Here is a 144,179-nt window from a genome sequence, read left to right as displayed (position 1 = left end):
GCACAACAGTGCTTTTATATTCCAACCCTCTTGAGATAAATGACTAGATTGCATTAGCTTTCTTAATCATGGACTCAACCTACATGTTTACCTTTAGAGAATCCTCGACTAGCACTCCCAGATCCCTTTGTACGTTGGCTTTATGAATTTTCTCACCATTTAGAAAGTAGTCCATGCTTGTATTCTTTTTTCCAAAGTGCAAGACCTCGCATTTGCTCACGTTGAATTCCATCAGCCATTTCCTGGACCACTCTCCCAAACTGTCTAGATCCTTCTGCAGCCTCCCCACTTCCTCAGTACTAACTGCCTGTCCACCTAACTTCGTATCATCGGCAAGTTTTGCTAGAATGCCCCCAGTCCCTTCATCCAGATCATTAATATATAACGTGAACAGCTGCGGCCCCAACACTGAATCCTGTGGGACACCGCTCGTCACCAGCTGCCATTCTGAAAAAGAACCTCTTATCCCAGCACTCTGCCTTCTGTCAGACAGCCAATCCTCAATCCATACCAGTAGTTCACCTCGAACACCATGGGCCCTCACCTCGCTCAGCAGCCTCCTGTGTGGCACCTTATCAAAGGCCTTTTGGAAGTCTAGATAGACCACATCCACTGGATTTCCCTGGTCTAACCTACTTGTCACCTCTTCAAAGAATTCCAACAGGTTTTCAGGCACGACCTCCCCTTACTAAATCCATGTTGACTTGTTCCAATCCGATTCTACTCTTCCAAGAATTTAGAAACCTCATCCTTAATGATGGATTCTAGAATTTTACCAACAACCGAGGTTAGGCTAATTGGCCTATAATTTTCCATCTTTTGTCTTGATCCTTTCTTGAACAAGGGGGTTACAACACCGATCTTCCAATCATTCAGGACTTTCTCTGACTCCAGTGACTTTTGAAAGATCTCAACCAATGCCTCCGCTATTTCCTCAGCCACCTCCCTCAGAACTCTAGGATGTAGCCCATCGGGGCCAGGAGATTTGACAATTTTAAGACCTTTTAGCTTTTCTAGCACTTTCTCTTTTGTAATGGCAACCATACTCAACCCAGCCCCCTGACTCCCTTTAATTGTTGAGATATTACTCATGTCTTCCACTGTGAAGACTGTCACAAAGTACTTGTTAACTTCTCCTGCTATTTCCTTATCTCCCATCACTAGGCTTCCAGCATCAGTTTGAAGTGGCCCAATGTCTACTTTTGCCTGTCGTTCGTTTCTAATGTATTGAAAGAAACTTCTATTATCATTTCTAATATTACTGGCTATTTGATCCTCTCCTTCCTTATTTCTCTCTTTGTTATTCTCTGTTTGTTTTTGTAGCCTTCCCAATCTTCTGATTTCCAAGTGCTCTCGGCCACTTTATAGGATCTCTCTTTTTCTTTATTCCATTTCCTGACTTCCTTTGTCAGCCATGGCTGTCTAATCCCTCCCCGGATAATCTTTCTTTTCTTGGGGATGAACCTCTGTACAGTGTCCTCAATTATACCCACAAACTCCTGCCATTTTTGCTCTACTGTCTTACCCACTAGGCTCTGCTTCCAGTCTATTTTCGTCAGTTCCTCTCTCATGCCCTCATAATTACCTTTATTTAACTGTAACACCATTACATATGATTTTGCCTTCTCTCTTTCAAACTGCAGACTGAACTCTACATATTATGATCGCTGCTTCCTAAGTGTTCCCTTACTTTAAGATTTTTTATAAAGTGTGGTTCATAACATAGCACTAGGTCCAGAATAGCCTGCTCCCTTGTGGGCTCCATGACAAGCTGTTCCAAAAAGCTATCCTGTAAGCATTCCATGAATTCCCTTTCTTTGGATCCACTGGCAACATTATTTACCCAGTCCACCTGCATATTGAAGTCTCCCATGATCACCGTGACCTTGCCTTTCTGACATGCCTTCTCAATTCCCTGGTACATGTTGCGCTCCTGGTCCTGACCACTGTTAGGAGGTCTGTACATAACTCCCATTACGGTTTTTTTTGCCTTTGTGGTTCCTCAATTCCACCCACACAGACTCCACATCATCCGACGCTATGTCATTCGGTGCCATAGATTTAATTTTGTTCTTAACTAACAAGGCAACCCCACCCCCTCTGCCCACCTCCCAGTCTTTTCGATAAGTTGAAAATCCTTGGAGGTTTAACTGCCAGTCCTGACACCCCTGTAACCACGTCTCTGTGATGCCTAGCACATCATAATCATTCACGAAGATCTGTGCCATTAGTTCATCTGCTTTGTTACGAATGCTACGAGCATTCAGGTAAAGTGCCTTAATGCTAACTTTCTTATCATTAGAGATATTGGAAGTCATGAAATGTCCTAAGTTATCCTTCCTTTTTGCTGCATTCCCGGTCTGCCTCAAGTTTAAATCCGCCTGCACATATGCTACCCTGTTGCTTATCTTTCCATTTAACTCCATACTCCCTATCGCTTTCACCTTCCCTTCCCCCCAACTCAGAAGTTTAAAGTCCTACTTCTGGCAGATTTGGAAGAGAAGTTTAACGTGTCTTATCTCTATGTCAGAAACACCTTGCTCCATCTTTCCTGCCGTCGCTGAGCAGCATGGTGAGTTTTTTTCCCCCCAGGCAGTGATGAGTTGCCAGTTAAGAGGATCATAGCTTGTTAACTGCCTTTTTGACAGCCCAGTTCGCCTCACTAATATTCAGCTTTTTATTTTACCCAAAGCGACTAGTGTGCTTGACATTGAGAAAACTCGGCACAGAGATCAGACTGAGTACCTGACTAATTGAACTCACCACTTCCTCCAAAGAATTTCCATGCTGGACACTGGGCACCTGCATCCCAGGGCACCCTCCCATGGGCACTGACCACACACTCCCCCCAGCCACCAACACTGGAATCCAACGTGTGCCCGGCCAAAGAACCTGCATGGTACATCTCCGATCCACTTCTGCCTTTCAACACTTCCCCTCGGGCTGCCCCGGTAACTCTCATTGTAACACTGTTGCAAGGACACTTGTTTGCTCAGGGACACACAGCCTGGTGCAGTCTCTGAGCTGGCTGTATCTCCAGCCCGTTCACTTGCTCTGATAGAGCTCCCTCGCCCTGAGCACTTACTCACTGCCATAGCACCCACTCAGCCTGATCCCAGACAGAGGCTCATAGTATGCTTGCCTTGCCTTTTGCTACTTTGCTCTCTCTGTCAGAGATACTAGGCTCACAATTCTTCCATCTTGCCCTGCTGTTTAATGCAGACACAAAGAGGAAGCCTGTCATTGTTGCTAGCAGGCCTCAGTCAAGCCAAGGGGGAGCTCCGAACACAGAAAGGCAAGGGCAGGCTCTGGTACCAGTCCAGAAGCTTGGACATGGTCAGTCAGCTACTCCAGGGTGGTCAGAGTCAGGGTCCTCTCCTCGTGAGGGGTACAGAGCTGAATGTCAGCAGGTCAGCACCCATCGTGAGTCTTTCAGCCCATTGTAGGCTCTTTATCTCATAAAGAGCCAGAGGAAGGTATTAAGGGAGATGGAAGTGGGTGACACAGCTGTTATTGTTGGTGCAGGGAGGGGAGATGCCCTGAGTGAGTGAGTGAGCAGCATCGAGGGCAGGCAGGGTCAGTGGTGTTGGGGGTTCGGAGGGGTGACAGGGAGTGAGGAAAGATGTTCCTGGTAATAGTGAGAGTGGTGGACCATGAGCCTTTGGTGGGAGGTGGGTAAAGGAGCAGAGAGAGAGAGAGAGAGAGTGATAGGTGTCAGATAGAAGTTGGTGCACTTCTCCTGACAGAGTGGTGAAGAGCATTGGTCTTCTTCCTACAGCACACTGATACTGCACTGATTCAGGTGGTAGCCTTGGGCCAGGCTGGGCAGGGGCTTGGGTCATGACCTCCACTGCTGATCCTGGGGCATGAGGAAGACTGGCCTCGGCATCAGCTGGGCCTCCATGTCCCTCCCAAAAAGTGGGTATTGATTTTCCCCATCTGTCCAGGATAAATGTTAGGAACCGTGCAGGGTAGCTCCAGACTTGTCCTGGTATACAATGGACTGTTAAGTCTGATGGAGATGCAAGGGATGCTGGTGAATTCTGTGATATCCATGGAGCAGCAAGCTGTTCTGGGATTGGGGTGCAGAGAAGAGGGGCACGATGGGGGCAGGGTAAGTAGTTAATGAGGTGTGTTTGATAAGATAGGGTGAGAAACCTCACTGGGCCTCACTGTTGAAATTCCTCTCATTCACACCAACTCGGGCTGAGAGAAAAGTACATCATGTTCAGTCCACAGTGTTGTAGGATCAGGAGTTAATGTGAGAGAATGGGCCACAGTGGGTGATATTGAACAGAACATAATGTGAGCCATTGGATAGCCAGTCACGTGGTCTGGACAGCCTCAGACGGCCTCATTTGCTTTTCTTACACCTATTTATTCTGGCAGGGTATGTGACCTCTTTTATTCAATCTTAGCTGGGTCTTTTTCTGAAGTGATTGGGATTTGTTTCCCATTCCCAGACAATGTTTGGTGTATAAGATTACAAGAGAAATTTGGCACAGAAACAAACAATTCGGCCCAATCTCAGCACATTATTTATTCACCAGCTCAAACAGTCTCTCATGATCTCTGATTTAAATCTACCAGAGACATCTATTCCCTTCTCCCTCCTGTGTTTATGCAGTTTCCAAAATTGTATCAAAGCTATCCACTCCAGCTACTCATTCTCACAAGGAGGAGGTTTCTTCTGAAGTCACAATTGAATACAACTGAGCAGCACTTTGGGAAAATGAGCTAATTGGTTCCATTCTTTCCTCATGGCCCTAGAAGCACCTCCATTTCAAAAAAATAAGCAATTCCTTTTTGCCCTTTAAATTTAGATCTGCAGAACACTCTAAGTTGTAACAATACACAGGGTGAGAAAGCATTCTCATTTCCTCATTGAGTTCTTTATCATCGATTAGGTTAAGTTTTCGTTCCCTCCTTATCATCCTTCTCAAGAAAGGTTTACAGATAAAAGTGACCATTTCTACCTTCCATTTTTGCACTATATTCACTGGAGTTTAGAAGAATGAGAGGATGTCATAGAATCTATAGCATTCCATTAGGGACGAGACTGGGTAAACACAGGAAGGATGTTCCTGACAATTGGGGAGCCCAGAAACATGGGCTCATAGTCTAAGGAAGTGGGGTAGACCATGGGGTAGACTTTGGGTGTTCCATGATCTTCAATTTTTCAGCAGTAGTTGCAATGGGAGGAGCGACAGCGAGGACCAGAGACCCGACAGGAAGGTAAATTTAAAGTTTAAAAACTTACCTCGTGCAAAGGCAGAGTGCAGGCTGAGCAGAAGCAGACACAGGACTGCTGGGTAAGTGAGGCTTAGATTTGGGTGGTTGCTTTACTCGAAACACTACTCAGGTAGTGTCTCCTACCCATCCTCCTCCCCTAACCAAACAAAAAAGGTTCTGCGTGCCAGATTGGTAAGATAACCAGCTTATTTTTAGTTTTCATTGTCTTGCTGGGAATTTAGAACTGTGGGAATGGAGGTTAGATCAGCTGAATGTTCCTCCTGCAGAATGTGGGAGCTAAGGGTCAAGGGTCACCACTAGTGCCCCTGCTGACTTCCTCTACAGGAAGTGCACCCAACTCCTCGAAAACCATGTTAGGGATGAACTTCGGGATCATTTGGGAGGTGGAAAGGGTTACTGAGGGAAGTTACAGGGATGTAGTCACACCTCAGGTACACGAAGAAGGTACACCATCAGGGCTAGAAAGCAAACTGGCAGGCAGTGCAGGGATCCCATGTGGCCGTTCCCCTCGACAACAAATATACTGTTTTGGATACTGTTGGGAGGGTAAACCATGGGGTACAGATCTCTGACACAGAGTCTGCCCTATTGCTCTGGGAATAGGGAAGGGAAGGGGGGAGAGAAGCAGAGCATTAGTCATTGGAGACTCCATAGTTAGGGGGACAGATAGGAGGTACTGTGGGAACAAGAGAGACTCACGGTTGGTGTGTTGCCTCCCAGGTACCAGGGCTCGTGATGTCTCTGATCATGTTTTTGGGATCCTTGAGGGGGAGGGGGAGCAACCCCAAGTCGTGGTCCACACAGATGCCAACATCACAGGTAGGAAAAGGGATGGGGACTAAAGGCAGATATTCAGGGAGCTAGGGAGGAAACTTAGAGCTGGAACAAACAGAGTTGTTATCTTGGGTTTGTTATCCGTGCCATGAGCTCGCGAGGCGAGGAATAGGGAGAGAGAGGAGTTGAACATGTGGCTACAGGGATGGTGCAGAAGGGAGGGATCCAGATACCTGGATAATTGGGGCTCTTTCTGGGGAAGGTATGACTAACAGGATGGCCTTCACCTGAACCAGAGGCTACCAATATCCTGGGGGAGAAATTTGCTAATGCTCTTCAGGTGGGTTTAAACTAATTCAGCAGGGGGCTGGGAACCTGAATTGTAGTTCAAGTATAGAGGATGCTGAGGGTAGTGAGGTCAGAAATAAGGTTTCAAGATCTCAAAAGAGCATCAGCAAGCAGGAAGGTGGTTTGAAGTGTGTCTACTTCAATGCCAGGAGTATCCGGAATTAGGAGGGTGAACTTGCAGCATGGGTTGGTACCTGGGATTTCGATGTTGTGGCCATTTCAGGGATATGGTAGACCAGGGACAGGAATGGTTATTGCGGGTTCCAGGATTTAGATATTTCAGTAAGAACAGAGAAAATGGTAAAAGAAGTGGGAGTGTGTCATTGTTAGGCAAGGACAGTATTACGGCTGCAGAAAGGATGTTTGAGGACTTGCCAACTGAGGTGGTAAGGGCTGAGGTTAGGAAAGGAGAGGTCACCCTGTTGGGAGTTTTCGATATGCCTCCAGAGATGTAGAGGAAAGGATAGCAAAGATGATTCTTGATAGGAGCGAAAGTGACAGGGTAATTGTTATGGGGACCTTCAACTTTCCAAATATTGACCAGGAATGCTGTAGTTCAAGTACTTTAAATGGGTCAGTTTTTGTTCAATGTGTTCAGGAGGGTTTTTAGATTAGATTACCTACGATGTGGAAACAGGCCTTTCGGCCCAACAAATCCACACTGACCCGCCGAAGCGCAACTCACCCATACCCCTACATTTACCCCTTACGTAACACTATGGGCAATTTAGCTTGGCCAATCCACCTGACCCGCACATCTTTGGACAGTGGGAGGAAACCGGAGCACCCGGAGGAAACCCACGCAGACACGGGGAGAATCTGCAAACTCCACACAGTCAGTCGCCTGAGGCGGGAACTGAACCCGGGTCTCTGGCGCTGTGAGGCAGCAGTGCTAACCACTGTGCCACCGTGCCACCCACAGGTGGGTGGGTATGTAGGTGGGCAACAGGTGTTGCGTATGTAGACAAGCCAACAAGGGGCGAGGCCACATTGGATTTGGTACAGGGTAATGAACCTGGCCAGGTGTTAGATTTGAAGGTAGGTGAGCACTTTGGTGATAGTGACCACAATTTTTCGGTCATGTTTACTTTAGTGGTGAAAAGGGATAGGTATACACCGCAGGGCAAAAACTACAGCTGGGGCAAGGGCAATTACGATACAATTAGTCAAGATCTAGGATGCATAGGATGGGGAAGGAAACTTCAGGGGATGGGCACAGTTGAAATGTGGAGCTTATTCAAGTAACAGCTACTGCGGATCCTTGATAGGTACATAGCTGTCAGGCAGGGAGATAGGTATCGAGAGAGGGAGCCGTGGTTTACTAAGGAATTTGAATCTCTTGTCAAGAGGAAGAAGAAGGCTTATGTTTGGATGAGATGTGAAGGCTCAGTTAGAGTGCTTGAGAGTTACAAATTAGCCAGGAAAGACCTAAAGAGAGAGCTAAGAAGAGCCAGGAGGGGATATGAGAAGTCAGTGGTGGGTAGGATCAAGGAAAACCCTAAAGCTTTCTATAGCTATATCAGGAATAAAAGAATGACTTGAGTAAGATTAGGGCCAATCAAGGATAGTAGTGGGAAGTTTGTGTGGAGTCTGAGGGGATAGAGGTTCACAAGGGGGAGGTGTTAGCAATTCTAGAAAGTGTGAAAATAGATAAATCCCTTGGGCCCAATGGGATTTATCCTAGGATTCTGTGGGAAGCCAGGGAGGAAATTGCTGAGTCTTTAGCTATGATCTTTATGTTGTCATTGTCTACACAAATAGTGCCAGAAGACTGGAGGGTAGCAAATGTGGTCCCCTTGTTTAATAAGGGGAGTAGAGACAACCCTGGAAATTATAGACCAGTGAGCCTTACTTCAGTTGTGGGTAAACTATTGGAAAAGGTTATAAGACATAGGATTTATAATCACTAGAGAGGAATAAGTTGATTAGGGATAGTCAGCATGGTTTTGTGAAGGGTAGATCATGCCTCACAACTTCATTGAGTTCTTTGAGAAGGTGAACAAACAGGTGGATGAGAGTAAAGCAGTTGATGTGGTGTATATGGATTCAGTAAGGTGTTTGATACGGTTCCACATGGTGGGCTATTGCACAAAATACAGAGGCATGGGATTGAGGGTGATTTAGCGGTTTGGATCAGAAATTGCTAGCTGAAAGAAGACAGAGGGTGGTGGTTGATGAGAAATGTTCATCCTGGAGTTTAGTTACTAATGGTGTACTGCACGGTTCTGTGTTGGGTCCACTGCTATTTGTCATTTTTATAAATGGCCTGGACCAGGGTGTCAAAGGATGGGTTAGTAAATTTGTGGATGACACTAAGGTCAGTGGAGTTGTGGATAGTGCTGAAGGTTGTTGCAGGTTACAGAGGGACATAGATAAGCTGCAGAGCTGCGCCGAGAGGTGGCAAATGGAGTTTAATGTGGAAAGGTGTGAGGTGATTCACTTTGGAAGGAACAACAGGAATGCAGAGTACTGGGATAATGGTAAGATGGTTGGTAGTGTAGATGAGCAGAGAGATCTCGGTGTCCATGTACATAGATCCCTGAAAGTTGCCACCCAGAATGATAGGATTGTTAAAAAGTGTGTTGGCTTTTATTGGTGGAGGGATTGATTTTTGGAACCATGAGGTCATGCTGCAGCTGTACAAAACTCTGGTGCGGCCGCACTTGGAGTATTGTGTACAGTTCTGGTCACCACATTATAGGAAGGATGTGGAAGTTTCGAAAAGGTTGATTTACTCAGATGTTGCCTGGTATGGAGGGAAAGTCTTACAAGGAAAGGTTGATGGACTTGAGTCTTTTTTCATTAGAGAGAAGAAAGTTGAGAGGTGATTTAATTGAGATATGTAAGCTAATCAGAGGGTTAGATAGGGTAGACAGTGAGAGCCTTTTTCCTCAGATGGTGATGCCTAGCACAAGGGGATATAGCTTTAAATTGAGGGGTGCTAGATGTAAGGACAGATGTCAGACGTAGTTTCTTTACTCAGAGTAGTAGGGGTGTGGAAAGCACTGTCTGCAACAGTAGTAGACTCACAACTTTAAGGGCATTTAAATAGTCATTGGATAGACATATGGATGAAAATGGAATAGTGTAGGTTAGATGGGCTTCAGATTGGTTCCACAGATCAGCACACAACATTGAGGACTGAAGGGCCCTGCACTTCGCTGTAATGTTCTATGGTCTGTGTAGGACTGAGATGAGAGGATATGTCTTCACCCAGAGAGTGGGGAGTCTACGTAAAGTTTTTATGGTCAAAATATTGAATGTTTTCAAGAATGAGTTAGATAGTTATATGTCATAGAGATGTATAGCATGGAAACAGACCTTCAGTCCAACTCATCCATATCAACCCAACATCCTAAACTTCTAAACCCTTTCTATTCATGTATGCAACCAGATTCCTTTTAAGTGTTGTCATTGTACTAGTCTCCACCACTTTCTCTGGCAGCTCATTCAACACACACACCACCCTCTGCATGAAAACGTTGTCCCTCAGGTCTCTTTTAAATCTTTCCCCTTTCGCCCTAAACCCATGCTGTCTAGTTCTGGACTTACCCTATCCATACCCCTCATAATTTTATAAATCTCTATAAAGTCACCCCGAGCTCTGATGCTCCAGGGAAAACAGCCCCAGTCTGTTCAGCCTCTCCCTATAGTTCAAATCCTCCAACCCTGGCAACATCCTTGTAAATCTTCTGAAATCTTTCAAGTTTCACAACATCCTTCTGATAAGGAGGGAGACCAGAATTGCACACAATATTACAAAGGTTCTTAGGGCTAAAGGGATCAAAGGGTATGGGGGAGAAAGCAAGAACTGGAGACTGAATTGAATGATCAGCCATGAGCATATTGATTAGTGTAGCAGGGTTGAAGGGCCAAATGGCCTACTCCTGCTTGTAGCTGGGATATTTCTATGTGAACTATATCCACATTTTTAAACTACCACAGTAAGTTTGAACTCAGGTTCTGTAAATGCCAGCCCTAAACTCTGGATCTGAAATGTAAGATAGTCACAAATTAACCCAGTAGGGAATTTAAATGAAGGTGATTAGATTAGATTCCCTACAGTGTGGAATCCTTCAGCCCAACAAGTCCACATTCACCCTCCGAAGAGTAACCCACCAAGACTCATTTCCCTACATTTACCCCTAACATTATGGGCAATTTAGCATGGCCAATTCACCAGTCATGCACATCTTTTTGGACAGTGGGAGGAAACCCACACAGACACTGGGAGAATGTGCAAACTCCACACAGACAGTCCTCCGAGGTGGGAATCGAACCCGGGTCCCTGGCCGCAGTGCTAGCCACTGAACCACTGTGCCACCCTAAGATGTGGAACTCATGACTTCAGGGAGTGATAGAGGTGAAGAGTGGAGATGTGTCTAAGATGAAGAGATGAGGGAGAAGCCAGTGGAAGGAGTCAGATGGGGAATGGTGTGAGGAAGCTGATGAGAGACTGCCCCTGTGCTGCCATTACAATGCAATATGGTGTTTGCATAAATGTGCCTATTTAAAGCAGCAGCTGGTACAATCCTCAAGAACAGAGTTGAGCAATTTTGGGGCTAAAGGATGGTCATCCTTGATGTAACCGCCAACTGGGATTGTACTGAGTTCTCTCAAGTGCTGCAAGTTGCTATTCTCTGATACTTTGTGAGACGTGTCACATGATGCTGAGTGTTAAGTGATAATTAAGTGCAGCTGGTTAGCGTTTTGATTTGCGCTGCATTTAATTATCATGTTCCCAAGCTCGGAAATTATCACTGCCACTTGTGGAATGAAACAATATCAAACTATTGTTGGATTGTGCTTGCACTTTCAAGTAATTAAGTGGCTCTGACAAAGGTACTCGGTTTAAAAATAAAGCAATGTTAATAGACAAGGCTGAAAGACTCAGCATGTGAGTGGTGTGTTTTGTCATGGAAAGGAACAACTCTTCAGGGATCCTTTATGTAAGCTGCAACAGCTACACAAAGCAGAACGGGATCAGCTCAACCATGGCAGAGAATAGACATTCTGTCGATCTCCATTGACTGATCGATCAGGGATTGCCATCTGTTCATACGAACACCTCCCTCCAATCATTGCTAGTGCTTTCTCTCAGCCACTCTGTTAGGCTTTGGGGAAAGATGACATGCACAAAAATATATGCTGGAGATCACATATTTGATGAAGACTCCTCTGGGTTTGAAATGTTACCTTGCTCTCTCTCTCCATTGATGCTGCCTGACCTGCTGTGATGGAGTCATTGAAGCAGAGAGATGTACAGCACAGAAACAGACCCTTTGATCCAACTTGTCCATGCTGACCAGATATCCCAGAGCATTGCTGTTGTTTTGGTGGGGTGGAGGGTGAGCACCAGGGACGTTCTGTCCTTGTTACGCTCCATGCTTCCAGCTCACTGCCTTTATTCCTGATGAAGGGCTTTTGCTCGAAACGTCGATTTCGCTGCTCGTTGGATGCTGCCTGAACTGCTGTGCTCTTCCAGCATCACTGATCCAGAATCCAGGACCAGATATCCCAACCTAGTCTAGTTCCACTTGCCAGTACCCGACCCAAACCCTTCTTATTCATATATCCGTCCAGATGCCTTTTAAATGTTGCAGTTGTACCAGCCTCCACCACTTCCTCTGGCAGCTCATTCCATACACGTTCCACCCTCTGCATGAAAAAGTCTTAGGTCTCTTTTATATCTTTCCCCTCTCACCCTAAACCTATGCCCTCTAGTTCTGGACTCCCCCACCCCAGGGAAAAAACTTTGTCTATTCACCCCATCCATGCCCCTCATGTTTCTATAATCTCCAGCAACTTCTTTGTTTTCAGTATGGATTCCAGTATCTGCAGTAATTTGCTCCTGATTGCACTGTATGATTGGGCTTGTCTTAATTTACAGAGTCGAGAGTGTAGTGCTGGAAAAGTACAGCAGGTCAGGCATGACCAGAGGAGCAGGGGAATAGACGTTTTGGGCATAAGCCCTTCATCAGGAATCAATTTACAGGAATTAATTTACAGAATTAAGATTAAAGATGGTGTTGTTGAGGTTTTCTGGATGATTAAATGAGTTTATAGAGCGGACAGTGTGCCATTTTCTCTGGTTCGGGCAATCAGATCCAGGCAAATGGGAGTGAAGTCAGTTTGCACTTAGATTAGATTTCCTACAGTGTGGAAACAGGCCCTTCAGCCCAACCAGTCCACACCAACCCTCCGAAGAGTAACCCACCCAGACCCATTTCCCTCTGACTAATGCACCTAATACGATGGACAATTTAGCATGGCCAATTCACCTGACCTGCACATCTTTGGATTGTGGGAGGAAACAGAGGGAGAATGTGCAAGCTCCGTACAGACAGTCACTTGAGGCTGGAATCGAACCTAGGACCCTGGTACTGTGAGGCAGCGGTGCTAACCACTGTGCCACCGTGCCGCACTTTTATGTTTCAAATACCCTTGACCCCACAAAAAGCTGCTGCGGTTGAGAGTCAATAGATAATATCAGAAATACTAGACCAGGCTCGCCAGCAGACCAACTGGGAACTGCCAATATGAATGCTGGCCTAACTAGTGATGCCCCTCGATGGATTAAAGTAAAAGACTGGGTCTTTTATATTCTCAAGCCAGCTCTACCACCCAACATCATCATGGCCCACAGCTCCACTTTCTCACCTAGTCCTAGATACACCTGTGACATCAAACAGCTGTGTGTCTCAGCCTCAAGTATATTCTACAATGCAGCATCCATGCCCTTCTGGGACAGAGTGCTCTGAATATTAACAACCATCTCACCGTCTCAGTCTGAACTGACCAGCGCGGCAACTATGCCCCCAATGTTCCTGACTCCCAGATCCAAGGAATGTTACGACGGTGCGCCTTTGTTCAGGACATCCCCGGAGAGGAAGCCACTTTTCCCCATATATTTTATGCACCACAATTAGATCACTCCTCCATCTTCTAAACTCCTGGGAATGCAAACAAAATTTACGGAATGAATTCATTTCATAAAATATGAGAGAAAAAGCAAAGCGTGTTCAAATATCTACGCTCAAAACAAAAATCAAGAAGCAATATCTCCAGTGGAAGGGAAAAATAAATTAAAGATGTGGAAAGCAAAATCAAATTTAAAAACAAGACTGAAGACAGATATTTAATAATTCAATAAGCTGAGCTTCAGGATATCCAAATATAAATCTAAAATTTAGAGATGCATTGGAGAGAGCAACAGGGACTATATTCATCATGCAGAACATGTTAAGAAAGCAGGAGGGAGATTTCCTCTGTGTGCTATCTATAGCTCCATGATAAACACCATTATCCAATTGTCTATAATTACCATTGTGTCTCATTTCTGATTTATTCTTTCACCCGTTGTCAAAAGAACTAAACCCCTGTAACCAAGCAATTGGTCACATCACAGGGTACAGCTGCACATTGAATCGAAGAATGGTCAAGGAACAAAATGGGGGGATGACGGATGGGGAATGGGTGGCATTTGGCCTGTTGAACACACTTTGGCTCTCTGCACAGCCAATTTTCAGCCAGTCCCGTTTCCCCTCAAATCTTTCCTTTCTAATGCCAATGCAAACTGCTACTGAATGCCATGATACAATCTGCCTCTACCACACACTGAGGTATTCCCGATCTGGAAAATGGAAAAGGGAACGTAGGCTGTGGGGAGGTGGCAACGAAATTGCAATGATTTTTGAGGTGGTTGAAGTGGGTAGAAGACAGGTAGCAGTTGGAGTACCTAGTGGGGGAAGTGTGAGGCCTGTGGGGTGTAAGAATAGAAAGGCAGAACATTTCTTAAGAGGTATGAAACTTGAAAACATTGGTGCTCAGAGGGTGGGTGTGCTTGCACAGAAACATAGAAAGCTAGCATGCAGGTAGAGAAAGCAATATATTGGTCTTTATCGCAAAGGGAATTAAAGTACAAGAAATAGGAAGTCTTATTGCAGTTGGTCAGGGCATTTTTTTTGTTTGTTTGCATTGATTTGAGGTGAGCATGAGTGAATAGTTGTGTGTGTGAAAGTGTAGGAATTTAAGATGGACTATTTTCATTACTGTACTTACATAGGATTAACTCAGATGCTGCCTGACCTGCTGTGCTTTTCCAGCACCACACTCTCGACTCTGATCTCCAGCATCTGCCGTCCCCACTTTCTTCTAGTTAAGTACAATCAAAACTATCCTCTTCCGATTAATACAGAAGTGGAAAATAAACCTGTGCGTTTTACAGCCAGCTCACTGAATACAGCTAAATGCTCACTGAATTGCAAGCATCTCCATTTCAGAAAGGGATTTAGTGTTCCTTTCCTATTGTCACAAAGCTTTATTCTGGCATTGGAGATAATACAGCAAAGATTAACTGGATTGGCTCCTGGATGACAGTGAGAGAAAGCTGAGTGAATTGTGTTCACAAAAAAAAACCCAAAAGAACTGCAGTTTCTGGAAATCAAGAACAAACCCAGAAATTGTTGGAAAATCTCTGCAGGTCTGGCAGCATCTGTGAAGAGAAATCACAGTTAACGCTTCAGGTCCACTTCTGAAGAAGGGTCTGCTTTCTCTCTTCACAGTTGCTGGACCTGCTGAGATTTTTCAGCAATTTCTATGAATTGTGTCCACGTTCAATTGAGTTGAAATTAATGAGAAATTATGTCATTGACAATACAAGAGGCTGAAGGGGTTGGACAGAATCGACACTGAGAGGTTATTTCTCCCTAGCTCAGGGAGCCCCGCCCACCAGCCACCATGTCAGGAAAAGGGGCTGATCATTTAGGATTGCAATGAGGAGAAATGTCTTCACTCAAAGGGTTATGAATCTTGATTGGGAATCCTTTGTCATGATTATGTTTAAGCCTCGAATAGAAAGAATTTTGTCCACTCAGGGAATCCAGGGAAATGCAGAACAGGCAGGAAATTGGAATCGAGAATGAAGACCACTCAGGAGAATAATGAATGGCAGAGTGGAGGTGAGGGGCGAAAGATGGTGATCATTCATTGAATGATGCAAGAGGCTCAATGGTCTCTATTCCAATATCCTATGCTTTTAGAAGATAGTCTCTCACTCCTTAGGAAAAACCCTCAACTTTCATGTCAACTCCGATTTTGAATTAATCATTTTAATTGGTATCCTGTAATTCTTGAACTTTCCACTGATAGGGACTAATTGTTTTCGGCTAATCTGTTTCATCCCTTCAGATAAAAAGGTGGAGGTGGCAGGAAGAGGAAACAATGAGGCAAGTTGGCTCTGGTAAGGATCACTGCCTAGTCTCAGTGGCTCACCATTTACATTTGAGATGAGAATGGCCATGGATACCTTCTCAAACCACCACTAATTCATGCCCTGAATGGTCTAAGGGAAGCAAACAAGGGGCAGAGTATTATCAGCCACTTGGAGGTGTCTTTGACAATGAAAGGGAGGTATGGTAGGTTTTGGGAAGATGAGTGTTTGATTGTCTTCCTAATGTGTTCCCATCTCCAATCCATGTTGTTGGGTGTTGCATGTGACCTGTTCCAACCACTTGCTTGACAACAACGGATAATCAATTGGATTATTCAAGTAACTGAACTGAACCAGCCATATAAACACAATGGCTACAAGAGCAGGTCAGAAGCTAGGAATTCTGCAATGAGTAATGCACTTCCTGACTCCCCAAAGTTTATCCACCATCTTATAGGCACAAGTCAGGAGACTGATGGAATACTCCCCACTTGCCTGGATGGGTGCAGCTCCAACAACACTCGAGAAACTTGACACTATCCAGGACAAAGCAGCCTGTTTGATTGGCACCACATCCATGAGCACCCTCTCCCTCCACATTGACGTTCAGTAGCAGCAGTGTGTAATATCTACACGATACACTGCAGAAATTTACCAAAGATCCTTAGAAAATATCTGCCAAACTCATGACCATTTCTATCTATAAGGACAAGGGCAGCAGATACATGGGAACACCCCTGCAAGTTCCCCTGCAAGCATCACCATCCTGACTTGGAAATATATTGCTGTTCCTTCAATGTCGTTGGTGAGTCTTCCCTGAACTATCTCGATTACAATCAGATCCCTCCTTAAATTAGCCACAATAGCCTGTAACATTATGGCAGATTTCCTACTTTTATACATGCAATAAAGACTAGAATTCCATTTGCCTTCCTAATAACTTGTGTACCTGCATATTATCATATGTGTATCTTGTGGAAAGATACCCAGAACCCTCTGCACAACAATGCAATCTCTTTCCATTTATGAATGTTTTGATCTTCTATCCCCTTCAACAAAGGGGGGAAGGGGGGGGGGTCACATATTTTCCCACATTATACTCCATCTCCTAAAGTTTTACCACTCACTTAACCGCTCTGCATCCCTTTCAGGACTTTTTAATCTCCTCCTCACAACCTACTATCCTACCTGATATAAAACAAAGAATAGTGGATGCTGTAGATCTGAAACAAAAGTTCTTGAGAAACCTGGCAGATCTGGCAGCATTTATGGAGAGGAAGCTGGGGCAACGTTTCAAATCCAGTGACCCTTCTTCAGGTTTGAAGTTTCTCCAGCATTTTCTGTTTTTGTTGATTCCTACCTATCTTTACATCATCAAAAACTTTGGTTACAATATACTTGGTCCAAGACATTAATACAGATCATAAACAGTTGAGGGCCCAGCACTGAATCCTGTGATACATCACTAGTTGCAGTTTGATACTCTTTGATAATCACCCATTTGAAAAATTAATTCACGCGATATGCATCTCACTGGCTGGGCCAGCATTTATTGCCCATCCCTAATTAACCAGAGGGCAGTTAAGAGTCACGACATTGGTGTGGGTCTGGTGTCACCTGTAGGCCAGACCTGGTAAAGACAAGAGTTTTCTTCCCTAAAGGACATTACTGAACCTGGTGTATTTGTCCTCAACAATTGGCAACAGTTCATGGTTATTATTAGTTCCAGATTTTATTGAATCCAAATTTCACCATTTCCATTGCAGGATTCAAATCTGGGTCCACAAAATATTACCTCAGTTACTGGTTTAATAGTCCAGTGATTACACCATTAGACCATCATCTCCCTGACTCTGTTGCCTGTTGGTTAGCCAATCCTCCATCCATGCTAATAATACCACCAGAGCGCAGTTACGAGTCAACCACATTGCTGTCAGTTTGGACACGCATATAGTCCAGACCAGGGAAGGATGGTGGTTTCCTTCCTTAAAGAGCATGAGCAAACCAGATGGGTTTTACTGACAGTCAACAATGGATTCATAATCATCGTTAGACTCTTAATTCCAGATTTTTTTTATTGAATTCAAATTCCACCATTTGCCATAGCTAGGATTCGAACATAGGTCCCCAGAACATTATCTGGGTCTCAGGATTCACCATCCAGCGATAATACCATTCGGCCTCACCTCCCTGCGCAACACAGAAACAGACCCTTTGTCCAATCAGTACATGCCAAACATAATCCCAACTAAATTAGTCCCACCTGCCTCCTCCTGGCACATATCCCTCCAAACTTTTCCCATTCCCGTACTTATCCAAATATCTTTCAAACATTGTCATTGTGCCGATATCCACCACTTCCTCAGGAAATCCATTCCACACGCGAATCACCCTCTGGGTCCTATATGACAAAGAGTTTGTCATCTGGAGCTACTAACTTGTCCCTTTGAAAGACAGGTTGGATGCACCAGTGACAGTTCTGCCACTGAAATGATTTTTGTTATTATTAATTATTAAATTGTAGAGTTTATTTTGACCCTGCAGAGGTGAAAATGCATTGTTGTGGAAAATCTTTAATAGGCCAGTGAGTAACACTATTGGTTGTTACTCAATCCCTAGGCAATGCATTCTTTATCTCTTCAATTCCAAATATAGCACTAGTCAAAAACAAATATGTGCATTTACATAGTGCCATTAACATAGCTAAACACCAAAAGGTGCATGATGCAGGAATGTAAATGGCACTGAACCACAAGAGATATTAAGAGAGGTGTTTAAAAGAATAGTCAAAGAGTATTAAAGCAAGAATATAGAGCTTGATTAGCTCAGCTGGTTGAGTGATTGGCTTGCAATATAGAGTAATGCAAGTTCCTCTCCACGCCACTCACCATCCTGACTGGAAATACACCATTGTTCCTTCAGTGTCCTTATTTTAATATTTGCATCTTTTGCATTGTTAGCTGCTACTTAAAATGGTGAGTTTATTTGAGAAACCCTATTACAAGAGAAATGAAGATGACTACAATAGATGTTACCTTTCCTCTAATGTCATCTTATGGAGTCATCTGAGAGCACAGTCACATCACTGAATGCTTTGGTCATCCATCTGGGGTCAGCCCTTAGCCTACTGGGTGGGATTCTCACCTCTGTGTCAGAAGGTTATGGCCTGTTTGAAAGACAAATACTGAATTTTAGTTTAGCGGTGACCAGGAATCTGATCTAGAAATGACTCCCACCACCATCTTTGAAAGATGTTGCTAAACATAAGTCTGTCAGCCAATGAACAGCTGCCCAGTAGCAAGCTGGACATTAGATCAGCAGCAATGGGATGACGGTGGGGTGGGGTGGGGGTGCAGAACGCAAAGGCCATAACCCCGAAGCCAGACAAAGCATTGGGGGAATGAGGATGTATGTGATGATGCAACGCTACATCAGCGGTCACATGCAATAGAAAATTATGAGAAGAAAGGATGAAATAACTGCAACAGAGAGGTCAGTATTCTGTATAGTAGTGCAGAATACAAAACAAGTTTAGTGAGACGCTAGAGGGTCAAAGCAGAGACAGACATAGTGCGGACACAGAAATTCACCAAAGATCCTTAGACAGCCCCATCCAAGCCCATGATCACTTCCACCTGGAAGGGCAAAGACAGTAGATTCATGGGAAAACCAGCCCCTGCAAGTTCTCCACCAAGCCAATCACCATCTTGACTTGGAAATATATCGCTGTTCCTTCATTGTGATAGGGTCAAAATCCTTGAATTTTCTACCTAACAGCACTGTGGACCTACCTACAGCATGCTGACTGCTGTGGTTCGAGAAGACAGCTCACCACCACCTTCTCAAGAACAACTAGGGATGGACAATAAATGCTGACCCAGCCAGCGGTGCCCACAATTCTGTGAATGAAACTGTTTTTTTAGAAATCACAAGGTTGCCCCTCACATCCCATTCCCCATCCAGCAGCAGCTCCTCAGTTTATAACCAGACGTCAATATGTCCTGCACCACCTTTCCAATGTAAACTTCACCTCATGGAGATAGTGCATAGGAAGTACAACAGAAACAGACCACACTGTCCAACTGGTCCACACTAGTGTCTATGCACCACCTCATCTCCTCCCATCTTTCTCAGTTTAATCTATCATCACAACCTCCATTTCCTTCTCTTTCACCTGCCTACCCAACTTCTCCTTGAATGTTTCTATAGTGTTTTACTGCAGCCACTCCCTGAGGTGCTGAGTCTACATTCTCTCACCACTCTCGGGGTAAAGAGACTCCTCCCGACTTCACAATTGGATTTCTTGGTGACTGTCTTTGATCAATAATATCTGGTTTGCTTTACTCCACAAGGGGAAACGTTGCCTCTACGGCCAATGCATCAAACCATTCATAATGTTAAAGCCTCATAACCGGTTACCACTCAACCTTCTCTCCCTTACATTCACATTCCTACCCGATTGTTGTGAGAATACTGAATGGACTCACAAACTCTTAACATTCACCTGTACCTGTGTTTTTGTTTTTGCCACTGTTTACCTATTATTTACCATCTATACTATTTAATTCTGTGATCTGCCTGCATTGCTCACAGGACAAAGCATTTCACTGTGCCTCAGTAAACGTGACAATAAATAAATTCAATACTAATTCAATTCAAGTTCAATTCATCAACTGAGATCAGTGTGTGTTTTAAAGAAGTTGATGAGGCTGACTTTACATTGCTGTGATAAAGGTGTGACCTTGATATAATGCACTGAATGGCTTCCTATAGCTCAGGCTAAAATAAAAAGCCTCAAATTAATTACATGTTATGAATCACCAGGGAAGTTAACTTTATCAATACATTCCATTTTCTCTTCCTCCTGCACAAACATAAACTTTGCAATAACATTGTAGAAAACTGACATTGCACAGAAAGAGGCCATTTGGCCCTTTAATTCCATGTTGGTTCTCTGAGCGCAATCCACTCAGCCCCATTCCCCTGCTCTGACACTCATTGGCTTATTCAGGGTGTGCTGCACTGTTGGAGGTGGCATCTTTCAGTTAAAACAATGCTCTGCTTTCTAAAGTAGATACAAAAATGTTGCAGCTGTGTCTGAAGAAATGGAAAAACACAGCAGGTCATAAAGCATACAAGACGTTTGCTCTTATCAGTCGTGGTATAGATTATAAGAGCAGGGAGGTTATGTGGGAGTGTGTAGGACTTTGGTTAGGCCACAGCCGGAGTACTGTGTGTAGTTCTGGTCACTGCTCTATAGGATGGATGTGATCGCACTAGAGGGAATGCAGAGGAGATTCATGAGGTTGTTACCTGGGATGGAGCAGTTTAGCTGTGAACAGAGGCTGGATAAGCTAGTGGTGTTTTCTTAAGAACAGAGAAGGTTGAGAGGGAACTTGATAGAGGCATACAAGATTACAAGAGGCTTGGATATGGTTGATAGAAAACAGGTGTTCCCTTTAGTCGAAGGCTCAATAACAAGGGGGCATAATTTTAAAGTGAAGGGTGTGAGCTTTAAAGAGGATTTGGGGAAGTTTTTTTTCACCCAGAGGATGATAAAGTCTGAAAGGAACTGCCTGGGACAGTAGCTGAGGCAGGAAACCTCACAAATTTTAAAATGTACTGGATGAGCCATTCAAATGTCACAGCATTCAAGACGATGTGTCTCGTGCAGAAAAATGGGAGAACCAGTGAAGGTAGTTGTATATTTTTTGATGCGACAGACTCGATTTGCTGAAAAGCTTCTCTGTACTGTATGATTCTAAGAGCATCTGCAGAAAAAAATAGAATGTTTCTTGAGGTCATTAACTCTCTTTCTGTCCACGGGTGCCACCTGACCTGCTGAGTATTTCTGCTTTTTTTGTTCTTATTTCAGATTTCCAGTATCCACAGTAGGTTGTTTTCGTATTAAAGTTCTTTCAGGCATTTGATGCGGAAACAGGTTATCTCATCATTATCTCACTGCTGCTTATGGGGCTTGCTGTGTGCAAATTGAATATCACATTTCCAACTTGACAACAGGACTACACTATATTTACTGATTTTTAACTGTTCTGGGATGCCCTGTAAGGTGCTATATAAATGCTGGTGCTTCCTATTTCATTATGAGTATACATTAATTAGTTAAGCTAGTCTGACTGAGTTCATCATTCAGACAATTTACTGAAATTGCTAATCGTCTGGCCAGTCCTCCCCGCAAGAGCAGAATGCATTAAAGTCTGCTTTCTACAATCCATGAAACAAAGAAAAGGTGTGATTCAATTGCAAAAACTCAACAGGAAACAATTATTCCTCAAATAACATTTTTTTTGTAAATATCCCAACGTGTAAATGCAAACTCACTGCCACAGACTGGTTCACCCCGAAAAGAAACTGAAACTTGCCACAGCATTCAGACAGTGACAGGGAAAGTGAAGACAGCACTTAAAAATGGACCACAGAGAGCAAGATGTCAGAAGAGGCTGAATGACGAGCTGTTAACATCTAACAACTCCGCATTACCCTAGTAACCTCTCGAAGAGGGGACATATGCTGCAGCCTTCATGAGAGAAGGTGTGAGCAGACTAGCTGAGCAAAATTAGCTGGATTGGATCACACACTGGTGTTTCGCTCCAAGGCAAGTTGTGAAGTTTTGTGAAGTTTTAAGTTATCTTTTCAGATACTTTAGCACAAAAGGAAAGTTTAACTGGTTTTGTCCTCAGTTGAATTTGATTCCTGATTGCATTTTACAAGATTTTCTAACTATTCTTTAGTCTGTGTGAACACAGCCCAGTCCATCACACAAACTAGCCTTCCATCCATTAACTCCATCTACACTTCCCACTACCTTTGGAAACAAACCAATATAATCAAAATTCCCTCGCACCCTGGTCATACTCTCTTCCACCCTCTTCCACTGGGCAGAAGATATAAAAGGTTGAATACATATATGAACAGACTCAAGAACAGCTATTCCCCGCTGTTATCTGACTTTTGAACAGACCTCAAATGTTAATTCTGATCTCTCTCTATCTCTCTGCACCTTCTCTATATTTTTGACACTGTATTCTGCACTCTGGTCTGCTATCCTGATGCACTTTGTACAGTACGATCTGCCTGTATAGCACACAAAAACACCACTTTTCACTGTATCTCGGTACATCTGACAAAAATCAATCAATCAATCAATGTTCCACAAGTTGATATTCTTGTTGAAGTAATGATTAGTCACGGAGTACTACCTGTTATGTAATATTTCAATTAGTCTTGGTTGAAGATGTTTAGATAAAGTGAATTCAGGCAGACTAGAGCCCAAGATTGGGTTGAGTGTATATATGTAACAATATGAAGTCTTTCTTTTACGTATTCACAACAGCATCATTACAAAAGGCACTTATGCCCACCACCTGTCATGATCAAGTCACCATTGTCTGAGCAAACCACAGTGCTACTCTCATTAGAGAGAGGTGTTGTGGAGGCGCTGGTGTGGGACTTGGGTGGACAAAATTAAAAAATCACACAACACCAGGTTATAGACCAACAAGTTTAGCACTAGCTTTCAGAGACTTGTGGTGGTTTCATCTTAGGATCATCACACCTCAGATGAGGGAAGAGGTTGAAATCAAGAGTCCTTTATGGTAACCTCAGCCAGTGCAGGATTGTCATCACTCTGCATTGCGAACTAGCAGTTCAGCTAACTGAGCTAGCTGAATCACAATTGCCCTGTAGAAGGTAAAGATGAGCCATGTTCTTGAATAGAACTTATTAGACTCTTGGTACAACTAAGACTCATATTGCTGTCTGGAGTCACATGCAGACTGGTCCAATTGGCAGATTTCCTTCTGGAAAGATTGTTAGTGAATCAGATGGGATTATAAAAACAATCACTATTATAGAGACAGCCATTTTATTCCAGATTTATTTAACTGTATAGTGGACAGCGAAGAAGGTTACCTCTGATGACAACAGGATCTTGATCAGATGGGCCAATGGGCTGAGAAGTCACAGATGGAGTTTAATTCAGATAAGTGCGAGGTGTTACATTTTGGGAAAGCAAATCTTAACAGGACTTATACACTTAATGGTAAGGTCCTAGGCAGTGTTGCTGAACAAAGAGACCTTGGAGTGGAGGTTCATAGCTCCTTGAAAATGGAGTCGCAGGTAGATAGGATAGAGAAGAAGGCGTTTGATATGCTTTCCTTTAATAGTCAGAGTATTGAGTACAGGAGTTGGGAGGTCATGTTGCGGCTGTGCAGGACATTAGTTAGGCCACTGTTGGAATATTGCATGCAATTCTGGTCTCCTTCCTATCGGAAAGATGTTGTGAAACTTGAAAGGGTTCAGAAAAGATTTCCAAGGATGTTGCCAGGGTTGGAGGATCTGAGCTACAGGGAGAGGCTGAACAGGCTGGGGCTGTTTTCCCTGGAGCATCGGAGGCTGAGGGGTGACCTTAGAGAGGTTTACAAAATTATGAGGGGCATGGATAGGATAAATAGGCAAAGTCTTTTCCCTGGAGTGGGGGAGTCCAGAAGTAGAGGGCATAGGTTTAGGGTGAGAGGGTAAAGATATAAAAGAGACCTAAGGGGCAATTTTTTCACACAGAGGGTGGTACGTGTATGGAATGAGCTGCCAGAGGATGTGGTGGAGGCTGGTACAATTGCAACATTTAAGAGGCATTTGGATGGGTATATGAATAGGAAGGGTTTGGAGGGATATGGGCCGGGTGCTGGCAGGTGGGACTAGATTGGGTTGGGATATCTGGTCGGCATGGACGGGTTGGACCATAGGGTCTGTTTCCATGCTGTACGTCTCTATGACTTCATGACTCTATAACTGAGAGACCTTAAGTACGTCAGCTGACACAATGGGATTTGAACTTCTCTTTTGGGGCTACTAGTTTAGAAACATAAACACAAAGCTCCCAGAATCCCTCAGCTCATGTTATGTGCTTGAGATGAAGTTCATTAGCAAAGCACAAATTAAAATTTTTCATGAATCCGTGCAATTGGGCAATGTGATAGAGTGTAATTATTTCTTTCTTTGTACTAAAAAACACTTCTTCATAAATTGAATAGTGGTAACCTGGAACAGTTCAATTAATCCCATAGAAAATGGGTTTATCAGCAGGAACAAGCATTTTAATAAGGGTCCCTGAACCCATATCTGTGACTCAGTTTATGTTAAGTAATTGCAAATCACTTTAAAATAAAACTGAAGCATTTGCAGCGTCAATAGTGTACACAATCCACTTCCTTTAAAGAATAAATACATTTTGATGTGAAAAACCATTTAAAATTTATTATGAAAATGACCATAATCTGACAATATTAAATTAAGCTTGTGGCTCATTTACCCTCTCTCAAAGTGACATTAATTCATACAGAGCCAACCCAAAGGAATATGTTCCAGCCTTGCAGCTTTTCTGGGACTTTTTACAACCTCTAGTTCATTGTTGCTTTCCTCACAGCAACACCTTAACCAATCAGATTTGACTTGCCCAACAATCAGCATCCTTTTCTCCTCAAGTGTAAGTTGTTGTTGTGATGGTATAGAATTCGGAATTCTTGCGGTTGTCCTGATGAGTGCAAGATGCAAAGATTCAGAAACACATCTCTGTTCAGGTTTGAAGAACCTTCCCAGACTAGGCAATAGTGGAATTTTGAATACCTTTGCATTGCTTAGGAGTATGGCAGGGATCGATCCCAGAAGATCAAGTCCTGAATCATGGCAAAAGATCACAGAAAATCTGGACATGTGTGGTTTTTCCCATGAAAATCCCCCAATCTTTAGTATCAGGTTGTGCTGTTCCACCAGTTTTGTCCAAACACAGTGATTGGAAACGCAATCAACAAGACTTCAATTTCCTCATCACTTTCCTCTTGATCTTCCGTTTGAAGCATTGAAAGGCAAGGGACTTTAGTTGCAGTAAAGAATTAAATGTAGAATGTGAAGGATTGACAGAGATTGACAGCTGTATCAGAACATCGTAGTGTCAGGAATAGGTAGATGCTGGAGCCAGATGAAGAAATGTTTGGTAAAAAAAAGGGAAAGGCAGAGAAATGAAAATGAAGAGATCTTCCAAATGTAAAGGACTGATGATTGAGTGTGAAAAAATGCATCAGAAAAGAGAACTCAGTAAAGGAAAAAGGACGTATATATATTTCATAATATCCTCTTGTATAGAACAAACTGATACAAGGCAAGAGGTTCTCAACCTTTATTGCAACTGCATTGAATGAACTCATTTAAGAAGTGTTCAGCTGAAATAATTCAATAGACTCTAGTATCCCCTCATCAGTTCACTCTTCCTTTAGGAGAAAGTGAGGTCTGCAGATGCTGGAGATCAGAGCTGAAAATGTGTTGCTGGAAAAGCGCAGCAGGTCAGGCAGCATCCAAGGAACTGGAGATTCGACGTTTTGGGCATAAGCCCTTCTTCAGGATTCCTGCTGCCTGACCTGCTGCGCTTTTCCAGCAACACATTTTTAGCTCACTCTTCCTTTACAGTCTATGGACTCTGATCAGCGAGCTCAGAGCCAGTCCTGAGGGTGAGGAGAATCCCTGAGTGTGAGAACCAGCGAAAGACACAAGGTGCACCAATCTTTCACCACCATCAAATTTCCACCACCAGGAAGAAAGGAAACACCCGAGTGGCCAGTGACAAGCAGTGCCCTTCACATCAAAGGGCAATGCTGTGTGATCAAACAGTGAAGGGGAGGGCAGGGACTAAATCAAAATAGAGTTGGAGGGGGAAATAATGCACTCAACTCCCTGAAGCACCCACCTCTCCCTGAACAACTCCAGGGTGTTGGTGTACACCACGTGCTCCTTCTCCAAGGACACCCAGGCTCAAACGTAACCGCGGAAGAGGGGCAGGCAGTAGGCCCTAATGACCTCCTCCACGGCCCGCTGCCTGGACCTGTTTGTGGCCAGTTTGGCCAGGCCCAGGAGCAGACCCACGAGGAGGTCTTCAGACCTGCCCTCCCTCCTCTGTACCCAGGTGCCCGAAGATCAGGAGCGTGGGACTGAAGTGCAACCAAAAGCAGAGAAGGAGGTTTTTCAGAAAATCAAAAAGGGAGTGCAAACGCCCACACCCAATATATACATGGTCCACGGACTCCACAGCGCCACAGAACAAGCAGTTGGGCTGGCGGGTCCATGAACCATCGCAATCTGCGGTTGCAAGGGACCGCTGCATGCAGCACCCTCCACCCCAGATCCCCGAGAGTATTGGGGGAGACTCCTGTTTGTATCTAGATTAGCGAGGTGCTGGAAAAGCACAATAGTTCAGGCAGCATCCCAGGAGCAGGAAAATCGACTTTTCAGGCAAAAGCCCTTCATCAGGAATACAGGCCTGAAGGGTGGAGAGATAAATGAGAGGAAGGTGGGTAGAAAGTAGCATAGAGTACAAAAGGTGAGTGGGGGTGGGATGAAGGTGATAGGTCAGAGAGGAGGATGAAGTGGATAGGTGAAAAGGAAGATAGGGAGGTAGGACAAGTCATGGGGACAGTGCTGAGCTGGAAGTTTGGAACTGGGGTGAGGTGGGGAAAGGGGAAATGAGGAAACCGTTGAAGTCCACATTGATGCCCTGGGGTTGAAGTGTTCCGAGGTGGAAGATGAGGCATTCTTCCTCCAGGGGTCAGGTGGTGAGGGAGTGGCGGTGACGGAGGCCCAGGACCTCCATCTCCTCGGCTGAGTGGGAGGGGGAGTTGAAATGTTTGGCCACAAGGCGGTGTGGCTGATTGGTGTGGGTGTCCCGGAGTGTCCTGTTTGTATCTGTCAGCCAGGACTCCCCGATTGGCCCAGGTTAACAGCCCCAGTCAAAGATCTCATACTCAATGAGCTTTAACTTGCTTGTTCAATTGCTACACTAGCATTTTCAGATTTTATTTTAGAGTTTTAGCATCTACAGTAGTTTTCTTTCATTGGAGTGCTCACCAGGATTGGAGAGATTAAAAAACATGATGAGAGGAAAGATACTGAGAGATAGAATTTATTTACATTTGGAGGAAAATAGGCTTACTATTGATAAGCAGCACGGTTTTTGTGTAGGTCATGTCTTACCAACTTAATAGAATTCTTTGATGAAGTGACAAAGTTGATTGATGAGGGATGAGCTGGAGATGTCATATATGTAGACTTCATTGATAAGGTTCCCCATGAAAGGCTGATGGAGAAAGCTACATGGGGTCCAGGGTATACTACTAGGTAGATAAAGAACTGGCTGGCCAACAGGTGACAGATAGTAGTCGTGGAAGGAAGTTTCTCAAATGGAAACCTGTGGCCAGTGATGTTCCACAGGGATTCGTGCTGGGACCACTGTTGTTTGTGATATACGTAAATGATCTGGAGGAAGGTATAGGTGGTCTGATTAGCAAATTTGTAGATGACACTAAAATTGGTGGATTAGCAGTTAGTGAAGGGGACTGTCAGAGAATGCAGCAGTATATAGATCGATGGGAGAGTTGGGAGAGAAATGGCAAATGGAGTTCAATCAGGGCAAATGCAAGTGATGGATTTTGGAGCAGAGGAATACAGATCCTTGGAAAATAGGCGACAGGTTTTGATAGAGGATTTGGATCGACACAGGCTTGGAGAGCCGGAGGGCCTGTTTCTGTGCTGGAATTTTCCTTGTTCTTTGTTTTTGAAAGAAAGAAAGAGGTAATGAGAGAGACAAGGAGAAGGAAGAAAGAAAAAAGGCCAAGAAAGAAGGAAGGCAGAGGGAAAGAAAGAAAAAACTGCAAGAAGAAGAGGTAAGAATGAGAAGGAGAAGTAGAGAGAAAGATTGAGAGAAAGATTGAGGGAAAGAGAGATGACGTGTTAGAGGAAGAAAAAATGACAAAGGGGGAGAAAGGGTAAGGTAAAGAAGGGTGAGAGAGTAAAGGAGGGACATAGGCAGAGTCAATAGCACAGAAACAGACCTTTTGGTCCAACTTATTCATGTCGACCAGACATCATGAATTAATCTTGTCCTATTTGCCAAAGCATTTGGCCTATATCCCTCTAAACCCTTCCTTTTAATGTAGTCATCCAGATGCCTGTTAAATGTTGTAATTGTACCCATCTCCAACACTTCCTGTGGCAGCTCATTCCATACACACACCACGGTCTGCATGACAAGGTCAATTCTCATTTCCTTTATCAATCTTTCTGCTCTCACCTTAAACCTTTGTCCTTGAGTTTTGGACCCTCCTACGCTATAGACAGGAATTTAATCAGGGAACATGCTCCTGTAGGCATTGAACTGGAATAGTTGTGTTTCATGATTAGGAATTCGAAGAAAGTGGGAATTATTCTTGGAAGTCTCCATTGTTGAATATCCCACCAGCACCCAGAATCTAAGCTGACAGAACAAGCTCAGCAGCTTGCTGGAGGGATGCAGGTTATAGGGATAGGGCTTGAATCCCCTTTCAACAATAAGAGAAGCAGATCAAAGTGGGAGGAATCTAAGAGCTCAGGAGACTCAAGTGAGAATTTGGAGGAAAAAGAGAGAGGATATTTTTAGAAAAGGATATCAATAGGAAAAGAGAGAACTGCTTTAAGGATTCCAAAAATTTAGTTTAAATGGTAATAAATTATTGATGCTGGAGAGGAATTATTGAATACAGAGCCAAAGGAACCGACTTGGCAAGGAGTACAAGTCAGAAAAAGCACTGAAAGCATCAAGGTGTAAAGTATCAAAAAAAACCAACAAAATTAGAAATGAGTGGAATTTAAGGAAACAAATCAAGTTCAGTGATGGGGACAACAGAACAGAAAACCATCAGGTGGATGTTGGGCTATCAGTGAAAGACAAGAAAACGCAGATTTAGAAAAAAATGAAGGCAACAATAAAATAAAAATTAAAGACAGCTGTAAAATACAAGAAGCAAGGAATGAGGATCTTAGTCATTAATGGAATAGTTTCTGAATGAACACTGACAAATTCATTTTTGAGTTGTGAACATGGCTGATCGCATCAGCAAATGCTCAGCAACATCAAAGGGCAGTGAATGGTCAACCAGGTTGGTATGTGAGTGGTGTCACATATACAGCTTCACCCGGTAAAGACACCAGGACCTGTGCCCTGATGGGTGTTAATGATCCATCCGGGTTTTTACAATAACCTTACGGGTTCCTGATGACATTGGGCTGGGACAGGGTTTCGTGGTCAAATACAAATCCTCAAACTTTCCAGCAACAGCAGGCAACACTGAAAGCCTGAAGTAAAGACAGAAACTGCTGGGAAGTCTCAGCGGGACTTGGCAGCATTTATGCAGAGAGAAATAGATTTGGAGGGTGGCTGGATTTTTCTGGCATGAGGTAAATACTGATACAGGACTCAATGCACTAACCAACCTAGCAAGCAGGCTGTTTCACCAATCTACCCAACAGTGACCGAATGAGAGACCACCACCCCCGAACAATTTTTAAAATTCATTCGTGGGATGGGAGCATCACTGACCAGGCCAGCATTTATTGCCCTTCCCTAATTGCCCAGAGGGAATCAGCCACATTGCTTTGGGTCTAGAGTCACATGTAGGCCAGACCAGGTAAAGATGGCAGATTTCCTTCCCCAAAAGACATTAGATTGTTGTCTAATTCAGGGTGGCAGACCCAATCAGTGTGCCACTATCCACTGCTGAGACAGCAAGGGGAAGGCAAAGGGACTCTAAACTGGGGCACCCATAATTCCTGTTGTAGACATGATGGTGATCAGAGGAGTGACAGCTCCATCATCACTGTTGGGGGGGTCTGAAGACTGCCCATCACCATCGAGGGGTCTAGGCATGAATCATGGAGCCTTTGGAATGCACATCCCTCTCATTCCCCTTTCTTCCTTCTATCCCCCTTCCTACCTTGCATCCTGCATGTAGTCGATCAGAGGCTGCCTGACCCCAAGTGACAGGCAGTTGTTCAGTCACCAATAAAACACCATTGACCCAATGATGTTAGGCACCAAGTGCCCAATCAGTCAGTGTAATTGGTCACTCACTTCCACCCAAGAACCTGAGGCACTGCCATTTCCATTGTTCTGAATAGCCCTGGCAGAGTAAACACATTGGACTTCTTCTCTGTACTTCCATCACCCATTTCCCACCATTTTCTCCTCCCTCCCACACCCACCCCACCCCCAGTCAGCTGGCAAAATACTGACCAACATTTCAGGCTGATCACCTGTTTTCAGAATTGGGATTATTTCACAATCTCGCATCTTTTAACCACAGGCAATGAAAGGACAAAATGAGGCACTTTGGATAGTGCAGGGAGACAGAAGAGAAAGTTTTCTTTCAAAAAACAAATGAAGATGGAGGTTTTGATTTGAAAGTCCTGCTCTCAATATTGAATCCAGAAGGCTATAAAATGGGGAATGCAAAGACGAAGTGCTGGTCCCTGAGCTTATATTGAGCTTGACTAAGGTGGACGACTGAACAGAGGTGCTGTGCAAAGTGATCATTCTTTTTATTTCAAAAATATACTTTATTCATAAAATATTTTGATGATCTGTACAATTGGTCATGTGATACATACATAAACATTCCATTTCTTTGCATACAGCGATCGAGTAATCGGTCGTATATACAGGTCTGTACGTTTACAATCCATACATTTAGCTGAGGCGTCAGCGGACCCCACTTACTAGATGGGCCCCCTGTTCTTCTTTGGTAGGCAGACATTACACGGTGGTCTTTCCCCACCGCGCCTTGGCGGCAACTACCCCAAACATCAGCGCGTCCCTCAACACGTAGTCCAGGACCTTGGAATGTGCCAGTCCACAACACGCTGTTGAGGTCAGCTCCTTCAGATGAAAGATCAACAGGTTTCGGACAGACCAAAAACCATGATCCTCCAGGCACAGTTGATGTTCGTCTCAGTGTGCGTCCTGGGGGACAGACCGTAGAGCACGGAGTCCCACGTCACAGAGCTGCTCAGGACGAACCTTGACAAACACCACTGCATTCCTCTCCAGACTTCCTTTGCATAGGCACATTCCAGAAGGTGGTGTGTGACAGTCTCGGTCCCCCCCGCCCCCAGCAGCCGCTTCGAGGCTAGCGTACGGTGCGGCAGAGAGTCCGGGCGTGCATAACGGATCTCACAGGCAGAGCCCTTCTCACCACCAGCCAAGCCATGTGCAAAGTGATCATTCTCTCTATCTTTGGTGTCCCCACTATCAAGGCAATTACACTGTGAGCAACAGATACAGGCAACTAAATGACTACTGAATGATTTCACATTTCCATTTCTAATCTTTAGCTTTCAGAGTAGGATTACGATGGAATATTCAGTGGATGATCAGTCTGAAGCCTTGGATTGCCTGTCCAGGTAACAGAATCACCACACTACAGTACTTACTGGCAACCCAGTTCACTGCAGTTCTCATGGAAACGTGGCTTTCTGACACCCAGTAACAAGAAAGCATTTTATCCAATTATAGCTTATCTGCATAACACTTGGTTTAGAATCTCAACAATCAGGAAATGTGCATCTGACTCATGTAAAGTATCAGGTGGGGGACAATGCAGATGTGTTGAAAACATGGAAGGTGCACTTAGTTAAGTGAGGTCTGCATTTGACCATGTGCTTCACAAAGCAGTATCAAGCTTCAGTCTTCATTCTCACAGATCCTCAATGCATGCAACAACTTGGATTTATTTAGCACCCTTAATCAAAGAATAACTTCCCAAGACACCTCAAAGGAGCAACTTGCAAATAGGTTTGTACAGAGAAGCTTTGGTCCAACATTTTATCCTGCAAGACAACAATGCCAACAGTGCCACACTCCCTCATTACCACACAAGCATGCTTACCCAGCTTATGTATTTTAAACATGATCACGTGGAATGGTGGAGCAGATTTGATGGGCCAAATGGCCTTCTTCTGCTCCATGTCTTGAGAGCGAGACTTGAACCCATGATCTTCTGACTCAATTGGTGAGTGTGATGCCCACAGTGACAGTACATTGGGTGGTGTAAGAATACTCAGTCAGACATGTTGGACATCACCTGGCCACAACCCAACACTGGGAGATTAAATCCCAGATACTTCCTTAGTGAGGACTTTGAGAAGAGAATTAAGGATTCATATGCTTCTGTTGCACAAAATTGTTAGGGATCCCATTTGGGCATTTTCTACATGTGGAATGATTTTTGAAATAAAAACAGAATGTGCTGGAGAAACTCAGTAGGGCTGGCAGCATCTATGGAGAGAGAAACAACATTTCAAATCCAGTATGATTCTGCTGTTCAAAAAGGGAACTACAGGAGCAGAGAGACCTAGGTGTATAGGTCAATAAAAGTGACAGGACAAGTGGAGAGAATAGCTAATAATTTGTGCGATATTCTAGGTTTTATTAAAAGGGATATCGAGTACAAGAGTAGGCGGGTTCTACTGAATTTATATAAGGCACTAATCAGACCTCAGCTGAAGCATGTCTAGTGGTTTGGGGATTGCACTTTAAGAAGAATGTGAACATGTTGGAGAGGGTGCAGAAAAGGTTTAAAAGATTAGTTTCAAGGATGAGAAACATCAGTTAGGAGCATAAACTGGAGAGCGTGGGACACCTTGGAGAACAGCAGATAGTATAAATATGGAGAAACTACTCCCAATTGTAAACTGATTAAGAACCAGAGGGCACAGATTAGCAAAAGATGCATATACATGATGAGAAAATCTATCACACACGTGCTTGGGGTCTGGAACGCACTGTCTGGGAGAGGGGACAGATTTAATAGTATTCAAGAGGGCATTCGTTGATTATTTTAGCAGAAATAATGTGTAAAAGTATGGAGAAAAGGCAGGAGAATGGCATTAATTCATCTTGGGCATTCAGAGAGGAGCTCAAAAAGTGTGATGAAAGGCTTATATCCAAAAACATCGATTCTCCTGCTCCTCTGACGCTTCCTGACCTGCTGTACTTTTCCAGTGTCACACTTTTCAACTCTGACTCTCCAGCCTCTGCAGTCCTCACTTGCTCCTATTCAGAGAGCAGTTGTCAGACTCAATGGGCTGAATGGCCTCGTTCTGAGCTGTAACAGTTCTGTGATTCTGATTCTGCACAGGTTTGACTCATCTCAAGAGCAACAGCAAATCTTGTTATGCATCTTAATAAATGCATAAGAGAAAGAGAGAGGAATAAGAGGTTATACTGGAAGCGTGAGATGAAACAGGATGGGAGAACGTTAGCATGGAGCATGAAGACTGTTTGAGACCAGTGGTGTTCAATAATCTGCAACTGGATTACAAATTCAGTCTAATTCACTTTAATTGCCACATGAATTAATCAAACAAGAGATGAGCAGCAAATACAAACAATACTTACATCATCACAGTTGATAATAAATTTTGCTGATTCTTCAAACTCTTTAAAATTATATATATATTCATCTCTATCCTAAACTATAATTTTATAATTAACTTTTATATTTTTGTTACACATTTTTTATAATTTTTACAAACTATGAGTTAGAACTATTATAATAGTCTCTTCAAGAATTCCAAATTGGTTCTCTAAATAGAACATTGCAAAGAAATTAAATATTCCTGAAGCAGTTATCAAGGGCTTTTTCAATTTGATTAACAGCCAACCAAATTGAAAAGGAGCCATAACAAAACAAAATAATTCTGTTGTTTCTGTTTTAGTTCCATGGGTTGGATCCTCCCTCAAGTTCCCATCTCTTCTACAAAACATCACGTGAGAATTAAAAAGGGAAAAAGGAATGGAGGTGGGAGTGGGAGAGAGGGGAAGGCATAATCTCGATCATGTTTACCACCTGATATTTACCAGCCATAGGGGCACTTCAAAGTCACTGGTATTATATGGGAAACATGTCTGCTTGTTCAAACTCAGCAAGCTCCCACAATCAGCAATACTTAATGAACAGATAAACTGTGATATTAATGGAGGGGTAAACAGTGGGACACCAGGGATAATAGTGCAGAGCAATCATTCGTCTCCACGCAAATGGGCAGATGGCCGATGGTTTAACATCTCATCAAAAGCCCAGAGACCTGGTGTGGGTCTGGAACATGAAATCTAATGACTCAAAGGCAAGAGGTGCTACTGACTGAGTCACAGCTGACACACTGGCATGAATTTAAACATAGTTTTTTTTAATATGTTGAGCAACATGACTGAGTTGGTAAAATCCAGTGTTGTCAAGAAAAGGGGCTGAATGTCCTCCTTTAGCGGTTGGAACTTTCAATGAACTGCTGTCAAATTCATAGTCAACAAAAATAGTGACTTATTTGGGCCCCAACTGGGTCACTGGGAAGATTTGGAAGATTGATTGCAACCTTGGTTGGCAAATCACATTTATAGCTGAAAATGTGTCGCTGGAAAAGCACAGCAGGAAATTTCCTGATGAAGGGCTTATGCCCGAAATGTCGAATTTCCTATTCCTTAGATGCTGCCTGACCTGCTGTGTTTTCAAGCAACACATTTTCAGCTCTGATACTCCAGCATCTGCAAACCACATTTATACCCAGATCCATCCCGCTCCTGACTTGTATCTCATAAATAGTGGACATTATACAGCTGGGTGCAAAAGCATCAAGGTCACAGGGTACAGGAACTTTTATTTGAATTGAAGTTGTATGTAATGGCTTTCAGCGTCCACATCTTATGAAAGCTTGGCTGTCATTTTCAGAGTGTGGGGCTGAGCTGCTTTCTTAAATCACGTGGAGCACAAACAGTGCTGGCAGGAGCGGAGGTCGAGAAATTTGACCAAGAGGTCATGAAGAAACAGTGAAAATGCTCCAAATCAGGGTGATGTGAAAGGAAACGCCAAGGTGATTGCTTTCCCATGCTCTCAACTTTCGACGCAGTGGATGTTGCGGGTTTCAGATTTAAACTTGTACCATTCTGTTGCATGATGGAATTTGTAAAGGATTCATGTTTCAGTTATCAGGTCAGCTGTAAGACATTTCCTTTTACTATTTAAGGGCCTTTAAATGGTCATTGGATAAACGTATGGATGAGAATGGGATGGTGTAGTTTAGAAGGGCTGCAGTTTGGTTTCACAGTTCGATGCAACATTGAGGGCTGAAGGGCCTGTACTGCGCTATGATGTTCTATGTTCCATCTGTCTAATATGCTTTAAAAACTAGCTCATCCCACTTTCTCACAGCAACTAATGCTCTTAGTAGAGCTTGGCTCTCAGAATTGGTCAGTAGAATCCAAACAAATTGAATTCCTGCCTTTTTAGACCCAGATAATGAAACAGTAGAAAAATGACATTGTATTATAAATCTCAGCATTCTCTCCACTGATGCGAAGATACATCTCTTTTCATTCCACTCTATTAAGTATCTTCTCCACATATAGAAAGCTTCAGTTATTCTGTCTCAAAATGTGTTTCTAATTTCATCCAGTTTAACCCAGATCACTCGTTTTTTTCACCAAGGTGAGAGATAATCATGTCTTTTCATCTCTGACAGAACAGCAGCTAATAATTACTGAGGAACCACCTCACACCACCCACCTCATAAATAATGTGGTGAACTCCTCAGCACGCAGTTCCTGCACAGCAGAAAACTAATCAACAACTTTCTTTTTAGATTAGTTTTTTACCCAGCATTTGTGTTCCAAATGCACCCCACTTTTTTCCTTTTCACGCCATGTAGTTTCACATTTACTCCCCAAAGCCTGTCCACCATCTACAAGACACAGTCAGGAGTGTGATGGAATACTTCCCACTTGCCTGGATGGGGGCAGCTCCAAAAACGCTCAAGAGGCTTGACACCATCCAGGACAAAGCAGCCACTTGATTGGCATCACATTCAGTCTCCCACCACCGACGCTCAGTAACAACAGTGTATACCATCTACAACATGCAGAGCAGCAATTTACTAAGATTCCTTTGACAGCACTGTCCAAACATGCAAATGTCTATCATCTAGAGACACAAGGGCTACAGATACAAAGGAACACCACCATCTGCAAGTGTCCCTCCAAGGCAGATATTACCCTGACTTGAAAATATATCACTATTCCTTCAGTGTTGTTGGGTCAAATTCCTGGAACAATCTCCTGAGCAGCATTTTGGTGTACCTACACCATATGGACTGCAGAGTTCTGATCAAAGTGACTCGAAACATTGGATGAAAGTTTGTGCCAGGATAGCGGCCTGTCTGCTACTTGAAAGCCAGTGGGAGCATGGTGCCACCTAATTCTTGGAGGGTCCACTCAGGCACTTGACAGGCCAGCCATGGGCCATCCTATCAGGGACTTCAGAAGGCAAAGCCTGACATAAGTGATGGCCAATCAGACACTAGCATTGATCTGTGAATCCACGAGAAAGATGGTGGCGGCTGGTGGTATGTTATACAAGGTAGGGTTTAAATTGGAGTAGGTTTAATAAAGGCAAGGAAAAGCTGTTCTTGAGCTTGTTGGTGTCTGTATCTTCTGACTGATGGAGTATACTAATTATATTAAGATTTAGAATTGCTTCAAGATTAAACACAATGTCTGAAACTGAACAAATGAAATACATTATAATAACTATTGGTCCAAAAGTGGACAATGTTATAAAATGTTAAAGTACTAAAGAAAGCATAGATAGTTCTGATGAAGTTCAAAAAACATTTGAAAATTATTTTAATCAGTGAGCAAATAGAATCTGTGGAATACAAAGCACAGGTTCATTAATTTCAAATTTTCAGATTTTATAGATTTCATTAATGACCTCTCCAAATTAATGGAAAACTGTGACTAAGGAGCTTCAAAACCACAATTCATTCATGATAGAATTATTGTTGGAATTATTGATGAATCTTTAGTTATTTTTTTCTTACAGCCAAAGGGAGATTTGATTTTGGAAAAAGTTATGCAAGTTGTGCTAGAAATGGAAACCAGACATATTCTGAAAGGAGACCAATATCCCAACATCAGGAAAGCAACAATAACTATTCACTTCACAAGGCACACACAATCTAAAGAGGCAGATTTTTAAAAGCCCATCACAGAGTGTAAACCAATAGGCAGATGTTATGATTCAGAGTCAGCAGTGAGGAACAACAAAACCTCACAAGCACAATCAATGCCCATACATGACAAAATAAGGTTCCATCTGGAAGACTGTAGGCTACCTTCATAAACACAACAGTAACAGCACGGCTTTCAAGCAGCATATTCCACAACACAACAGCTCGCTGCACAGAGGAGCATGTAATCCCTCTGGGTCTATGACAAATTCTCTTCCTGCACCTCATCTACCAAGATCTTTCGTGACTTTGAACAACTCATTAAATCTCCCCAAATACCTCATTGAAGTGATCATTTCCTGAATAATTTAGGTGGGTGAGCCAAGAGGTGGTCTCTCAGGATTGCCCATTCTGACTTTGCTCAATACCCCATAGAAGTCCAATTGAAATCACGTAACTGTGCTTTTCCTCCAGTGTCTCTCTATACATGATGCTCACAAGTTACAAAAGGTGACTGGAGAACTCATGGTTGAAATTTAACAACTAGACATCATGGGCTGATAGGAACAGCAGGAGGCTATTCAGTCGCTTCAGCCTGCTACAACATTTCTCCACAATATCTATGCCTCAATTTCCAAGCTTTCTTCTACCTCCCTCACGGTGGATTAACATGAAACAGGACTGTTTTCCACCATTACATCATTGAAATCAATTTAAGTCAAACATTTTATCTTTTGTTTGTCCTCGTACAACATCAAAGGAAAGAAATTACTGTAATTGGTTGCCAATAAAGCCTCTTCAGTGTTTTTCTATCTTATTACTCTGTTATCTGTGTTAGGTAATTGTTCCTACTTAAATCTTTTCACATTTATGTATGATTCAAAATGTTTCAAGAGACTAGCAAGACACTTAGAGACATTTTGTTATTTTCAAACATACTGTAAATAACTTAGCAAAACCTGCAACATAGTGGATTAACAAAGGAAGACACATTTGAATTTTTACATCTTCTTTTATGACCTCAGGACATCATAAGGCACTTTATAAGTGATGAGGCACTTTGAAGTATAATCCCTGTTATTACGTTAGATGCACGACAGCTAATCTGCACACGGCAAGCTCCCAAAAACAACGACGTGATGGATGACCAAAGTGGGGCCAATTTATCTCTATCTACACTATCAAAATCATTAATCATTTTTAATCATCTCAATCAGGAAGGTTAAGTTACCTTTAATCTTCTCTAATTGGTCTCTCTCATGAGGAATGAATGCTCTTAGACAATACCCTCTTAGTAAAATCAGAATCGGTACTCTCAGGTCTCGTGGCAAAGATTGAGCCTGTCACATGCTTTGCTGGAACTTAGAATCAGAACCAAACCGTTCAGTTCGATTGTGATTGAGCTGAACAGCCATTTACTGTTGGCCACCTCCATGAGTATCAACCTATCTGGCTGTGATTCATACAACACAATAAATGCTAGTGATGGTGAGTTAGGTCTAACAGGCTGAGAACAAATCAACAGAAAGGTGACACAATCGGTTGGGGGAAGAGGCATCACAGTACTGAGTAGTTTGTTTACCTCTAATGCTTTTTTAACCATGTGAAGTACAACTATGTCTCTGGATGCCCAATCAGTATACTTTCACATTGAGTGCAAAGCACAGAAACAGTCCATTTGTCCCATCTGGTCTTGCCAGCAGTTGTAGTCACCAGAGTCCAGAATGTGGTGCTGGAAAAACACAGCCAGTCAGGCAGCATCTGAGGAGCAGGCATATCGATGTTTCGGGCATAAGCCCCTCATCAGGAATTGGGCCTACCCCTTGGATGCTGCCTGATCTGCTGTGCTTTTCCAGCGCCACACGCTCGACTATGATCTCCAGTATCTGCAGTCCTCACTTTCTCCTAGTTGTATCCACCAGAGCCTATTCCCACCCTGTTTCACCTCACACCATCAGCATTTCTTTTTAACCCTTTGACATCTTCCAATGAAGACATTCCTCCTGAACTCCCCATCCAATTCTTCCCCAAAGACACTTGGGGGTTCAGGTGCAGAGATCTTCAAATGTCACAACCAGATGCAGAAAGTAATCAAGAAAGCTAATGGAATGCTGGTCTTTATATTGAGAAGGATGGAGAAGTTATGCTGCAGTTACCAGTATACAAAATGCTGATGCAAGCCCACTTGGAGGACAGAGAGCAGATCTGGGCTTCATACATTGGGAAGAATATATTGGTCTTGGATGGAGTACAACATAGGTTTGCAAGAATGATACCTAGACTTCAGGGGATAGGTTATGATGAGAGGTTTAACAAATTAGGCCTGCTTTATGCAGAATTTAGAAAGTTAAGGGTCGTCTCATTAACAGGAAAAGACAGGGTAGATAAAGATAAACTATTTCCACTGGTTGGGGATTCTAGCACTAAGGACATCGTCTGCGACTTAGGGTCAGACCATTCAGGAGAGATGTTAGGAGGCAACGCTACACACTAAAGGTTGATAGAGATTTGGAACTCTCTTCCACAAATTATGGTGGATGCTGGGTCAGTTGTTAGTTTAAAATCTGAGATAGACACATTTTACTTAAAGCAAAGGTATTAAGGGATATGGGCCAAAGGCAGGTGTATGGAGTTAAGCCACAGATCAGCCATGATCTCATTGACTAGCAGAACAGACGTGAAGCACTGAAGACCATAAGACCACAAAATATAGGAGCAGAATGAGGCCATTCAGCCCACTGAGTCTGCTCCATGATCCAACCATGGGTGATATATTTTTCAGCCCCATTTTCCTGATTCTCCCCATAACCCTTGATCATCTTACTAATCAGAGCCTGTCTTTCTCTGTCTTAAATACACTCAATAAACTTGACCTCCACAGTCCTCTGCAGCAATAAACGCCACAGATAAATCACCCTATCCCTGTTCCTGTCTTCCTTTTTACGACTCTCTTATGTTAATAACCTCTAGTTTGGGATTCTGACAAAAATTGATATATTTCTTTATTAACCTGCCAACACTGTGGGAATGGCACAGTGTCTCAGTGGTTAGCACTGCTGCCTCACAGTGCCAGGGACCCAGGTTCAATCCTTGCCTTGGGCAACCGTCTGTGTGGAGTTTGCACATTCTCCCCGTGTCTGTGTGGGTTTCTTCTGGGTGCTCTGGTTTCCTCCCAAAGATGTGCAGGTTAGGTGAATTGGCCATGCTAAATTACCCCATATTGTAGGTGCATTAGTCAGGAGTAAACATAGGGACCTGGGTGAGTTGCTCTTTGGAGGGTCAGTATGGACTTGTGGGGCCAAAGGGCCTGTTTCCACGCTGGAGGGAATCTTGTCTAATCTAATCTACAATTTTAAAGATTTCTATTACCTCATTCCGCAGCCTATCCTTTTCCAGACTTATAGAGTCATGGCCATGGAGATGTACAGCATGGAAACAGACCCTTCAGTCCAACTCATTCAGAACAACCAGATATCTTAAATAAATCTAGTTCCATTTGCCAGCATTTTGCCCATATCTCTGTAAACTCTTCCTAATTATATCCCCATCCAGATGCCTTTTAAATGTTGTAATTGTACTAGCCTCCACCACTTCCCCTGGCAACACATTCCATACACGCACCACCCTCTGTGTGTAAAACTTGTCACTTTTAAATTTTTCCCCTTTCACCTTAAATCAATATCCTCTAGTTTTGGAATCCCTCACCCCAGGGAAAAGACCTTGGCTATTTATTCTATCCATGCCCCTCTGATTTTATAAACCTCTATAACATCACCCCTCAGCCTCTGATGCTCCAGGGAAAACAACCCCAGCCTATTGTCTTTCTTGACAGATATGAACCCTCAGTTCTATTATCTCTCCAAGTGTTTTATTTTCACCTTGCTTCTTTCCATTCTCTTTTTGGAACATTCAGTCCAAAACCTGCACAGTGCTGTGGATAAGTTGTGCAGTTGAACAAAAGTCTTAGAAGAGTTTAATAGAACTTTTCAATTCTATCTCTTGAGAAATGAGTCTCAGTGCCTTGCTCTGCATTTTTGTATGGCCTTGTTAATTCACGTTTCTTGTTTCTGTGATTTCTCCATCTCCTTGGCTGGGGATTTATCACTTGAAATTCAAGTCACAACTTCAGGCCATAACTTATTCCAGCCGTCAAGGTAAAAATGACTTAATATAATCAGAAGCTGAACAGGGAGAGATCCAGAAGTTAGTGTCTTACTTGGCAGAAGACTGGCAGCCAGTCCCAACCCTCTAAGCCTCAACCCAAGAGCAGAATTGGCCAAGATAGGAGAGGTAATTGAGCCAGGAAGTTTTGTCCACCTCCGTGCTGAGATAGCCCTGGCCTTCCATAACTGACTTTACAACAATATAAAATGCAGCCAAGTACAGAGACAAAATTGGGTTCATAATGGCACATCACATTATGCTGAGTCAATGTTGGCTTTCGCTCTCACTGTTGAAGAGTGATTTTCATAATTGATTGGACCGTGTCCCATACAATTCAGGACACGGGCTCTTTCTTTCTTAACATTCATAACATTTTGTTACCCAGGTAACAATGTCCAGCGATATTGTAAATGGGTTTATGCCAATTTCCACTCATACGATTGCAAACACATTTGACAATGTGCTCCTGGGATGAGGGGATAGTTCATTAAGGAGTGAGTGAGTACACCCCTATCTTTACTCTCTGGGGCTTTGAAGAATGAGAGTTGATCTTATTGAAACATATAAAATTCTTTGGAGGCTTGACAAAGGTAGATGCTGAATATAATGTTTCCCCAGGGCTAAAAATAAAGGTCATGGCCTCAGATTTGGGTTTTTAGGTTGGGATTAGGAGAATTTACTTCAGTATAGAGGTTAGGAATTATTGCCCTGGAAAAGTGTGTCTTCCCTATCATTGGAAGGACATACTGGCCATGGAGTGTGTTCAGAGGAGGTTCATGAGAATGGTCCCAGGAATGAAAAGCTTAACATATGAGCAACGGTTGAGGACTCTGGGTTTATACGTGATGGAATTTAGAAGGATGAGGGGAGATCTAAATGAAATTTACAGAATACTGAAAGGCCTGGACAGAGTGGATGTTGGGAAGTTGTTTCATTGGTGGGAGGGACTAGGATCCGAGGGCACAGCCTTTGAGTAAAGGGAAGACCCTTTTAGAATGGAGATCGGGAGAAACTTCATCAGCCAGAGAGTGGGAAATCGATGGAATTCATTGCCACTGAAGGCTGTGGAAGCCGGGTCATTGAGTGTCTTTAAGACTGAGATAGATAAGTTCTTGAGTATCAATAGATACGGGGAGAAAGTGGGAAAATAGAGTTGAGAAACTTATCAGTTATAATTGAATGGTGGAACAGACTTGCTGGGCTGAATGGCCTAATTTCTGCTCCAATGTTTTAAGGTCTTGACAATATTTTTTAAAGAAACATGGGGATAGTACATAAAGATGAATTTAAGATAAAAGATCAATTCTGATCTTGTATATTGGCAACAAAGTCTCAAAGGACCAAATTGGTCCCCCCAGTCCCTACTTATTTTTTTTCATATTGTGTTGCTACCTTGGTGACAAAAAGGAATTCTCCCAGTCTTGGGGATCAATTGTCACCCTGTGTCTGTTTATCAGATTAAGCACAATGTTACCAAATTCTTGACGAGTTGGGAAAACGTTGACAAGAGGCCAACTGCTTCAAAAAGATCAAAACAACCAATTAACCATTTACAGTCAATGATACAACCTGTAAAAGCCCAGTCAAATTGTACAGGGGCACCTTTTGTAGTTCTCCACCTGAAGGCAGGTCCAACCCCAGAAGGCAAATCCCAAATATATCCCAGTCAGAATGGGAATTGAACTCCATGCTGTTGGCAGCAACAGATCCACAGAGCCAATCGCAACAAACAGCCTGACAAGGATTGGGAGTTACTGAGGAAGTATATACTTGGAGCTTTGGCTAGTTGTGGTAGACACCCACCCCACTTCCTATCCATCACAGGCTGACCAAGAATCCCTCAGACTCTTGCCACCTGCTTTGCCATCTGTGTGTCCGAGGGATTTGCCCTCGGGATAATCAACCTGTTTAGTTGCGTTATCAATACACCTTCCTAGGCCATCAGGTCCTGGAGTTGGATTTGAACTTGGAGCTTCAAACACAATTGGATCTGGTCTACTCCAGAGTTCAACAACAACTGAACTTGGGTGACTCCAGGATTCTGAAGCTGAGAGGCAGGGAGACTACCCACTGCCCCATGTGACCTCCTTGAGGACAGTAAGCCTGAATATAAATGTGATATTTTTCTTAACGGGTAAACGATACTTCATAAGAACTTGCTTCTTTTTTTGTTATGATTTCCCCACAGTGTGGAAACAGGCCCTTCGGCCCAACCAGTCCCCTGAAGAGTAACCCACTCAGACCCATTTCCCTCTAACCAACGCACCTCACACTACGGGCAATTTAGTATGGCCAATTCACCTAACCTGCACATCTTTGGACTGTGGGAGGAAACCGGAGCACCCGGAGGAAACCCACGCAGACACGGGGAGAATGTGCAATCTCCGCACAGTCAGTCACCTGAGGCGGGAATCGAACCTGGGACCCTGGTGCTGTGAGGCAGCAGTGCTAACCATTGGGCCAACATGCCGCCCCTTGGTATGCTTATTTTAAAGTTTTGAACCTTAAAGAGTTGACACAGAAAATCTCATTTAATTTATTTTCTGACAAATGTAGTAATGTCACATTCAGAAGTGTAGTTGATTCTGGAGAAACATTTGACCTATAAACATGAAGAATCGCTGAAGAGGTAACATTTTTCCACATCGAGAGAGCTTGGACACATTAAACTATTTGATTCATATGAGAGATTCTAAGGGTGTTTTCATAATGGGTGCAGTACATCGTTTGATCCAAAAACAATAATCCAGAGAGTTATAGAACAGAATCCCTACAACATGGAAACAGGCCCTTCGGCCCAACAAGTCCACATCGACCCTCCAAAGAGTATCCCACCCAAAGCCATTCCCCATTACTCTACATTTATCCCTAACCTACACATTCCTGAACACTATGGGCAATTTAGCTTGGGAAATTCACCCAACCTGCACCCCTTTGGATTGTGGGAGGAAACCCACACAGACAAAGGGAGAATGCGCAAACTCCACACAGACAGTCACCCAAGGCTGGGATCAAACCTGGGTCCCTGGCGCTGTGAGGCAGCAGTGCTAACCACTGAGTTACTGTGCTGCCCCATGGTGGGTACACAATGTCAACATTGCTCTGGTATGGTAACAGCTTTAAGGAAAATGAATCCAACCACTGTACCTCATTACAAAGAAAGAAAGGAATAAAGAGAAAACAGCTTCAAGTTAGGAAAAGTGGGAAGGGGACAGAGTTGGAATAGATGAGAAAAGAGGGGGTAAGAAGAGCAACAGGGAGAAGAGAAGTGAGAATGGGGAGAAATGGAGAATGGAGATAATCAGAGAAAGCTGAGGAGGAAAAGACACAGGACCATAGAGCAGGGGAAGCTTAGTCTGAATGAGGTTGATAAAGCTATGAGGGGTATAGATAGGACAGATGGGTGGAACTTTTGCCCTGAGTAGAGGGGATAATAACGAGGGAGCACAGAATCAAGAGAAGGAATAGCATATTTAGAGGAGACTTGAATATTTGTTTTTCATTCAGATGGTTGTGGGTAATCAAGAACTCATTGCCTAGAAGGATGGTTGAGCTGGAAACCCTCAGGACATTGAAGAAGTATTTAGATGAGCACATAAGACACCATAGAATACAAAGCTACAGACCAAGTACTGGGAAATGGATTATAATAGATGTTTGATGAATGGCCTGAACACGATGGGCCAAAGGGCCTCTTTCCCTGGTGTACCATTCTATGAGGAGAAATAAGAAGAAGAGATAAACACAAAAAGATAAGGAGGAAAATGCACAATTCCTAAACAGAGGACAGAAAAGAGGTGAGGAAGGGGTGAAGGAAGGAAAGGAGAGGAGGGAAGAAGAGGAACAGAGGGAAGTGAAAAAGAGAATCAAAGAGGAGGAGAGGAGTGAGGAGAGAAAGAAAGGAGGAGAGGAAAGATTAGCAAGCGAAGAAAAGGAAGGGAAGCAATTTTGATTGACAATTACTGAGTATTTGCAGGTTTGAATGTATTTAATGCTTTGAAGAGAACCAGCATGGCCAGAAATTGAAATTGAGACCCAGGTTTTTTTTCTCATCGATCTATTTGTCAATTTTATCAATTCAGGCTCTGACTGATGTGCACTCCAGTTGATGAAAAACCTGTGATATGAATAAAGAGATTATTTTTAGAAGGTAAAGTGATTGCAACAAAGTTCGATTCGGGGTGTTTCACTTTATAAGATATTAATTTTGCTAATGCTGAGAAACTGAAACATAGTGGCACATAAAGCCCCAAGCTGCAAGTTTGTGCAATTTTATATCCATTTCAATTAATGTTTGAAGCTTTCACCAAGACTATTTCCTAGAAACTCATTGGCACTATTTCACAGTCTAAACCCAAAAGGTTTCACCCATGAGTATGGACCCTATCTAATTTCTGTTTGAAGACCTTTCAGTGTGAGTTTGGTTTGTTCCAAAGCAGCAGTTAGGTCACATTTGGGAAAAAAAAAGGTCTTCAAGAGGTTTAAATAGTAACCTTAAAGGAACTGCCAACAATAAGGTTATGTTTACTTTGTGAAATACTTACTTTAATGCAGAGCAAAAGGTGTGGAGGAGTGTTCATCACAACCCCACATCAAAACCACAGGCAGATGGTGACCTTCCCTTACTGCTGGCCCTCACTCACTCTCCTCCAAACACTGCCATCTTATTGCTACCCTAGCTACCAAATCCCCAATTAATCCCCCCCGCCAAACTCTCCTTCGGAGATCTATCTGAGGACAGTCTGACAGTAACTATTGAGTGGTCCAATATCAGGTGAACCTCAGCTCTTTCCACTTTAAGCAGTCCAGCTCCAGTTGGCGTTGGATTCTGGAGTAGTCTAGGTCCAGTTCTCTAAATACAGCATTCAATTCTGCTTTGACAGAATCCAATTAATTCCTGATTAATCAGAGACCTGAGAGATTGGATACTTACCGATGGGCCAGGTGGGTTATAGAGACAGAGTGGGATCTGTTTGATGGCTTTTACGCCTCACTAAGTTTAAATGCTCTAATAAGATTTTCTGAACTCTTGGCTCCTTTATAAAACAAACAGCTAATGGAGGAGCACTTTGCTCTTCTTAATTTAAAGTAATTTTCTTCCACTAAAAATATTAAGTTATCCAATATTTTGAATTAATAAGTTGGAATAAAAGAAGACTGCAGGCATTTTTTAAAATTATATTTCAACCACAAATTGCTCCATAATTCAAATTAAGCTAACTCAAATTAACAGGGGTGTACTGTGAGAACACAAGGGTTAGAGCAGCTTTTTTAATTGCCTCCAACAGGGAGAATATATTAACATGCTGAAAAGCTGGGTTGTTTGATTTGAAAGCCACGTATATGTTAAATCCACAAACTTCTTCATCTTTGGTGGAACTTTAAATCCTTGCATTCTTTGTTAGTTTTGTCCTGGAAGCATAGACTCTTACGCCACATTAGAAGGCCATTCAGCCCATCATACCTGTCTCAGCTCTTTGAAAGGGCTGTGCAATCAGAAGTGCTCCCCTCTGGTTTCCCCCACAGCCTGGCAAATTCCTCCTTCAAGTGTTTATACAATTTCATTTTGAAGGTTAGCATTAAATATGTTTCCATCATCCTCTCAGATGGCACATTCCAGATCACAACGGCTCTGTGGGACGGTAAAATGGTTCCTCCTGAAGTTCCATCTGGCTGTTTGGCTGGTTAGCTTAAATTTCCATTATCTGTTTACCAATACTCCTGGTGTGGGGCTGCCGGTGTTGGACTGGGCTGGACAAGGATGAAGGGCTTATTGAAACGTCGAATTTCCTGTTCCTTGGATGCTGCCTGACCTGCTGTGCTTTAACCAGCAACACATTTTCAGCTGTGATCTCCAGCATCTGCAGACCTCATTTTTTACCCTGGACAAGGTCAGGAGTCACATGACACCAGGTTATAGTACAACAGGTTTGTTTGAAATCATAAGCTTTCAGAGCGTAGCCCCTTCATCTTGCCCAATGTAGCCACTTCACCTGACAAAGGGGCAGTACTCTGAAAGCTTGTGATTTCAGTATAAACCTGTTGGACTATAACCTGGTGTCGTGTGGCATCTGACTCCTACCAATATTCCCCCCTGCTGGGCACAGTTTCTTTTTAAACAAAAATTGAAGAACTGTGAATGTTGTAAATCAGAAACAAACATAGAAATTTCTGGAAAAGCTCAGCAGGTCTGGCAGCAGAGAAAGCAGAGTTAACATTTCTGGTGTTCTGAGGAAGGGTTACTGGATGCAACATTTACTCTGATTTCTCTCCACAGATGCTGCCAGACCTCCTGTTTCTCTTTAGTTATTTTATCACAATCCCTTTCTGCAGAAAATGGGAAACGCTTTTGACAGGATAATGCAGGAAGGATGTTCCAGATGGACAGGGTATGCCAGGTCCAGAGGCCATAGTCTATAGATACAGTGTAGGCCATCTCAGACTGCGATGTAGATGTACCTTCACTCGAAAAATACTGAACATGTGCAATTGTCTACCACTGAAAACAGCTGCAAATGTGTTGCTGGTCAAAGCAACACATTTGCAGCTGTGATCTCCAGCATCTGCAGACCTCATTTTTTACCACTGAAAACAGTTCAGACTAAAACATTGACTAGCTCTGAGGGCTATCGGTGTCAAAGGTTATGGGGAGAGAGTGGGAACGGGGGACTGAGTTGGATGATTAGGCTCGAAGGGTTGAATGACCTACTCCCGCTCCTGTTTTTTATGTTTCTCCTTTCTCATTCACAATCTGGCTAACAGTTGAACACAACAACAGAGGAATTTTTTGTAAGGAAAGGTTTTGAAAATGTGAGCTCCTCGGCTTTGAAATAGTCAAGGGGAAGTAAATCTGGATCAGTCTCTCAGGCAGAACCATGACAGTCAGACAAGGCATTGTGAAAGAAAGGAACAAACCAATAATATGTATTTATGTAGCACCTCTGATTGAAAAGGTGTACCAAGGTTCTTCACAGGATTATTGCCACATTAATAATGATTCCTTAAGATGTAGGATCAAACGTAGGCCATTCAACCCATCGAGTCTGCTCTGCCATCCAATGAGGTCATGGCTGATCTAATGATCCTCAGCTGTACTTTCCTGCCTTTTCCCCTTTATTCTTTATTTTCCTAATGTCTACCTCAGTATCTATTTGAATCCATTTAATGACCCAGCATAGGGGGAGTGCTGAGGGAATGTGTGCTGCACCATCAGAGGTGCTACCTTTTGGATGAGACATTAATCCAATCCCTGCCCTCTCAGGTGAGCTAGAAAATCTCAGGGTACAATTTACACGACGCTCCTCATTGCCACAGAAAGGCTGCCAACGTCATCAAAGACCTCAGTAATAGTCACTTCCAACCTCTTCCGTCAGTCAGAAGATACAGAAGCTTGAACAGACGCACCAACAGCTTCAAGAACATCTTCTTCTCTGTCATTATTAGACTGATGAGTGGACTTCTCTAAATTCAAATCTAAGATTGATCTTATACCTGTATACCACCTTGGCAGTGTAACCTTGTATACCTCCTTCTCTCCAAGCATCCTATGATCTGTACGTCCTTATTTGCACTGATCTGCCTATACTGCTCACAAAACAAAACCTTTCACTGTACTTAGGTACATTTGATTACAATAAAATAAAATCAAATCAGAGAGCATCAGGAGAGTTCTGTCTACTGGTCTGTAGAGTACTTATCTTCAGATGACATCACTAAGAAATATCTAATTGTCAAAGTACAGGATTTTGCTGTTTGTAAATTTGCTGCAAAGTCTCACCTACATTGCATCAGGAACCAAATTTCAGAATAATTCGATTGGTTAGAAAACATTTTAGAGTGGCCCAAAGTTATGGAAAATGCTTCAGCATCGAAGTCTTTTTTGTGAATGTATCAGTTTTAGTGCTTCAAACTATTTCACCCAATTATCTAAGGTCCAATCTCTACCATTTCCATTTGACATTATCCAGCTCTTTTGCTAAGATATCCAATATCACCAACCAATCCATCTCCTCCAATGTGACCCGTGTCGAGAAACAATTCTTCATATCTCTCATTAATTTCATGCATAGCCTCATATCAGAAACCTCCCGGTCTTATGTCATACATCTCCAGTGCATCGTCATGTGTATCATCCTTAATGAGGGAGAAAGTAGACCCTCATTCGAGGTGGTGTGGAGGGTTATGGAAGGGTCAAATAATTACATTGACCATCGAGAGATACCTTCCTATTTCAAACATCACAACAATTAGATTTGGAGCAGAGAAGTCCACGGAGGACTGTCACAACTTGCCACCAATTAAGACCCTTACGTAGTAAATTATTGCCACATAAGGACCTCAAGGCCTGTTACAGATGATTTGGTGTTGGGGAAGAAAAGGTAATCTGTTGTGTGTAAGAGCGATTCTGGATATATAGAAAAAGAAAAGGAAAAAGTCATTGGCTTTGATCCCTTACATTCTGAGGCAGATGAAAAAAGTGGTTGCATTCCTGATGATTGTGGGGTTGGTTGGTCTCCATTTGCCCCAAATCTAGGGAAAGGATGGGGACCAAGGGTATTGGCTGTTGAAAGCCACAACTCGTCCTTGAATGTGACCAATTGGTTGGGACTTTATTACTTATGGCATGAGAACATCGCCAGAAAACACTCATTAGTATTGGATGCCATGAGCTTTCTCACTGGTGAAGACATGGAGTGAACTATTCCTTGAATTCGCCTGCCCCGATACTTTGTGCACAGAACATTAAATCCTAGCCTGAGTTTCTCATACACTTCAGATGAAATAGGAAGAGAAAAAGCCCAGCAACTTCTTCAATTGCTTAACAGGTCTGTCAAACACAAACAGAAATGAAAGCCTGAGATTTTGACTGAAAACCAATCATTAATCTGTCCTCATTGACATCTGCTCTTTCAACATCTTCTATTTAACATTCACAACCTTGATTTTAAAACCCTTCAGGGATTGCCTCCTTTTTTTTATTCTCCTCCAGCTCTACCACTTTGCCCCACACCAATCTCTCTGCTCATCTGATCACTAAAGCACCCACCTTGTGTTTGTAACAAGCCAGCACGGGAGGATGACATATATATATATGTATATATATATATATACATACATACACACACACACACACACACACACACACACACACACACACACACACACACACATATATATGCAAATGTTAATTTTAACTGATGAAATTTGCCAGATTTAAAAAGAAATCAATTGATAAGGGATGCAATCAGCGCTTAATTGTGTTTTTTTTTATTGATACCTCTAAAAAAAGGTCTGCTATGAAAGACCGAGTGAAGGTATCAGCATTCCCTACAAAGGCACTTTCCATTTCTTTCTCTGTGCCTGTAGCTGACAGCAGAGACACCTACATAGATGTGCTGTCATTACAAGAAGTAAAGTATGTGTTAATACAAAGAGGAAATTGTGGACATTGGTCAAATCATCCTGGAATTGTGCATCTTATGATGTGCATCATTTATTAGACATTAGACAAGTTTTTATCCTGAATTAGCTGGAGTTGTGAGATGATAATGGTTCAGCAAAGGCAACAGGGTGTCAGACACCTTAGTGTAAAGTGGAACTGAAGTTATCTCTTCAACGGATGAGGTTTAGAAACGAAGAAAGGGAAGAGAGGGTGTAATGGAAGAGGAAATTGGGTGAAGTAATCAAATCAGGAACAGGAAAAGAAAGAAACAGAGAGAGAAAATGCGACAAAGGGAAAAGAAAGGCAATAATAAAGTTTATATCCAAGAACAAGGTATCTGTAGGAATAACAACTTCACTTTAATTTTCCTGATTGGTTGGACAGTTTGGAGGAAACTGGGCTTCCTGGCTCACATATAGAGTGACACTACCACTGCACCACACGAACACTAAGTTTGTGTTGTATTGAAAGAATCAAAACTCTTCATTAATAAAGTCTATATTTTGCTAAACACCTGGCCCAACTTCAATGAGTGAATCATGTCTCAATGTAACAACGTTTAAAACACCTGGTGAGGTAAATAGTGAGATACTGAGTTTTCAAAGTTAACTGTTAACCAAAGCTGATTGCCCTTATAGTTATGATAATTTGCAATTCACAATGTACCCTTTCCTAGTGGGTTCTTGTGTTGCAGTGATAGTGACTGTACCCCTGGACTGAGACCCAGGATCACACATGCTCCAGAGATGTGAAATAACGTCTCTCAACAGGTTGATTAGAAAAATAGGTTAAATAAAAAACACCTATCCCATCCTAGTCACAGGTAACTGGATAGCTTACCCATTAACAACTGTGACTGCCGTTGTACTTTCCATCATCCTGGCATCAAATTCTGTGCTTAATGTGCTTAGGAGCTCCTTTCTCAGGTCAATGTGTACAGTTTGCAATAAACTGCATCAAATGAGCCTTGAGAAAAGTTGATGGGTCCATTCATTTAAATATTATGTGAAAGATTTTGAGGCAAACTTTGATGAGCATAATTTTCTTTTCCAAGAGGAATGGCATGTCTCTTTGTATTTGGGGTGGCATGTGAAATCTAATCTATAATCATCTTGACAACATAAAACACACTGCAGTAATTGTCTACTGTAAATCCCCTTTAAAACACCATCTTTCAGAACTAATGCAATAACTGTGTCATCAAAGCAATTTGTTTTTAAAACCTGCCTGTTCCAGGTCCATGCTGAGTAAGTTGGTCGCACCATGTTTGCCAACTGGCTTTAGCTTCATGAGGAAATCAAACCAGTCAAACTTAGTGCTGCTAATCGCTTCACATTGAGCCCAGCTTCAAACTGATTGTTTGAATTAGGCTTCATGCTTGAATGGTTTATCAACACTGATGAGGTACCAATGAGCAACAGGTACCTTTGCAGCACTGACTGAGCTCAGAACCTGGAAAGGAGGAAGGAAAATCAGCAGAGAGTTTGGCATAAATTGGGTTTTTATTAGTTACATGTTCTGATAAAATTTATTTTAGAATATCATATTATTTTATGAAGGAGAAAAGTAACTTGCTTAATTTTGATCATAATTAATCAATGCTTCCCTGGTCAGCTTCTGACCCTACAACTGGATAAAAGTTTTGTTTTTCTTCTAATTCTGGACTCTTGCACATCCCTGATTTTAACTTCCCTACTTGCCTGGGCCCTCAGCTTTACAAATTCACTCTCTAACTGTGTCTGCTTCTCTCTTCCTTAACAAGCTCTTTACAACCTCTCTCTTTGACCAGGTATATAATCACCTGCCTTAATATTGCTTCCTTTAGCTCAAGGTCCATTTTTTTTTACACCTCGATGAAGCACTTTGGGGACCCGATGAAATGAATGTAAGCTGTTGCTGAATATTTATGTGTAAATAAGTTGAACATAATATTACAGTGCGAATTTCTATTCACACGCTCCTATGATTCATACGCACCTTATTCACTAGTAAGTAAGTCCCATGTTGTGTGACAGCTGCTCACAGGTGAACACAGTTTTCATGCATTCTCATCAACCTTGGCTACATTTTGAGATTCCACTTGGCCTGAGTTTTACATCATAATCACATTGTTTAATCACGGAAAGGGATTAATGTGAAACTCTATTGCTCTGTTGATGGCTCAGTTGGTCAATGTGCTGCACCAGCTGAATATTAAGAACGGAAAGAGGTCATTCAATCCCTCAAGCTTGTTCCACCGTTTAATTAGATTTTTTAGCTGATCAGTCGCTCTGCATCATTTAGCTGTCTTCCCTCGATACTCCTTAATGGCCTCGCCCAACAAAAATCTATCAACTTCACCCTTCAATGCTCCACTTACCTTCTGAGGTGAAGTTTCCATATTACCAGCACATTATTTGAAAGTACCTCTTGTGATCAGGTTTGGATTACTGTTTCACTCCTAAATAATAGATTTGCTCCATCTTTGAGATTGTGTCATCTTGTCCCATGCAAATGAATAGGCAGCTCAGAGGGCAGGTTAGAGGTATCAGGGGTTGGCACAGGTGACAGCGAGTGAGGGAAGGTGTTGCGGGTAAGAGTGAGAACGGTACAGCTTAAACCTTGATGGGAAGTGGAGCAGAGATAGAGTGAGTGTGAAGTACTAGAGAGAAGGTGGTGCCTTTTATGTTGGTGGAGTGGAGCAGGGCGTTGACCTTCTTGCTACAGCACTGAGCATTCTTTGAGGTGCTGAGACTGCACTGACCCATGTGGTAACCTCAGACCATGCTGAGCATGGTCTGGTGTCATGGCGTCGTTTACTGGTCCTGGGAGAAGAAGATGTCTCACCTCTGCAGCACCCCATACAGCAGGATGTCCAGGTTGCTGTCCAATCGCCCCCTGTCTGCCATGTCTGGGACAAACGTCAGTGACCATGCAGGGTGACTCCAGACTGATGGTGCTATCCAGTCTTCTAAAGAAGACATGGTCTTCTAAAAATGGCAACAGTGCCAGAGGTGTCGGTCAACTTTGGGACACCCAGTAGAGCCGAGTTGTTCAGTGCATGATCAATGGTAGAATGGGGCTAAAATTTAAAGTGAGGGAAGCCAGAGGGTTTGTGGAGGTAGTTAATGAGGCACGTTTGTTATGATGCAGCAAGAGAATATGTTAGGCCTCAGAGAGGGAGAATCCTCCATGAAACTCAGTATAACTGATATTTGTGACAAAAATAGAAAATTCAAACAACAGTTTATCATAAAATACTTATGTATAGTAAAAGTATTAAGCATATCATTGATTACCCATTTGCAATAGAACATTACATCTATAGTAGAATGTTTACTTGTAATAGACTATTGAGTGTGTTGTAAAATATTTAAATAAAACAGAATACTGTAGAGTATTTATATAGAGTCATAGTGTTATACCATGCAGAACTGAAAATGTGTTGCTGGAAAATCCTTTCCTGATGAAGGGCTTATGCCCAAAACGTCGAATTTCCTGTTCCTTGGATGCTGCCTGACCTGCTGCGCTTTTCCAGCAACACATTTTCAGCTCTGATCTCCAGCAACTGCAGACCTCACTTTTTCCTCCTATACCATGCAGAAACAAACCTTTTGGTCCAACTCATCCATGCTGACCAGATATCCTAAACTGGTCTAGTCCCACTTTCCAGCATTTGTCCCATATGCCTCTAAATCCTTCCTATTCATCTACCCATCCAAGTGCCTTTAAACTTTGTAATTGTACCCACCTCCACCACCTCCTCTGGCAACTCATTCCATACATGCAACCACCCTCTGTATGGAAAATGTTGCCCCTTAGGTCCCTTTTAAATCTTTCCTTTCTTATCTTAAAACTATATGTTCTAGTTACGGATTTTTCTACCTGGGACAAAGACCGTGGCTCTTCACCCTATCCAGGCCCCTAATGATAGCTCCTTGAAAGTGGAGTTGCAGATAGACAGGGTGACGAGGAAATCATTTGGCACGCTTACCTTCATTGGTCAGTGTATTGAATATAGGAGTTGGGAGGTCATGTCACGGCTGTACAGGACAATTGTTAGGCCACTTTTGGAATACTGCACTCAGTTCTGGTCTCCCTGACATAGGAAAGATGTTGTTAAACTTGAAAGGGTTCAGAAAAGATTGTCAAGGATGTTGCCAGGATTGGAGGGTTTGAATTATAGGGAGAGGCTGAATAGGCTGGGACTGTTTTCCTTCAAGCATCAGAGACTGAGGTTTACAAAATCATGAGGAGTATATTAGAATATTGTGTGTATGGGGGAATATTTGGATGTATAGTAGAATCTTGTATATTTTGTCAAATAATTGACAGCCCTTGATCATGCAGATCCTCAATGATGATCCGCGAACATTTACCTAAGAATCACTGCAGCCCAGTAATCTTCCCTACTGTTACCTTCAGCAAAATTTTAGTGTCTTCGGCCTCACTCAGGACTTGCTGAATAGCATGAAATGCCAGATCTCTTTGATTTTCAAAGTTTCTCACTGGTCATTTAAGAAATGAACAGTGACTGAATTCCAGGAGTCGGAGATGAACAGGAAAACAGTCAATTTTCTTTTATTTTCTTACTGAAAATGCCATGTCAATAATTCTGCACCCAGTGCTTGAAGCAGGTGTACAACTCTCCTATATAAAAGATTGAATAATTCAGATTCTAAATTGCATCCAAATTGCAATGCTACAAATAGAATCCTTTTAAATTGGAACGGCCAGTTCAAAAGTCAAACTCAGTTATGAGTACGCAGTCAGGGATACTTCCCAGAGTCAGCAACATTAGGATCCTAGTGATATCTACATCTAATGAGAGATGATATATTGGAAACTTAACAGAGATTCATCACTCGTAGCATCCAAATTTATTCAGTGAACCAGATGAGGTTCACCTAATCAATGGCAGGGTTCAACTTTGACAAGATTACAGAGATGGATATCTGACTGTCGATTCTGTTGAGAATTCTGACTACTGCAGAACTGCATATTAGCCACATCTCAGTAACTGTCTGAGCAATGAAGAAACATTTTCTGTTACACACTAACATTTTGAATTGATTCAAAATGCCCATGGACAATTGTAATTTTGATCAAAGACAGACTTTATGTTTAAACATTGATTCTGTGGACACAATCTGTTCTCAACAATCTTGTTGTCCAAGCAGGTCACAAGTATGAGTGTTAATCTCACTATTTAAACTATAATGCATTGAGTCCATGGATGATATGCCATGTGCAAGACATCACCAAGACTGAAACAAGTAAGAGCATGAGATGAATCAGTAATTAAAGAATATATTCTCTCAGGTAGGTGATGTGCTGAAGGACATGTTCAGTGCTGTAGATCTAGAACAATAGAATAAAGTCGAGTACAGTTGAGGTCATAACTCTATGACTCGAAATCCTATTTCTAGGGAAAAGTGAATTTAAACATGCAGCAATGTTACTATTCAATGTTACAAATGGCCTGGAAACATCACAATCAAGAATTCTCTGTAGCTATTAAATTCTGCAAAGCATTTGAGCTGAACCAATTAACTATTTATGGAATTTACACTCATGATAACATCCTTGAAATTAATCATTCAAAAATTAAAAATATAAATTAGATATAAAGTGACATTCAGATAGACTTTTTCATTGGACTGGATCTCCCTGACTGTCAGCACCCTGGGATTTACCAGAAAAACCAGAAACTGAACTGGACCAGCCATGTGAATGCTGTGACTACAACACCAGTCAGAAACCAGCAATTCTATAGTGAATAATTTGCCTCTTGTCTCCCCAATGCCAGTCCATTACATACAAAGCACAGCTCAGGAGTGTGATGGAATATTGCCGTCTTGCCTGGATGGATGTTGCTTTCACAACATCACCAAGTTCAACATCATCCAGAGCAAAGCAACCTGCTTCATTGGAATCTCATTCACTGCCTTAAACATTCGTTCCCTTTACATTGATGCACTGTAGCAGCAGTGTATATTATCTACAAGATGTAACAGTGTCTCGTCAAATTCACATACAATAACATCTCCCAAACCTGTGGTATCTACTATCTACAATGACAACAGTAGCAGATTATTAAGAACACCACCACCTACAAGTTTTTCTCCAAGCCTCTCACTTGGAAATATATCACCGTTCCTTCACTGTCACTTGGTCAAAATCCTGGAATTACCTTCCTAACAGCATTGTGGGTCTATCTACAACACATGTACTGTATTAGTTCGAGAAGGCAGCTCACCACCACCTTCTCCAGACCAACTAGGGATGGGCACACCTCACGAGAAAATCCTATACTTCAGTATTTGTAGGTTACGGCTTCACGTATACAAACAGTTATGCTGTAATATTGTTCATGCCTGTGTATATCATTACAGTTGGTGAGATTGAGAAAGTTACTGTTCCCCTGCTCACTGATGTTAGCTATGACTTGAAATTGTATGAAGGAAAACACATTTGACATCAAGTTCATTAGGCAATGATGTGCACGTAATGTTCAAAAGGCCATACAGGAAAGGGAGATGCTCGATCCTGTAGGTTGATTCCCTAGGCAGACTGTCAAAGACATTTGTCAGAAAGGTGTACTGCCAGAACATTCAAACTATCACCAAGATGCTGCTTAGCTGGTGGTCAGAACAACACTCCTTTTCAGGTCTTTTCAACACACTTGAAGCCTCATTGTGCTCCACACATATCCTCGAGTTGGTCTTGGTAGGGAGTATATCATTTTATATCTCCTTGTGAAATGTGTCTTTGCAAAGAAGGTGTGAAGAGAGTTGCAGCAGTATATTGTCAAGGCGCATCCTGAGCTGCTGTGTGATATAAAACTTGGAGGTTTGTCCTGAAGATCTTTCCTGGGGATACACACTGAGGTTAACATCAACTGCCATTGGAGGATCAGAAAAAGTTGCTCTTTAGGCTGCTCAAGATATGCTCTTTTCCCAGCAAAGGGGGTTGTCCATGCCTGAGTGTTGGAGACTGGTGGATTACACAGGCTAACACTGCTTCTGAGGAACGTACTAAGGCTTGGGGCATCCACTGCAGAGATGTAATGGGAGAACGATTACTATCTAAGGCTTCTCAGCTGTAATTCACCAAGAGGCTGGAAACTGTGTAAGACCCTCAGACTATATGTATGTCATTGTGAAAATTAAGTGTGTTAAACACTGAGTCATCACAGAGTGAGACATGCTATACACAGAAATGTTAAACTATATTGATCTTACTGTAATTTTCAAGTTGAAAAGTTCTGCCGTCAGATTGCATACCTGATATGGAATCTGTTATAAATATTAAAACTATTACAATTGTATGAGTCACCATTCAGTGGAATGGCTATTTGGATAAAAGTTAAGTTTTATTGCAACTTCTGTAATTTTTAAGTGGAAATGTCTAGTAATATACTTTTACAAGTTTTATGCATAAAGTATTTTTGTGGGAAAATGACTTGAAAGGAACTGCCACCATCCATTGCAACATTGAAATGGTCATTGGTTAGCCTAAATAACAAGCATCAACAGGTTACTTCACTCTAGGATGGAGTGGAGATGGTGAGATGGGGAGAGGGTGGGCATCAAAGCTATGATTAACCCCATCCTTGTCTAACCCTGTTTTCAGGGGAGTTACTGATAAATAAGCAGACCTAGGAAACTGGCTGAAATTTTCCTATCCCTTCAGTCAGTTGTAGCACTGATTGTAATTCCAGCTGTAACAGCAACTGCTCTCAGCTCAGTTGAAGGCAGTACATACTGTGCAAAAGACAGTTGGAACTTGGATCTTCTTTATCTCCATGGCTCAGGGTTTATTAACTGTGCCAACAGAAGGCTGACCTAACTGGTCTAAGAAGCTGTCCATCATCTCATGCTGTCCGTTAGATGCTGAAATCATATCTTAAATCCACTTCCATTTTCTATCTAACTGGAACAAATACTGTATTTGGAATACACTTTGACATGAATGTGCAACCTGTTAAGGTAATGTCACATGTCAAAATGATGACAAATAAATAGATTATTACCCTCTCCCCCAACTCCACCCATTCCACCCCACCCCCACGCCCACCATCAAAACAAGCCAACTTCCTTGATAATTGTTTGTTGCTATGGTGACAATTTTTGCAATAGGGACCAAGAAGATCTCTACTGATATTTCAAACCAGGGCCCCTTGAGATGTCAGGAAGGAGAGTGAACAATGCAAGAACAACAGCTCTGAAAATGTGTTGCTGGAAAAGTGCAGCAGGTCAGGCAGCATCCAAGGAACAGGAGATTCGACGTTTTGGGCATAAGCCCTACTTCAGGAATCTTCAGCTTATGCCCGAAACGTCAAATCTCCTGCTCCTTGGATGCTGCCTGACCTGCTGCACTTTTCCAGCAACACATTTTCAGCTCTGACCTCCAGCATCTGCAGACCTCACTTTCTCCTCGAAGAAGATCAGCTCTGCTGATTTACAGAACTGATTGTAGAAAATGGATCATGCCTGGGTTCACTCAGGAGCAACAAGGTGACATTGGTGTACTGGCCTAATGGTATGTTACAAATGGATTAACTTCACCTGGGCACTCCCCCAGATGCATGCCATCCATCATGTGGTGGTCCAGCTGATCAGCCTGTCTGCAGAGTAAAGGCAGTGGCATGTCTGGAGGTGGTCTGGTGTTGAGGGCAAGATAGTTGGATGTCGTGTGGTTCAAAGTCCACATGGACGCCTTCCTCGACAATCGTGTGGGAAAAATAATGGTGCCATTTTTACCATGATACAGAAACATAGAAAATAGGAGCAAGAAAAGCAACTCTACCTGTCATGTTGCTGCTTCTCCAATTCAGTACAATAATAGATGATCATCCAACTCAATATCCTGTTCGCCCAAGACCCTTTGATACTTTGAGCTGGAAGAACTATATCTAACTCCTTCCTGAAAACATTCAATGTTTTAGGCTCAACCACATTCTGTGGCAGAGAACTGCACAGGCTCATCAGTGTCCAGGTGAAGAAATTTCTCTTCATCTTCGTCCTACGTCATGTCCTCAGACAATGACTTCCAGTTCTGGACTCATTCACCATTGGAAACATCCTTCCTGCATTAATCCTGACTAATCCTATTAGAATTTTATAGGTTTCCATGAGATTCCCCCCTCTTTCTTCTAAACTCCAGTAAATATACTCCTAATCAATCCAGTCTCTCATCATATGTCTGTCCTGCTATCCCAGGAATCAATCTGGTCAACTTTTGGTGCACTCCCCGTACAGCCAGAACATCCTTCATCTAATAATCAGAACAAAACTGCACACAATACACACACAATAAATAAAAACCATAAGAACTGCAGATGTTTTAAATCAGAAGGAGGAACAAAGGTTTCTGGGGAAAAAAAGCTCAGTAGGTCTGGCAGCATCTGTGAAGAGAAATCAGAGTCAATGTTTTGGGTCCATGACCTTTCCTCAGAATTGGAAAGTTATCCCAATAACTTTTCCAAGATTTTTTCCCAAGACTTATCCCAAGGGGTTTTCTAACTACTTCGGTTTGTCTTTGTATAAAATCATAGCAAGACATCCCTGCTCTTGTACTCAAATCTTCTCACTATGAAAGCCAATGTAATATTTGTCTTATTCACAGCCTGTGACACATGCATGCTCACCTTCAATTTTACTTTAATGGTTACATTACTGTTTAACACCAAATAAAATTGACTGAAGGGGGCCCAGCTATCTAACGTAGCTAAGGAGTTGGAAATAGATGTTAGATATCGGCACTGGATAGCCATGATAGCACTGAGGAAGTGGGGAGGCTACAGAAGGATCTAGACAGGTTGGGAGAGTGGTCCAGGAAATGGCTGATGGAATTTAACATGAGCAAGTGCGAGGTCTTGCACTTTGGCAAAAAGAATAAAAGCATAGACTACTTTCTAAATGGTGAGAAAATTAGTAAAGCCAAAGTACAAAGGGATCTGGGAGTGCTAGTCGAGGATTCTCTAAAGGTAAACATGCAGGTTGAGTCCGTGATTAAGAAAGCGAATGCAATGTTGTCTCTTATCTCAAGAGGGTTGGAATATAAAAGCAGAGATGTGTTACTGAGACTTTATAAAGCTCTGGTTAGGCCCCATTTGGAGTACTGTGTCCAGTTTTGGTCCCCACACCTCAGGAAGGACATACTGGCACTGGAACGTGTCCAGCGGAGATTCACACGGATGATCCCTGGAATGGCAGATCTAACATATGAGGAACAGCTGAGGATCCTGGGATTATATTCATTGGAATTTAGAAGATTAAGGGGAGACTTAATAGAGATGTACAAGATAATACATGGCTTGGAAAGAGTGGATGCTAGGAAATTGTTTCCATTAGGCGAGGAGACTAGGACCCGTGGACACAGCCTTAGAATTAGAGGGGGTCAATTCAGAACAGAAATGCGGAGACATTTCTTCAGCCAGAGGTTGGTGGTCCTGTGGAATTCATTGCCATGGAGTGCAGTGGAGGCCAGGACGCTAAATGTCTTCAAGGCTGAGATTGATAGATTCTTGTTGTCTCGAGGAATTAAGGGCTACGGGGAGAATGTGGGTAAGTGGAGTTGAAATGCCCATCAGCCATGATTGAATGGCGGAGTGGACTCGATGGTCCGAATGGCCTTACTTCCACTCCTATGTCTTATGGTCTTATATGGAGGTGCCGGTGTTGGACTGGGGTGGACCAAGTTAAAAATCATACACAATGCCAGTTTACAGTCCAACAAGCTTTCAGAGCGCTGTTCCTTCACCAGGTTCCTCAGGGTGGTGAAGGAGCAATGCTCTGAAAGCTTGAGATGTCAAATAAACCTGTTGGACTGTGTGATTTGTAACCTTGCTTTGGATAGGCAGTGGGTTTAATCCCTGCTCTAGAAAGCCACCCTGATATGACAATAGCCCCCAATGAGAAGCACTTGGTGCAGTTGATTAAGTTTGTACACAGCCCCACCATCAAACATCCCAAAAGAAATGCAGTGAAAACTTGAATTTCTAAGTTTGAGTTTCACATTAAGAGTCACCCATAAAAAGATGCTCTTGAATGTTACGGCACACTAGGGAACCACCTAATCCATTAGATTATCTTATTCATATAGGCTCTATGAAGGAGCTATCAATTCTTGTATTTTGTTTTTATTTTTAAGTATCCGTCAAATATATTTCAAAATCATTATGGATTTGCTTTCATCAAGTGGTGCTTGGCAGGCATAACATACTGAATTGAAAAAAAAATACATATATAAAAACTCTCCTCTGGTCTTTTTTATCAATACTCTATAATCATCCTAATTGGATATCAACACTTCGTGTTAATAAAGATCATCACTCCTTATCTATTTTATCAAAGTTCCTCTTAATTGTGAGCACCTTCCTTTATAAACCTATGCTTTAAATTTACAATTCCAATTTCTCCATTTTGTGAAGCAAACAAAAGATGTATTTCTGTTGAAGAAAGATTGGAGTCACTTTCTAAATGATGCCCACTGGAAAGATATCTTGAATGGATACAAATATTAATTTACCCTAAATTTAATCTCCGAAGATCTTAATAGGCTTCAAGCAATAGTGGGCCTAACTGAGTTGTTCTTCTGCAATACATTTCCACTATTAACATGAACATAAAAGATAGAACATTGCAGTGCAGAAGAGGCTCTTCTACCCTCGATGTTGCACTGACCTGTGGAACCAATCTGAAGCCCATCTAACCTTCACTATTCCATTTTCATCCATATGTTTATCCAGTGACCAGTTAAATGGCCTTAACATTGGTGAGTCTACTACAGTTGCATAATGATAGTCCCACTAAGTCTGGAGTACCTATTATTTCTGTAATTTATGCAGAATCTTTGATTGCAGGCTGGAAAGGAGCAGATCAGACAAATTAAGGTCGCGTTGATCTGAAATGTACTTTTGAAAAGGGTAATGGAAGAAGATTTGATGATAACTTTCGAAAAGGATTTGGATAAATTCTTGCAGAAGAAATGTTTTTAGGGGATTGAACAGGGATGACTTGAAACTAATTCAACAGCTCTCCTATCGAGGAGACACGAAAAAGATTGGCCAAATATCCCCTTATTTGCAAAATGATTCTATGATTTTGACTAGGAATGGGCTTTGAGAGAGTTCCAAGCTTCCCTGTCTTTGTGTGGGCCTAGACTGGGAGTGTTCACCAGCTATTCCACGACACCAATTATAACAGTCAAACACGGTCCTCTCTCTAAATCAAACCCACTCCTTATCAAGAGGTTGGGCGCAACTGGAAGTCGGATTCCGAGCAGGCTATGTTTGCAGTCAGCAGTATCCGACACTCTTGCCTTTGCCTGGCGCGTGTTTTTGCATCGATGACTGAGAATAAAATCCGCTGTCTTACTGACCACCCACTGAACTCCAGGAAAAGTACAGATAATGTGTTTTCAGTGGGAATTATCATTGTTTAGATAGCCGTCATTAATAAAGTGAGGCTTGTTTTGTTTGCATTCAATAGCTGGTACGTGCGGCGGCGCTCGCTGTCTCTGGTGCTGAACACTCCCGCCGCTGACACTTGGGGGTTTGGGAGGAGTGTGCAGCACCACGGACAGCTCTCATCTCACACCGCTTCTTGTTCATCGGACTTTCTGATCTCGTCAGAGTTGCGCAGAGTAATTCACCGTCCATTAGTCATTAAAAAAGGGAGCGACAATGGACAAAGAAAACCATAAGCGATTGTAGTTTGTCCTCAGTTCGTGAAATATTTTGGAAGTGTGAATATCTTATTTGATCATTGTGTGTCCTGGATTCTATTTCTTTCTGCAACTTCTGTCTGTCACACCATATGCCAAATGCAGACCCATTCTGCAGAACCAGACTGCTAATCTATCCCAGAATTATGCAAAATTAGTCCTAAAACTCTGGCGTTTATTTTCACCCTCGCTGATGTCTAATTGATATTTAGAGTTCTATTAAAACGAATTAGCGTGGGCGCCTAAGGTGCAAATGATTTTTGCTATTTATCGGATCATCTATCTTAAGCAACAACAAAAATATATCAGCCGCGGTTTAAAAGCCTTGAGAAATCATTGCATCACGATTGAATATCGCGTCCAGTGTTAGCCCTCCTCCCCTAACTCCTAGACCGAACAAATAAATACATATCACTAACTGCTGTCTAATAGAAAACATAATGCTAGGAATGGCAGTTTCTGCTACTGAGTAAACAGGTACTGATCAAAATTGTCCATCCTAAATGTGAAGCAAATGATATCACTTTTAATAAATAGCACCGGACATTGACTGCCAAGTTTAGAAAAGCAGTCCCAGAATGGTACATGTAGGTGAACGTATTACCTTGTGCAGCTGTTTCGTACTAAGTCTGTGTGGTATTATGTGTATTATGTGTATTATTTGTATCCGTGGCCGAGTGTGCATGCAAATGTAGGTGGAGTATGCACAAATTTGTGGAATTGCATTTTTTATGGGTATCAGTTTGTGTGCAATGTTGTGTGCACTGGCACTCAATTTGTGTGTAAGGGGCGGAAGTGCATTATCACGAGTGCAAAATACTGTACTATAATGTCTAATGTAGAGTATTGATTGTAATCTACTGTCTAATTAAATAGAATAGTGTAATGAACGCAGTTGTGAATGATGCGTCAGAGTTTATCAGAAGATCTTGGACTCGTGTCATTGTGTACAGATTTGTGTCTCTGACCAGAGTGGTTCAGTGCGGATGAGTGGCTGTAATGTTGAGATGCTAGTTTATGATGTATTATTGTGTGTTTGTAGAATTCTGTCTGAGTGTGTGCCTATATGTATCCCTGTATTGCGGCCTTTTATTGTTTTTTTGCATAGTTGCATGTTTGTAGGTGAATGTATGTGCAATTGTGTATTTAACAGGGCGTGTAGAATGTGTGTTTGGATCAATGGATATGATTATGACTGTGTGCGTAGTTCTCTATTTATAGTCTATCATGATTGTTTGAAGTGGGGCGGTTGGCCAGTTGTGTGCAACCGTATGTGTACACTGGCGTTTGTGCGTATGGTTGTGTGTGATTAAGTGTGTCTCTATTTATTGTTCTTGGTGTTTTTATATTGTCTCATGGTAATGTGGTTGTGTTTGGTCCAATACATATGTTAATGAGTGTGCAGATTTTTGTGACTGTTGTTTGTGTGTGTCCATCATTGTGTAGGTAGGTAAGGTTGTGTGTGTAGATGTTTGTGTCAATATGTACAGTTGTGTGTATGTGTGTGTCCATCGTGTCTGTATGTGCGTAAGGTTGCATGCGTATATAGTGTGTAGGTATAGAGTTGTGTGTGTAGTGTGTCTCTAGATGTGTATGGCTATGTTTGTGTGTGTAGGACTGTAAAGTTGTACCTGGATGTGTGAGGTTGTGTGTGTGTGTGTATCCAGCATGCATGTGCAGCTGTGTAAGGTGCATCTGTGTATGTGAGGCTGTGTGTGTGTGTGTGTGTGTGAGAGAGAGAGAGAGAGGTTGTGTGTGCGTGTGAAAGAGCTGTGTGAGAGAGAGGTTGTATGAGTGTGTGAAGTTTTGTGACTATGAGTGTGTATAGGAGGGGGTGTGTGTATAAGTGAGTTCGGGAATGGGAGATTGTGTGAGGTTGATGGTGAGTGTTTAAGTGGGTGTGAGTTGGTGTGAATGTGAGATTGTGAGAGTGAGTGTGAATTAATGTGAATTTGTGTGAGAGTGTGAGAAATTGAGTGAGTGTGAGGTTTTGTGTGTGTGTGTGTGTGTGTTTGTCCCTGTGTGTGTGTGTGTTTGTCCCTGTGTGTGTGTGTGTGTGTGTATTTGTCCCTGTGTGAGAGTGTGTGTGTGTGTGTGTTTGTCCCTGCGTGAGTGTGTATGTGAGGTTGTCCCTGTGTATGTACATGTGTGTGAGTGTTTGTCCCTGTGTGTGTGTGTGTGTGTGTGTGAGAGAGAGAGAGAGAGTGTGTGTGTGTGTGTTTGTCCCTGTGTGTGTGTGTGTGTGTGTGAGGTTGTCCCTGTGTGTGTGTGGTTGTCCGTGTGTGTGTGTGTGTGGTTGTCCCTGTGTGTGTGTGTGTGTGTGTGTGAGAGAGAGAGAGGAGAGTGGTGATACCTGTGCACACAGCACCCGTTGCGTTCCCTGAGCATCAATGTTCCGCGCAGGCAGCAGTAGCGGCTCAGTCCCGAGTAGCTGTCTCCCGGAGCTCGCTGCTGCCGGCTCAGCCCGTGTCTCCTGCCGGGAGGGAGGGAGGGAGAGGGAGGCAGCGGTCCCAGCCGCCACCGCCACCGCCGCCGCACTTTGGAGAAACTCGGGCAGTGTCAGGGCAGCACTTGTAGCTGGGAGCTCGGCGGGACAGGACGGAGATGCGGAGGGGCCAAGGCTCCGAGCCTGTCCGCTCGGCCCCTCTAACCGCCGGCAGCCCGGCATCTCGCTGTAACACCGAGAGGCAACAGGCGGAATGAGAGAGCGGGATTTCGCAGGACAGGGCGAGAGCCCGGCTCCATCCCGGACCCCGACAGTTCCCTGGATCCCACCGGGAACGCAGCGCCTCTGGCACGGGAGGGCCAGCCGCTGAGAGCCGCTGGGAGCCCAGAGAGAGCGGAGAAGCGAGAGCTCCGGACCGACAGAGCTTCCACCGAGAGGGTCCGAGCAACTGGGAGCAGCCGGACTTCGCGCAGACACCCCGATCCGGCTCCGGGAACTCCCCGGGACCGTGTCCGCTTCAAACAGCAGGCAACAAGTTTTACCCGGGAGAGGGTTAGAGCGACCGGGGGGGGGGGGGGGGGGGAGGGGTGGGGGTGATCGGTGTGGGTGTGGGGGGGAGGGGGGTAGATACTAACTAGATCCTGCCTGGACTGACCAAAGGCCGGAGCGACCTGCGGGGAGCTGGGGAGATTATTTGTCCCAAAGGAACCAACTCCAGTCAAAGTGATCGAAGCGGTTCCGCCCCATCCCAATCCCCATCCCAATCCCCTTCCCAATCCTCATCCCAATCCCCAACCCAATCCCCATCCCAATCCCAATCCCCATCCCCATCCCAATCCCCATCCCAATCCCACTCCCCATCCCAATCCCAATCCCCATCCCCATCCCCATCCCAATCCCCATCCCCATCCCAACCCAAACCCAAACTGACCCAAATCAATCAGCCCCGGCCCATCCATCCCATACTAGCCCATCCCATACTATCCCAAATCAATCAACCCCAACCAATCCAGCCTAAAGGGGCCCTTCCCAAACTAACCCATACCAAATTAACTCTAACCAATCCGGCCCAAAGCAAAGGGATCTGTATTAACCCATCCCCGACCAATCCAACCCGAACAATCCAGCCCCAACCCCGTGCCCCTCCCCCGGCCAAAGTGTTGCCCCCCAACCCCCAACACTCCTCAGTTGCCCAATTAGTTGCTTCCTCGCTCCATGAGTTGAAGGGCGCGTGCACGTTGGGGGGAGCGCGTGAGGCGGCGCGCCCCCGCGGCCGGAGTGCCCGGGGTGCTGTAGGCGGGGGAGGCGGGGATGCGGCGCGCTGGAGCCGGGCTCGCGTGGCCATGAAGCGGCAGAACGTGCGGACTCTCTCCCTGATCCTCTGCATGTTCACCTACCTGCTGGTGGGCGCCGCCGTCTTCGACGCGCTGGAGTCTGACTTTGAGACCTCCCGCAAGCGGCTGCTCAACTCCAAGCGGATGGAGCTGAAGAATAAGTACGGCATGAGCGACGAGGACTACAAGGAGCTCGAGTGGGTGGTTCTACAAGCCGAGCCGCACCGCTCCGGGCACCAATGGAAATTCGCCGGCTCCTTTTACTTTGCCATCACCGTGATCACGACCATAGGTGAGAGAGGGTCAAGGCTTTTAAGAGTGTGTTCCGCTCACACAGGACTGGCGGTGAGTCCAGCGCAGAGAACTGGGGGTATAACTGGGAGAGGGAAGGGGTTGGGGAAGTGTTAAACTTTGGCAAACAAGACGAAAGTATTCTGGTTGGACGCTCTGATTGATACAGTTTGCTTCCTGTCAGTCACCAACCTCGTAGCCCTATATGACGGTAATAACACAAGCATACTCAGACATCAACTGAACACAACCGACCCTTTTGTTCTCCAGTGACTCACCTGTTCTGTTGAGAAGCGTACTGCAACAGGGCTAATTGTTTTACCCTGAAAGATGGTGTCTACCTTCCCCATATTCAGAATAGGAACCCAAGGAGATTGTACCTCCCAGAGCCCTAACTGTGTGACAGCTGGCTAGCTGATCCTACTATGCTGGTGGGAGACTACACTGTCATTCTCCTCCCAACAAATAACTTTTTCCACAAGAAGTGACTGGGCTTGACAAGATTCCAGTGAGATCCACCGTTTTTCCAAACTTTGTTTTAATGCCATAGATCACAGAGTGATTGCTGAGTACTGTTCAAACACATTCTCTTGCGATCCTCAGGACAGACTCAAGAATGCCAAAGTGAGCGCCAGTTTGAACTGCATGGTAACAAGATGCTGATTGGTTGGCACGGTGCTCTGATTTGTTGTTGATGTAGAGGTGCCGGTGTTGGACTGGGGCAGACAATGTCAGAAGTCACACACCACCGGATTATCATCCAATAGGTTTAATTGAAATCACAAGCTTTTGGAGCCCTGCTCTTTTATCAGGTGAAATGGAGAGAGTTGCAAAGATTAGTTGAAGCAGTCTGAGGGATAATGCACAGGTAATGTTCTCAGGATGTCGATCTGACTGGCCAGGCCAATATTGAATACCCACTTGTAATTACCTGGAAAGATGAGTGAGTCACCTTCTTGAACTCCCAATCGTAACACCCCAAACCAGATTACACCCCAAACCAGATAACACCCCAAACCAGATTACACCCCAAACCAGATTACATCCCAAACCAGATTACATCCCAAACCAGATAACACCCCAAACCAGATTACACCCCAAACCAGATTACATCCCAAACCAGATTACACCCCAAACCAGATAACACCCCAAACCAGATTACACCCATCCTGCGGATAGGAATATATCGGAATTACACAGAAACATTGGGAGAGGAACAGGAGTAGGTCATTTATCCCTTCAAGCCTGCTCTGGTTTACAATAAGATCACGGCTGATCATGCAACTCAGTACCCTGTGTTCATTTCTCCCCGTGCCATTTGATTCCTTTAGCCCTAAGAACCATATCAAACTCCTTCTTGAAAACATTCAATGTTTTGGCCTCAACCACTTTCTGTGGCAGAGAATTCCACAGGCTCCCCATGGTCTGCCCCGTGTATGTAGACTATGACCTTTTGTTCTGGATGCATCCACAATCGGGAACATCCTTCCTACCTTTACCCTGTCTAGTCCAGCTAGAATTTTATGGATTTCGATGAGCACACTCTCATTTTTCTAAATTCCAGCAAATGGTCCCATTAATCCTACAAACTGAATTACACTAATCCCAGAGTAATGCTGCATGCTGAATCACAATAACTCCATTGTAAGTTACTCTTGTTAGAACAAAGAACTGTAAATGCTGGTTTTAAAACAAACAAACAAAACAGCAATTACTGGAGAAACACAGCATGTCCGGCAGGATCTGTGGAGAGAGAAACATAGTTAACATTTGGAGTCCACTGACCCTCCTTCAGAACATTGAACTCAAAATGCTAACTATGTTTTTTCTTCACAGATGCTGAGTTTCTCCAGCAATTTCTGAGTTTTAAAAAACAAATTATTCTAGTCGCTATTTTTGGTCATACATTTACTTTTCTCTGCTTTGTTTGAATTTTGCCAAACCTTTGCCCATTTGTTGGAATGTGGAATGATAGCAAAACTACCCCCAGGCTCATGTACATTTTCCCAGTGTCATGCCATTAGTCCTTGGTGCTGAAAGTAATATAGTTTGGGATTTAAATAGTTCAAACTGCATTTTGTGTTACTCAGTCTGGGATGTTAATGTAATCCAATCTGTGAGATTTGCATAATCCAGTCTGTGGGAATAGTGTAATCCAATTTCAGAAAGTAGTGTATTCCAGTTGGGGTGAAATTACTTCAGTCTAGTGTTAGGGTAGTACAGTACCTAGATGTTAGGATTAGAGCAATGCAACTGTAAGATTAGTATAAATCAGACTGTAGGATAGTAGGTATGAATCTGATATTAATTCGATTTAATTTATTATTGTCGCATTATCTAGTTACAGTGAAAAGTTTTGTTTTGTGTGCAGTAAAGACATATCATACAAAGTGGATTGGGGTAATAGAACAGAGCAAAGAATACAATGTTAAATATGGACCAGACCAAACCCCCTCAAAACTTATCAAAGCGATGGCGCAGATCCTAAGTTTATCTTATTTAAAGATAAGTGTAAGGCGTTGCACTTTGGATGTGTTTTGATTGGTCAAACAATTAGGATTTATGCAAAACATGTTCTATTCTTGCATCACAGTTAAAACATAAACAAAAAGGATGAATTGGCATAACTTTAACTCTACCAAAATACTTAACAAATTAATATGTCATTTACCTACTACTCATCAACTGTTCCAACACAGCAGCATCCCATAAACACAGGCTTGGCAAAGACAAATACAGCAAAACAGATTTCCCTCAGTTGCTGTCTTCTCCAGTCCAGGAGAAGGAACACAGGTAACATGAATCTACGAACAGAGAGAGAGCTGTATCTAGCTACTTCAACTCCAAAACCCCCCACTTCAGCAACTGAAAGTGAAACTAAAACCTTGGGTCGGTGTGAGCCGGAAACCACTCACTCCCTTCTTTTGTTTCCTTTTTAAAAAGCCCTAAGCTATTTACTCTGCTTTCCCCAGAGGAGACACTTCAGCACCAGGTTTACAACATCCCTCTTCAAGAGAAACAGGACGGAACAAATCTTTCTTAAAGGTGCATTTTATCACATCAGTCTGTATTGTTAGTGCCAGTCAGATTCTGGGATTAGCGTAATTCAACCTGTGATTAGTGTAGGTAAAGCTAACAGAGTAGTGCAGTTAAATTGTGTGTTTTATATAATTGAAGTTTGTGATGATTATCTTCCAGTCTCTGGGATCATTGTGATTCAGTTGTCAGATTATTGCAATCCAGTCTGCTGGTTCAATTTAATACAGGTTGTGCGATTATTGTAATTCAGTCTAGGATTAGCATAATTCAATATTTGGAATTTGCGTTCTTTTGTCGATTGTTTAGTGTGATTTGACTGTGGAATAAGAGAACATCATTCTGCGTGTTTAATGTAATTCAGTATGATGTTATGATCTCAAATGATTGTAATACTGTTCAAATCACATTCCAGAGTGAAACATAATTTGATGGACCATACATTTTATTTCTGCAGCATTTTCCTCCATGGTGATCATTCACTGTACATATTGACAAGAGGCTGAAAATGCACTTTAAACAAAAGAAAATCAAAGTTTATTACACATAATAAGAGAAAAAAACACAACATATTTAACACCGTACAAGAACTAGTTGAAATGGTTTTATTACAAATATCAGAAACAAAAACTCAACCTTTTCATCTCAACAACAATCTTGCAGCTGCGCAACCCTCAGTGAAGGATCACCCTGTTTCCACATTTATGTTCCTTGTTCAGTGGATATCGAAGTATTTGGATTCTATTCAACCAGCCTCTGCAGTCAATGCAATATTCTTCAGTAATATCTCTTGCTGAGACTCTTAAATAAACTGCAAATGCAGCTCACCTATTTCTAAGGGTTTCATTAAACTAATGCATTAAACATCTTTGTAGGGTATCTTCCTCTTTGAGACTTTAAAACCTTCTGGGTTTTTTTTTCAGATTTTGGCTTCCAGATTTCTAAACCATATTTAAAATTTTCTTCAGCCCTAACTGTGTTCTTTGGAGATTCAAAACTGCTGTGCTGCCCTTACCGATATTTCCTCTCTAAATGAACTGCTTCTCTCTGACAGAAACCTGCGGACTCACTGAACATTTGATGGTTCTCTTTCCAAAAGAATTTTTTCTCTCTCTCTCTTTCTCCCTGAATCCTTGGATGCTTTACCCAATTGTTTCTTCTTCTTTTCAACTCCTTGTTTCTTAAAGAACTATTCACCTCAAGTGTTTTTTAAAGGTTTCATTTCAGTGCATGTAATCCAACTTCCAGCCAACCTGGTATCACTCACTAAATTCAAACGTGAACCTTAAAAAATGTCTTTCTCTTTTGAACACACAATATAGAAATACAAATCAAAGTTTTAGGTATACATCGTTCTGTCTACTTAGAACACAAGTTTCCTAATAATAATAATATATCATAAGCCTTCATCACATCTCACCACTAAGAAAAAGAATGGAAGTATATCTTTAAAAGGCATACCAGTAAAATTGTCATTTTCCTGTTACAATTTTTGCTCATTACTATACCTTTTCTACATGTTCAAATGCCACTTTCACAGGAACAATATGATTGATTTGAATAATCATATTCTACTCATGTCCATCTTAATCCCAGCATTTAATTTCTTCCCTATTTCTGCTTGATAAAGTATATACTATAATATTGTCTTCTCCTTAGAGATTAAAGATTTTAAAAATATATGCTTATAGTATTAAACGCCAATGAAACAGTTATCAAATGTTTTCAAAAGTATGAGAGGACCATGATCCATATAAGCAACAGTCTCTGTAAAGAAGTTGGGAATGAAGACTTCAAAACATTGTAGAAATAATACTAAACTCAAAATCTCTTAAACAAATGTACAAATTAGGAGCAGAATAGGCCATTGGGCCCTTCAAGCCAGCTCTGACATTCAATAAGATGTTGTCATTCTCCGTTTATGTAAGACTTTGCTTTTTTTTCTTTCCGCTGAAGTATACAACTTCACATTTTTGCACTTCACACTCCATTTTCCAGACTTCTGTCCACTCACTTTATCTACATTCTTATTGTCATCTTCACCACACGTCTTCCACCGAACTCTGTGTCATCTGCAAACTTAGCCACCGAGCCTTTGATTCCCTCTTTGAAGTCATTGAAATAATTTATAAAAGGTTTAAGGCCCAGTACAGACCCCATTTGTCACATGCTGCCAATCTGAAAAAAAGACTCCTTTCTACGTGCCTTCTGTTTTCTGCTAGCTGGCTATTCTTCGAACTGTGCTACCCTCTATACCATAAGCTTCTACTTTACACAACAACCTTTTATATGGAACCTTGTCAAATGCCTTCTGGAAATCCAAGTAGAATGTATCAATGGGATCTTCTTTATTCATTAAAGAATTCCTAAAAAAAAGTTTAAACAGGATTTCCTTTCCAAAATCCCATGCGGCCTCTTCCTAATTACTCATTCCAAGAATCCAGTTATAATCTCTTTAATGAATCATGATAACACCTTCCCCATGACCGACATCTCACTAACTAACCTAGAGATTCCTGGTTTTTTTGTTTTTGCCTCCCTCCCTTCTAGAATAGGTGAAGTATTAGATTCCCTACAGTGTGGAAACAGGCCCTTTGGCCCAACAAGTCCACACCGACCCTCCGAAGAGCAACCCACCCAGACCCATTCCTACAGCTAACACTATGGGCAATTTAGCATGGCCAATTCCCCTAATCTGCACATCTTTGGACTGTGGGAGGAAACTGGAGCACCCGGAGGAAACCCACACAGAAACGGGGAGAATCTGCAAACTCCACACAGACAGTTGCCTGAGGCGGAAATTGAACCTGGGTCTCTGGCACTGTGAGGCAGCAGTGCTGACCACTGTGCCACCATGCCACCCATAAATATATTTGCTATGTTCTAATATTTCCAGAAACAAATGAATATTGGAAATTTAATACCTACACATCTATTTCCTCATTAGCCATCTATTTTATGCCCCACAGCTGAAATCCATCAGGAGCCAAAAACTTCTCAACCTGCAGCTCTATCAGTTTGCTCAGTAACATTCCCCGAGTGATAATAATTGCACCAAGTTCTCTCTTCCTTCAGTTTCCAGATTTACAGCTATTACCAGAGTTTTATTTGTATCCCCTATAGTAAAGACAGAGCAAAATATTTATTCATCACATCCATTATTTCTTTGTTATCGACTATTAATTCTCACAGTCTGGAGGAGCAGCACTCAGTTTACTAACTTGTATATTATTTACTAAGATGTAAAGTGATGTTTTTCTTGTACAGCAATCTAGGACAAAAGGTCATAATTTTATGCAAAAGGGTGGCAGATTCAAAACAGGGGGGAGGAGGAATTGCTTCTTTTAAAATGTTGTAAATCTGTGAACTCACTTCTCAGAATGCGGTAGACATGAGGATACTGAATCCATTTAAGGAGGAAGTACATAGATTTTTAATCAGTAATGATTGAGAATTATGGGAGTGGGCAAGAAAATGGAATTGAGACAAGGTCAGCTATGAACGTATTAAATGGTAGAGCAGGCTTGAAGGGCTACATGGACTTCTCCTGCTCTTAGTTTTATTTTATTTGCTTATGTGATATGGCCCTCACTAGCTGGGTCAGCAATTATTGTCTGTGCCTAGTTGCCCTTGAGAAGTCAGTGATGAGCTTCCATCTTGTACTGTTTAGTTGTTATATTCTTGTGTTTAGGATACTGATAGAGAAGTTTGCTATCTGTTTTCACATTTCTACCTAGCTTCCTCTCATTCATGCTTTAATTTATTTGCCCTGATTAACCTTTCAGTCATTCATTGTGTTCCTTGTAATCCCACCTCTCATCTGCCCTGCCTCTCACATTTGCACAATGATATCCTTTTTACTGAAATTTGATGCTCTCCTAAATTCTCCAGTTAACCACAGATGGTGGCTCCTCCCTTTGGAATTTTTGTTTTTGGTAGGAATGCATTTATTCTGAATATTTGGAAATATCCCTTTAAATGCCAGCCACTGCTTCTCTGTTGATGTAACCCAGTTCATTAAAGTGAGCTCAGCTTTCATGCACACATACTTGCAGTTTTTCAAATTCTCTCTTTCTCTACTTTTTCAAACTGGGTGCAAAATTCAATAAAATTAGGATCACTGCTGCTGAGAGGTGCCTTTTCTCTAAGGTCATTAATCAATTCTCTCAACTTCATGACATCAACTCTTGTGTAGCCTGTTCTCTGGTTGGTTCCAGAATGTGCTGCTGTAAGAAACAAGAACAGAAATTACTGGAGAAACTCAGTGGGTCTGGCAGCATTTGTTGAGAGAAAGCAGAGTTAATGTTTCAAGTCCAACAACCTTCCTTCAGAACCGACAGTAAGCTCAGAAAATGTGGTACATCTGCTGATGGCATGGAGTTGTTGAAGGAAAGGAGTGAGTGGATGGGTAAAGATTGAGCTCAGAGGGAGAGAAAGAAAGTTAGACAAATGAAGTGATGGTTGATAGTATGCCAGTGAAGAAGAGAAGATAATAGTGGGCACCATGAGTGAGTGAAAATGGGTTGGCTATGTTGCAAATAGACAATGTTATGACAGGACCAGGAGTGTGGGGGGTGATGACAAGTGACTATAGCTTATCTTCACCCAAACTGAGTCTACATCCCAATCTCCTGCACCAAAGCGTTCTCTGTTCATTTCAACAACAGGTTCCCCATGGTATTCTGGTTAGGACAGTTAGATCACATGGGATCCGGGCAGAGCTAGTCAATTGGAGACAAGATTAGCTTGATGTTAGGAGACAGAGTGTGGTGGTAAAAGGATGTTGTTCAAACTGGAGGCCTGTGACAAGTGGTGTGTCACAAGGATCAAGGCCTAGGTCGACTATTGTTCGTGATTTATTTAAACCGGTTGGATGAGAATTTAGCAGTCATGATTATTAAGTTTGCAGATGACACAACATTAGTGGTATAGCAGACAAAGTGGAGAAGGTTGTCTAAGAGTACAATGTGATCTTGATCAACTGGGCTAGTGAGCTGAGGAATGACAGATGGGGTTTAATTCAGATAAATGCAAGGTATTACAATTTAGTAAGATAGATGAGGTCAGGACTTAGACAGTTAACAGTAGGGACTGAGGAGTGTTGTCGAACAGGGAGACTTAGGAGTGCTGGAGCACAGTTCCATGAAAGTGGTGTCACAGGTAGACAGGATGATGAAGAAAGCCTTTGGCATGCTGGCCTTCATTAGAGCATTGAGTATAGGAGTTGGGACATGATGTTATGGCTGTACAAGACATTGGTGAGGCAGCATTTGGAGTACGGGTTACTCTGTTATAAGAAAGATGCTATTGAACTGGAAAAGGTGCAAAAAGGATTTATAAGGACTTAATGAGACTGAAAGGTTTGTGTTATAAGGCGTGACTGGATTGGTTGAGACATTTCTCCCTGGAGTATAGGAGGCTGAGGGGTGACTTTACAGATGTTTATCAAATCACGAGGGACATAGATAAGGTGAATAGCCAGTCTTTTCCCCAGGGTAAGGGAGTCCAAAATTAGAGGGCATAGGTTTAGGTAAGGGGATAAGATTCATAAGATCAAATGGCTTTGCGTCCACTCCACCATTTAATCATGGCTGATGGGTGTTTCAATTCCACTTACCTGCACTCTCTCCATAGCCCTTAATTCCTTGCAAGATCAAGAATTTATCAACCTCTGCCTTGAACACACCCAATGCCCCGGCCTCCACTGCGTTCCGTGGCAATGAATTCCACAGGCCCACTACTCTCTGGCTGAAGAAGTGCCTCCTAATCTCCATTCTAAATTGACCCCCTCTAATTCTAAGGCTGTGCCCAAGGGTCCTTGTCTCCTCGCCTAACGGAAATAACCTCTCAGCGTCCATCCTTTCTGAGCCATGCATTATCTTGTAAGTTTCTATTAGATCTCCCCTCAAACTTCTAAACTCTAATAAAAAACAATCCCAGGGTCCTCAGCTGATCATTATATGTCAGGCCTGCCATTCCAGGGATCATTTGTGTGAATCTCCGCTGGACACGCTCTAGTGCCAGTATGTCCTTGCTGAGGAGTGGGGCCCCAGATTTGGACACACTATTCTAAATGGGGCCTAACTAGAGCTTTATAAAGTTTCTAATAGTCAGAAGGAAATTGAGAAACAAACTTATAAGGAGATCTCAGCTATCTGTAAGAATAATAGGGTGGTTATGGTAGGGGATTTTAACTTTCCAGACATAGACTGGGACTGCCACAGTGTTAAGGGTTTAGATGGAGAGGAATTTGTTAAGTGTGTATAAGAAAATTTTCTGATTCAGTAGAGAAGGTGCAAAGCTTGACCTACTCTTGGGAAATAAGGCAGGGCAGGTGACTGAGGTGTCAGTAGGGGGGCACTTTGGGCCAACGACCATATTTCTATTAGATTTAAAATAGTGATGGAAAAGGAGAGACCAGATCTAAAAGTTGAAGTTCTAAATTGGAGAAAGGCCAATTTTGACAGTATTAGGTAAGAACTTTCAAAAGCTGATCAGGGGCAGATGTTCACAGGTAAAGGGACGGCTGGAAAATGGGAAGCCTTCAGAAATGAGATAATGAGAATCCAGAGAAAGTATATTCCTGTCAGGGTGAAAGGGAAGGTCAGTAGGTATAGGCAATGCTGAATGACGAAAGAAATTCTGGGTTTGGTTAATGAAAAGAAGGAAGCATTTATCAAGTATAGATAGGATAGATTGAGTGAATCCTCAGGAGGATGTAAAGGCAGTGGGAGTATACTTAAGGGGGAAATCAGGAGGGTAAAAAGGGGACATGAGATAGCTTAGCAAATAGAATTATGGAGAATCCAAAGAGTTTTCACAAATGCATTAAGGACAAAAGGGTAACTAGGGAGAGAATAGGGCCCCTCAAAAATCAGCAAGGCGGCCTTTGTGTGGAGCCACAGAAAATGGGGGAGATACTAAAAAAGTATTTTGCCTCAGTATTTACTGTGGAAAACAATATGGAAGATATCGAAAGTAGCGAAATAGATGATGACACCTTGCAAAATGTCCATATTAGAGAGGTGGAAATGGTTGGATATCTTGAAACGCATAAAGATGGATAAATCCCCAGGACCTGATCAGGTGTGCCCTAGAACTCTGTGGGAAGCTAGGGAAGTGGTTGCTGGGTCTCTTGCTGAGATATTTGTATCATCGATAGTCACAGGTGAGGTGCCGGAAGACTGGAGGTTGGCAAACGTGGTGCCACCTTTTAAGGAGGGTAGTAAGGACAACAGGGAACTATAGACCAGTGAGCCTGACATTGGTGGTAGACAAGATGTTGGAGGGAATCCTGAGGGACAGGATGTACATGTATTTGGAAAGGCAAGGACTGATTAGGGATAGTCAACATGACTTTGTGCATGGGAAATCATGTCTCACAAACTTGATTGAGTTTTCTGAAGCAGTAACAAAGAGGATTGATGAGGGCAGAGTGTAGATGTGGTCGATATGGTCTTCAGTAAGGCATTCAACAAGGTTCCCCACGGGAGACTGGTGAGCAAGGTTAGATCTCATGGAATACAGGGAGAACTAGCCATTTGTATACAGAACTGGCTCAAAGGTAGAAGACAGAGGGTGGTGATGGAGGGTTGTTTTTCAGCCTGGAGGCCTGTGACCAGTGGAGTGCCACAAGGATCGGTGCTGGGTCCTCTACTTTTTGTCATTTACATAAATGATTTGGATGCGAGCATAAGAGGTACAGTTAGTTAGTTTACGATGACACCAAAATTGGAGGTGTAGTGAACAGCGAGAAAGGTTTCCTCAGATTACAACATGATCTGGACCAGATGGGCCAATGGGCTGAGAAGTGGCAGATGGAGTTTAATTCAGATAAATATGAGATGCTGCATTTTGGGAAAGCAAATCTTAGTCGGGCTTAGATACTTAATGGTAAGGTCCTAGGGAGTGTTGCTGAACAAAGAGACCACGGAGTGCAGGTTCATAGTTCCTTGAAAGTGGAGTCGCAGGTAGATAGGATAGTGAAGAAGGCGTTTGGCATGCTTTCCTTTATTGGTCAGAGTATTGAGTACAGGAGTTGGGAGGTCATGTTGCGGCTGTATAGGACATTGGTTAGGCCACTGTTGGAATATTGCATGCAATTCTGGTCTCCTTCCTATTGGAAAGATGTTGTGAAACTTGAAAGGGTTCAGAAAAGATTTACAAGGATGTTGCCAGGGTCGGAGGATTTGAGCTACAGGGAGAGGCTGAATAGGCCGGGGCTATTTTCCCTGGAGCGTCGGAGGCTGAAGAGTGACCTTATAGAGGTTTATAAAATCATGAGGAGCTTGGATAAGATAAATAGACAAAGTCTTTTCCCTGGAGTGGGGGAGTCCAGAACTAGAGGGCATAGGTTAGGGAGATAGGGGAATGATAATAAAGCGACCTAAGGGCCAACGTTTTCATGCAGAGGGTTGTACTGGCTAGCCTACCTTCATATTTGGACAGGTGTATGGAATGAGCTGCCAGAGGATGTGGTGGAGGCTGGTACAACCCTCTGCAACATTTAAAAGGCATTTAGTTTGGTATATGAATAGGAAGGGTTTGGAGGGATATGGGCCGGGTGCTGGCAGGTGGAACTAGATTGGGTTGGGATATCTGGCCAGCATGGATGGGTTGGACCGAAGGGTCTGTTTCCATTCTGTACGTTTCTATAACTCTATGACTGTATGACAGAAGCACATCACTGCTTTTATATTCCAATCCTCTTGAGATAAATGACAACATTACATTTGCTTTCTTAGTCACAGACTCAACCTGCAAATCAATCTTAAGAGAATTCTGGACTAGCACTCCCAGATCCCTTTTACTTTGACTTTATGAATTTTCTCACCGTTTAAAAAATAGTCCATGCCTGTATTCATTTTTCCAAGACTTCGCATTTATTCACATTGAATTTCATCAGCCGTTTCCTGGACCACTCTCCTAAACTGTCTAAATCTTTCTGCAGTCTCCCCACCTCTTCAGTACCACCTGTCTGTCTGTCTAACTTTGTCTCATCAGTGATCTTCACCAGAATGCTCCCAGTCCCTTCATCCAGATCATTAATATATAAAGTGAACAGCTTTGGCCCCAACACTGAACCCTGCGGGACACCACTTGTCACCAGCTGCCATTCCAAAAAAAGAACCTTTTATCCCAACTCTCTGCCTCCTAACAGACAGCCAATCCCCAAGCTATGCCAGTAGCTCACCTCAAACACCATGGGCCCTCACCTTACTCAGCAGTCTCCCATGAGGCACTTTATCAAAGGCCTTTTGAAAATCTAGATAGATAACATCCACTGGGTCTCCCTGATCTAACCTACATGTTAGCTCTTCAAAGAATTCTAACAGGTTTGTCAGGCATGACCTCACCTTACTAAATCCATGCTGACTTGTTCTAATCTGACCCTGCACTTACAAGAACTTAGAAATCTCATCCTTAACGATGGATTTTAGAATTTTACCTACAACCGAGGTTAGGCTAATTGACCTACAATTTTCCATCTTTTGTCTTGATCCTTTCTTGAACAAGGGGATTACAACAGCAATTTTCCAATCACCTGGGACTTTCCCTGACTCCAATGATTTTTGAAAGATCACAATCAGCACCTCTACTATTCCCTTAGCCACCTCTCTCAGAACTCTAGGATGTAGCCTATTGGGACCAGGAGATTTATCGATTTTTAGAACTTTTCTAGCATTTTCTCTTTCTCTAGCTACAATACTCAAATCTCCTTAATTGTTAGGATATTACCCAGTCTTCCACTGTGAAGACTGACACAAAGTACTTATTAAGTTCTTCAGTTATTTCCTTATCTCCCATCACTAGCCTTCCAACATCAGTTTGGAGCAACCCAATGTCTACTTCTGTCTCTAGTTTTTTTCTTATGTATTGAAAGAAACTTTTACTATCAATTCTAATATTACAGGCTAGCCTACCTTCATATTTGGACAGCACAGTAGCACAGTGGTTAGCACTGCTGCCTCATAAGCGCTAGAGACCCGGGTTCCATTCCTACCTTGGGCAACTGTCTGTGTGGAGTTTGCACATTCTCCCCGTGTCTGTGTGGGTTTCCTCCGGTTTCCTCCCACAGTCCAAAGATGTGTAGGTTAGGTGAATTGGTCATACTAAATTGCCCGCAGTGTTAGGTAAAGGCGTAAATGTAGGGGAATGGGTTTGGGTGGGAGGGTTGGTGTGGACTTGTTGGGCTGAAGGGCCTGTTTCCTCACTGTAAGTAATCTCATCTAATCATATTTGATCCTCTCTTCCCGTATTTCTTTCGTTTTTATCCTTTTCTGATTTCCCAGTGCTCTTGTCCACTTTATAGGCTCTCTCCTTTTCTTTGATACATTTCCTGACTTCCTTTGTCAGCCATGGCTGTCTAACCCGACCCCTCCCCCAGATAATCTTTCTTTTCTTTGGGATGAACCTCTGTACTGTGTCCTCAATTACACCCAGAAACTTCTGCCATTGTTGTTCTACTGCCTTCCCCGCTAGGCTCTGCTTCCAGTCGATTTTCGTCAGTTCCTCTCTCATGCCTCTGTAATTACCTTTGTTTAGCTGTAACACCATTACATCTGATTTTTCCTTCTCTGTTTCAAACTGCAGACTGACCTTTACTATATTATGATCACTGCCTCCTACGTGTTCCCTTACTTTAAGATCTTTTATAAAGTCTGGCTCATTACATAGCACTAAGTCCAGAATAGCCTGCTCCCTTGTGCGCTCCATCACATGTTGTTCCAAAAAGCCGTCTTGTCAGCATCTCATGAATTCCCTTTCTTTGGATCCACTGGTAACATTATTCACCCAGTCCACCTGCATGTTAAAGTCCCCCATGATCACCGTGACCTTGCCTTTCTGACATGCCCTATCTATTTCCTGGTACATCTTGCATCCCTGATCCTGACCACTGTTGTGGGGTCTGTACATAGCTCCCATAAAGGTCTTTTTGCCTTTGTCGTTCCTCAACTCCACCCACACAGACTCCACATCACCTGACCCTATGTCATTCAGTGCCATAGATTTAATTTCATTCTTAACCAACAAGGCAACCCCGCCCCCTCTTCCCACCTCCCTGTCTTTTCGATAAGTTGTAAATCCTTGAATGTTTTAACTGCCAGCCCTGAACTCCCTGCAGCCAGGTCTCTGAGATGCCTACCACATCATCATCATTCACCATGATTTGTACCATGAATTCATCTGCTTTGTTACGAATACTATGAGCATTTAGATAAAATGCCTTAATGCTAATTTTCTTATCCTCATGATTTCCAAAATCTCTAGTTAGAAGTCCTAAGTTATCATTCCTTTTTGCTTCACTCCTAGCCTGTCTCGAACTTAAACCCTGCACACATGCTAACCTGCTGCTTATCCTTCTACTTGACTCCATACTCCCTGTTGCTTTCCCTTCCCCCTGATTCATTCAGAATTGACCTAAGGCACAACTTTTTCATACAAATGGTGGTGCAAGTATGGAATGAGCTGCCATAGGAAGTTGTAGAGGTGAGTACAATTATAATCTTTAAAAGACATTTGGACAGATACGTGGACAGGAAAGATTTAGAGGACCATTGGCCTAATGCAGACAAATGGGGCTAGTAGGCATGATGAGTTAGGCTGAAGTGTCTGCTTCCATGCTGTATGACTCGATGGGTCTCATAACATCCTTGATTAGGAATATTATTCCTCTGCTTTTACCTAGCTTCCTATTCTTGAATGCCACATCCCCCTCGATATTCAGAAACTAATCCTTGTCACCCTTCAGCTATGTCTCCCAAATGCCTATCACTTCATTCATTCACTTGTGTGTTCCATCACTCCATAACTTTGTTATAAATTTTATGCAGAGTTCAATATCAAACCTTTAGTTTCATTTCCTGTTTCTCTCGGAAGGAACCAGACTTGCCTGCTGGTGTTACCTTCGATTATTTTTCTCCCTGTCCCTTCCTTCTATTTGCTGCCCATTATTTTCCAAGTCACATGATACCACATTATAGTCGAACAGGTTTATTTGAAATCACAAGATTTCAGAGCATTGCTCTTTCAGGTTTTTCACTGATGAAGGAGCAGAGCTCCAAACTCTTCTGATTTTAAATAAATCTGTTGGACTATAACCTGGTGTCATGTGACCTCTAACTTTGCACCCCAGTCCAAAACCAGTATCTCCACATCATTTTCCACATTAGAATGTTGCTATACTGACTCAGGTCTCCAGCTTGATTTGATATAGTTACCCCAAGCTTCATCCATTGCTACCCCCCTCCCCTTCTTGTCTCACTGAATTAAAATTAACTGACTGACAAAATGATCCCAATCTCACCCTCCTGTAGCAATACTGCATTGATACCAATGTCACTGGCATCAACAGCCAGTTTAAAGAGTTGAACATAACTCAATGCTATGAAAACTGAAGCTGTAGTCAGTGCAGTTTTCATATTGTCAAAATCATTTTGATATTCTTTTGTCCATTTAGTTTTCTTGTTTTTTTTAAATCAAGCTTATCAAAAGAGCCAGTACAGTGCTCAAACTTGAAATAGCTGAAAATGTGTTGCTGGTTAAAGCACAGCAGGTTAGGCAGCATCTCAGGAATAGGGAATTCGACGTTTCGAGCATAAGCCCTTCATCAGGCCTGATGAAGGGCTTATGCTCGAAACGTCGAATTCCCTATTCCTGAGATGCTGCCTAACCTGCTGTGCTTTAACCAGCAACACATTTTCAGCTGTGATCTCCAGCATCTGCAGACCTCACTTTTTACTCAAACTTGAAATAAAATTACAATAAAAGCCATTCATACTGATATATCACAAAATATTTCATTTTGTGTTCAACATGGGAAAATCCAAGGGAACCCTTATTTTTATTCCTCAAGTTGTTACTTGGCCTTGTCCTACAATGTAATCCAAATAAATTAGCTTTAATTTAAGTAATTTACTTTTAACTGTATTTAGACCTAATAAGCTCCTCATGGCCAATGAAATAATTCATTGAAGTGGTGTAAATGTTCTTCCTATGTTTGCATAATATGCAAGTGCTTAAACCAATTGAACAATGCTTATTCCATCTCCAAGAAAGCTATCAAAGTATCATTTAAAGGTATTGTGATTTCATGCACAAATTGTTTTGTGTAAATAAGGCTGGCAAAATATGTTTGGCTATACATGAAATCATAGAAAATGTGCTATCCATACAGCAACAAATTTATAGACTTAACTCAGTGGAATTAGCCAAATTGAGAGATCAGGAAGAGATGCACAATGATATTATTGAACTTAGGCAGAGTAGTTGAAACTAATAGATGATGCTAAAACCAAATTGATCACGACAGGATACCAAAACAACTGCAGATGCTGGAAATCCGAAACAAAAACAGAAACTTCTGGAAAATTTCAGCAGATCTGGCAACACCTTTTGGAGTGAAATCAGAGTTAACATTGTGGGTCCAATAATCCTTCTTCAGAACTGATGGTAGCTAGGATAAGGATGATTTTTATGCAGGAGATTAGTGGAAGGTGGAAGAATAAATGATAGATGGAGATAGAGATAAAGAGAGAGAAAAACAGATGGACAGACAAAGGAATGAATAAAAACCAGCCTGGGAGAAAGAATAGCTACTAATGGAGACTAGTATTAGCTGACAATGGTTTGTGTGTGATAGCAGCCCATGTGCTGGCATGTCTGATGTGTGAGGTGGGAGAAAACTGGGGCAAGTTCAGCCCTAAACCCATCCTCAACCTTCTGCTCCCTCACAGAACAGTGATAGGGCTCCCCTTGTTCCTCCCTACCATCCTACCAGCATCCCCATCCAGAGGATCATTAGCTGCCATTTCTGCCATCTCCAGCACCATACACATATTCCCTCCCCCTCCCTTGTCAGCCTTCTGCATGGATCATTTCCTCAGGGAAACCCTGGTCCTCTCTTCCTTCAATACCAACAGCCCCCAATGTCCCACAGCACCTTCCCCTGCAACTGCTAAAGGTGTAACATCTGCCGACTTCCCTCCTCCCTCCTCGGTATCCAAGGACTTAAATACACTGTCCGGGTGCACTTTACTTGCACTTCACTCAATCCAGTCTCCTGCATTCGCTGCTCACAATATGGGCTCCTCTACACTGGGGAAACAAAGTGTAGATTGGGTGACTGCTTTGCAGAACATCTACGTTCTGTTCGAGGAAAAGACCCTGAGCTTCCAGTTGCCTGCCACGTTAACACCGTGTTCCCTGGCCAACGTCTCTGTCTCAGACATCCTGTTCTGCTCCAGTAAAGCTCAGCACAAACTAGAAGAACAGCCCCTCATTGTCTGCCTGGGGAACCTGCAGTCTTCTGAACTTAACATTGCATTCAACAATTTTAGATCTTGAGCACCTTCCCCCATGCTTACCCCTAGCCCCACACATCAGGCCTGTCATCATTTGGACTGCTGCAACTTACAACCCATTGTCAGCTATTAATAGTTGCAATTATTAGCTATTCTTTCTCCCAAGTTGATCTTTACCCACTCCTTTATCCAATTTTTTTCCCTCTCTCTTTAGGCTGTATCTGCACCTATTGTTTACGCCTTCCTCCCAGCCTCACACCCTAACCTCTACATAAAAACCATCCTTTTACTAGCTACCCTCAGTTATGAGCAAGGGTCACTGGACCCTGAGTTTTCTCCAAATCTGCGGAGATTTTCCAACACTTTCTGTTTTTGTTTTGGGTCATGACCAGTTTGGCTGACCACAACCACATTATCAAAGTGACCAACATAGTTCTGTAATTCTTCAATTACTCTGTTGGTCAATTGTTGTAAAGTTCTGGTTTATTTATCACACCAAATTCCATGATTTTACATTGATAAAGATCATCTAGATTACAAAAGCTGATAATTCTTTGACTGCACAAGTCAATTTTTGTGTCAATCGATGCTTATCCAATCTGCTCAATACAATCCTTCAATTGTGTAATTAGATATGAATCCACCCTTGTTACCATAATCTATATACAATTCTCATCATCCACTTGCTTTCCACATCATCGCAACAGATGTGCTCCAGCTACAATGTATAAATTCAATAATATCATTGTCCATCATGAAATTGATCTCTTCTCAATTTGGCTAATTTCTCTGAGTTAAGTCTACAGGTTTGTTGGTCTATGGGTAGCACATTTCCCATATTACCATCAAATGTAGCCAAGCATGATTTGTCTGCCCTACTTACAAAACTCAATTTGTGCGATTGTCATCTCTTTCGTATGATATTTTGATAGCTATCTGTGAGGTAGCATAATTGTATATCATTTGTTTTATGTGCTTCCATATTCTGTCATCTAAGTACTGAAACTTTGTAATTCAGTTTCAAAATGTTCTGAAATTTTTATTTCACTCCTGATATCTTTTAGCCCTGTAAATACACTTCGGTTATGACTATCCTCCCTGCCAATGCATTGTGTTAACATGTTAGTAAGACACATTACCGGATTTATTTTCCTGTTTGATGTAATCATTACAGAATTCACATCACTGAGTTTCTTTTGGATTTAATAAAGTCGAGTGTATTTTGCTTTTAATCATTCCCATCAGGCAGGAAGCAGTACTAAGTCCTTGTCTCCAGCAACAAAATTCTGAACTTTGGTCTTTTTATTATTTGTTGAATACTTTTCAAATGCTTTTTGGCAAGCTCAGATGCTTTCATTAGCACTTCTTAGAAATCTGGCATGTAATAGATTGAAAGTCTTTGAGCATTGATTTATAATTTTTTAAAAATTAATCAGTGGAGTTCTCTCACGTCATGCCTATATATCAGTTCAATTGGACTCAATTCTGTGGACTCATTAAGGGCATCCCTAAGGCAAACAATTCCTTTTATCATAATCATGAGGACATGCCTGACAATAGGTTCTAAACATAGTCTTTAAAGTGTAATGCCATTTTTACAATACTTCATGAATTATGGACATTTTTTCTTTCCTTGATCTGATTGTATTTCTTTGGGTATTCATTATTTTGCAAAAGGCTGAATTAATTTCTTTACTACCTTTTACATCTTAATTTTCCCCAAATGCGCATATGATGTTAGAGTTATACAGCAAGGAAACAAACCCTTCAGTCCAACTGGTTCATGCCGAACATAATCCCAACTAAACTACTCCCACCTGCCTGCTCCTGGCCCATATCCCTCCAAACCTTTCCTATTCATGTACCTATCCAAATATATTTTAAATGTTCCAATTATACCTGTATCTGTTGTTGTGGTTCTGTTCGCCGAGCTGGGAATTTGTTTCATCCTCTGTCTAGGTGACGTCCTCAGTGCTTGGGAGCCTCCTGTGAAACACTTCTGTGATGTTTCCTCCGGCATTTATAGTGATTTGTATCTGCAGCTTCCGGTTGTCAGTTCCAGCTGTCCATTGCAGTGGCCGGTATATTGGGTCCAGGTCGATGTGCTTATTGATTGAATCTGTGGATGAGTGCCATGCCTCTAGGAATTCCTAGAGGCATGGCACTCATCCACAGATTCAATCAATAAGCACATCGACCTGGACCCAATATACCGGCCACTGCAGCGGACAGCTGCAACTGACAACCGGAAGCAGCAGAGACAACCACTATAAATGCTGGAGGAAACATCACAGAAGCGTTTCACAGGAGGCTCCCAAGTACTGAGGATGTCACCTAGACAGGGGGCAAAACGTCTGCAACACAAATTCCCAGCTTGGCGAACAGAACCACAACAACGAGCATCTGAGCTGCAAATCTCCTCCCAAACTTTGAATACCTGTATCTACTACTTCCTCCGTGGTTAGCAATGCTGCCTCACAATGCCAAGGACTTGGGTTCAATTACAGCTTTGAGTGACTGTGTGGAGTTTTCGCATTCTCTCCGTGCCTGCATGGGTTTCCTCCGGGTGCTCCAGTTTCCTCCCATGGTCAAAGATATGCAGGTTAGGTGGGTTGGTCATCCTGAAATCATCCATACTGTTCAGAGATATGTAGGCAAGGTGAATCAGCTCTGATAAACGTGGGCTTGTAGGATACAGTTGGGTATGGAGGGGATGCTCTTCAGAGGGTTGGTGTGAGCTAGATGGGTCGAATGGCCTCTTTCTGCACTGTTAAGGTTCTATGTTCTATCCATCATCTTCTTATAATTTGAACCCTCCAGTCCAGGCATCATCCTGGTAAATCTTTTCTCAAATTTAATAATATTCTTCCAATCCATCTTAAAAATAGTTTGCGAACAAAGTCTTCACACGAGAAGCACAGTTTGGGATTTGAAGAATGAGTTAAATGATATGCAGGAACTTTACTGTTGATGCAGTTGTAAATGAATTTTGGATTCCGTCAGTGAAATAGACTCTGAGTAAATGAGCAAATTTCACAAATTTCTCTATTTGCATAATGACTATTTTGTGTCACCTTGGTGGTTGCAATTTCACTTTAGAAATCTTTAAAGCATGTCTGTGATCTGAAAATGATGCTGGACTGAACTCAATTAAAATATCTTTATATATCCTCTATCTTTCTTCCTCCTGTAAGAGACCTTCTCCCCATTCCATTCCCTGCCTCCCACTTAGAACGCACCTCAGAGAAAAGTCTCATTCAACCCTCTAAGTATCTACACGACCTAGTGCTTATAGTTGTTGAATATACTTGGCCCAGAGATGTGTTGTAACAGGTCCAAACACATTGATATAAAATGAAATAATTTATTTTGAAATCTACAGTTTAAATGCAGTAGTTGGCAGAACCTGAGCAGTCCATGTGCTGTAGAATGCCCTGAGGAAGGGGCTCCCAAGATTTTAACCCAGCAACGGTGAGGGAATGGCAACATATTTCCAAGTCAGGATGGTGAGTAGATGGAGGGTAGATGCCAGTGTTATAGCTGATCTGGAACAGCTTAGCCTGTTCCGATGCATAACTCTTCAATATTATTGCTGCAATGTTGTCAGTGTCCATAGCCTTTGTAGTATCTAGCACCTTCAGCTAACTCTTAATATCATTTGGAGTTAGCGGGTTTTGAGATGATTTGTAGCTCAGGTTAAGTTTCTGGATGTAGGTTGGCTCACAGAGCTGGAAGGTTCATTTCCAGACTTTTCGTCTCCCAAACAGGTAACATCTTCAGTGGACCTCAGGTGAAGTACTGCTGATAATTCCTGCTTTCTATTTATATGTTCAAGTTTCTTTGGGTTGGTGATGTCATTTCATGTGATGATGTCATTTCCTGTGGTGAAGTCACTTCCTATTCTATTTCTCAGGGGGTGGTAGATGGAGTCTAACTCGATGTGTTTGTTGATAGAGTTCCGGTGGGAATGCCATGCTTCTAGGAATTCTCGTGTGTATCTTTGTTTGGCTTGTCCTAGGATATCCTAGGATGAGTGGACAGATACAGACAGCCACAAACACAGAAAATGAAAAAACTAGATCTGCAGAAAAAACTTGACAAACTTACACAAAATAACAACATAGATAACACAGAAACATGGATAAAAAGCTTATCTGACCGGCCCTTAACAAACACTGAAAAAGCTGTCGTAGTTAGAAGATTAAATCACAACTGCCAGGATGCGGACAAGAAAGATTTCTTAGCAACATTAGAAACAACTAAAAGACAACCAACTCACAGAAGAAACTCAGCAAACCATCAGGCAGGTAGTGGCAGCAACATTAAACAAAAAAAAAGGAAGGAAACACACTCAATACACAAGAAAGGAAAGCACTGGAAAGACTAAAAAAAAGATAAAAACATTGTTATCCTACCTGCAGACAAAGGACGCTTGACAATCATTCTAAGTCGAAGAGACGAACATTGAAAAAGTGAACGCATCACTTACAGATACCAACACTTACCAACAGGCGGCGATAGACCAGACCTGACAACTAGAGAACTGAATCACAGCCCTACTCAAAAGACTTCATAAATCTGATGAAATGAATTATGGATTACCCAAAATTCACAAACCAGGAGCCCCCCTCAGACCCATAGTCTCGTTATCTGGAACACCAACTTACAGATTGGCCAAGTAGCTAAACCAAAGGCGAAAACACTTCAGCTAAGGCTCATGCCACTCTATCCATTCCACCCAAAAGTTCCTGAAGATCATCAAAGATACTAAGATAGAAGAGAATGAAATAATGGTCTCCTTTGATGTAACAGCCCTGATTACCAAAATCAACATTAACCTGGCCAAGGAAACACTGACTACACTATCAGAAGACCCAAAGACACATACACCAAACACCATTAACTTTATCAACAAGGACAGTATCATCAAGCTAGTGGACCTATGCCTTACCACACACTTCACCTTCAACAGCAAAACCTACAGACAAACCAACAGAACAATATGATCTCCAATATCAGGGTTCTTAGCAGAGGCAGTAATGCAGAGACTTGAACAAACAGCTCTGCCAAATATCCAACACAGTCCACAGATTTCTCAGCAACAAATCCAAGCAAGCAGACAAAACACATCCAGAAGCCCTAGCCACTCTCCCCTACTTCAAAGACATCTCAGAAGTGACTGCCAGACTACTCAGACTCACGATAGCCCACAAACCCACCAACACACAAAAACAGCAGCTAATGAACCTGAAAGACCCTATACAGACAACAAGCAAAACTAATGTCATTTACAAACACCATACAAGGTCTGTCACAAATACTACATTGAACAAACAGGCAGAAAACTAGCCACCAGGATACATGAACACCAACTAGCCACAAAACAACATGACCCTCTCTCACTAGTATCCTCACATACAGGTGAGGAAGGACACCACTTCAACAGGGACAACATATCCATCCTAGGACAAGCCAAACAAAGACACGCAGGAGAATTTCTAGAAGCATGGCATTCCAACTCTATCAATAAACACATCAAGTTAGACCCCATCTACCATCCCCTGAGAAAATGAACATGAAGTTACTTCACTGGAAATGACATCACCACAGGAAATGACATCACCAACCCAAACATATAAATAGAAAGCAGGAATTATCAGCAGTGCTTCGCTTGAGGCCCACTGAAGATGTTACTTAGTAGGGTGTCGAAACATCTGGAAATGAACCTTCCAGCTCAGTGAGCAAACCTACATCCAGAATCATTTGGAGTGAATCAAATTGGCTATAGCCTAGCATCTGTGATGCTGGTTCAGGAGGAAGCTGTGATATATTATCACTTGTCACTTCTGGTTACAAAACATTGTAAGTACTCCAGATATATTGTTTGCTCTGATTTTCCTGGCTCACTCATTTTGGAGAACATTTGTGGAGACTCCATCTCCACTGAATTGTCTAATTAGCCACCACCATTCAGGTCTGCAGAGCTTAGAGTAGGACCATTGATTGTGGGATCACTTAGATCTGTCTAACATGTGCTGTTTACACTCCTTGGTTTGCAAGTAATTCTATACCATAACCCCATCAAGTGGACCTCATCTTTAGTATGCCCAGTGCTGTTCCTGGCATGCTGCCCAATACTTTTCATTAAATTGGATTGATCCCTTGACTTGGTGAGAATGGTAGAATGGGAGTTTTACTGGGCCACGAGGTTATAGATTTGTGTTGAATACAATTCTGCTGTTGCCAATGGCCTGCGGTGCCTCACAGAAGCCTAGGTTTGAGTTGCTGTATCTGTTTGAAATCTATCCTATTTATTGTCGTACAAGTCTTTGGAGGTACCCTCAGTGTGAAAGCAGAAATTTGTTTTTAAAAGACAAGAATCTCCAAAGATCATTCTTATTGAAATTGCCATAGACAGATGCATCTGCTCCAGTTCAAACTCTGAGGACATGTTCCAGTAGGTTTTACCATCATTTGGTGCTCCAACTACCTACTGCCAACCCACCAATGATATCCTTTACCGTTCAGTTAGCTTGGTCAGTCAAGGTGTTACTGAACCGCACTTGATGATGGACATTGGTAATTAACGTGGCTGTGCACACTGTGGGATAAATGCAATTCAGTATTTGGAATTTATATAATTCAATCTCTGGATTAGGGCAATTCTGTATATTTGTCAATATGATAACTTGGAATTCATGGTGGAATTAATGTATTCCAAACAGTGGGTTAAGAATACTTAATGTAATGCTGTCTGCTGGTGTCCTGTAATTCAGAAAAAGTATATGGGATTAGCAAATCCTTGACTGTGATTAGGACAATTCAATCCAAGGTTAGTGTCATTCAGAATGTGACTGGAATAATGCAGTCAGTGGGATGAATTTTATAATTCAGTCTGTGATGGGTATAATTCATTCATTGAGTAGAAAAATTATACTTATGTCTGTTGGATTAATTTATTTCAGGTTCTGATTAGAACAATTCAGCCTACATTAATAGTATAAATCAGTCTGGGATCAGTGTGATTCAGTCATCTAAACCAGTGAAATTCTGTCTGAGAGATTAACGTAACTCCAATTGTGACATTAGTGTAATTCAGACTGTGAGATTTGAGAAATTAAGACTGTGATCATTGTAATTAAATATGTGCAATTAGTATAATTTGTTCTGTAAAATATAGTATAATCCAGCCATGGTCAATGTAATTCACTCTGAGCTATCACTGTGTTCCAGTCAATGGGATTGACGTAATTCAGACAGTGATTAGTGCAATTCCATCTGTGGCATGAACGTTATTCAATGTGGAATTATTGTAATTCTGTTTGTTTGATAAGTGCAATCCAGTGTGGGAAATTAGTGTATTTCAGTTTGTTATTAATGGAATTCAGTCTGTAGGGTTAGTGCAAGTCAGGCTGAGGGATTTGAGTAATTCTGCTTCTGAGATTAGTGTAACTAAATTTGTAGAAAATTTGTAAATCAGTCTGTGGGATTAGTATTTTTCAGTCTTCCAGAGTGTAATTCAATCTGGGTCAGTGGGTCAATTCAGGCGAAGATTATTATAATCCAGTCAATGCAATAATGTAATTAAGGCTGGGTTTGTGCAAATCTTTCTGTGGAAGTAATACCACTCTGTCTGTATGACTAATGAAATTACATTTGGGATTTCTATAATTCAATCTGTGTCAGTAGAATAAGTCAGATAGAGATAAGTATATTCAAACAAGACATTGTTTAATTATTTCTGGGATTAGTGCAATTCAGACTGGAGTTATTGTAAATTGGTTTAAGATATTGGTACAATGCAGACCTGGAATGAAGAAATTCATTTTTAAAAATTTGTTCAATTCAGATGATGGGGTAATGCAATTATCTCAGTGACTTAAACCTGGGGTGAGTGTAAATCTGTCTGGGATTCAATAAATTAAATAATTAATGGAATACTTTAATTCAGAATGTGAGATTTGGGGAGTTCAGTCTTTGAGATTAATGTAATTCGGTCAGTGATATTGGCGTAATTCAGTCCATGGGATTAGTGTAATTCAGTCTGTGAATTTGCTTATTTTAGACGGATTTTCATTGTTCAATCTGTGGGAATAGTGTGATTGAGTCCAGTGTTTGTGCATTTCTCGCTGTAGGGTTACTGTTATTCAGCCTGGGAATTAGTTCATCTCAGGTTTGGAATTCTATAATTCACTCTAAGGCCTGGTGCAATTGTATCTGTGATGTCAGTGAAATTGTCACTGTGATTAGTGTAATTTTTACGTTGGGATTAGTGGAGGTTTTTCAGGGGGATATGTATAATTCATGTTTTAGGATGAGTGTGGTTAAGTGTCTGAGACCCATATAGTTCACTCATTGAGACTGGTGTAATTCTGACTGTGGGGTTAGTAAATTCCTGCCTTGGGTTGGTACAATTCACTCTGTGTGATTAGTGTAACTCTCATATCATTCAGTCTGTGATTTAGTTTATGACAGACTGGATTTCTATAATTTATTCTGAGGGACTGATGAACTTGAGTCTGTGATATTAATGTCATTTGTCTGAGATCCAGGTAATCCAGTCTGGGATTAGTACAATTCACTCTCTGAGATTAATGTGATTCAGTCTCTGAGATTAGTGTAATTAAATCTGAGTGAGTAGTGATGTTCAGGCTCTAAAATTAGTGTAATTCTGTCATTGAAATTAGTAACATTCAGTCCAACATTAATGTGTTGTGCATCTGAGATCAATACAATTCAAACTGTGGAATTAGTGTAATTTAGTCTATGGGATTAATGTAATTCTGTGCATGGGATTAGTGTAATTCTGTGTATGGGATGAGTGAAATTCAGTCTGAGATTAGTGTAATTCATTCTATGGGATTAGTGTAATTCAGTCTGAGATTAGTGTAATTCATTCTACGGGATTAGTGTAATTCAGTCTGAGATTAGTGTAATCCAGTCTACGGGATTAGTGTAATTCAGTCTATGGGGTGAGTGTAATTCAGTCTATGAGATTAGTGTAATTCAGCCAATGGGATTAATGTAATTTAGCCTATCAAAGTAATGTAATTCAGTCTATAGGATTAGTGTATTTCAGTCCATGAGATTAATTTAATTAGCCTGTGAGACTAATTTAATTTACTCTATGGGATTAATGTAATTCAGTCTGAGATTAGTGCAATTCAGTCTGTGAGATTGTGAATTCGATTCTGTGATATTAGCGTAATTCAGTCTGTGAATTCACATATGAGAGCCTCAGATTTTTATCAATTGTTCTGTGGGACTGGCATAATTAAGTCTGTGTAATTCCATTGTAAATTTAATGCATTTCAATCTCTGATTTGTGTAATTCAATCTACGAGATTAGTGAGACTACGAGACGAGTCTTCAGATCAGGGAATACTATGATTTATATTATGAGATTAGGGTAATTCAGTCTGTGATATTAGTGTGATTCAGGCTATGTATTAATTTATTCCAGGCTTGAATTTCTATAATTTATTCTGTGGGACTGTTGTTTTTCAGTCTGTGGTGTTAGTGTGATTCTCTCTTTGAGATTAGTGTAATTCCTGCTATGGGATGAGTGGAATGTTTTCAAATGGATGAGCGTAATTCATTCTTTAGGGCTGAGTGTAATTCAGTGTCTGAGATCAGTGTAATACAATCTGTGAGATTATTGTAATTCAGTCTTTACAATTTGTCTAATTCAGTCTGTGGCTTTAGTGCAATTCAGGCTATGATATTAGTGACATTCAATCTGTGAGAATAGCATAATCCAGTCTTTGGTATTAGTCCAATTTAGGCTTTGAGATATGTGTAATAAAGTCTGTGGAATAAATGTAAATCAGTGTGTGAGATTAGAATGGTTACATTTATGAATTATCTAATTTCAGACTCAAATTTCTGTAAACCATTCTGTGGGATTGGTGTAATTGAGTCTGTGACATTAGTGTCATGTACCTCAGAAATCAATGCATTCGGTCTTTGTAATTAGTGTAATAAAATCTGTGGGAAAAGTGTAATTCAGTCTCTGAAATTTGTGTGATTCAGGCTCTGAGATTAGTGCAATTCTGTCATTGAGATTAGTAAAATCCAGTCGGGGACATTAATGTAATTGTGCTACTAGGATCAGTAGAATTCACTCACTGAGATTAGTGTAATCTGGGATTAATGACATTCAATCTGTTGGGTTAGTTTAATTGATTCTGTGACAGTAGTGTAATTCAGTCCATGAATTAGTTTGTGACAGAACCTGGATTTCTATAATTCGTCTGCAGGCCTGGTGTAATTGAGTCTGTAATATTATGGAAATTCCTCTCTGAGATTAATATAATTCAGTCTGTGAATTAGTTTACATCAGATTTGAATTTCAATAATTCATTCTCTGGGATTGGTGTTATTGAGTCGCTGACATTAATGTCCTTCCTCTGTGACTTTCGTGTAATTCAGTCATTGTGATCAGCATATTTCACTTGGAGAGATTAATGTAATTCTCCCTATTGAATTATTTCAGTGTGTGAGATTAGTGTAATTCAGTCTGTGTGATTAGTGTAATATAATCTGTGGAATTTATCAATAAATTACTGAAATTAGTGTAAATCAGTCTGTTGCTTGAGTGCAATCTTGTCACCAAGGTTAGCATAATTCAATCTATGAATTAATTTAATTCAGATGCGGTTTTCTATAATTTAGTCCATGGGACTAGTGTATTTGAGTCTGTGATGTCAGTATAATTCTCATTGTGAGATTACTGTAACGCATGCTATGGGAGGAGTAGCTTTTTTCAGAGGAACAAGCAGGGTCCTCTACTTTTTGTCATTTACATAAATGATTTGGATGTGAGCATAAGAGGTACAATTAGTAAGTTTGCAGATGACACCAAAATTGGAGGTGTAGTGGACAGCGAAGAAGATTATCTCAGATAACAACAGGATCTTGACCAGATGGCCCAATTGGCTGAGAAGTGGCAGATGGAGTTTAATTTAGATAAATGTGAGTTGCTGCATTTTGGGAAAGCAAATCTTAGCAGGACTTATACACTTAATAGTAAGGTCCTAGGGAGTGTTGCTGAACAAAGAGACCTTGGAGTGCAGGTTCATACCTCCTTGAAAGTGGAGTCACAGGTTGATAGGATAGTGAAGAAGGCATTTGGTATGCTTTGTTTTATTGGTCCGCGTATTGAGTACAGGAGTTGGGAGGTCATGTTGCAGGAGGACATTGGTCAGGCCACACTTGGACTATTGTGTGCACTTCTGGTCTCCTTCCTATGAAACTTGAAAGGGTTCAGAAAAGAATTACAAGGATGTTGCCAGGCTTGGAGGATTTGAGCTATTCAAAGTTTGTGAGAAGATTTGTAGCTTGGGTGCTCGTTGTTGTGGTTCTGTTCACCGAGCTGGGAGTTTTTGTTGCAGATGTTTCGTCCCCTGTCTAGGTGATATCCTCAGTGCTTGGGAGCCTCCTGTGAAGCGCTTCTGTGATGTTTCCTCTGGCATTTGTAGTGATTTGTCTCTGCCACTTCTGGTTGTCAGTTCCAGCTGTCCGCTGCAGTGGCCGGTATATTGGGTCCAGGTCGATGTGTTTGTTGGTAGAATCTGTGGATGAGTGCGATGCCTCTAGGAATTCCCTGGCTGTTTTCTGTTTGGCTTGTCCTACAATAGTAGTGTTGTCCCAGTTGAACTCATGTTGCTTGTCATCTCAGTGTGTGGCTACTAAGGATAGCTGGTCGTGTCGTTTTGTGGCTAGTTGGTGTTCATGGATACGGATTGTTAGCTGTCTTCCTGTTTGTCCTATGTAGTGTTTTGTGCAGTCCTTGCATGGGATTTTGTACTCTATGTTGGTTTGAGCTATAGGGAGAGGCTGAACAGGCTGGGACTGTTTTCCCTGGAGCATCAGAGGCTGAGGGGTGACCTTATAGAAGTTTACAAAATTATGAGGGACATGGATAGGGTAAATAGACAAAGTCTTTTCCCTGGGGAGGGGAAGTCCAGAACTAGAGTGCATAGGTTTAGGGTGAGCGGGGAAAGATATAAAAGAGACCTAAGGGGCAACGTTTTCATGCAGAGGGTGGTACTTGTATGGAATGAGTTGCCAGAGGAAGTGGTGGAGGCTGGTACAATTGCAACATTTAAGAGGCATTTGGATGGGTACATGAATAGGAAGGGTTTGGAGGGATATGGGCCGGGTGCTGGCAGGTGGGGCTAGATTGGGCTGGGATATCTGGTCGGCATGGTCGGGTTGGACCGAAGGGTCTGTTTCCATGCTGTACATCTCTATGACTCGATAATTCATTCTTTCGGATGAATGTAATTCTGTCTTTGAGATTAGTGTGATTCAGTCTGTGACATTAATGTCATTCAGTCTGTAATATTTGCTTATTTCAGACTCAGACTTCTATAATTGATTCTGTGTTGTTAGTGTAATTCTCATCGTGAGTTTAGTGCTGCTCATGTCATGGGATGAGTGATTATTTTTTCAGTGGGATACGCATAATTCCTTTTTTGGAATGAGTGTAATTCAGTCTCTGAAATCAGTGTCGTTCAGTCTGAAATTAGTCTATTTTAGTCGGTGGGATTAGTGTAATTCAGTCTATGAACTACTTTATTTCAGATGCAGTTTTCAATAATTTATTTGCCAGGACTGGGATAATTGACAGGTGTCAGTGTAATTCTCACCATGAGATTCATGTAGTTCATGGCATGGGATGAGCACAATTTTTCAGTGCAATGCACAAAATTCATTCTTTAGGAAGTGTTCATTCAGACTATGTGATTAATGCAACTTAGTCTGTGAGATAATGAATTTCAGCCTGTGAGACTGGTGGAGTTCACTTTATCGAATTAATTCAATTCTGATTGTGGGATTAGGATATTCCTGCCTTGGACTGGGAAAATCCAGTCTGTGTGATAAGTATAAATAAGTGTCTAAAATTGCTGAAATTAATTTGTGGAGTGAGTGTAGTTTAGTATAATTAAAACTGGGATTGATGTAATTCAGCCTGTGATATTTATGTAATCCAGTCTGTATGGTTAGTGTACTTCAGTATGTAAATTGGTTTATTTAAGACTCACATTCCTATAATTCCTTCTGTGATCCAGTCTGTGGGTTTTGTGTAATCCCGTCTGTGAATTAGTTTATTGCAGGCTAATATTTCCATAATTCATTCTGGGGTTGATGTCATTGACTCTGTGGTGTTGTGTAATTGTACAATTAGACAATAGACAATAGACAATAGGTGCAGGAGTAGGCCATTCTGCCTTTCGAGTCTGCACCACCATTCAATATGAACATAGCTGATCATCCTTAATCAGTATCCTGTTCCTGCCTTATCTCCATAACCCTTGATTCCACTATCCTTGAGAACTCTATCCAACTCTTTCTTAAATGAATCCAGAGACTGGACCTCCACTGCTCTCTGGGGCAGAGCATTCCACACAGCCACCACTCTCTGTGTGAAGAAGTTTCTCCTCATCTCTGTCCTAAATGGTCTACCCCATATATTTAAGCTGTGTCCTCTGGTTCGGCACTCACCCATCAGCGGAAACGTGTTTCCTGCCTCCAGAGTGTCCAATCCTTTAATAATCTTATATGTCTCAATTAGATCCCCTCTAAGGAGGCTAACACCTTCAGCATATTGTCTAGCTCTCACCATTGTTAACAGCTAACCTGAGAATGCAACTTTAAAAAAAAGTTTTGTGATTTACACATGAAAGAAGTGAAACTATCACTGTATTCTAACAGATGAAAGTTTTAACAGACAATCAATTTTTCAATGTATAATTTCAGTTACATCACGCTGCAAATTTTTGCTATAAATTCTGTGTTACGATCGAGCGCTCCACTATCACCTGATGAAGAAGCTTCGCTCCGAAAGCTAGTGTGCTTCCAGTTAAACCTGTTGGACTATAACCTGGTGTTGTGTGATTTTTAACTTTGTACGCCCCAGTCCAACACCGGCATCTCCAAATCAGATCCCCTCTCAGTCTTCTAAACTCAAGGGTATACAAGCCCAGTCGCTCCAGTCTTTCAGTGTAAGGTAGTCCCTCCATTCCAGGAATTGACCTCGTGAACCTATGCTGCACTCCCTCAATAGCCAGAATGTCTTTCCTCAAATTTGGAGACCAGAACTGCACACAGTACTCCAGGTGTGGTCTCACCAGGGCCCTGTACAGTTGCAGAAGAACCACTTTGCTTCTATACTCAATTCCTCTTGTTATGAAGGCCAGCATGCTATTAGCCTTCTTCACTACCTGCTGTACCTGCATGCTTACCTTCATTGACTGGTGTACAAGAACACCCAGATCTCTTTGTACTGCCCCTTTACCTAAATTGATTCCATTTAGGTAGTAATCGGCCTTCGTGTTCTTGCCACCAAAGTGGATAACCATACATTTATCCACATTAAACTGCATCTGCCATGCATCTGACCACTCACCTAACCTGTCGATGTCACCCTGCAATCTCCTAACATCCTCTTCACATTTCACTCTGCCACCCATCTTAGTATCATCAGCAAATTTGCTAATGTTATGACTAATATCATCTTCTATATCATTAATATATATTGTAAAAAGCTGCAGTCCCAGCACTGATCCCTGTGGTACCCCACTGGTCACTGCCTGCCATTCCGAAATGGAGCCGTTTATCACTACTCTTTGTTTCTTATCAGCCAAACAACTTTCAATCCAAGTCAGTACTTTGCCCCCAATACCATGCGCCCTAATTTTGCTCACTAACCTCCTATGTAGGACTTTATCAAAAGCTTTCTGAAAGTCCAGGTACACTACATCTACTGGATCTCCCTCCTCCATCTTCAGAGTTATATCCTCAAAAAATTCAAGAAGATTAGTCAAGCATGATTTCCCCTTCATAAATCCATGCTGACTCTGACCTATCCTGTTACAACTATCCAGATGTGTCATAATTTCATCTTTTACAATAAACTCCAGCATCTTTCCCACCACTGATTACACTGATTTCCCTATTGATTACACTTGCAGGAAGTGCACCCATCTCCAGCTCCTCCAAGACCATGTAGGGAACTGAAGCTGGAGTTGGATGAACTTAGGATCATTTGGGAGGCAGAGGGGGTCATAGATCAGAGCTTTAGGGAAGTAGTAACTCCAAGGATTGCAGACAGATGGGTGACAGTGAGGGGGACTGGGAGGAAGCAGCCAGTGCAGGGACCCCCTGCAGCCGTTTCCCTCAAGAACAAGTATACTGTTTTGAATATTTGTGGGGGGATGACTTACCAGGGGTAAGCAATGGGGTTCAGGCCTCTGGCACGGAGCCTGTCCCCGTTGCTCAGAAGGGAAGGGTGGAGAAGAGCAGAGCAATAGTTATTGGGGACTCGATAGTTCAGGGCACAGATAGGTGGTTTGTGGGGGCGAGAGAGACTCACGATTGGTATGTTGCCTCCCAAGTGCAAGGGTACGTGACGTCTCTGATCGCGTTTTCAGGGTCCTTAAGGGGGAGGGGGAGCAGCCCGAAGTCGTGGTCCACATTGGCACCAACGACATAGGTAGGAAGAGGGGTGAGGATGTTAGGCAGGCTTTCAGGGAGCTAGGTTGGAAGCTCAGAGTTAGAACAAACAGAGTTGTTGTCTCTGGTTTGTTACCCGTGCCACGTGATAGAGAGTCGAGGAATAGGGAGAGAGAGCAGTTAAATGCATGGCTACAGGGATGGTGCAGGAAGGAGGGATTCCGGTTTCTGGATAACTGGTGTTCTTTCTGGGGAAGGTGGTACCTCTATAAACAGGATGGTCTACACCTGAACCTGAGGGGCACCAGTATTCTTGGGGGGAGGTTTGCTAATGCTCTTTGGGGGTGTTTAAACTAACTCTGCAGGGGCATGGGAACCTAGACTGTAGCTTTAGGGTACAGGACATGGAGTGTAGGGAGGTTAGGAACAAGGCATCAATCTCGAAAGAGGGTGTCTGTAAACAGGAAGGTGGCTTGAAGTGTGTATACTTCAATGCGAGAAGTATACGAAATAAGGAAAGGTGAACTTGCAGCGTGGGTTGGTACCTGGGAGTTCGATGTTGTGGCTATTACAGAGGCGTGGGTAGAACAGGGATAGGATTGGCTATTGCAAGTTCCAGGGTTTAAATGTTTTAGTCGGGTCAGAAGTGGGGGTAAAAGAGGGGGAGGTGTGGCATTGCTTGTCAAAGATAGTAATACAGCAGTGGAAAGGACGATGGATGAAGACTCGCCATCTGAGGTAGTTTGGGCTGAGGTTAGAAATAGGAAAGGTGAGGTCACCCTGTTAGGAGTTTTCTACAGGTCTCCTTATAGTCCTAGAGACGTAGAAGAAAGGATTGTGAGGATGATTCAGGAGAAGAGTGAAAGTAATAGGGTGGTTGTTATGGGGGCTTTAACTTTCCAGATATTGACTGGGAAAGCTATAGCTCAAGTACGTTAGATGGGTCGGTGTTTGTCCAATGTGTGCAGGAGGGTTTCCTGACACATTATGTAGACAGGCCAACAAGAGGTGAGGCTATACTGGATTTGGTTCTGGGTAACGAACCAGGCCAGGTGTTAGAATTGGAGGTAGGTGAGCACTTTGGGGACAGTGACCTCAATTCGGTGACTTTTACTCTAGTGATGGAGAGGGATAAGTGTGCACTGCAGGACAAGAGTTATTGCTGGGGGCAGGGAAATTATGAATGGATGGCTTTGAGGTATGTAGGGAAGGGGTGTTGAAAATTCTGGAAAGGGTAAAAATAGATAAGTCCCCTGGGTCTGATGGCATTTATCCTAGAATTCTCTGGGAAGCAAGGGAGGAGATTGCAGAGCCATTGGCCTTGATTTTGATGTCCTCATTGTCTACAGGAATAGTGCCAGAAGACTGGAGGATAGCAAATGTTCCCTTGTTCAAGAAGGGGAGTAGGGATAACCCTAGTAACTATAGGCCGGTGAGTCTCACTTCTGTTGTGGGCAAAGTCTTAGAGAGAATTGTAAGGGATAGGATTTATGAACATCTGGATAGGAATAATGTGATCAAGAATAGTCAGCATGGTTTTGTGAAGGGCAGGTCGTGCCTCACAAACCTTATTGAATTCCTTGAGAAGGTGACTAAGGAGGTGGACGAGGGTAAAGTGGTAGATGTGGTGTATATGGATTTTAGTAAGGTGTTTGATAAGGTTCCCCATGGTAGGCTACTGCAAAAAATATGGAGGTATGGCATTGAGGGTGAGTTGGAGGTTTGGATTAGGAATTGGCTGCCTGGAAGAAGACAGAGGGTAGTAGTTGATGGTAAAGGTTCATCTTGGAGTGCAGTTACTGGCGGTGTTCCGCAAGGATCTGTTTTGGGACCATTGCTGTTTGACATTTTTATAAATGACCTGGAGGAGGAGTTAGAAGGTTGGCTGAGCAAGTTAGTGGATGATACGAAAGTCGGTGGAGTTGTTGACAGTGAGGAAAGATGTGGCAGGTTACAGCGGGATATAGATAAGCTGCAGAGCTGGGCAGAAAGGTGGCAAATGGAGTTCAATGTAGCTAAGTGTGAAGTGATTCACTTTGGTCAGAGTAACAAGAAGATGGGGTACTGGGCTAACGGTCAGATACTTGGTAGTGTGGATGAGCAGAGGGGTCTTGGTGCCCATGTATCCCAAAGATCTCTGAAAGTTGCCACCCAGGTAAATATTGCCACCCATATGGTGTACTGGCTTTTATTGGTAGAGGAATTGAGTTCTGGAGTCCTGAGGTCATGTTGCAGTTGTATAAGACTCTGGTGCGGCCGCATCTGGAGTATTGTGTGCAGTTTTGGTCGCCATACTATGGGAAGGATGTGGAGGCACTGGAGCGGGTGCAGATGAGGTTTACCAGGATGTTGCCTGGTATGGTAGGAAGATCGTATGAGGAAAGGCTGAGGCACTTGGGGCTGTTTTCATTGGAGAAAAGAAGGTTTAGGGGTGACTTGATAGAGGTGTACAAGATGATTAGGGGTTTAGATAGGGTTGTTCATGAGAACTTTTTTCCACATATGGAGTCAGATATTACGAGGGAGCATAGCTTTAAATTAAGGGGTGGTAGGTATAGGACAGATGTTAGAGGTAGATTCTTTACTCAGCGAGTCGTGAGTTCATGGAATGCCCTGCCAGTAGCAGTGGTGGACTCTCCCTCTTTATGGGCATTTAAACGGGCATTGGATAGGTATATGGAGGATAGTGTGCTAGTGTAAGTTAGGTGGGCTTGGGTCGGCGCAACATCGAGGGCCGAAGGGCCTGTACTGCGCTGTATTTTTCTATGTTCTATGTTCTATCACTGAGGTCAGACTAACTGGTCTATAATTTCCTGCTTTCTCTCTCCCACCTTTCTTAAAAAGTGGTACAACATTGGCGACCCTCCAATCCGCAGGAACTGATCCCGAATCTATCAAACTCTGGAAAATAATCACCAACGCATCCACGATTTCTCGAGCCACTTCCTTCAGTACCCTGGGATGTAGACCATCAGGCCTCGAGGGCTTATCAACCTTCAGACCTATAATCTCTCCAACACCAATTCCTGGCAAATATAAATTCCCTTAAGTTCAGGTCCTTCAGCCACTGTTACCTCAGGGAGATTGCTTGTGTCTTCCCCAGTGAACACAGATCTGAAGTACCAATTCAATTCTTCTGCCATTTCTTTATTCACTGTAATATATTCCTCTGTTTCTGTCTTCAAGGGCCCAATTTTAGTCTTACCCTTTTTTTTGCCTTCCGCATACCTCAAAAAGCTTTTACTATCCTCCTTTATATTTTTCTGGAAAAGCGCAGCAGGTCAGGCAACATCCAAGGTGCAGGAGAATCGACATTTCGGGCATGAGCCCTTCTTCAGGAATGAGGAGGGTGTGTCAAGCGGGCTAAGATAAAATGTAGGAAGGAGGGACTTGGGGGAGGGGCGTTGGGAATGCGATAGGTCAAAGGAAGGTAAGGTGAGGGTGATAGGCCGGAGAGGGGGTGGGGGCGAAGAGATCCTCCTGAAGAAGGGCTTATGCCCGAAACATCGATTCTCCTGCTCCTTGGATGCTGCCTGACCTGCTGCGCTTTTCCAGCAACACATTTTTCAGCTCTGATCTCCAGCATCTGCAGTCCTCACTTTCTCCTCTTTTATATTTTTGGCCAGTTTACCTTCGTACCTCATTTTTTCTCTGCGTATGTCCTTCTTAGTAATCCTCTGTTGTTCTTTTAAAGCTTCCCAGTCCTCCGTTTTCCCACTTACCTTTGCTATGTTAATTCTCCCGTGAGATTGGTGGAACTCGTACTATGGGATGAGTGGATTTTTTCAGTGGAATGAGCATAGTTCATTCTTTAGGATCCATGTGAATCAGTGTCTAAGATCAGTGTAATCCAGTCTGTGAGACTGTTTAATTCAATGTCTGAGATCAGTCTAATTCAGTCTGTCCGATCTGTACTATTCAGTCTGTGTGATTAGTGAAAATTAGGTTTTGTGATTTGTGTAGTACAATCTGTGGGACTATTATTCAATCTTGAGATTAACATGATTCAGTCTCTGAAATTAATGTGATTCAGTCTCTGATTTGTGTAGTTAAGTCTGTGATATTAATGTAATTCAGTCTCTGTGATTCAGTCGTTCAGTCTGTGAGACTAGTGAAGTTCAGGCTTAGATAACATCATGATTCACTCTATGAGATTAGTGTGATTCTGATGAGGAATTAGTGTATTCCTTCATTAGACTGGTATAATTCAGTCTGTGTGCTTCATGGAAGTCTGTCTCTGAGAGTAGTGTAAATCACGCATGGAGTTAGTGTAATTCAGCATGATTCAGACTCTGAGATTAGTGTGGTTCAGTCTGTGAAGTCAGTGTAATTTCAGTCTGTAACATTAATATAATTCACTCTGTGATTTGTGTCATTAGTATAATCCCAACTAAACTCGTCTCATCTGCCTGCTCCTGGCCTATATCCCTCCTATTCACATATCTATCCAAATGCTTTTTAAATGTAATTGTACCACATCCACCACTTCCTGAGGAACTTCATTCTGTGTGTGAACTTGTACTCTTATTAAAAAAAGTCTCTTATTTCTTTTTAAAATCTCTCTCCTTTCACCTTAAAAATGTGCCTCCTAGTCTTGAAATTCCCCATTTTAGGGAAAACACAACAGCCATTAACTCTAATAAAATTCAGTTTCTGGGATTTGTGTTTTTCAGTCTGTAATGTTTGTGAAATTCTTTCTGTAGAATTAGTGTCAGTCAGTGAGATTAGTATGATTCAGTCTGCAAAATCAGTGCAATTTCATTCTGTGATATTTGCTGTCATTTATTCTTTAAGATTAGTGTAACTCAGTCTGTAAGGTTAGTGAATTTCTGACACCTCTATTATTGTGATTCACCCCAATGGCATTAGTGTAATCAAGTCTCTAGGATTAGTATGTTCTTACATTAGATTGGTATTACAGTTGTTCAGCTATAACATGCATTTCGTTAGCACAAATTCACTGTAACGCGATTGATGAATTGGGACACTTTTCTAAAGCGCGAACTTTTAAAACGTGCTGGCTGTAACATGATTACATCACCAACACTTTAAGCGCTGTTTCTAAAGTGCAATTTTTCTATAACACGGGGCTGCACAAGAACGCAACCATCACGTTATAGAAGAGCTACCTGTATTCTGTCTGTGTGATTAAATCAGTCTCGAAAATTGATGTATTCAATGTATAAAGTTAGTTTATTCAGATTTTGAAATTAGTTCAATTCTGTGTGCAATTCGTGTGATACCAGTGTAATTCAGCATGATTCAGTCTCTGAGATTAGTGTGATTCACTCTATAGGAGTAATGTATTTCTGTTTGTGGGATTAGTGTTTTCCTGCATTGGATTAGTGTCATTCAGTCTGTGTGGTTCCTGTATTTCTGTCTCTAAGGTTAGTATATGTCATGAATGGAGTTAGTTTAATTCAGTCTCTAAATTTAGTGTGATCAGTCTCTGAGATTAGTATAAATTGGTCTGAGAGATTAATGTAATTCAGTCTCACATCAGTGGAATGCAGTTTCAATGATCAGTATAATTCAGTCTGAGAGATTAGTGAATTTCAGCATCTGTGATTAGTATAATTCACTGTTTTGGGATTAGTGTAATCTGTGGGATTTGTGTAATCCTGCATTGTTTTGCATGATTAGTGTAATCGATGTGTAAAATTGGTATAATTTTGGCTGTGAGATTAGCTTGTTCCTGCATTAGATTGGTGTAAATCAGTCTGCGTGATTAGTATAATTCAATCTACTGAATATTTGTCACTTACTCCAATGAGGTTTGTTTATTTCGCTCTCAGATTTAGTGTAATTCAGTCTGGGATCGTTATAATTCATTCTGGGATTGCTGTAACTACAACTGAGATTGGTATTATTCATTAGTTAGGACTAGTGCAATTCATTTTGTGGCAATATAGTGTCCTTGGGATTAATCCTTTTGAAATTGTGATTATGGTCTTTCTACTTGTGGGTTAAGCATTATTCAATGTGCATTATTTATGTAAATCATTTCCTGTTTTCCAGGACATACTGATTAGTTGTGTTTTCTTTATGAATTAACAGCAGTGAGTGTCTGATACTCATTTCTGCAGCGTAGATTTCAGTTGTGCACTGGGACAAAATTTCCAACACAGCTGGCCCTGTTTGAATTCCCTAGAATTTCACAACATCCCATGGGCCATTAGCCAACACGTGGAAGCTTCCAAAAATCTCTGTAAATGTGAGTTAGAATCAGAGATTTCAGAAAGTTCTGACTGGCTTAAATTTAATGCTAACATAGGAAAGTTAAAACCAGCTCAAGCTAATAAACCTAACTCCTGACTCAACACTGACCCCTGCCTATCAATTACCACTCCTTCCATCCCCTGGCAATTCTCTGACCTGACTCCCCAGAGCCCTGATTCTGCCACCCAATCCTTCAAACCGTCTTCCCATTCCCAACGTGATGGCCCTCTGTCAGCTTCCTACAGATACCCTGGCCTACACCACGCTACCAAAAACTCCACACCTGAACCAGTCTCCTCCCACCACCTCCCCCCCCACCACTACCCCCACTCTCACCACCAAGCCCTCAAAAACACCCCCACAACTTGGCACCACACCTCTCTAATTAGACGCTTCATCCAGAACTCAAACACCACTTGGCACAGCCAGATCCACCTCAACAGCCCCCATCATTCCCCCTCCAACAATCATTACCCCCTCCATCCTGATTTCTCGATCTGCCCCAAGCTCACATCCACTTCCCTGACCCCCCCTCACCAATATTATGCACGTAATGTACACTCCAGAGACTTGGATTCTTACTGAGACAGATATCTGGAAGTTTATCAACACTACCACTCCACACTTATATGACATCTCAGACGTGCATATAGTCTTGGTTGTATCCTTGCTTATATCACTAGTACATGAATGCAAAGTTTACTGGTTGATTAATTGCTGACTGTCACAGATCAACTCACTAACTGACTGCTTAACTAACTGAGAGCAAGAAGGAGATATTTAACTCTGGAGCATTATATCTCATGATTATTTAGCTGCCCTTAAAGGTTTAGTGCCTTCTGGGTGCAGTGATTATAACAAAGTCAGCCAAGTGGATCTCATGGAATATGACCTCCCTGATAGGGACTGTTAATCTGGTTCAGTCAGGGAGCCCTGGTTGTGTCAAGAGTGTCAGAGCTACTATTCACTCTGAGGAACCCAGATGTCTCAAGGACAAAATCTGCCTTTCTCCTTTTTGAAGACTAGGAAACACGTTCTGATAAAGATGTGCAAAGATATCTCAATATTTTATCTTTACACAATGATATAATATGTTTATGGATGCAAAGTATGACCAGATTTGGTCCTTGTACAATTGTCACAAATTTACTACACTCTGTGGTTTGCTGTCTGCCATTGTGTATGAGTGTCTATAATTTGTCACAGGTGAATGATCTGGAAAGGTACTTTCAGAATTGGAGTTGTCATCCTGTACAATGGGTGGTTGGCCATTTAAAACTACAGTTTGTTATCTCCTGCGTGATAGGATTGGACCATTCCTTGTGACCGTGTCATGGTCCCGATGGGAATTAACCAGGTGGGTGTTGAAAGGATGTTCCTCTTGTGGGACAACCTAGAACTAACAGTCATCGTTTAAAAATCGAGGGTCACCCATTTAAGACAGAGATGGAGAATTTCTTTTCTCTCAGAGGGTCATCAGTCTTTGGAATTCCCTTTCTCAAAAGAGAGTGGATTTAAAATGTTTAAATATTTTTCAGGCAGATGTTGATAGACTCTTGCTGACCAAGGGGATGAAGGATTGTGCAGTAACGTAGAGTTGGGGTTAAAATGGCAGCGCAGACTGGAAGGGCTGAGTGGCTTACTCTTGTCCCTTGGTCACCTATTTGTATGTTCATGTGACCCGGGCTGGACCCTTTCCACCAACCATATATTAAAATGAAAGACTCAAACTCTGATGCCTTGTCCTTGTTTATATTGGGATGACTGTCTGAATTAGAGTAATGCTGGAAAAGCACAGTAGATCAGGCAGCATCCGAGGAGCAGTAAAATCGATGAATTCATTCCCGATGAAGGGCTTTTACCCAAAACGTCGATTTTCCTGCTCCTCGGATGCTGCCTGACCTGCTGTGCTTTTCCAGCACCACACTGATCTAGACTCTGATCTGCGGTCCTTACTTTTGCATAACTGTCTGAATGCTCATCGGTCAAACTCTTGTCCTGTTTTCTCTCTCTTTCCGATGGTGCACATGATGCACATGTGACTGGATGGTGAGAGTGTGTGAGAGAAGAACTATGTGGATCTTTTTTCCAAGCACCAGGGCTGTTGGTGAGGGTAAACCATTGCTTTGAAGAGTAGCATGGATGCCATGACTATCATGAATTTTATTGATAGGACAATGTGTTCTGCGAGCCCATTAGACTGAGAGTAATGAGGAGAAGAGGTAATTTGTTGAAAACTGTACTCCATGCATATTGAAAGGCTACACTAACTTATTCTGAAATGTTGTCACACAGAATTTGTTGAGGGACACCAAACACCAACAATGCACATTCCGGTATTGTGTCAACAACCTTTGCACAGTGATATCTTTGATTTGCCTCACAAAGGGAATTTGATGAAATGATCAATCACCAGAATGTAATCGTATCTTTGGACATGGGGCATATCGGTTATAATCCCCCAAACCATGGCTAATCCTCTATTGCAACACCACATTCCTACTTGTACTCCACAACCCTTGATGCTTGCAAACCTTAAAAACTTATTTATCTCTTTCTTAAGTATATTCAGTGATTTTGACCTTCACAGATTCCTGTGGTCGTAGAATCATAGAATCCCTGCAGTGTGGAAGCAGGCTATTTGGTTCACCAAGTCCATACTAACCCTCCGAAGAGCATCCTAGCCAGACTCAGCCTCCCACCCGCCCACACCCTATCCCTGCATTTCCCATATCTAATCTGCCTAACTTGTACTTCCCGGGACACTATGACCAATTTAGCATGGCTAATCCACCTCACCTGCAAATCTTTGGACTGTGGGAGGAAACCCACACAGGCATGGGGAGAATGTGCAAACTCCATACGGGCAGTCGCCCAAGCAGGCCTTAATCTCTCGACCATCTCGTCACACGTGATAGACAATTCCAAAACTTCACTTCCCTTTGATTAAAGAAATGTTTCCTTATCTCAGTCCTAACTGGTCAGCCCTGCACTCTTAGACTGTGTTCCATGGTTCAGACTCCTCAAAGAGGGAAAGCATTCTCCCTGCAACTTGTTTGTCCATCTCTGTTAGCATTTTTCCAAGTTTCAATCAGATCCCCTCTCATTTTTCTAAACTGCAGTCAGTACAGGACCAGCTGAACTAATCGCTCCTCATGAGACAACCCTGGCATTAGCCTAGTGAATCTCTACTGCAGAAGGCTCATTAAACCTGAAAGGTTAACTCTGCTTTCTCTCCACAGATGCTGGCAGACCTGCTGAGCTTTTCCAGCAATTTCCAATTTTGTTTCTGATTTCCAACATCCACTGTTCTTTGTGTTTTTTTTAATCTCGACTGCACTTCCTTTCAGCAGGAATATCATCTCTTAGGTAGGCAGCCTAAAACTGAAGCCACCCACTGATGATCATCTTCTTGAGCTGTTGCAGCAAGATATTATCAAATGTAACCTGCTGAACCTGCTCTATTCATCTGTGATCAAAATGCATGAGATCAAAATGAAGATTACAGACTCATGGAGTCATACAGCACGGAAACAGACCCTGAGGTCCAATGAATCCATGCCAACAATAATCCTGAACTAAACTCATCCCATCTGCCTGCACTTGACCCAAATCCCTTCAAACATTTCTTATTCATGTATTTATCTAAGTGTCTTTTAAATATGGTAACTGTACCTGCATCCACCACTTCCTCTCAATATTCATTCCACACATGAGCCACTTTTAAATTCCCACTCAGCTTCAACAATATGAACCTGTGGATCTAGAAGAATAGCTTAGTACTTAAAGTCCTTTGGGAGTCAGCTGAGATCATCAGGAATGGTCATCTAGGAGCCTGGTTGATATTGTTCTGTGAAGCCACGCTCTTGGACCTACACAAGTAGACACTGTAATGGTGGAGAGGCACCTGTGAGTTTCCAACAGATCATTTCTAACAGCTTATGGTCAGAGTGAACATTGAAATGGTTACCTGATAGGTGCATGTGGAACCTCTGTATATCTAAAACTAGAGTGAGAGTTTCTCTTTTGTTGATGAGCTGGGGCAAGGACTTCAGAGTGAAATACAATACTCTTGTCATCCTGTAATACACATGTTCCAGGGGCTTTCTAGGATGCCTGTACTTCCATCATGGCAAAGTTGGAGAGATCATAATATTGAAGAACACATTGTAGGATAGTAAACAATTTTGGTGGAAATAGCCATTTGGTTTTGTGAACTTGATTCCTGCTGAAACAAGCTAAAACTGAGGAATATCATCTTGTGTCCTTCAGGTCAATTTGAAAGAAATACCAAAGTAAAGGGACAGCATCATTTATACTGTATGAGAGGAGAATGTTGATTGGTTCAACAAAATGTGTCATTTCAGTGTCTGGAACATTTGGTGTTGGAATTAAACTGTTTGTTACCTCCTGGATCATAGTAATACAGGTTAATACAGACCCCAGTGTGCTGGTAGACCAACGATACAAGGTCATGCTGTGTCAGCAATGTAAAAATTTCTGTGGTCCGTCACAAGGAGGTGTTTTGAATTTAAGATTCTTGACACCAATATATGTGGTGTCAGATCCATTGTAAGAAATTAGCTTATCATGTGTGTGCACAATGTCCCACATCGTGGCAGTTTCCTGAATACGTCTCGAGTCAGATGAGTAAAGAGATGATATTTGTACTTGTCCTCATATCAGTCCTGGCATTTAGTGGATGGTGTCCGTTCCTAAGAGGGAATGTCACTTGGACAGAGATCAAGGCTTCTGCTTTTCTGATGGCATCCATGTTGTGTGTCAGATTGACCAGAGGTATTGCGTGGCTGGAATCTGCAAACTGCAAACACTACAGTTACCTCATGGACTTCCTTTTAAGCCATGTTTGTTTTTATCTCTCTGCAAATGCGGCCAGACCTGCTGAGTTTCTCCAGCACTTTCTATTTTAGTACCGCGCTTTAATGATCTGTGCTTCACCTTGGCAGAGTCTAGTCACTGTCATAAAGAAATCAGCTACAGTGGCACTGGCATAGAGTTCATCTTCTAACATAAAGGACTTCATAGCAAGAGCTAGACAGATTCTTGACTGTTAAAGGAATCAAGACTTACGGTGTTCGTCAGGAAAATGGAATTAAAGCTACAATTAGATCAGCCATGATCTCGAGGGGCTGAATGACCTCTCTTGATTCATACGTCTCTTCTAGGAATGAATTAAGATCTTAAGGAAAGTATGAATCAGTCACTGTTTTGGGTGGGGGGGGGCTTTGTTGTCTGGGTGTGAAACATGAGCCATGAGATTAGATTAGATACCCTACAGTGTGGAAACAGGCCCTTCGGCCCTACAAGTCCCCTCTGACCCTCCGAAGTGTAACCCAACCAGATCCATTCCCTACACTTAACCCTGACTAATGTCACCTAACACTACGGGCAATTTAGCATGACCAATTCACCTGGCCTGCACATCTTTGGACTGTGGAAGGAAACCGGAGCACCCGGAGGAAACCCACGCAGACACAGGGAGAATGTGCAAACCCCACACAGACAGTTACCCAAGGCGGGAATCGAACCCAGGACCCTGGCGCTGTGAGACAACAGTGTTAACCACTGAGCCACTGTGCCACCCTCAGAAGTATATCCCCCGCTTTTATATTCATCAGCAGTACAGCACTCTGGGTCGTTGCAGGGGTGTTCAAAGACAAGACACCTGGAAAGTCTGGGTTGATAGAGAAAACACAGAAGCAATGAAGCAGTTCTCAGGATGGTGGAAGGGGTAAGACTGTTCATTAATATCATCAGGCAAAGCAACAAGATTGGATTGGCCACATTCTGGGGCTTTCTAAGAACTTGCTAAAGGAAGATTAGAGACCATGATTAGGAAAGAGAGTGATGAAGTTTGACAACTTGAAATTGTAATTGGGAGGCTCTTTTTAGGAACTGATAAGGAAATTACGCGATCTATGAGGCATGGAGAAATGAGTAGAGGCCTGCCCTTGGGCATATCACCACTGCTACTTGATTAGAATTTATTTGATCGCTTGTGTTTTGTAGAAAATTCCAGCTCTGATGTTTTACTGCTACACCTGATGATTAAAGCACTAACAGCAATAGCATAAAGGAGGCTGTTAATAAACGGCCAACATTGACACTGCTCTTAAACAGAGCCTGCTGCCCACTTAATAGACACCATTAATCTTCTGGGAATAGATTTACTTAAACGAGGCTGATTCTGACATACAAAATTTGATTAACCCCAGCTCCTTTTGAGAGAGAGAGAGATTTGGAAGGAAAGAAATTACACCACTAGATTCACATTAATTCTGACATAATTTGCAGGGACCTTCTGCTTAGAAGACAGTTATACTGCATTTACTGATCTAAGAGTGATAACTTCTATCCCAGCCATATATGCCCAGGTAGCTTTGATTAGTACCTACCCGATACAGTGCTAATTTATATAAATGCTCTATCACATTCTCCCAGTTTTATACAGACCACTGTAAGCCAGAAAGTGTAAGATAACCTCACGGAAATTTGACAGCATAGGCTTCAGCAAAAGCTCAAAGCTCCCAAATCTCTTCAATTCTCTACCAGAAATACTTACATTTGTATAGCAGACCCTGCAACAACCCAGAGTGCTGTATTGCTGATGAATATAAAAGCAGGGGTGTACTTCTGAGGCTCTGTAAGGCTCTGGTCAGACCACATTTGGAGTATTGTGCACAGTCTTGGGCCCCATCTCTCAGGAAGGATGTATTGGCCCTGGAGTGTTTTCAGATGAGGTTCACGAGAATGGTTCCAGGAATGAACAGCTTAACGTATGAGGATCGTTTGAGGATTCTGGGTCTATACTCAATGGAGTTTAGAAGGATGAGGGGGAAATCTAATTGAAACTTACAGAATACTGAATGGCGTGGACAGAGTGGGTGTTTCCATTTGTAGGAGAGACTAGGACCCGATCGCATAGCCTTAGAATAAAGAGAAGACCTTTTAAACTGGAGATAAGGAGAAACTTCTTCAGCCAGAGAGTGGTGAATCTATGGAATTCACTGCCACAGAAGGCTGTGATGGCCAGGTCATTGAGTATGTTTAAGACGGAGGTAGACAGGTTCTTGAGTATCAAGGGGATCAAAGGTTATGGGGAGAAAATGGGGTTGTCAAACTTATCAGCCATGATTGAATGGTGGAGCAGACTTGATGGGCTGAATGGCCTAATTTCTACTGCTATGTCTAATGGCCTAAATCAGGAAATCTGTCAATTTGCCTCCAGTAAGCTCCCACAAATAGTGTGACAATGATCAGATTATTTAGTTGTCTGGGGGAGCCAAGTTGCTACAGCTAGCAAGCCCTGTGGGGGAAGGTGTAATCCAGAGACAAGGCCTAATGCTTTAGAGACGTGAATTCAAATCCCAGCACAGCAGCTAGGGATTTTAATTCAATTTTATAACAAATCTGGAAAAAAATGTTAGCTGCAGTAATAATGACAATGAAACTAATAGATGTGAATGCATTGGAGAGAGTGCAGAATAGACTTACGAAAACGGTTCCAGGAGTGAGAAATTTCAGTTATGAGGGTAGTTAAAGACATTGGGACCGTTGTCCTTGCAGAGCAGAAGGCTGAGAGGAGATTTGATAGAGTTTCCAAAATCATGAGAGGGCTGGAATAAATAGGGAGACGCTGTTCCCTCTCATAACAGGGACAAGAATGGGAGCTAGAATATTGTGTGCAGTTCTGGGACCCACATTCGAGGAAGGATGTAATAGCACTGGAGAGAGTGCAGAGGAGATTCAACAAGATGTTGCCTGGCCTGGAGAGTTTCAGTTATGAGGAGAGATTGGACAGACTGAGATTGTTTTCCATGGAGCGGAGGAGATTGGGGGGGGACATGATTGAGAGGTATAAAATTATGGCCAGCATAAATAGAATATTTCCCCTTGGTGGAGGGATCAAGACTGGGAAAGCACAGATTGAAGGGAAGTGGCAGGAGGTTTAGAGGGGATCTGAGAAAAATATTTTTCACTCAGAGGATGACGGGAATCTGCAGCTCACTGGGTATGAGGGAGGTAGAGGGAGAAACGCATGGAAACATTTAAGAAATACATGCCAAGGCACACAAATGCTAGAAAGTGGAATTAAAATAATGAGGTGGTTGTTTTTGACCAGTGCCGACTGTATGGGCTGAGATGCCTTCATCTGCTCTATGAGAAGGCATAGGTTTCAAGTGATGTGCAAAAATGATTTGAGAAACCAACATTTTCACACATCAAATAGCCTAGGTATGGAATGTCATGCCAGGAAATGTGAGGAGGCATGTTCAATTGAGGCATTCAAGAGGGGCATTGGATGGTTATTTGGATAGAAACACACAAATGAGATGGAGATACGACAGGAGATTGGCACAAAGTGATGGTCTCATCTGAAGAGTCCGTACATGCACAGTGGTGAAAATGTGTTGCTGGAAAAGCGCAGCAGGTCAGGCAGCATCCAAGGGACAGGAGATTCGACGTTTTGGGCATAAGCCCTTCTTCAGGAGTGGGCCAAGTACACCCTCTGCATCGTAAGAATTCGCAATTTGGTGATACTAGCTGGTGGAAAAGTATTGTTTCTGCTGTTTGGAAAAGAGAACTTGTTGCCCTTGTCAGGCCTTTCACACGTGTAACTCCGAGCGCGATTCTTAACTGAGCTCAGAAATGACCCAGCAATCTATTCTGTGGTCATAGAGTCCTACAGCACAGAGACAGGCCCTTTGGCCCAAACTGGTCCATGCTAACCAAAATGTCCGTCCACGTTAACCCTATTTCCCTGCACCTGACCCATATCCTTCCAAACCTCTCCTATCCATGTATTTATCCAAATGCCTTTTAAATGTTGTTAATGTTCCCACCTCAACCACATCCACAGGCAGCTCATTCCATATGCGTACCACCCTCTGTGTATAAAAGTTGCCCCATAGGTTCCCTTTTATTTTTTCCTCTCTAACCTTCAACTGATGCCTTCTCTTCCTCAATTCCCCAACCCTGGGAAAAAGACTGAGTGCATTCACTTTATCCATTCCTCTCCTGATCTTATACACCTCTATAAGATCCCCCCTCAGTCTCCTACGCTCTAAAGAAAAACGTCCTAGCTTGTCCAACCTCTCCCTATAATTCAGACCATTGAGCCAAGGCAACATCCTTGTTAATTTCTTCTGCACTCTTTCCAGTTTAATAACATCCTTCCTATAGCAAGGTGACCAAAACTGAACACAATACTCCAAGTGCAATCTCACCAACGTCCTGTACAACTGCAACATAACTTCCCAACTTCTATATTCAATGCCCTGACCGACGAAGGCCAATTTACCAAAAGCCTTCTTCACTGTCCTGTCTATCTGTGACTACACTTTCAGAGAACCATGCACATGAACTCCAAGGTCCTTCTGTTCCACTGCACTCCTTAAGGTCCTACCATTCACCATGAAGCTCCTGTCATGATTTGACTTTACAAAATTCAAAACCTCACAGTTATCTATATAAAACTCCATTTGCCATTTCTCGGCCTACTTCCCCAGCTGGTCAAGGGTCTGCTGAAATTTATGGTAACCTTCCTCACTGTCCATGATACCACCTATTTTAGTGTCATCAGCAAACTTACTAATTGTGCCTTGTAGATTCTCATCCAAATCATTGATATAGATAATAAACAATAGACAATGGAACTGACCCCTGAGACACTCCACTAGTTACAGTCCTCAAGTCCAACAAACATCCTTCCACTGTTGCCCTCTGCTTCCTACCATCAAGCCAGTTTTGCATCCAATTTGACAGCTTGCACTGGATTCCATGCGATCTAATCTTTCAGAGCAGCCTACATGCAGAACCTTATCAAAGGCCTTACTGAAATCCATGTGGCCTACATCTTACCACCCTGCCCTTATCAACCTTCCTGGTCACTTCATCAAAGAACTCTGACAAATTTGTGAGGCATGATCTCCCACTCACAAAGCCATGTTGGCTATTCCTAATCAAACCCTCTCTTTCCAAATGCATGTATATCTTATCCCTCAGAATCTTCTCAAGTAGCTCACCAAAACCAGCTAAAGGGCACTTAAGCTCTGAGCAACAAATTCTGATCATGCCAACAATACATACTTCCCAAGAAGAAAATAAAATGTGCTGTTTTTCAAAATAGTGCTGTGAAGGTCTTTCCCATCCCTTTTGAGGGCAGACAGGACTGTGGTTAATATGTAATCTGAAAGATGGCACTTCTGATGTAACCCCGACAAGTGCAGCACTGCCTCTACTCTGCGGTAGAATGTTAACCTTGATGTTTATGTTCAAGCTGCTAGTGTCAGCTGTGCTCCAGCAATCTATCAATGCAGAGTGGAGAACCTCATCGCTCGCACATAAACTGTTCCTTAAAACCTACAACTTTGACCAATTTTGATGGTCATCAATCTTGATCATTGGAGTCCTACAGTGTGGAAAGAGGCCATTGGGCCCATCGGGTCTGCACTGAAGTTCCAAAGAGAATGCCACCCAGACCCCAGACCCTCACCCTATCCTATAACCCCACATTCCCCATGTCTAATCACCTCACCTGCACATCACTGGACCCCATGGGTAATTTCCTGCACACCTATGGACTGTGGGAAGAAACCCGAACACCCAGAGGAAACCCATACAGACACAGGAAGAGCGTGCAAAGGCCACCCAGACAGTTACCCGAGGGTGGAATTGAATCTGGATCCCTGGCACTCTAATTTTATTTGATTAAGAGGTTTTCCAATGTTCAAGATGCCATTGAATCATAGACAAAGTCAGAAAGTGTGGTGCTGGAAAAGCACAGCCAGTCAGGCAGCATCCGAGGAGTAAGAGAGTCGATGTTTCAAGCATAAACTCTTCGTTGAATCATAGAGGTCTACAGCACAGAAAAAGGCCCTTTGGTCTATCCCATCCACGTTGATCAATAATAATCACCTCGCTATTCTAATCCCATTTTCTAGCACTTGGCTTGTAGCCTTGACATCACAGGTGCACATCTAAATACGTCGAGTCATACCGCACTGTCCAACCAGTCCATGCTGATCCTGTTCCCAAAGTAAATTAGTCCCATCTACCAGCTTTTGGCTCATATCTCTCCAAACATTTCTTATTCATGTACTTATCTAAATGCCTTTTGCACGTTGTAACTGTACCCACATCCATCACTTCCTCTGGAAGTTCATTCCATGCAAACATTGCCTCTCTTGACTTTTTTTAAATCTTCCTCCTCACCCACCTTACAAATATGGCGCCTCGACTTGAAGTCCCCCACCTTAGGGAAAAAATACCTGCCGTTTGTCTTATCTGTACCTCTTATGATTTTATAAACCTCCATAAAGTCATCCCTCAAACTCCTATATTCCAGTAAAAAAAGTCCCAGTCTATCCACCCTTGACCATCTACTAACTCAGCTCACTGTTATTTAACATGGATTCCTCTCTAACACCTCAACAGCTTTCTGTTTCTGGAACTATTCTCAAACTGAAATCTAAACCACTCAAGATTCATTTCAACCCAGACTGCTTGGAAACTTTTAATAACAGCACTTTTGCTATTAGGGACCTCTTCTCTTCGAATGATTTTGCTCACTGACTTCTTCAGAATTATTCTGATTTTCTGTGTTATTAGATTCCGTCTCTAGGCAAGAACATTTTTTTTCCTTTCTTCTGTTCTTTATTTGCTAATACGCTGAACTGTTCAACTTATGAGTTTAAAGACCTCATTTAAATGCGTTTAAACTGAACAAATCTCCAGACACCCCAGCAAAACGCAAAGAGCAAATCTAAAATGAAATGGAAAGACATGCATTCCTCTTCTTAACACTCAAAGTAAAAATATTACTTCATCTTAAAGCTTTACATTATTTCCATTTCAAACCCCAGGTTTCAAATAATAATATCTTATGAATTTTTATCAGACTGGTATCAACGTTTATAACCATGAAACTACTGTATTATTGCAGAAATCTACCCTGTTGTCCAAAGTGCTTCACAGTTAGTTCTAGCCCTAGCCAAGTTCCTGCATACATACAACACTGGCATCTTTTCAACAATAGGGAAAAAATGCCCTGCTGTGCACTTGGCCAAAGAATACGACAAATCTGGCCCAGTTATAGACCCATAAGCCTTCTCGTGAAGCCAACTGCAATGTAATAGAAAGGGGCATCAATACTGCCATCAAGCAACACTTGCATAACAAGAACATACTCACTAATGCTCAGTTTGGGTTCTGTCATCTCCTGACCTCAATAGATCCTCAGTTCAAGCATGGACTACACAGCAGAGATGAGGAACTAGGGGCATTGGTTCAAATCCCCCTATAGCAGATGGGGAAATTTTGATTCACTAAAAAACTGCAACTAAACGTTAGCTTAATGGAAATCATATTCAACTGTTTTATATATATATATCCACCTGAAAATGTGTTGCTGGTTAAAGCACAGCAGGTCAGGCAGCATCCAAGGAACAGGAAATTCGACGTTTCAGGCCAGAGCCCTTCATCAGGCATATATACACTCATATATATCCACCTGGCTCACTGATGTCCTTTGGGGAGAAGAATCTGTCATCCTTACCTGGTCCGGTAACACCAGACCCACAAAATGTTATTGGCTCTTAACTACCCTCTGGGCAGTTCGGAATGGGTAATAAAAGTTAGCCTAAGCAGTGCTCATAACCCACAAATGAAGTTTTAAACTTGAAATGGTATTGTTGAGAGAGCTTGGGGTGTGATGCTTGTTGTGTTTCAGAAAGACAGTGTTGGTTGTAGCTTGTAGCGCGGGAGGTTAACTCAACATTTCATGCCAATGACCATTCATTGGAAATGCTATCATTCCGGAATCATATAACAGTCAAACTGGGTAAAAGGTCACTGTGTACTTCCCAAACTGGACGGTCATTTTTACAACAACACTAAATGGATCTGAAATATAGATTCTGGGGTAGTAGTGACCTGTATAAGAAGGAAGAGTTGCACCTGAATTGGAAAGGGATCAATATCCCGGTGGGGAGATTTGCTAGTGTTACTCAGGAGGCTTTACACTAGTAAGGGGGCACGGAACCTGAGGCTGATACAGTAAAGAAGGGGAGCAAGTTAACTAATCAAGGCATGCAAGACCATGGCAGAGAATGAGTTAAGACTGATAAATTATACTGCATTTAATTCAATGTGAGAGGTCTGACAAGTAAGAACTTAGAGCATGATTGGGAACGTGGCACTGGGATATCCTAGCTATGACAGATATGTGACCAGAGAGGGACAGAACTGGCAGCTTAATGTTCTGGGGTAGAGATTCTATGAGAAGGATAGAAAGGGGACCAAGAGGGGAGAGGGGAGTGGCATTTTAGATTAAGGGTACGATTACACTTGTACTTGGGGTAGATATTCCTGGGACAACATCCACTAAAGTGATATGGATGGGACTGAGAAATAAGAAAGGGATGATCACATTATGAGGATTGTATTTTAGCGCCTCCCCCCCGGCCCCCAATGTCAGAAGGAAATTGAGAAGCAAATGTGCAAGGAGATCTCAGATATCTGTAAGCATAATAAGGTTGTAATTAGATTAGATTCCCTACAGTGCGGAACAGGCCCTTCAGCCCATCAAGCCCACACCGACTCTCCGAAGAGTAACCCATCCAGACTCATTCACTTACTCCTTACTAATGCATCTATCACTATGGGCAACTTAGCATGGCCAATTCACCTAACCTGCACATCTTTGGACTGTGGGGAGGAAACCGGAGCACCCGGAGGAAACCCACACAGACACGGGGAGAACGTGCAAACTCCACACAGACAGACGCCCGAGGCGGGAATTGCACCCGGGTCCCTGGCGCTGCGAGGCAGCAGAGCTAACCACTGAGCCAATGGTAGGAGATTTTAACTGTCCAAAGATAGACTGAGGCTTCCATTGTATTAAGGGCTTGGATGGAGAGAAATTTGTTACAAGTTCCCAAAGAAACACCTGTATATTGTCCAAACATTGACCTAAAAATCAATCAATTCTCTCTCTCTTGATTGGAGAGTTTTGCATTGGATTAACATTACAGTGAATGGCCAGTCAGCCCAAACGAGTTATATTGTAAACAAATCTTTGTGCCCTTCTCCATGTCACCCTTATCAGTTTAATCTTTTATTCCCTTAGCATCAGCTAGTTGTGTAAGTTCCATTTAGGAAAGTCCCAAGGTATCGATAAAACACAGAAACCAGGAGCAGAATAAGGCTATTCGGCCCTTCGAACCTGCTCACACTGGTTAATATGATCATGGCTGATCCTCGAGATCAGCATCATATTCCTGCTTTCTCTCCACACCCCTTGATGTCATTGAATGTTTTTTAAAAAGATCAATCTCCACAGTCATCCATTCCGCAGCCTCTGAGTGAAGTAGTGTTTCCTCATCTCAGTCTGGAATGGCATCCTGGAGATTGTGAGACAGTGACTCCTGGTTCCGGAGTCAAATCCCTGCAGCAGATCTTGGTCCAAATATCGTTAAAATATCTGAATCCCAGAGGTGAAATGGGAGTGTTGTCCTTGACAACAAGGCTGTATTTAACTGACTGACTTGCTTCAAGGGGCCTAACCAAAACTGGAGTCAGTGAGAATCAGGGGAAAACTCCGTGCTGGTTGGAGTCATTCCTGGTACGTAGGAAGATAATTGTAATTGTCAGAGGTTAGACATCTCAGTTCCAAGACATCTCTGCAGGAGTTCCTCAGGATAGTGTTCCAGGCCCAACCATCTGAACATCTGTGACACTGAGATGAGATGTTAATCTGAGATGAAGTGCATACTTTAACTTGGTTATAAAAGATCCTATGGCTTTTGAAGAAGAGCAGGGGAATTTTCTTCTGTGTCATGGTAATATGCATCTCTCAAGTAACATCCCTGAAACAGTTAATGTGCTCAACAGCTTATTGTTTGAGATAGCTTGCTGTGGATAAATTAGCTTCTGCATTTCCTACATTAAGCTTCATAAGTACTAAATTAGCTGCTAAAGTGCCTTGGAACATCCTGAGGTTACAAACAGGTGCTCTGTGTATGATGCTATTTCATTCATTCTGCTGCAAATGTCTGTTTATTTCTCAATTGTGTTCCTTGTGATGATAGCATCAACCTCTCCAGAAAATAGTGTCTAATATCACAGAGTAAACTGTCACTCAATATCTTTGGCTGCAGGCTATATTCTATCACCTGTAGAGACTTTTATTTTTCTCTGTAAAACTGGGATTGTGTTCCCAGTTTACAGAGTCTGCAAACAAAAGGAATATGGTCAAGACTTGTGTATTTTTGTAAACTATATACAGTTTTGGTACCTGATCTCGAGGAGAGGTATCGCAGCATTGGAGGCAGTTCAGAGGAAGTTCACCAGATTGATTCCAGAGATGAAAGGCTTGTCTTATGAAGAGAGATTGAACTGTTAATGCACATATGTGCTAGATTTTAGAAGAATGAGAGGTAATCTAATCAAGGTATATAAGATGTCAATGTAAATGTAGAGAGGTTGTTTCCCCTTGTGGAACAATCCAGAATGACCGGTCATAGTTTTAAGCTAAGGGGCATTAGATTTAAAACAGAAATGAGAAGAAATTATTTCTCTCAAAGTGTTATAAATCTGTAGAATTTACCACCCCAGCATGCAATGGATGCTGGGATACTAAATAAATTTAAAGATCAAACAAACTTTTGATTATTGAAAGATTATGAGTAGCAGGCAATAAAGTGGAGTTGAGGCCAAAATGAGATCATATTTGTAGTGATTGGAACTAGGTGGATCTTATTGACTATGAGATCCTTGATTAGTGTTGCTAACATGGGCCAATCAGGGAGCCCTGGCTGACAGAGATAAACAGGGGTTTCAGAGTCCTCTCACTTCAGGGACTAACTCTGAGCTGGCTGGCTACAGGCACTGTGTTGTGCACAAGTGAATAAAGGATGACTCGGTAATGGGATGTCACCCTCTATGCAGTTAATCCAATATTAACTGTTGGAGCAGGCTCAAGAAACTGAATGGCCTACTCCTGCTCCTAGTTCTTATGTTCTTATTTTTGATTTTTTCCATGGTAATGTAGCTAGTCAATCACCGTCAACCTACCAACCAATCAGTACCCTTTTCTCCTCTCGTGTAAATTATTGTGACTGCATGAGCTTCGACATTCTTGTGTTTGTCCTGATGAGTGCAAGCTGGAAAATATCAGAAACATCTTTCTGTTCTCAGAAGATTCAGGCGAGAAAGTTAGGAACATGCAAACAAGCGAGACAAGGAAAGACCGACTCATCCACCGAGGTTGTTTCAAAACCATTACAATCCTTACATTCTCTGCCTTTGACTTTTGAGTGAGAATCTCTGCTGTGTCTCAATCAGTGAATTAGCTCTGGATCTACAGTTGTCTTTGGTATTTCATAGAACCATACAGTATGGAAACAGGCAATTCAGCCCAACAAATCCACTGAAGAGTAACCTACCCACACCCACCCCCTACCCTATTACTCTATATTTACCCCTGCCAAATGCACCTAACCTAAACATCCCTGAACACTATGGGCAATTTAGCATGGCCAATTCACCTAACCTGCACATCTTTGGATTGTGGGAGGAAACCCACGCAGACACAGGGAGAAATGTGCAAACTCCACACAGACGGTCACCTGAGGCTGAAATTGAACCCGTGTCCCTGGCGCTGTGAGGCAGCAGTGCTAACCACTCAGCCACTGTAGTTGGGAAGGGAAGGTTAAATCAACAAATGCTCCCTGGTGACAAGTGATGAGTGCAAGAGGACAGGAAAAATTTAAGCTGTGGTCTTCAGGCCTGCAGAACTGCCAACAACTGTCAGAAGTGAATAATTAGATAAAAAACAAGGACTGCAGATGCTGGAAACCAGAGTCTAGATTAGAGTGGTGCTGGAAAAGCACAGCAGGTCAGGCAGCATCTGAGGAGAAGAAAAATCGACATTTTGGGCAAAAGCCTCAATTGCAAGTTGTACGTTAAAACTGTTTAGAAACATTCCTTGTAAAATTTTTTAAAAAACACTTCAAGAAGAGCATGAAGCCACTGGAAGGAAATTGGGTAAAAAAGAAATTGAGTTATATTACAAGTGAATAATATTATGAAACTATTAAAAAATATGGTGTGAAGAGGGTCTTTCCACAATTATTAAACCGAACGAATGAAACTGGAGAGCTGTAAAAGCTGTTATATGAATGTTTACAACATATCTCAATGGTATTATTTTATTCTTGCAATGATATTTTTGTTACAATCATCAGTTCAATTACTACTTCAGCATGTTAAAAATACCCAGGTCTCCACTTCAAATCGATGTAAAAATTTCACAAAACCAGAAGGCAATAGCTTGTGAAGTGTCAGGACGTCGCTCATAGCAACCAGTTGAGACAACCATGGCTGCTTTATTCAGTGTTTTCCAAATGGAAAATCTCAATTTGTAAATTAATCTCCCTTTTTGGCAGGTAATTCTTTCTGCATTTTCTTTACATCTTGCAAGAAACTGATATCTGCAGCATGGAACTGTAAGCAGATACTTTTTCTGTGCCAGTCTTGGGGTGAGGCTGAGAGAGGTGAAACACCTTAGAGCAGTGAAAGCTAAATGGAGGGTTATTAGATGCATTTAAAATGATGAAGGGTGTCAATAGAATGAATCAAGAGGATTTGTTTATGGTAGCTGAAGGATCAAGAAGGCAGTCACAGATTTTTGATGATTGGCAAAAAAAGAGTATGCATGAGGAGAATTGATTTTATTAAACAGTTAGTTAAGTTCTGAAGGAGGGTTACTGAACTCTGCTTTCTCTTCACAGATGCTGCCAGACCTGCTGAGTTTCTCCAGCAATTTCATTTTTTTTTTGTTTCTGATTTCCAGCATCAGCAGTTCTTTGGTTTTTAGTTAAGATTTGGTGGAATGATGGACAAAGAGACAATCCCAGGATTCAAAGGAAAATTGCATAAATACTGGGAGTTGCAAAGAATCGCACCCAGTGAAGAACTAGGAAATGGGGTTAACTCCATCACTCTTCGATAGAACCAACAGAGAATCAAAGAGCTTAACTGCCTGTTTCTGTGTCATGAAATGATAGAGTTTTTACAGCACTGTAAAAGGCCCTTTGGCCCTTCGTGGCCACACCAGTCATCGAGCATCAATCTATTCTAATCCCATTTTTCAGCACGTGGCCCATAGATTTGTATGCTATGTTATATCAAGTGCTCATCTAAATGTCTCGAGTGTTCTTACCTCTACCATCCTTTCAGGCAGTGAGTTGCAGATACCCGCAAGCCTCTGGGTGAAAAACATTTTCCTCAAATCCCCTCTGAACCTCCTGCTCCTTATCTTAGAACTGTGGTCCTTGGTCATTGGCCCCTCTACTAAAGGGGAAATGTTGCTCCCTATCTACCCTGTCCATTCATCTTGCAACTGTGGGCACCTCAACTAAGTTGAGGCAATGGCAGATGGAGGGATTTGAATTCAATTTTTAAAGAAACGTGGAATTAAGAGTCAAATGATGGCCAAGAATCCATTCACAACTGTCAGAAAACACACACCTGGTTCACTGAAGTCCATCCTTACCTGACCTGTCTACATGTGATTCCAGACCCACAACAATGTGGGTTGGTCTTAACTGTCCTCAGGAAAACAAGGGAAGGGTAACAAATGCTGGTCTAATCATCACCTGGAAATGAATCTTTTAAAAAAGGTCCCTTTTCAGTTTTTTTCTGCACTAAGGAATACAATTCCAGCCTATCTTCACAGCTGAGTCATTCCATCCAAGGCCACATCTCAGTCAATGTCCTGTGCATCCTTTATAGTGCTGTATTCATTTGTGACTCCAGGACATTGACTTGTCTTGACTGGCATGGTCATGTTGATAGACGGATTCAATAGGATGGACAGAACAAAGCTAACTACTCTACTGGGGATGGCAGGAGGTCAGAGAGAAGGCAGGAGAATGAGGTTGAGAAACATATCATCTGTGATTGAATGGCAGAGCAGACTCAATGGGCCGAATGGTCTAATTTTATTCCTATATATTAGATTGGTAAGATTTAAGCTGAGTTTATTCAGGAGTGAACTGAGGAAGTAGACTTGAGGCCAAAAGAAATAGAAATCCTCCCTGAGGATACGGGAGAATCAGTTGGAGAGTTGATGGTCCCTTGTAGGGTAAGGATTTCAGGGTAACTGAAGCAAAGGCAAGTAAATGAAGTTAAGTGCAGATCGGTCACACCCTAACTGGGTATGACCATTTGGCCATGAGGCATATGAGCAAAGGTAGGCCATTCAGCCCATCAAGTCTTCTCCAGCATTCAAGGAAATCAGGGCTGATCTGATAATCCTCAGCTCCACTTTCCTGCCTCTTCCCCATACTTCCTGAGTGGATCAGGCTGAAGGGGAGGAATGGCCTCTTCCTATCCCTATGGTTCTGTCCTGACTGAATTCCACACCTGTTCATTTAACAGGAACATTGAGCAAGAAATGTGTTTGTTTCCAGCCCCGACTGGTTCAGGAGAATTAGGCAATTTCTTTGTGTGATCAACTGAATGTGCAAACTGTGTTTTAAAGTGAAGGTCATTCTGTTTTGTAATGGTTTAGATACAGCAGATGAATTGGTTGAATTGAAGTGACAGCAGAGTGTATGTATGATGCACATTAACTAACAGTTGGTCTTCTCTCTGCCCTGTCACCAGGTTATGGCCATGCAGCACCAGGTACCAACGCTGGCAAAGCCTTCTGTATGTTTTACGCAGTTTTGGGTATCCCACTGACCCTGGTGATGTTCCAGAGTCTAGGCGAGCGCATGAACACCTTTGTCAGATACCTGCTGAAAAGGATAAAGAAATGCCTCGGAATGAAGAAGACCGAGGTCTCCATGGAGAACATGGTAACAGTCGGCTTCTTCTCCTGCCTGGGAACCCTCTGCATTGGAGCAGCAGCATTTGCACACTTTGAGGACTGGACCTTCTTTCATGCCTATTATTACTGCTTTATCACTCTTACCACCATTGGATTTGGGGATTTTGTGGCTCTCCAGAACAATGAAGCATTGCAGAAGAGGCCTCCTTACGTGGCATTCAGTTTTATGTACATTCTCGTTGGACTGACTGTGATTGGAGCCTTCCTCAACCTCGTAGTCTTGAGGTTCCTCACTATGAACTCGGAAGACGAGAAGAGAGATGCGGAGGAGCGTGCTGGGAATAGAGACACGGTTCTGGCCATCGGAGAGGATATTCAGAGCAGGAGCACCGTATTGCTGCCCTTGGAGGAAGGCCGCAGCAGGAGCAATCTAATTCCCCTGATGGAGGGTGAGGTGGAGATCAGGCATGAGAGTCTGCCAGAGCCTGTCTCCGATGTCGGATCTCTTTGCTCCTGTATGTGCTACCGTTCTCAGGATTATGAAAGCTCTGACAGATTGCACCCTTGCTCCTTCAGAGCCCACACCAACCCGGTTTACTTCAACTCCATCTCCTTCAAGGTGGATGAGATGTCATTGAGTGCACGAGAGAACTTTGCCCTCTCCTCCCCCGGCAGCACCACTTCCCTTGGATACCCAAGCTTCAGCCAGCGCCTCCGAACCCGGCGAAGGTCGGTGTGAGCCCACTGCATGTGCCCTAGCTGGAGTTTGCTCGATCTAAACGCTCAATGCATTGGCGGCAGCAGCAGCATGGCAACCAGAGCCTGAACAAACAAAGCATGGCTATTGTACACCACATCTCAGTAACAGCTCGTCTGTGCTACTGGGTGAATGGAGATGCGCAAAGAGAGCAGTTTGGACACCTGAAGCCTCCTGAAGGTGGGCCTGACTCCACAATTAACCGAGGGTCCCGGATGTGGCCCAGCTCTTTGTACTTCAAGAACAGGTTAAGCTAAACTTTAACTCAACCAGAGTTTGATTACCTGACCGGACAATGCAGGTCAGAGGTAACCCATTGTTAATGTGGTTTCCCTCTACCTCTAACCCTAACGGTTTGGCTTGTGTGTGGTCAGAGCCGGTGGCATGGTCTTGCCAATGGAAGGGCATGAATTGTCAGAGTACAGCACGCACTTTCAACTTGTCATCAGGCAGCATGTTGCAATGTCCAGATTTTTCAGTTCCTTGGACGGTTGACTAGGGGCTGCTGCCAAATACAGCTCTTCTCTAGCAGTCTGCTCTTTGTCCTGGATAGTTTGCTGCCGAGACTCTGAATTGTTGGCTGCAACAATAACAACAACAACAAAAAAAGCAAAAGTTAGATCTTTACCTAAGGTTTGGCCTCCTGTGGAGATAACTATGTGATTGATTCAGCCATGTGGAGTAATCTACTGGAGTCCACAAGGAATTTGTGAGGTTGCTCAGTCCCTGTGTTTGATCCCAAAACAACTCCTTGAGGTGGGAATGATGCTGTTGCACAGAGGGACATGATTTGGGGCTATGGGAGGTCTCCAGGTGACCTTGGGCTCAAGGTTCATTTTTAGAGTGGACCTTATTAGCCCACACTAGTTGAGCAGGTGCTTATTGCCAACTGCTGTAGCTCACCAGCCCCAGGTTGGCACGGTTTGCAACGTGGAAATGTATCTGGATTGTAAAGGAAGGGATGAGATGTGAAGGGTGCAGAGACACAGGTCTCCAGGCTGAGGCAGGGACCCAAGTTATTGTCCCAGAGTCTGTTTCTCATCAGTATCAGTCAGAAAGCAAAGTGTCAACAGTGCATCACCTCCCTCTGTATTTAGTTCCAATTGCCCTCAAGTGGGGGGGCTGTCCTACATACATTATAGAGACTCTGCCTCCAAGCCTACCATTCATAGTGTGTTATAGCACCACCCATTGAAATCTGGTTCATTGATCCCAGTGAAAATTCCACTATGGCGGTGAGCAGAGATCCACGGGGGAAGGGTGGTAAGTGCCCGTCTGTGGAAACTTTAAGCCTATCCCTCACCACAGTTCCACCAAGCAGATTATATTAAACTCATCTCCCCGCCGCCCCCAGCCCCCACACAACTCATGAGTGGGGGGCAAACATATTTCAAAAGGAACTGTGTAATTGAACATCACACAGTGCAATGTCACCCCATTTGGGACCAAGTTTCCATTGGTAGCACACTCATTAATATCCTTGCGGGATAATTCCACTCTGCGATTTTAATTCATTAATTTATTTGCCTATTTATTTGCAACCGTTAAATTCGTTGATTAAAATAGAACAATGGAAAATTGCATGCACAAAGAAAATAAAAGCTCCAGGTTAAATCTCCAAGGGGGTGATCAGACCAATTGCACAAAGCAAGGTGGGCAGCGTGAGGTGGAAGGGGGTAGGCAGAATGTTGGCATCAGATTAATTTAGTAGGTCAGAAATTGGGAAAAATTCAGTGGATTGAAGAAGTGTGTAAATTAAGAAAAAAAATCAGAAGACTGGATTTTGTTTTGACATTCAAGTTAGTTTCCCAAAACTTCAGAAGAAGAGAAAGACAGTTAAATGGAATTTATCAAATTTAGAATTCTGTGGATGGTTAAACAGTATTGTTACATTTTGTTTTCAGGCCCTGGGTATAAGTAATGCCATCTTTAGTATCACCATAAAAAATAATTCCTTCTTGCATGAGTATTCATACATTGTGGGCTAATGAATCTGCCAACACCTGCTAAGTTCAGCATGAACCAGTGATGCTGATGTTAAGTGGCTCCCCAGTAGTCAGTAATTCAGAACTGCCACTTTTAGCAGCCAAATCTCTGCCAGGTTAGAATTTATGTTGCTCGTTTATAAAAGGCTGTAATCCCGACAACCAAGACAATGCACAAGATAAACTGTTTCTGAGAAATTGAGCAGTGCAATAAGAAGTGAGTGGAAAGTCTTCCTTGGGAATGCTATCCATTACAATGGTTTCCAGTAGGAAGCAGCAGTTTCTTTCATACATTTCTATAACTAATAGCCTCTATTTTCATGTTCAACAACCACCCACTTATCCATCAACCAATCACATACCAGAATGGATGGGAATGTTTCTTGTTTCATCCAATTGATACTGAAAGTCCCAGGAATAACATTGAGCCCAACAGAGTCAGATTAGATTAGATTCCCAATAGTGTGGAAACAGACCCTTCAGCCCAACTAGTCCACAGTGACCCTCTGAAGAGTAACCCACCCAGACCCATTCCCCCTAACTAACGCACCTAACTCTACAGGCAATTTAGCTTGACCAATTCACCTAATCTGCACATCTTTCGACTGTGGGAAGAAACCGGAGCACCCGGGGGAAACCCACGCAGACATGGGGACAATGTGCAAATTCCACACAGACAGTCACCCAAGGTTGGGATCGAACCCAGGTCCCTAGCGCTGTGAGGCCACTGAGCCACTGTGCCACCTAAGGCTACTTGATTGCAGTTTGCATACAGTATGAAATCATGGCAGAATTCACACTTACTATTCATGTTTCACATGCTGACAGACCACAACACTCATTCTATTGGCTATAATCATCTGTATTTTGGGGATTTAGTAAGTTCCTACAGCTGTCACAATACAGGAGGATTCCATTGGAGTTCTCATTGGCATTTAAAACTGGAGCCCCTCAGTCTCCAGTCCCTGGTAACGTCTGTAATGTGGTTTCAACCTGAGATGCAGAATCATCTACTGGGAGATGAGGCAGCCTTAAAACACCCCATAAACATGCTTCCAAAGTCCATCAGAGGTCCAAAGAAACAAGAGGCAAAAATATTCTCTTCATTTCCAATGAGAACTTTGATGACAAAATATGGTCCACCTTTCTCCTGCGACATACTTCTGCTGACACCAGCTGACAGGAGTCATTATTGTGGTTGGGATCCTTTTAAGAAAAGGACAGAATGTCCTCTCTAATGGCCATCTTTTAAGAAAAGGTCATCCGTTTGACCTGACAAGGAATGAACCAAAGATCATGCTGCTCCCCACTCTCCCTCTCCATCAGAATTTGAGAAAAACTGAATGAATTCCGGGTTTAGTGAAGGTTATACCCCAAACCCTGCTGTCTGTCATCTCCTTGATGGTTCCTCAGTAAATAAAAAGATGTGGAAGTGGAATATACCAACCAGAAAGATCACAGTGCCGTTTCTAGTCAGCATAAGTCAGATAATCTTCATCTTCAATATCCCTGAGCTGGAAAAAGAGAAAACTAGCTCTCAATACCATCCAGGAACTCCTACTTGGTGAACTTGGATTGAGGGCAGGTCTACTTCTGTTCAGAATTCCCTACAGATGAGGGAGATTACTGCCAAAGCTCGTTCAAGAAGATGGGTTCGGTGCCAGAGGGAACCCAGCATTAACTTAACTTGATGAAAAGTGAAGAAAAAAACAAATTACATTTGTCCTCCACTCCTAAATAGAGCTCTTTACTCAGATTGTTGACCATTATTGGGAGGTTGCACACGGTGAAAGAGAATCATTGAATGTGGGAGAGAATGAACAGTCCAGGAATGTGCTGATAGTATAGGCCTGAGCAGATAAGGGACAAAGAGAACATACCTTCACTCAGCAGAACTGTCAACTCTATCTAAACAAGGCAATACCTACATTCCCTGGGGTCTTAAACCTGCAACAGGTCACCATATGGGTTAAATCTAAAAGAGATGTATTCCCAAGAGTGAACATGTCCTGAAATAATTCATATTGTGTTAAATTAGCCATGGGGGCAGAGGACACTAACAAAGTGCCCCAGGTTGTTGGTTATGCTCTCTGCACCATAATCAGTTCTTTGGTGATGAAATGATCATTGTCTTGGGATTTAATGAGCATCAAGTTCCACCTGCTTTATATCTCTTCAGGTACAGATTGATCCCTTATAACTCTTGAAAGCTTTGCCATTTTTAGGATTTCCATCATTTATTTTACATATTTATTCATTTATTTCACTGTTTAGGAACTGGTGAGTGATGAGAATATCTTCATCAGGAATAACATAATGATCAACAAATGATGCATTATTGATTGAGTTCACCCCAGTCTTCCTGCTGTTACCCTGAGTCTGTCTCAGTCCAATAGTATATTGATTTGTCTCAACCCATTAACGTCACCTGGTTCAAAGCCCTTCCTTGGCAAGTCATACAATAGCCTCAAGAGGTTAATTTCCTTTGAAACATTAGCCTCTCAAATATGGTTTTTCCACAATCTTTCCAGGAAGACATCCTATCATTCCTTGAACAAGTTTAATTTTCTACTTCAATAGTCATATCCAGTATTACATTCCAACAATCTACAACCTTCACCTTTTTACTGAGAACGTTCTCATTGTTAAATGGAATTCTTTACCACAGTAAAGAATTTATTGGGGTACACTATTTTCTTCACAATCTTGAAACCTCAATTATATCACTTCCACAGTTCCTCCGTTTCAACAGAAAACAAGGCTGTTGTCCTTGATCTTTCTCCGTGGATTTCATCCTGAAAGATCAGACTGTTTCCAGCATTATCTGTTTACTGGTTTGTATTTGATTAATTGGTTTAAAGATAAGTTGCCCTCAAGTTATCTTGTTCTGTTTCTCCTTTCTGATGCTCCCTTGCTTGAACGTCATTTGGGCAGTGCAGTGGTTTAAAAGGAATGCTGGGAAATTAGCTGCCATCTTATTTCTCTCCTGATTTTAAATGAATTTGTTAAAACTCAGGAATGGCGTACAACAGATTGCCCAATTACTATCACTTACTTTACGCTAGTACTCAAATTCAAGATTCTTTGCTCATGTATCTCCCTTCTACTTCATATGGCTGATCCCTTGGTGAAATCTTTCAATTCTTCCCCATTTCTCAGATGCTACCTTTGCAGCAAGCCTCAATTTTGTTTCTTTTAAGAGTTGATTATCTCTGTTCATAATCTAACTGATAGTTCTGTTGAGTTCCAATTAAGTCACTTTGACATAGTAAAACTTAATCCTGCAAGTGTTGGAGATTGGAAATAAAGTCAGAAATTGCTGGAGAAGCTTAGCAGGTCTGGCAGCATTTGTGATTAGAGAAAAAGAATTAGAAGTCTAGTATGACCCTTCTTCAGAACTCAAAAAGAATGGCCACTGGACTCAAAATGTTAACTTCGTTTCTCTCTCCACAGATGATGCCAGACCTGCTGAATTTCTCCTGCATCTTCTGCTTTTACTTCAGTTTGACAACCTTTCTGTAAGTGATTCTCCTTTTCCCTAAGACCTGTCAAACTGAGAACCTCCATTTTTTAATGTTGCAAGGAAGTAGAGGGTTGCACGTTCTGAACATCACTTGCTAAGTTCCATCAAACGTAGTCCTCCTTGACATTTATTCTATTATAAGAAACCCATTGAAAGGCCAAAAGTCCTTAGAGCAGGTCATACGGTCAGAAGTGTAAAATGTAAAACTTTTTTAAAAAAGAAGCAGGGTGAATAGGCAACTCAAAAAAAACTAGCACAATGAAGTCAGAGAGACCTACAATGCTGCAAAGGAAAGGCTTACAAAGGAGATTGTACTATAGGGCTATAGGGAGAGGCTGAACAGGCTGGGGCTATTTTCTCTGGAGCATTTGAGTCTGAGGGGTGACCTTATAGAGAGGCATGGGCATGGTGAATAACCAAGATCTTTGGTTATTCACCATGGGTTTAAGGTATGGGCATGGGTTTAAGGTAAGAGGAGTAAGATTAAAACTGATCTAAGAGGCAAAGGGTGGTGTGTGTATGGAATGAGCTGCCAGAAGAAGTGGTGAAGGCTGGTACAATTACATTTAAAAGGCATCTGGATGGGTATATGAATAGGAAGGGTTTGGAAGGATATGGGACAAGTGCTGGCAAATGGGACTGGATTAATTTAGGATATCTGGTTGGCATAGACGAGTTGGACCGAAGGTTCTGTCTCTGTGCTTACAACTGTATGACTATGATTTTGCTCTGTATGGACATAGAACCGAAATTGTACTGTTGTAATGCCATTTCTGACCTGTGCTCCCTGCTATCCTGTCTCCATAACGGCAGAGAAACCTTTGTGTTTCTGCAATGCAGTGAAGGGACAGAGGAGGATTGTATCTGTACGTTCTAGGATTTAAGGACAGATCATTTCAAAGAAATATCAAAGATCAATGATATGGCCTGGAAATTCTTTGAATTGCTCCTGTCATTGTGCCCATAACTGTAAAAGAAGTGGGCGATGTCACCATATTTCTGAAGGAAGTTACAGTGCCGTTTTAAAAAAACTGAGGATAGTAGGATATTAAACATCTCTGATTGTGTAAAGGTTTCACACTGTAAATACTAACACATTTGCCCTGGTGGTGGGGAAATTGTAAAGAAGGTTTTTAACTACTTATATACGCTTAAGCATTAGGAATTATAACTCAAATACAACATCAAGGACCGAATACACTGTCTATTCCTGATGAAGGGCTATTGCCTGAAACATCGATTTCGCTGCTCGTTGGATGCTGCCTGAACTGCTGTGCTCTTCCAGCACCACTGATGCAGAATCTGGTTTCCAGCATCTGCAGTCATTGTTTTTACCTACCTTTCTTCCACTATGGACTTGAATGAGGCAGTTGGGTGTTTATGAAAATTTGATGGTCACAGAGTCATCGTTGCTGATATTATCTTTTTATCCCAAGTTTATTTAATTAACTGAATTTTCATTCCTATTTGTTCTTGGAAGATTAAAAATTCATATCTCTAGATATTTTATAGATATTTTTAGCTACATTTCAACATAGAAAATAGGAGCAGGAGTAAGCCATCGGCCCTTTGATCCTGTTTCAACATTCAATATGGTTGTCCAACTCAATAGCCTGTTCCTGCTGTCTCCCCACACTCTTTGATCCCTTTCGTCCTAAGAACTGTAAGAGGGTTACACACCAGCCTTGTGGGTGTACCATGGACACCACCTTCTCAAGGACAATGAGGGATGGGAAACAAATGCTGACCTAGGCAATGCCACCCACATCCTGTGAAAGAATCATATAAAACAAAACTTAATCACTACATTACCATTGTTGTTGATCACATGTGGTGCTGATTCAGCCGCCCCTTGACTGCAAAAACAAATAAAAATGTGGCTACATATGTATTTACAGTCAGCAGAATCAATGTTGCTCATTTTACATTATCGTCCACAGTATTGCCATGTGCATTGACTGAGACTGTTGTAATTGCAAATGTTTGCAACAACAAGATGTTAAATGATATTCAATTGCACCAGCATCCTTTTATTCAGAGTTAAATGCAGTCATTAACTAGCAATCCATACTGAATAATTTACATTGGAACAAACCCACAATTTTTGAGTAAAAGAAAGTCTAATAGATCGTGCTAACTTATTTCCATAAAGCTTAGTTAAGCATTGAATATCAATAAGAAATAACCATTTGTGTTTATAAACACAAACAGGAACTGTTTCCCTTTAATCAATTAATGTAAACAATGAACTCACACATTAGTGTGAAATCTTAACTCTCCAAATCCTTATGCTCTTGTTAAGTAGAATTAACGGTGCATCAAACATAGAAACAGGAGGAGACCATTCAGTCCCTTGAGTCTGTTTTGCCAATCAATGAGATAATGTCTTCACTCCACCCAGTGCATACTCCTTGATTCCCTCACCCAATCAAAAGCTTTTAATTCCAGTCTTTATATTTCAGTTGGGTTCCACCATGCACAGTATTCAGGTCAGGGAGTTCCAGGTTTTAGTTATCCTTTACATAGAAGCATAGAAAATAGGACATTCTATCTGTGCCTGCTCTGCCCTTCAATGTGAACATGGCTGATCATTGAACTCTGTTCCCTGTTCTTGCCTTCTCCATACCCTTTGATTTCTTTAGCCTGAAGAATATTTTATCTAAAACGTTATTGAAAACATGTTGTTTTGACCTCAAACACTTTCTGTGGCAGAGAATTCCATGGGTCCCCACTCTCTAGGTGAAGACATTTCTCCTCATCTCGGTCCATAATGACTCACTCTGGATCCTTAGACTGTGACCTCCTGGTTCTGGGCTCCCAGGTCATCAGAAACATCCTTGCTGCATTTTCCATTGGGTTTCTGTTTGGTTTCATGCAACTCCGGTTTCATGATTTAATGCTTTTAACTGAATATGTGCATTCCCGCTTAGTCCAAGACTCCTTAAATGGGAGGCCAGATCTGAACATTATACTATAGATGGAACCTGTGCAATTGAAGTATTACTTATAGAGTCGTAGAGATGTACAGCATAGAAGCAGACCCTTCGGTCCAACCTGTCCATGCCGACCAGATATCCTAACCCAATCTAGTCCCACCTGTCAGCACCCGGCCCATATCCCTCCAAACCCTTCCTATTCATATACCCATCTAAATGCCTTTTAAATATTGCAATTGTACCAGCCCCCACCACTTCCTCTGGCAGCTCATTCCATACATGTACCACCCTCTGTGTGAAAAATTTGCCCCTTAGGTCTCTTTTATATCTTTCCCCTAAACCTATGCCCTCTAGTTCTGGACTCCCCGACCCCAGGGAAAAGACTTTGTCTATTTATCTTATCCACGCCCCTCATAATTTTATAAACCTCTATCAGGTCACCCCTCAGCCTCCGACGGTCCAGGGAAAACAGCCCCAGCCTGTTCAGCCTCTCCCTATAGCTCAAATCCTCCAAGCCCGGCAACATCCTTGTAAATCTTTTCTGAACCCTTTTAAGTTTCACAACATCTTTCTGATAGGAAGGAGACCAGAATTGCACGCAATTTTCCAATAGTGGCCTAACCAATGTCCTGTACAGCCGCAACATAACCTCCCAATTCCTGTACTCAATACTCTGACCAATAAAGGAAAGCATACCAAATGCCTTCTTCACTATTCTATCTACCTGCAACTCCACTTTCAAGGAGCTTTGGACCTGCACTTCAAGGTTTAGCAACACTCCCTAGGACCTTACTATTAAGTGTATTGGTCCTGCTAAGATTTGCTTTCCCAAAATGCAGTTCCTCACATTTATCTGAATTAAACTCCATCTGCCACTTCTCAACCCCTTGGGCCATCTGATCAAGATCCTGTTGCAATCTGAGGTAACCTTCTTCACTGTCCACTACACCTCCAATTTTGGTGTCATCTGCAAACTTACTAAGTATAACTCTTATGCTCACATCCAAATCATTTATATAAATGATGAAAAGTAGAGGAGCCAGCACCGATCTTGTGGCACTCCATTGGTCACAGGCCTCCAGTCTGAAAAACAACCCTCCACCACCACCCTCTGTCTTCTGCCTTTGAGCCAGTTCCTGTTCCAGATTTCTAGAGATAAAGGCCAACATTCCATTAGCTTGTTCTAATGACTTTTTGCACTAATTTACAGTGATGTTATTCCTGGTCAACCAAAGCTCTCGCTAGTTTCACTCCATTTTTGTATGTTGAATTCCAGTAGGGAGGCAATGGCCTAGTGATAATAACACTGGACCAGTAGTTCACTCAACCTGAAACGTTAACTCTGATTTCTCTCCACAGAATCTGCCAGACCTGCTGAGCTTTTCCAGCAATTTCTGTTTTTGCTGTCAATCCAGACACCCAGGTAATGTTCTGGGGACCCGGGTTCATGGTGGAATTTGAATTCAATAAAAAACATGGAATTAAGAGTCAAATCATGACAACGATCAATTGCCAATTGTCAGGAAAAACCCATAATGTCCTTTTTGAGAAGAAAATCTGCCATCGGTACCTGGCCTGGCCTACATGTGACTCCAGACCCACAGCAATGTGGTTGATTTTTAACTGCCCTCTGGGCAGTAGGGGATGGGTAATAAATGTTGGCCTAGCCAGTGACGCCCAAATACTGTGAAAGAATAATTCTCTCAAAAATTTTAATAGCTGCCAGAGTATTGCCCCATTCAGAAGGAAGATTGAAATTGTAGCTATGTCCCTTGATGTTGCATGGAAATATTTTTTAATTTCAAGAAAAGTACTGGCTGGAGGGAATCCTGAGTCAGTAACTATAATGACCCGGCACTTCAGCCCCAGCTGTGGTGGATCCCCTTGCTGCTCATCTTATTGTCTGTCAGGTCCTGGACTGAAATCACTTGTCAGATTTTACACGATCAGTCATGATATGCTGTTACGTTCAGATCTGTGCGATTAAGAGTCAACATATGCTGGCATTAAAAGATCTAGGATGATTTTACTCCAATTATTTTGGATCAGATCCAACAGATGATCCTGCTTCTTCCTCCAGGCAATCTTAAGCACAGAAAAATATTTTGCAAATGCAGTTATTCCATGGCGTTTGTCAGTGCTCATTTTAACCTTTGAATAATCCAAAAATAATAGCATCATTGTTTTTCTCCTTGCTGCACATCTGCAGGAATATGAAATGAGAGCACAAATAAGCTTTGAAGCCCTTTGAGTCTTTGCCATAATTCAGCAAGATCATGACTGGTCGTCTGCCTCAACTTAATTTGGCCTTTCTCTTTTTTTATTATTACTGGGACCTGGCTGGGCCAGTATTTATTGCCCAACTCTAATTGCCGTTGGTGAATGACAGACCGATGGATAGTATGAACTTCGCAGGTCAATGGTCTTTTCTCACAAGCTGTGATCTGTGACTATTAGCAGGTTGATTGACTGGGGAGGCCATCACAATTAAAGTCATAGAGATGTACAGCACAGAAACAGTCCCTTTGATCCAACTCACCCATGGTGACCAGAAATCCTAAATTAATCTAGTCCCATTTGCTAGCATCTTGCCCATGTCTCTCTAAATCCTTTCTACTCATGTGCCCATCCAAGTGCACTTTAAATGTTGTAATTGTACCAGCCCCCACCACTTCCTCTGTCAGCTCATTTCATACACGTACCACCCTCTGTGTGAAAATGTTGCCCCTTAGTTCTCTTTTATTTCTTTTCCCCTCTCACCTTAAACCTATGCCCTCTAGTTCTGGACTGCCCCACCCCAGAGAAAAGACCTTGTCTATTCACCCTATCTATGCCCCTCATGATTTTATAAACCTCTATAAGGTCACCCCTCAGCCTCCAACGCTCCAGGGAAAACAGCCCCAGCCTATTCAGCCACTCCCTGTAATTCAAATCCTCCAACCCTGGCAACATCAGTTGGGGCAGATTATGTTCTCATTCCTGATTTATCAAACTTAACAGAAACCTGTGGTCAGGAAGAAGAATCCTAATTCATTCATTTCCCTGCTTAGGTCAACTCCCCTTCCCTGTTAGTAACCTAACCTTGAGCACAGAATGAGAACTGACAACAAATGAGTTGATTCATATAATGGACTCCCCTGCACGCCTCAGAAATATGTTTGTCCATTAGAATTCCACTCCCAACATCTCGTCTCCTGTCCACCACTCATGCTGTTCACCCCCACCAGCTGTGCCTGGCCACCACAAACCTCTCCATCTCTCTCTCTTTCTCTCCTCTGTTAGAATGCTTCTCCAAACCTATCTCTTTGGGCATGGCATTAGTTTTCTCTTGGTAAAAACAATGACTGCAGATGCTGGAAACCAGATTCTGGATCAGTGGTGCTGGAAGAGCACAGCAGTTCAGGCAGCATCGGATGAGCAGCAAAAATCGCCATTTCGGGCAAAAGCCGATTTTACTGCTCCTCGGATGCTGCCTGAACTGCTGTGCTCTTCCAGCACCACTGATCCAGAAATTAGTTTTCTCTTGCTGGCATGTCTTTATTTTTGGCTTGCTAACACTCCTTTGTGAAAAACCTTGGAATGTGTTACTTTGTGGAAAGGGCTATATAAATGCATAGTTTTGATGCACGATCATTTGGGGTGAGTGCATTGAATGTGAGAAATACAGTGACTTGTAATAATTCACCCAGATCCTAGCCTTATGTCCAGGTAGTATTGTTTCTTTTATGTAAAGAGCAATATTGTGATAATTGCCATGCTATTTTATAGGTCTACATTTCAAAAACATCAGCCTTTAATGTAATGCAGTTTCCAGGAAGCTCAAAATTGATGGCCGATTTGTTCTGCTTTTTGAGTAATAACCACAGTCAAATTGATCATTCTGGGTAACCTGGGGATATTTGGAAGAATCGTGTTTGAAGACTGATAGAGAGAAAAGGATTTTGTCTGGCATATGTTGTTATAGAGATAACTCCTCAAGCTGAGGAGGAATTTAATGATAAGAAAAAGTGTTCAGAAAATGTTTGCAGAAGCGTAAGTACAGGAGTGTGTGTGTGTGTGTGTGTGTGTGTGTGTGATAGCTGTCACCTCTGTAATGTTCTTTTTCATTTTCATGGGATGTGGTGATTGAAGACTAGGCCAGAATTTATTGCCCATTCCTAATTGCCTAGTGAACGATTAAGATGTTGCTGTGGGTCTGGAGTTACATGGAGGCCAGATCACACAAGGAGAGCAGATCTCCCTCCCTAAAGTGCACTAGGTGGATTTTTATGGCAGTCAACACACAATTGAAATTGATTTGGTTTTTATTAAATTTGAATTTCCCCCCTCTGCCACGGCTGGGATTTGAGACCATGTCCACACAGCACTAACCTGGGGTTACTTGAATTGATGGCATTGTGACATTGTAGGATCATATAGTACAGAAACAGACCCTTCAGTCCAACTCATCCATGCTGACCAAGTTTCCCAAACTAGTCTCACTTACCTGCGTTAGGTCCATTACCCTCTAAATCAGTGCCACCATCTCCCTCAGTTGCACTTTATAGAATCCCAATAGTGTGAAGGCCACATTGAGTCCACACTGACCTTCTGAAAAGGATTCCATCCAGACCCATCTCCCTAACCCCAAGACCCTCTATTTCCCATGACCAGTCCATCTGACCTGTACATCTTTGGACTGTGGAAGGAAACCAGAGTACCCAATGGAAACTCACACAGACACAGGGAGAATGTGCAACCTCCACACAGATAGTCACCTGAGGCTGGAATTGAGCCCAGGTCCCTGGCGCTGTGAGAGAGCAGTGCTAACCACTGAGCCTCTCTACGTCCCTCCCCATTCAATGTGGTCAGAGTGATAGTTACAGTGAATTAATCTCTGAGCTCACACATGAAACCATGATGGAGTTCAGCTCCCTGCCAGGTATTCAAGCACAAAATCCAGGCCAACACACCCAGTGCTGTCCTGAGGGAACCTCTTGTTACTGAGACATCAAACAGAGGTCCACTATATCGGCTCACAAGGGCAAAGAAGATTTCCTAGAGGTATGTGAAAAGGAGCAGGGGAGTTGTCCATTTTGCCCCAGTCAATATTTATCCCATAACATCAGTAAAAGCAAATAGAAGTAAATTCCTGTAGATGCTGGAGATCTGAAACCAAAACAGGAAGTAATGGAGAATCTCAGCACACCCTCAGAGTTCATGGTTTAGTCTAAATAACTGATCAAGAGTCAAAAGACTCAAAACATTAACTGTTTCACTGAAGATGCTGCCAGACTTGCTGAGATTTTCCAGCACTTAACTGCTAAAAGCAGATTATCTGTTTCTTATCTCCTTGCTGTCTATGGGAGCCTGCACAAATCAATTGCCTTCCTCCATAGGAAGACCCTTGGGACCGGGGAGGACTTGCTTCCTCTGTGATCGCATTGTTTCCGAGATGGATGGTCAATCTGAAACACAATCCGCAGACTCTGCCTCATGTGGGACACATGCTGCTGGCAGGGTTAGGAAGAACAATTGTTTGGAGGTTTGTAGAACTGCTCTTACACCTCAGCTTTACCTCTGCAAATCCCTGACGGGGTCTCTTGATGTGTTTGATCCATTCCCAAATAAACCTTCTGCATTTTTGATTGGTCACGAGCCAGAGGAAATAAAATTGTAGACTCTACCATCAGTATCAAAGCTCCAGACAACAACGTGCTGTAAAAGTGTACGTTACCATGGAAATTCAGACACCTTTGCAGGGACCAGGTGGCACAGTTGGCAGGATTGCTGATTGGGATCAGACCAATGCCAACAGCACAGGGTTCACTCTCTGCTCAGGCTGGGAGGATTCAGGGCCTGGCTCTGATTTAATGCCTATGACTCTGACACACTGGGATTGGGTTTCTCTTCAGGCTGTAAACGGAAGCAGAACCAGCTTCCGTGGTCGGTGAAATGTTTGAATCTTCAGAACCTCCTGCTGTGACCATTTAAATCATTGCTTTGATAGTCTAGTGCCAGTCATGTGAATGATATGCCCCGGTCAGCAGGACTGGCTTGGAGTGATTTGCACCTCAATGTGGGTCTACGTAAATTGGGCTGACTTCCTGCCATGGGATCCTGCTGCCCAGTAAACCATGACTTTGGGTATCATGGACAGTATGTCTCATGGTGGATGGAATGCAGACATTTCCCCAGCTACTGAGTCTATGACCTGGAATATAACTAAACCCTCTGATTATGTCAGAGATAGAATCAGATATATTAGGATTAGAGTTACAGAATCCTTACAGTGTGGAAGTAGGCCATTCAGCCCATCGAGTCCACAACAACCGTCCGAAGTGCATCCCATCCAGATCCACACCCCCGCCCATCTTATCCCGGTAACCCTGCATTTCCCCTGACCAATCCACCTAGCCTGTCTGCCTTTGGACTGTGGGAGGAAACCCACACAAACACAGGGAGAATGTACAAACTGTGCACAGTCACCTGAGGGTGGGATCAAACCCAGGCTCCTGCTGCTATGAGGCAGCAGTGCTAACCCACTGAGCCACCAGGCTGCCCAAATAGGGGCAGGCCATTTAAGGCTAGGTTGAGGGATAATTTCTTCATTCAGAATGAGGCAATGTGAATAGGCAATCACTGAGCATATCTCAGACAGAAATTGATGGTTTTCTGGAGACCAATTATATCAAGGGATATGGAAATAGGCTGAGAAAGTGGCATTGAGTTAGACGAGCAAATGTGATCTCATTGAATGTTCAAGCAGGGACAATGGGCTGAATGGCCTTTTCCATCTCCTCTGTTTCAGATCAAGGTGCTGATCTATTCTTCAGTTAGCTGAGGCCATAGCTGCCATACTGCAGGTAAAGATGAAAATTAATGCCTGCATTGAGAGGTAGATCATAAGGTTACAGAAAGTAGAGGTCTACCACATCGAAAAAGACCCTTCGGTTCATCCTATCCATGTCAGTCAAAAAGTATTACCTCATTACTGTAACCTCATTTTCCAGCATAACTTGGCATTACAAGTGTATCTCTAAGTACTTTGGAAATGTTGTGAGGGTTCCTGCCTCCCCCCCCAAGGCAGTGAAATCCAGATTCCCACCACCCTCTTGGTGAAAATCATTTTCCTGACATCCTGGCTAAACTTCCTGCCAGTGATGGTTGGAATCTTCTGTGACGTCGCAGTGGATCTTGATTGTATGTTTTGGGAGCTGGTTGGATGAGGATTCCTATGTTTTTTTAGTGAAAGTGTCTTCCACACAATGAAACTCAGTGACTGAGGTGGAAGAGATGTTGCATTTGGATTGAAGGCAGTGTCGATTGAATGACTTCTTGCCTATTGTGTAGATTATCTCCAAGACTGTGGGTAATTTGCTGGAGGTAGAGTATTGAGGTGAGGACAATGGATTACCTGCTTTTTGCCAGGCTTCACTGAGATAGAGTCTGCCATGTTCCATTGGGCAGGATCAGCATTCACATGTCAACATGGATGATGGTGATTGTAACCCATTCTGAGGGGGATACTCTATAAACTTTCAGGGTTAACAGGTCAAGCTTTTGTGAGGTCAAAAAGAGTTGTGAACGTTGTTGCATTTTTAAAAATTTGCCAGGCAGGGAAGTTTACTATCTCAAGGTTGGTTCATTACAATGATTTAGTTCAAAAAATACTCGATTGGCATGAATGCATTTTGAGACACCCTGAGAGTGAAAGCCTGTGCAGCATTGCAAATCTTTCTTTATTTGTCTGCACAACCTGGGAAGAGAATTGGAGGATGGAACAGCTTTAAACTCCCATCTGGCACATTCCCCAAATTCCCAGGCACTCACTTTGCAAAACTGAATTGTCAGCAGGTTCAGTACTCTTCCAGATTTGGAAAAGCAAGAGAAATATTTTTGAATAAGCAATTAAACAGGCTTTTAATTCGTTTTTGAGAATTTTAAAATCTCAGTCTTGAATGGGCAGAGGTGATTGATGGAAGTATCACCGAACGGTAATTATGCAGTGTATCAGAAGCACAGCAATTCAATAGCTAGACTCTGCATGGCGTTGAGTGAAGGATGGGTCCTTTTTCCATGAAGCAATTAGTGGACCCTCAAAGCATTAGGCGAATTATTGAAAGTAGTCACCTGGGTTATTTTTTGCTGTTTGGGTCAAACTCTTACAGATGTTTGTGTGGTTTCATTTTTCCAAATAATATAAAGGAACCCCCTCAAATTGAAATTATCCAACAGGAATCATAGATGTCCCTGGTGACTTCAGAAACTCAT

The 144,179-nt window shown here is 42.4% G+C and overlaps 1 protein-coding gene across 1 annotated transcript; it reads left to right on the top strand.

Annotated features, from left to right (window-relative positions):
- The first annotated feature begins 67,568 nt into the window (after window positions 1-67,568).
- Window positions 67,569-127,464, top strand: LOC132822824 (potassium channel subfamily K member 9-like). The gene is made up of 2 exons (XM_060836182.1): window positions 67,569-67,851; window positions 126,560-127,464. Exons 1-2 carry the CDS (start codon window positions 67,569-67,571, stop codon window positions 127,462-127,464), a joined length of 1,188 nt encoding a protein of 395 aa, XP_060692165.1.
- The last annotated feature ends 16,715 nt before the right edge of the window (window positions 127,465-144,179 follow it).

This window comes from Hemiscyllium ocellatum, chromosome 15 (assembly GCF_020745735.1).
Source record: "Hemiscyllium ocellatum isolate sHemOce1 chromosome 15, sHemOce1.pat.X.cur, whole genome shotgun sequence".
Classification (NCBI taxonomy): Eukaryota; Metazoa; Chordata; class Chondrichthyes; order Orectolobiformes; family Hemiscylliidae; genus Hemiscyllium; species Hemiscyllium ocellatum.
This window is presented reverse-complemented; position numbering and strand designations above follow the sequence as displayed.

Excerpts from the sequence above, each read along its gene's own strand:
- LOC132822824 (XM_060836182.1), top strand. The coding sequence starts at position 67,569 with ATGAAGCGGCAGAACGTGCGGACTCTCTCCCTGATCCTCTGCATGTTC. Across the intron at positions 67,852-126,559 it reads CACCGTGATCACGACCATAG|GTTATGGCCATGCAGCACCA; the intron begins GTGAGAGAGGGT and ends CCCTGTCACCAG.